The sequence below is a fragment of the Anabrus simplex genome, chromosome 1 (genome assembly GCF_040414725.1).
Source record: "Anabrus simplex isolate iqAnaSimp1 chromosome 1, ASM4041472v1, whole genome shotgun sequence".
Classification (NCBI taxonomy): Eukaryota; Metazoa; Arthropoda; class Insecta; order Orthoptera; family Tettigoniidae; genus Anabrus; species Anabrus simplex.
In genome coordinates, this window is record NC_090265.1 from 787,294,446 (window position 1) to 787,438,624 (window position 144,179).

The following is a 144,179-nucleotide window of genomic DNA, read 5'->3' on the forward strand; positions in this document are numbered from 1 at the left end:
TGGCACGGATTAAGGAGGTTCGCAAAGATCTAGAGAAGTCCAACATCCAGGAAGGTCAGATGTTAGACAGGACAACATTTCAGATCATGATTAAAAATTTGGATTTGTTCCAAGTCGAAAGAACTCCAAAGACGGAATGAATCTGGACGGATGTACAGAAGAAACAGCGTAGCGCCCGTATGAATGAGTACTGGAGGAAGAGAAAACGTCAGGCAAAGTAAAAATGAAATTGTAGAGTGATCCTAAGGTGTCAGTTCGCAAATATAGAAATGTTATTGTTTTAACGTCCTACTAACTATCTCTGATGGTTTTTGGAGACGCCGAGATGCCGAAATTTTGTCCCGCGGTAGATCGTTTGCGTGCCAGTATGCCAGTATGCTGATATACTTGAGCTTCTTCCAATACATGCGGATGGTGCGAGGATCGAAATTTCTTGAGCTGGAGTACAGCTCACTGAGCCGAATTCCGTCCACCTTTATTCTAAACTGACGAAAAACCTTAATCTTGCGTATAAATCATTATAACTGTTTTATGTGTAGATTTAAGCAATGCCTGTTACTTTGTATTACTTTAACATTGTAAATGTAAAATTGCTACGGTAACTCAGAATTTTGAAAAACGTTCAGTGCCGAAATAAAACTACTTCCTCCTCCTCTACTATTACATGTCTCCTTATTAATATCTAATTACTGTATATTAAATGTTTGTAAGATATTTTATTTATTCCTGAATTTAATCAATGCCAAGAAAATATGAAATAAGAGAAAAAATACGTGTTAAGTGTGACATTTTTCGCTATGATTTGCGGTTACCTCGTTAAGGCCTGATGTCCCTCAGCTTCCTTATTCGTCACGTCTTATTTCAGTTTTGACAGGCAGGAAATTTAGATTAGGATGTGACGTCTAAAAATATGTAGATAAATACTCTTACTTGGCTGCGGAACAACTAACGATGACCAAATTTAGGACTAAACTGCCGACTAACACAAATTATAAAAGTCTTTTCTGGGAGGTTTGACTGAAATTTCAAACGTCTACAGTTTTGAAGCTATTGTAATGAAATTCATGTCACATATATAGAGTGATGGTGGTGGTGATTACTGTTTTAAGAGGAAGTACAACCATCCTCTATGTAACACTAATCAGAGAGAAAAAATGGAAGGGATCCGACACTTCGAAAAATGAAGATATCGGCCAAAGGAAAACAAGGGTCACGCAGGGCGTGAAAATGAAAGACTCCCTAGACCTCCATACGTAATACGGTCGGGGTCGTAAAAGAACAAGAGTTGACCTAGGGAGGTCGGATAGGATAGACGAAAGTGAGGAGCGTGGCACAAGTAAAGGGAAACAATACCAGGACTGAGTTAAGAGCCCTTTGGTCGCCAAAGTACAGCCCCTGGGTCCCATTTTAGTCGCCTTTTACGATAGGCAGTGAATACCGTGGGTATTTTTCTACCGCCCCCACCCACAGTGGGATCATGTACATAGACTCGTACTAGTAAGCTGCTAACTAAATTTCTCTCACTTAGGTCATTTGGTTTTGAAATTTTCTTCCTTCTACACAATTTTCTTATGATCAACACAAAGCGCTCCTTGTGACACATTTTTGTGAGAAATTAAACCAAATTTAGTAAAAGTGTACCTTATGGATGTAAAAATAAACCTAGCTTTATATTTTGATAACTCTGTAAAGATTATTGCAGTCAATAGATTTTTTACACTCAAGATTTGAATTTTTTACTTTTCAGAGGGTATGACTCCAATTAAATGTGAAAATTGTGGCTGTTATATACACACTGTACTGGATATAAAAAATCAATAGCCAGTATTAATCCTGACATATCACACAGCTTTTAAATACATTTTGTTCAATTTATGAGGAAAATTCTGTCACGAGGAGCATTTTGCACACAGCAACAAGTACAATACGAAACAGAGAAAACAACATTTGAAAAGAGACAACCATGTCCTCACCTCAGAACTACCCTGTTGTGGCTGTTACTAGCATTATCGATGTCGGATCGCATATTAATTTATTATTTTCTGCTACAGGATGGACTGGGCTATTTTACTATGCAAAAAGGAAAAAAGTGTATTTTTCACCAAAAGCCTTGAAATATCAGTCGCACCTCCCCGTAAGAAATGAATTTTGATCACTAAAATAAATATTGTGTGGCTATTTCTAGCCGAGTGCAGCCCTTGTTAGGCAGACCCTCCGATGAGGGTGGACGACATCTGCCATGTGTAGGTAACTGCGTGTTATTGTGGTGGAGGATGGTGTTATGTGTGGTGTGTGAACTGAAGGGGTGTTGGGGACAGCACAAACACCCAGCCCCCGGGCCATTAGAATTAACCAATGAAGGTTAAAATCCCCGACCCGGCCGGGAATCGAACTCGGGACCCTCTGAATCTAAGGCCAGTACGCTGACCATTCAGCCAACGAGTCGGACATTTTGCTCACTAAGAAACGGGATTTGATCCAATCAGTGAATATATGCTGAGTTCCTTCCAAAATGGGACAAAATACTACGTCCCCATTGTGACTGTGGCATTCACATACAGGCTATCCAGGAATGCAAGACACCTGCAACCCTTGATTCGATCAGTGGACCAGAACTCCTTGTGATATGATAACGAAAGTATCTGTAGTAATTGTTATACGATATATAACTCATTCATGGGAGCTGATCGCCTGAACTCCTGCGAGTTGTAGCCTATTCACTGACGTTATTGTCTCAGAGTGGCCTTGGGCCTAGACCAATGACGAAAGGGGCCCGCACCAAACTAGGGCACGCACACTTGCGTCAACATGGGAAGGTATTGTAGAACTTTCACGGCGAGAAGTCTGGGGTTCGGGGTTGAAGTTCAAGGTAGGGCGTGGTTCGGCGGAAGTAAGACGGCAACTTGCTATCCCACTTGTTCTCTCCTCAGTTCAGCTCCTTCTAGTAAACTCGTCTGAAATAGTAGAAACAGCATATACTCTTAAAGTAAACCTGCGGAATAAAAACACTGCTGTGCCTATGAAAACTTTTCAAACTTGTTTTCTAATTCTTGTTGCTCTCAAAAGGGATATGTTATGAGGTTTTCACCTTGACGTCATACTTTGCTGAATGAAAGTACATCTGGTTTTGGCATTTACGTACATTTTCTTGTTGTTTCCGAATTTAGCCAACGCGTAAAATTTAAGGCTTCTTGTCCTTTCTTCTCCTCCCCTACCAGAGCCTCATTATTTTTTACTTCTCATCTTTCCTCTTCAGAAGTTATCCGTTTGGGTCTCCGTTTTAGTGGCTTCTCTTCAATTGATTTTACACTGTCGACTTTTCTTCTGAACTCTCTTCTATTGAGGGGTCTGGAAACAAAACTAAAAATATCCCACTAACCAAATTTTACAGGAGAGACTGATTTATTAGAATCCTGTAACTAGAGTAGATATGCATGATTATTTTAGATAATCTACATCTTCTATACTTAAACATTTTAAATTCGGCATAACCCAATATCTACGATACATTTTAAATTCGGCATAACCCAATATCTACGATACATTTTAAATTCGGCATAACCCAATATCTACGGTAAACTTCGGGCAATGACTTTTTTTAAATTGGAGATTGACAGGTTTGCAAATAACAGGTGAAGATTTCCACCTCTTCATCCAACATTCTTAGGGGACTGCCTTAATTGTAAGTGAATTAATAGAACATCATGATCGAATAAGAGTTCAGTGTTTATTAACTGTGTGTCTAATTACATACATTGAACATCTAGACCATCAAATAATCTGTTTCTACAACAAATTCCTCTCCTTCAATGACTTATTCCTTATTCTCTGACACATTTCACTAATCTGTTCCAGAATTATGTGTGAACAAGTTTCCGGCACTGTCATAAGAAACTGTCAGTTAATGCGGAAATATGTGCTTCTAATTGTATAAATGCCTGCCTTTGGCCTATATCAAAAGATAAGGTTCCTACAAGAAAACCATAATTTAATTTCATTGATTGCACATTTTTAAAACATTGACGCTATTTAAGGGGAGGTATGACTAAATTTTGTCGTATTTTGAACCAAAAAGTCGGTTTTTCGTTTTATTCATACAAAATTATTCCAATTCTTTCTCTTTCAGAAAATGTTTTTATTTTAGTTATTCCGGCATTTTCAATGCTTGTAGGAGCTATTTAATGTGAGTCTGGATCCCACAACGACACTCACACATCCTTTAATGCAGGGCCATCCAGTCATTGCGCTCCGAGAGCGCGCCCGCGCTCGGGGAGCACTGGACAGTCAAGACTAGCGCTCCTTCCCCTACCACCACTACAGTGTGGCAGAGAGGAGACCTGGGACAGACGGACAATGTTCGGACCGCGCTGACTACATACGTACGTACAGATGTGCGGTCGACGGCTTTTGTGGGTTTGTTGACATCATACTGATAGGGCTATTTTGCCATAACAAATATACCACATATACAAATCGAGAGGTACTCAGATTTTGGAATATGCAGGAAACGAAATCAAGAGTTAAGTAAAGAATAAAGTGATTTATTAAATCTGAAATTAGAACATATCTGAGAGGAAAATTCAGCAAAATTGTACAAATATGAACAGATAGTACAGACCTTGAGTGACTTTTACTCAGTCATTTTTTACGAGCTTTTAGTTTTGGAGCAAATAATCTTTTCCACATAGGGTACAATATTTCTGGGCACAGCTATTCTTAAACAATTGCGAAAGTTTCTATCGCTCATCGTTGCACGATGTTACTTTTGGTAAGCTTAAGAATAGTAAAGAAACGCTCATAAATGTACGTTGAGCCGAACATTGATAGAACTTTATATGCACGTTGCTACAAAAGGGGTTATTCTTCATGTGGAAACTAAACTCCCAATATGAAGATAAAGTTGGAATTCAAGAGGACAAATTGGGGCAAATATTCGTTTATAGGAAGGGGAGTTAGGGATTGGAATAACTTACCAAGAGAGATGTTCAATTATTTTCCAATTTCTTTGCGATCATTTAAGAAAAGACTAGGAAAACAATAGATAGGGAATCTGCCACCTGGGCGACTGCCCTAAATGCAGATCAGTAGTGATTGATTGATTGATTGATTGATTGATTGATTGATTGATTGATTGATTGATTGATTGATTGATTGATTGATTGATTGATTGATTGATTGATTGATTGATTGATTGATTGATTGATTGATTGATTGATTGATTGATTGATTGATTGATTGATTGATTGATTGATTGATTGATTGATTGATTAGAAAGCGGTCTTTAAGGCGAACATTACACTACAGTTCAGTCAACTCTTAATTGTGGAGCACTGTCTGCTCTAAGAGAAAATGCTCGAACAAATACATCTAACACCGCTTGGAGTTCTGATAATTTTGAACATCTCTTTTCTAACTCTTCTTGTAATTGGCGAATTACCTGCAAGAACTCATCAAAGTCGACACCTTCTTTCACCGTTTCAAGCTATAAAAAATGTCCTGTGTTCCTTGCACGCATCTGGTTTTCCCTCAAAATCAATTTTCTTTTGAACGCTTGAATTCTTTGCACCAAATCGCAGATATTGTGCTTTTCGCCCTGAAGCGAAGTGTTCAATGTATTCAGATGGTCAGTAATGCTACTTAAAAATGCCAAGTCTGCCACCCACTTACGATCACGCTAAAGAACTTCGGGACTCCCTTTCATGTCACAAAATGTATCTATTGCGTTCAGCAAGCAAAAAGCACGATGAAGCACCTTCGCCTTGCTCAGCCATCTTACTTCTGCATGGTACAGGATATCCGGATACTCCGCTTCGATGTCATTCAAGAACTCTTTGAATGGACGGTGCGTGAGTCCATGGGTGCGAAGAAAACTTACCATTCGCACAAATGTTCTCATTACGTCTTTGAGCTTGGCGACTTTTGCACAGATTGCCTCCTGCTGTATCAAGCAACGGATCTCCGCCATTAGGGTACTACCGCTCTAAGCCATTTTTACTTTTACATAGCTGAGGAACCCCCGAGCGTAGACCACGTAAAGCAGGAGCTCCCATTTTAATTCCATTGACTCAAAAACACCCTCCACAGCTTGGAAAATTTCGAAACCGGTAGTGGTGTATTTGAGAGCTACCTAGTCTAGGAAATATTTGGTGACCCGAAGATCGTCATCCACCCCTCGAATGAAAATAACGAGCTGAGCTGTGTCTGCATTGTTGGTCGATTCGTCGAGTGCGATGGAAAATGATACAAAATTTGTTGCCTTGTCCATTAATTGCTCTTTCATGTCAACAGGCAAATTGTCTACTCTGCGAGCCACAGTTTGAGAAGAAAGAAGAGATTTTGTCAAATTTCTCGATTAGCTCCACAGGACAAATACATGCCGCCGCGTCCATTAGGCATTCCTTGATTAAATTCCCTTCCGTGAAGGGTCCCCCAGCTTTGGAAATTGGCAGCGAACATTTATAGCTTGTTCGTAAGATGGGTCCACCAACCTCACTCTCCTCAATCTCCTATCAAAAAAAAAACAAAAAAAAACGGCAAGTCACAATTTTAGTGTTCTTCGGATAATTCAAACATTTCTTCATTCCCGTTTGTAAACAATCATTTTAACATTTAAAAAATTAATACCTATAGAATAGTGCTGCCTGATATTTTCTTTCAATTCTTTCAACTTCGATTAGCGACTGGCGTCTGTCAAATCACCATAATCATTCCTGTGGTTGGCACTGTAGTGCCGTTCCAAATTGTGTTTATTTTAAACACACTAAATCTCGGAGGCACACTAAACATTTGGCATGCCCTTTATAAGCTGTACAGAAAAATGAAATTTCCCATTCTGTTTTATGATGTTCAGTCAGGACAGCTGCGTTCGGCTCCATAGATAAATGGTTAGCGTGCTGACCTTTGGTCTCAGGGGTCCCGGGTTCGATTCCCGGCAGGGTCGGGAATTTTAACCATAATTGGTTGATTTCGCTGACAGGGGGACTGGGTGTATGTGTCGTCTTCATCATCATTTCATCCTTATCCCGACATGCAGGTCGCCTACGGGAGTCAAATCGAAAGACCTGCATCTGGCGAACCGAACTTGTCCTCGGACACTCCCAGCACTAACAGCCATACGCCATTTCATTTCATTTTTATGACAGTTGCGAAATTGATTTAGTTACACTATGTCAACAAAGCGCATCAAGCTCCTCCCACCACTACCGAAACTACTTCCCCCCAAAGCTCTCGGAGCACTGGCTTGGAGCGCGGCCAGAGCGCTAGCGCTCGGGGAGCGCTGTTTGGATGGCCCTGCTTTAATGCAATGGAAAAAGACATTGGAGAGGTCCTGTGGAAGAGATCCTTCGAGAATGGTTTCCGTTACACATCAACGTTGTTAGATGCCCATTTGAATGAGACTGAAGTGTATGGTCCAGAAGAAACGATTGAGAAACAGGAATGTACAATATTTATATGCGCCTTGGTACTGCTCTGTCCTACCCTGTAACCGAATGGAGGGCGAAGGGTGTGACTCTGGATGGGCGAAAAGAGGGAAATTGGAAAGAGAGCACTGTAACTAAATTGACCCATTATTGTAGGCATGCCATAGTCAATAATATTCCAGATGTATGGGAAATGAAGAGGGCAGTTTTTGCAACTCTTAGACACTGTATGTCAACTGACCGCAAACCTCAGCGTTTGACTTATCCTAAAGATGTCGACTCCCGGTCCTTCTACAACCGACATTAGGCAGAACGAAAACTAACTGATATCCACAGTAGAATTAGTTTTAAGCTTAGTCCTTCTGTTGTAGAGTACATAGCACCTGTGCATTTACGACAGGCCTCAGATCAGATATTGCAGCGTTGTACGGCGGGGAAGACTCAGAATGCTAATGAGTCCCTCCATAATGTAGTGTAGAGTAAATGCCCCCGGAGATATTTATTTCCAAGAGAAAACTTGAACTTGGTATCCTCAGGACTGTCTCATAATATACAACGTGGGGCATTACAAAACTCTGTAAACCCCTCACTCGATCAGAAATTCGACCATCCCTATGACCTCAGTTTCTCTATGCAAGATACAAGATGTTCGACGTATTGCTCGGGCATACAAGAGTAGACGTGATCAAGAGTAAATGACTACGAGACATGTAAACTGGCATAAAATATCTAAGGAAGAAAGCACAAGGAGATGTGAGGGGGAAACATATGGGGTAGGGCAGTTCTGAGTAGTAAATATTAACTTGCCTTTTTATCGCATGGCTAATTTTCAATAATTTTCTGTGTACAAAAAGCTCCTTGCGATGCAATTCTTATCAGATATTATTGTAACGTGGTGAGATTGTTGCAAAGGGTACAGTTATATAAATTTGTAATTGGTTTTAAACTGCTTTGATTTTTAATATGAATTTTGATAGGTAGATTCAAACGTTTAATCCTGATTATTCTTAAATATATAAAATGAGAGTTTAAACATTTCTGTAAAGAACAGCATCCATATAATACCAAAACCAATGACAGTTATTCTTTCTATACTCTTAACTATATGTGTTTTAAAAATCAGCTTGATCAAACAAAAACTTTGTCTCAAGGGACTTTTTGTATTCCACCACTGATTTAATACCAAAAGGGCAATAACTCAAAAACTAATAAAGCTAATAAATCATAAATTAGAACATTAGATGCCAGCGACAGTCTATGCAAGTGGATACAATTTGGTAATTATATGATGAAAACCGTGGAAGTTGAAAAATTCGGTCATACCTCCCTTTAAGACTTTAGGATTTTTCAATCGTGAAATCACCGGCGTTTCGTCCCAGTGTAAAAGTAGGATCATCAGTTGGAATGTTACACCGACGCTGGCGCTAATGCGCCGTTGAGACACCACTGCAAGTCTTCTATGTAGGAAATGCAGTGACGGTGTACTAGGGGAAGCATGTGCCTCCACTTGTATAAATGCCTGCCTTTGGCCTATATCAAAAACAAGGTTCCCAGAAGGAAACCATAATGTAATAATAACGTTATTTGCTTTACGTCCCACTAACTACTTTTACGGTTTTAGGAGACGCCGAGGTGCCGGAATTTCGTCCCAAAAGGAGTTCTTTTACGTGCCAGTAAGTCTACCGACACGAGGATGTTGTTTTTGAGCATCCTCATATACCACCGGACTGAGCTAGGATCGAACCTGCCGTGGTTTTCCATTCTCCTGCACTAAGGCGAATTCCGGGACAGTTCCTAGTATAGGCTACGGCCACCAACCCTCTCACTTTCTCCACGCATCTCCTTCTTTGATACAAATTTTCTGTCCTAAGAGACGGCGTCACCGTCTAGGAGGTCTGCCTCCCCCTTCAGGGGATGAATGAAAATATTTTAGTAGCAGTAGCTGTCAAATTAACATTGTCAAGATAGGGCTTTCCCACTCCCTTTAAATTTATGCTGAAAATATCTTAAAATATAATGGGGTTAAGTGTGCGATAGGGACAAGATCCCTAACTTCGCCACTTTATCAAGATACAAACAAACAAACAAACAAACAAACAAACAAACAAACAAACAAACAAACAAACAAACAAGTAAATAAATAATATTTCAGGCATAGCTAAACTATCCAGAAAAACCCAGGATGGACATGCAAAGGATAAATGAAGCTTGGCACTAAGAAGGATATACAGTATAATCATATGTGTTGTGGATTGCCATATGGTAAATAAATAAATAAAATTATTCGTTTATACAATATTTTGAATTGTGTGCAACTGTCTGATTAATTCTTTCGCATACTCAGGTTAGCAAGTCGACTCATGGCTTCTGACTAAACAGAAGAAACATGCCCTTAAATGTGCATATTTGACGTTGAAAGCTGGACTTAAATTTAGGAGAGTTGTAGCCGATTGCATAATTTCACTTGATTCCAGCCAAACGTAAGAACACGTCTCAGCAGGTTCATAACTCGACTGCAGCGATCTGGAGCAACAGCCTAGCCTCAGCCGGATTATGTAATTCGCGAGGAAGAGGCTGGATACACGTGACCAGAAAATTGATTTCATCAGGAGGCTAACAACTGCGGAACTCCCACCGCGCGATTTCCTCCAGTGCGTTCAAGATCTGGAATAATAATAATAATAATAATAATAATAATAATAATAATAATAATAATAATAATAATAATAATAATAATAAAAGAGAAGAAGAAGAAGAAGAAGGAGGAGGAGAAGAATACTGGCGTGTGGCCTCCTGAGACGCCTGGTGGAAGGCTCTCCATCTGACGTCGTATAAGCGATCTGGGCGTCAGTGAGTATGGGGCCCTACCTAAAATGATTTCTAATGCTCAAAACATCCATACTCAGAGCCATCGGAATTAAATCTCCGATCCTGCCGGCAATCGAAAGTGGGACTAATTGGACCAAAAGCCAGCATGATAATCACTTAGCCATGGAGCCGGAAATAATAATAATAATAATAATAATAATAATAATAATAATAATAATAATAATAATAATAATAATAATAATAATAATAATAATCATCATCAGAAGAAGAAGAGTTAACAGCCTCAAGTATCTCGGTCACATTGTGCAGACGGGATTCAAAGAAAGAGAAACCAACAACAGTAGGTGAGATTAGATGGCAACAGCATTTCGCAGAACACACGACCTTTACAAGAAAAAGGCAATTTCAATGCAAGCTAAACTCAGACATTACAACACGAGGATTAAACCCGAATCTCTCTATGGAAGTGAATGGCACCAAGTTACTGGAGAAGTTTGAGAAGAAGATCCTTCGAAAGATAATGGGCCCAAAGATCGTTGCTGGACAATACAGGTTACAAGGTCAAGAGGAACTATATCAGTAAACCGAACGACTGATGGAATACATCAAGAAGCGACGACTGAATTTCTATGGCCAGTACTTAGAATGAAAGACAAGTGATCGGCTAAGAATACTTTTGCCATACTCCATAGTAGACCTAATACATGCGATAAGTGGTTCAGGAAGGTCAAGAAGGTTCTGAAAAAAGTTGTACTACATTAAATCATGAAGACATTGTTAACAGAACCAAGCACCGACGCCAGATCAATAACTTCAAGTGCATTCATGAAGAAGAATATCAGAAGAGTGGGTGGACAGCAAAAAGGAGACAGGCTGCTAGAAAAAAAATGCAACGATACTGGGCTGCAAAAAAGTTTCTAAAACTGTATAACAGTTACTTGTTATGGTCTATAATGGTGGGAAACTTCCTAATAATAATAATAATAATAATAATAATAATAATAATAATAATAATAATAATAATAATAATAATAATAATAATAATAATAGCAAAGCAAAGTCACCTCCGTACAGGCCATGAAGGCCCTTGGAGGAGTGGAAGGTAAAGGCTTCCACCATTGTTAACCTCGGCACGTCATGGGGTAGAGTGGTTAGCTTTACGCCCGGCCGCCTTTGCCTCCAGGAATTAACCTGGTATCACTCAATTTTGGTGTAGGCTGAGTGAACCTCAGGGCCATATGCACCTCCGGAAGTGGAAATCTCGTTTCTTAAATTTTACGACTTCCTGACGGGGATTCGAACCCACGTCCTTCCGGGCGAACCGAGCATGCCTTTACAGCCTCGGCCAGGCAGCTTCTAATAATAATAATAAATAATAATAATAATAGGTTGTCCTGCCTCTCATGGCTGTGGCTTTCATGTCTCTATGTCTTATGCCCTTCCCCTCACCTCTACATATCCTTCCTTTCTTTTTCTAATGCTGCCTAATAGGTAGTATCTCCTCATTTTTAATATCTCCAAATCATTACAACCCGTGTTTTACCAAAAGTATACTACGGGGAATCTATAGTTAATTTTCTATATATTTACCCCTAAATATTTATTTATTTATTTGTATCTTTATTAAGTGGCGAAGTTAGGGCTCCAATTATTCATGTTACCCTCGAGAAGCATATAAATTTTCAAAAGGCATAAGGCCCATACCACTCGGCCATAGAAAGAGAAATAATGTTACATTTACGAGGTCAGAATTAAACAATGAAAAGAAGGCGGAAATACAAGCACTCCAAATTAAATTTTAGGCAGGAGACCTACAGTAAGTGGTTGAAAACCGTATGACGCAGAGGCTACCGGGTGGCTACTAACAAGAAACCAAATTTAAAGCCGAAAATCGAGTAGAAATTCATAATGATGGACACCTTAGTCACCCTACATTCATTTAGAGGAAGTTTAACTAGGGTAACCACTCGTGCTTCCTTACTTTTCAATTATTTCCCACAAGGAACTGAAAATATTGAAGTCCGAAGACTTAAAGTTATATATGTTTTAGAAATGAGTTTGGTTACATTATATCTAAGGAAAAAAGCAGGTGTCCTAGTAATTGCATGCTAAAGGGATGTTCCCTAGCTTCACACGCAGTAGTTTCTACCATACCTTGTTTATAAATATGTCATGATGCCGAAACCCCGGCTCTCATCTCCCCGAGGAGATGCCCTCTATCCTCTGTCCACAGAACAAACAATAAAGCAGCCACAAGATCAGACAGCTTATGCTCAAAATTACGTTCCTGATACAGCGGTATGGCAGAATACTCTAAATGTTTTAAATAAGCACGCTATTGAATGGGTTAAGGGATTTTAATATATAAATGTATGATAGGTGGATGAACTTTATATCACGCCTCTAGATGGGTGGGTTAACTTAATGGCAGCTCTGAAAACTTCGAAGAATTAAAATAAACAATAGAAGGTAGACAGTTCGTACAACATTCAAGAACAAACATTCTCCATGACTAGTAATGGGAGCCGAGCCCCAGATTGCGCTAAACTATAGATGTCACAGACCTCAACTCCTTAAATAGGAAAACTGCTACTGTTTCACAAAGATCCCAGTTTTTACTAAAGTTGGATGCACAGTCGGAGAAGACACAACTTTAACTTGGAGAGGCCTTGTTCGTATTATTATTATTATTATTATTATTATTATTATTATTATTATTATTATTATTATTATTATTATTATTATTAAAGGAGTTTCCCAAAACCAGATTTGGCAAATCTGTCCATCCGTTCTACTTAACCGATTTGCTTCATTTTTATTTTATTTTCTCCAGAATTTCCTGATTTTGAATCATGAGACATTGATAGGTCTTTAAGTTCAGCCAAGTTGGAGTAATCATAAAATCAAATCATTAAATGATCACAACAATAATTGCAGGGGAAGGCTTACCCTAACCCGCTCTACTTAGTGAATCGTTAAGCGACTAACACTTTAATTAATATTCTGATATATGATTTTCATAACTATACACATTGTCAGTAGGCTTTGGAACATGTAGAAAGTGGCGATGCTGTTATTTTTAGTATTTTAATTATATGGTTATAGTCCAGTATTTTTCTAATGATTTTGTTTTTGAGTGATCTGAGGAGGAGGTATGAGTGTTGTCTCCGTTTTTCTCATCTTGAATTAATGGTTTTACAACACTTTAATCAACTTGTTTTAGCTTATTTCGTGAAATGACAGCTTTTTCATACCGTACACCATTGATTTCATGGAACATCAAGCCCAGCAATGAATACATCGATGCGGAGGAGCCAACTAGCAGAGAAGTTGTGTAATCCCTTTCTTGATCTGTGGTTCGTACAGACTAGCCGATGCGCCATATTTGCGCCGAACAGCTGTGCGAATTACCTTATATTTAAAATGCAAGTATATAGGATATTTTTTCTACTCGGAGAAAACAATTATATTTCGAAATAATGACCTTTATATATTTTTTTCACAACTTAGTATGTGCAAAATTGTTTGAATTGAGAATTACACCCAGTTTTAAGTGTGATTTTGTTTGTTGCTGCTGGCTTCAGTGGTTATATTTGTTTCCGTCCCGGGTATGACCGAGTGACCACCGGTATAAGTGTCTCCTTCTTTCAAGCGTGGAGGAGATACAGGGCACTCTCTTATCTTTGGGGTGAGAAATTACCCCTAAAGGCGGATGAACGAACAAGGAATCGTCAACAGCATAGAATGCAGAAGGCAAAGGGAAACCACTTCATTAAGGATCCTCCAAATATCCCAAGGAATAGCGGCTCATGTCATGAAACCTGTACGCGTAAAATTTTCCGGATTAGCGCCGCAATCGGATATCCGGGCGGGGTGTGCTTGTACAAGTGCTCAATGTAGGAGACGCATTGCAACATCGAACGTTCGATAGAAAGCTGGAAAACCTAAAGCTGAAGATTGGAAGGATGAATGTAGATGTGTTAGGAATAGTAGAAGTGAAGTGGCCTGATAATGGAGATTTTTGGAGTGGAGATTACAGAATAATTCACACGGAAACCATTATGGACAAACCGGGAGAGGGAGGAGTTGGAGTGGTGCTGACGAAGGAAATGGGTCACCGAGTTAAAGGATACATTCAGCAGAGTGGAAGACTGATTGTAGTGAAATTAGATGCTAAACCAAGGGGCACCGTGATCATTCAAGTCTACATGCCAACCACTGCACACGAAGATGAAGAAGTGGAAAGAGTGCACGATGAGATGAGAATATGATAATCCTCGGAGACTGGAATGCTGTTATTGGAGAGGGTAAACATGGAAGGTTGTGGGCCAATTTGTGCATGACACACGGAACGATCTAGCAGACCGTTTATTGGAATTCTTCACTTACAATCAACCGGTGGTTGCAAAGACATTACAGTATTTCAACACCATGCACGAAAACCTTATACTTGGATAATGTTAGGTGGTAGGAATCGATTTCGTATCGATTGCATTTTAGTAAAGCAGCGATTTAAGACACAGCTGAAGGACTGTAGAAGCTGCCCTGGCCCAGTTGGTAGCGACCACGACATGGTTTTTAGCGAATGTCAACTATAAGTGAAGAAACTGAAAATGAAGAACAGTCAAAAATGGCATACTGAAGCTCTCAGAGATCAAAACCTTGCTATAGATTTTAAGAAGATGACAGATGAACTTCTGGCAGAAGTATCAGCAATAGACGTAGGAAGTATGGAGAATAAGTGGAATGCTTGGAAAAGAAGTGTTCTAACAACAGCATAAAATGTTGTGGGAAATTCGAAAGCCCAGAACAGGAACGCCTGGATAACTAATAAAATAATTGAGAAGACAGACACAAGAAGAAAGTTTAAGAACTATGTGACTGAAGGAGGACAACAGCAATATAGAAAACTGAGAAACGAAGTAAATCGAGAGGCGAAGGCAGCCAGAAATAATTTGCAATGCATGTAAGTAGAGGAACTAGTATAAACGTACAGGAGTTCACTTATCTTGGTAACAAAATAACAGCAGATGGAAGAAATAGAAGATAAATAGTCAGCCGCATTAACCAAGCCAAAATAGCTTTCAACAAAAACGGAAAACTCTTTACATGCTGAAACATTAGTATGAGCCTCAAGAAACATCTTGTGAAGATATATGTGTGGAGCTTACTGCTGTATGCTAGTGAAACCAGGACTCTTAGCTTGACTGATAAGAAACGTACAGTAGCCTTTGAAATATGGTGCTACAGGAAAATACTGAAAATTCCATGGGTGGACAAAATTACTAATGAAGAAACGCTGAAAGGGATTGGAGAGAAGCTATGTTTATGGAATATGCTTAATCACCGAAGAGACAATTGGATTGGACATATCTTGAGGCATGAAAGTCTTCTGCACACAATACTAGACAGCAGTGGGAAAGGAAAGAACTGTAGAGGTAGAGCACGGCTAGGATATATAAAACACATCATTCACGACAAGGGTTGTGATAATTACTTGGACTTGAAGAGACTAGCCACAGACCGGAGCTCATGGAAAGCCGCTAAAAACTAATCTTCGGATTGAACAGCACAGGAGATGATGATTTTAATCCTTAGTAAAATCATTGCATGGAGCCATGCTTGATTATTACCTGTCAAGCTAGAGAGTATACACGTCCTCTGATCATGGTAGAATACTACTCCCTGCTACATATTCTACGATTCTCTAACCTTTTCCAGCTTCCGAATATACTCAACAGATGGCAGAACGTACCTAGTAACTTATATGCTGCTAAGCGAAACGAACTCTACGTACAAACAGACCCCATCGTGACATGCGCCTTAGACATTATCTGGTAACACCTATCAAACGATAACCTAGCTACACCAGAAAGAGTGAGGGCCATGTATCTTTAATAAAGTTCCCTGCCTGGCAAAAATTAACCGCTCTTTCGAGACTAACCACTGAACTCACAACACAACCGTTCTATATAGAAGAACTGTGATTAAAAATATCACTGTCTTCTACGACACAATGCCAAGCTTTACAGCAAGAATGCGGGGAAAAACCAAATATATGGATAGATCTTTACCAAATAGACGCCATGATGACGCCAGAATGCATGAAATCTGTCTACGAACTGCAGCATGCCATAACGCGCTTCTTATTAAATGTTCATAAAACCATTGAAAAGGGCAAGCAAAACTATATGACTACGACAGGCATATCAAGACGAATTATCTAATTATTATTATTATTATTATTATTATAATTAGAATGAAACTTTTTGTAAAGCTGATCAGGAAGTCTACCGTATGTTTTCCTGGAGTCGAGGGGGAGATATAAGGGGTAAAGTAACTGGATTACGAGCCCTGGGGGAGGGCTTGGCGTTAGATAACGCTGATGGCAGTTTCCGCGTACCTTGCTGGGAGTGATGGCCAAGCCCACTAGTCCACACCCAAGCACATACGTACGTTTTGTTCAGCATAGACGTTCGTTATATAAGAGTATTGTTGAGCAATGTCCGACTTGCTGGCGGGGTACAAATCACTGTCACATGTAAACAGGTGATCTGGGGCACCCATCGGTTACATCAGCGGTACCATGTTGAAATTTTTCGTGCACTGCCGGGACAAGAATGTACGGTCATCCGAACAGCATCCAGCGATGTCCAAACAACTGCTTTCTAGTTCGGTTTAGATAGAAATAAGGCCGGTATACCTAACTACCATTTCTCGCGACTCCACTACGGCCTGATTAGGTTTTCGCGCTGTTCGTAACTATAGCGAACAGTCCAATAACAACTTAATTGAACAGCGCACTGCCTGCCAATCTTGGAAAGGTGTGGGAAACCAACTGATGAGCCCACTGGTAGACTGAGGTGAGACGCTGGTAATTTCACGATTGAAAAGGCCTAAAGATAGAGGATAATTTAATATTCTTCTCTCATTCCACACTCTTTGGGGTACGTTCAATAAATTCTTTCTATTTGCCCAGTATTTTTTCACTTTCCGATCTTCGTTTCCTCTCGTCTTCCCAGGTAATAGGTTCGGCTTTCAATGTACATTTGTTTTGGAAACTTATATTTCTGTATTTTAGTTATTACTTTAGCTGTTAGATCGAATATTGAATTTTCTGTAATTTTTAATTCTACCAGATATTTTTCAGTTTCTTTAAACCAATTTTGTTTTGTTTTGAGGTTACGGAAGAAGTTAAAGATTTGTTTGCTTAATTTATTAAAGTTCATTCTGGGAAGATGACCGTGAAGATGTATCATTCTTTTTTCGCATAGTATTTGAGAGTTTTTCAGTTTTATTGTAGAGTGTTTTAATCTTGATATACAGGGTGTTGGGTGTATACGTGCAGATATTAAGCTAGTCGGCAAAGAAAAAGACATCTCACAATATATGCTATGTACTTTTTATCTTGTCCTATTAGTTTGCCCATAACTGAGCCAAATATTTCAGGACCTAATGTGTTTTGAACGGCCATAGCAGGATATGCCGGTTACGTCATTCTGTCCACGCGTAGTGGAAGTACAGTAGCAGAGTCTAGGGCTTGTTGAACCTGTTTCTTATCGCAGGCCAACACATGTTGTTGTGCACTTCCCCTAAAGGCTTGGCAAGTAGGCGAGGATGACTCACGTGCCAAGCCACTTGCTGAACTCGAAAACCGGTCTAGGGTACTCTGTGTGAAATGTACACAGGATCCTTACAGTGACCACATACGTGCGAATAAAGTATTGTGTAGTTGTGTGTGATTTATAAGACGTCAATGGCATTACTCAGTGATTCAAGCTGACAAAATGAAAGGAAATAGTTAATAAGTAAATGAAAAATGAGCGCAACATTTCTGTGCTGTTATTGCAACAGTCTACGATGAATTTCTGACAACAGACAATGCGAGTTGTCTATGCTTATTCATAAACTTTTCAGGTCAATGAAAGGACGGTGGACACCGAAAGAAAAGGCTGTAAGTATTCAGTCATATTGTTATTAATGAGACAGATTTCAAAAACCGTAGTTGCAACCATGCGTGAACATTGCTCGAAGGAAAAATAGCTACTGTGGATTTCTTTTGCTAGATGCTTTACGTCGCACCGACACAAATAGGTCTTATGGCGACGATGGGACAGGAAAGGGCTAGGAGTGGGAAGGAAGCGGCCGTGGCCTTAATTAAGGTACAGCCCCAGCATTTGCCTGGTGTGAAAATGGGAAACCACGGAAAATCATCTTCAGGGCCGCCGACAGTGGGGTTCAAACCTGCTATCTCCCGAATACTGGATACTGGCCGCAGTTAAGCGACTGCGGCTATCGAGCTCGGTCTACTGTGGAATTGCCGCCGGGCATTTCTAATAGAAGGCTTATTCTTCTTTTTCCTAATCTGTTTACCTTCCAGGGTTGGTTTTCCCTCGGACTCAGCGAGGGATCCCACCTCTACCGCCTGAAGGGCAGTGTCCTGGAGCGTGAGACATTGGGTCGGGGGATACAACTGGGGAGAATGACCAGTACCTCGCCCAGGTGGCCTCACCTTCTATGCTGAACACAGAGGTCTTGTGTAGGCCTTTCGGGGGAATGGGGAGATTGGAAGGGATAGACAAGGAAGAGGGAAGGAAGCGGCCGTGGCCTTAAGTTAGGTACCATCCCGGCATTTGCCTGGAGAAGTGCGAAACTACGGGAAACCACTTTCAGGATGGCTGAGGTGGGAATCGAACCACCTCTACTCAGTTCACCTCCCGAGGCTTAGTGGACCCCGTTCCAGCCCTCGTACCACTTTTCAAATTTCGTGGCGGAGCTGGGGATGGAACACGGGCCTCCGGGGATTGGCAGCTAATCACACTAACCACTATACCACAGAGGTGGACAGAAGGCTAATTACTGGACAGTAAGTGCCGATAGGTAATGTAACGGACCCGTTTAATTAAAACGTCCGTAATAATAATGTTACTACTACTACTACTACTACTACTACTACTACTACTAATATCTTTACTTTCCACTAACTAATTTTCACGGTTTTCGAAGACGCTGAAGTGCCAGAATTTTGTAAAGCAGTACTTTTTTAAATGCAAGTAAATCCACAGACACGAGACTGGCGTATTTCAGCACCTTTAAATACCATCGAACTGAGCCGCCATCGAACCTGCCAAGGTGGGATCAGAAGACCAGCGCTCTATCGTCCGAGCTACGCAGACCGGCATTGCAGCTTAGAGTAAGTTGATCGTGCGGTTAGGGGCGCGCAGCTTTGAGCTTGTATTCTGGTGATAGTGGGTTCGAACTCCACTGCCGGTAGCCGGGAAGATGGTTTTCCGTAGCTTCCCATTTTCACATCAGGGAAATGCTGGAACTGTACCCTTATTAGACTTCGAACGCTTCCTTCCCACTTGTATCCCTTTTCTCTCCCATCGTCGCCGTAAGACCTATTTGTGTCGGTGCGACGTAAAACAATTTGTAAGTACATGCTTCGGCAATTTCGGAGACATGTCTGCAATTATAATATTAATTCGGACCTGTTAAAAGTTCACTATTTTCTTTAGTGTTTTCTGACAGATTACGAGCTACGAAGTTTGAGTGGGGCGATTAACGTTTATTTTCATAATAGTCAGTAATAATAGACTAACACAGTTTTTATAATAATATTGTTAGTGGCTTTTCGACGGATGCAAGCTAATCGCACGGTCAACTCGCCCAATAATAATAATAATAATAATAATAATAATAATAATAATAATAATAATAATAATAATAATAATAATAATAATAATAATAATAATAATAATAATAATAGTAAATCTTCACGTGCCAATGGAGACGCGCGGTGTCAGAATTTTGCCCACAGGTATTCTTTAAGGTGCCCGTAAATCTACCGATCAGAAGCGGTCGTATTTGAGCACCTTCAAATACCAGCGGACTGAGCCAGGATCGAGCCTGCAAAGTTCATGAAACCAGTGCTTGAACCGTCTGAGCCACTCAGCCTGGCAACGTTTGTTTTGATACGTTGAATAGGCACTGCAAAATCAGCAGTAAGCTAGAAGGTTCTCATTTACATTTAAACATGTTCTCTTCGGTTGGAAGCACGAAAGGAAGGTACGTTTAATTAATTTATGTTTATAACATGTCCCTTACTGGTATGAAGTAAAACGTTCGATGTGTTTTGACATTTCAATTCCGATACTACTCACTTTGAAATTCTATCCCATGCATTCTTTCGTTGACGTAATAAACTTTATTTACGTACACGTCAACACGGGTTGTTTCTGCGTACGGCGAGTTGGACTCCCAAAAGACCATGATATTGAAATCGCACTGTGGGAGAATATTCCACGTAAGCAGTTCGACAAAAGCATTAGACCTGTCACGTGCCGGTTGTCTGCTGTTCCTAGCGACCGGGGATGTGGCTGGACGGGTTCCCCACCCCTACATGAAACAGGTCTGTCTGACCTTGACCTGAATAACAGCTGTCAGAGATGCGAATTATCGTCCGTAGTAGTAGTATTTGAATAATGCCAGTGTATGAATACCACGAATACCATTATATGCTGCTAGTGTATCGTGTGGCAGAACAGAACACGGGTCGCCCTTCATGAATCTATCGGGAAAGGCTTCCAGCAATTTATATTTTGTTTCTTATTCCCTACGAGTTAAAACAGAGGACACTGCATTTTTAAGTCGGGAGATAGTAGGTTCGAACCCCACTGTCGGCAGCCCTGAAAATGGTTTTCCGTGGTTTCCCATTTTCACACCAGGCAAATGCTGGGGCTGTACCTTAATTAAGGCCACGGCCGCTTCCTTCCCTTTCCTAGCCCTTTCCTGTCCCATCGTCGCCATAAGACCTATCTGTGTCGGTGCGACGTAAAGCAACTAGCGTTTTTAAGGGCCGATGACATTAAGACAGCAATCATCATCATCATCATCATCGTCGTCGTCGTCGTCGTCGTCGTGGTCGTCGTCGTCACGTATAAATATTCAAAAAAATAATCGTTTTATATTCATCATTACTGAAATAGGAACTGTAAGTTAACATTTAACTTAAGAAGATTGCCTAGAGTGTTTTGTTAATTTACAAAAGAAAGTTTAACATTTCTTTTAATGCAATCTGTATGTTTTTGTTTTCTAAACTGTTGCACTGTAATGTTTAACATAGGTACATTATGTTGTTCACAGGCGTTTTCGTGTACGTTCGTAAATCCGTACTTTTCTATTCGAGATAGTCTTGTTACCGTCCACCTGGAATTACGGAGCCCGTACTGTATGTTAGTTCAGTATTTTTCTACAACAGAGTGTTACGAATGCGACTGTAGTTCCCGCGACCACGCCACTCTTATGTCTGTGTCACTAATGTGCACTTTGTTCAGCTTGACTATGTGATTCTCGTTACATTCTTCTTCCTCTTCTTCTACTGCAGCCTTATGTCTTAACAGGTATACTGTATTCTACCGACATCATCTCAACACGCAGTAGCGTAATCTGCTGCGATTTACCGAGCTCGATAGCTGCAGTCGCTTAAGTCCGGCTCCGTGGCTAAATGGTTAGCGTGCTGGCCTTTGGTCACAGGGGTACTGTGTTCGATTCCCGGGAGGGTCGGAAATTTAACCTTAATTGGTTAAATTTGCTGGCACGGGAACTGGGTGTATATGCCATCTTCATCATCATTTCATCCTCATCACGACGCGCAGGTCGCCTACGGGGGTGAAATCAAAAGACCTGCATCTGGCGAGCCGAACTTGTCCTCGGACACTCCCGGCACTAAAAGCCATACGACATTTCATTTCAGTGTGGCCAGTATCCATTATTCGGGAGATAGTGGGTTCGAACCCCACTCTCGGCAGCCCAGAAGATGGTTTTCCGTGGTTTCCCATTCTCACATCAGACAAATGCTGGTGCTGTACCTTAATTAAGGCCACGGCCGCTTCCTTCCCTGTCCTAGCCCGTTCAAGTCCCATCATCGCCATAAGGCCTATATGTGTAGGTGCGACGTATAGCCAATAGCTGCTGCGATTTGTTATTAGCACCATCATAGTAAAATGTAATATAGTTGTGGCGGAATCTTCTTAGATATGTTCAACATCTGTGGATTGTGTATAATTTGATAACTCATCTGTACTCATGAAAGCGACCGTCGGCTTGGCGTTCAGGTTAATAGCTACATGTCTCTAACGTGTAACCTTGTTCATGTTTCTTATATTTGTTGATGTGTATGTTTTATGTTTATACACAATACGAGATTACAGCTGACTCATCCCTACAAGCTTGACCTGGTTCTCGTTTTACGCATAGTAATCTGTAGGTAACTACTGCGACCGATGCTAACTCACGTGACATACATTTCATCTTGTTTCCTCTTAAACCACGAATATTTTACTATTTTCTTCCACGTATTTCAGTTTTTAATGACCTAATAATAATAATAATAATAATAATAATAACGTTAAGTGCTTTACGTCCCACTAACTACTTCTACGGTTTTCTGAGACGCTGAGGTGCCCGAATTTAGTCCCGCACGAGTTCTTTTTATGTACCAGAAAATCCGCCGACACGAGGCTGACCTACAGTATTTGAGCACCTTCAAATACCACCGGACTGGGCCAGGTTAGAACCTGTAAAGTTGGAGTCAAAAGGCCGGCACCTCAACCGTCTGAGCAACTCAGCCCGGAAGGAGGCACGAAATGTAGGTACGTTTAATTTATTTAGTTGTATAACATGTCCAATACTCCTTTGACACTAAACGTTCAATGTGTTTCGATAATTCATTTCCGATGCTACTCATTTGGGCATCCCATGACTGCTTTCGTTGGCGTAAGGACCTGCCATCTTTCTTCTACCTTTACGCAATGCACAGCGGGGTACTGTATTTCACGTCCCGGCGCGCCTATCCCAACCAATAATTATATCACACGCTCGTACAGGTCCCTCACCGATTCAGGTTTTCAGGTCATTTCCATACTCACTAGACCACGAGGCTGATGACGACACATATCCCAATCCCTTAAAGGACATAACAGCAAATGAACCAGTATTAACGCTGAGAATTCGGTACATCTCCAGGGTCCGAAACCGATGACCAGGGTTGTCTGAAGCCCATAAGACGGAAACTGAATACTGACAACTACGAACCCAGTCTGGCGAGAATGTAACGCAACAAGGCATACGCTACTGTAGTAGCCACCTTCAGCTGTTATCGTAGCTCAGTTGCTCTTAAACATAAAACCAGTTTGACAAGTATGTTACGTAAAATCTCGTGCATTGCATAGGTAGCGTAAACATAAACAGAAACCAGTTTGGCACGCATGGCGCGTGACTCGCCTGTTCGCAAAGGGAAGCTATTCATTCACAAGAACAAGGCATACTACCTATTCTAAAAACATCGTATCTCTTTGCTCTCGAAAATAACTTCCGAGAATTACTAAAAGTTTGATATATAGTGGTTCGTCACATCGTTCTCTATTGCTAGAAGAAATATCTGCAGGTATACACCTAACACCCTGTATATTATCTTATCATCCTGTCCGGCTCCATGGCTAAATGGTTAGCTTGTTGGCCTTTGGTCATAGGGCTCCCGGGTTCAATTCCCGGCAGGGTCTGGAATTTTAAACATAATTGGTTAAATAGCCTAGCACGGGGACTGTGTGTATGTGTCTTCTTCGTCATAATTTCATCTTCATCACGACGCGCAGCTTGCCTGCGGGCATGAAATAAAAAAACCTGAATCTGGCGAGCCGAAGCCCTCTGAAAAATCCCGGCACTAAAAGCCATACGCCATCTCGTTTCAATTGTTTTTGTTATCCAGAAATTTTGTTTATTTATTTCGGAAATTTTTTTGAATTTATCCCTGATACCCCCCCCCCCCCCTCCAACTGTCAAATTACACCTCTCCTGTCAGCCTCTACAGTAGCATGTCCAAGGCCATAACAAGGTGAAAGTCCACGAATGTAGCAGTATAATAGGAAATATGGAAAACGAATTCGAGGCGCCCCCCCCCCCCAATCGCCCGGTGTAGGTACAGCGTGCCAACCCCTTACTCAGAGGCCCCGGGTTCGATTGCCAACTAGGTCAGGGACTTTTATTGGACCTAAGGGCTGGTTCGAGGTCCACTCAACCAACGATTATGCATTTTCATAACCCAATACAGGAGGAATACCAACCCTGAGGAGGCCACAACCCACTCTACAGCAGTGACAATGCAGGAATCTCTAGGAGTTAAGCGGCAACTTGTGCGTCTCCGCCGTTAAGTGGCTATGCATACCTTCCAGGCCTTATAAATGTTGATACGAACCTCATAATAATAATACTTAAAGAAGTCCACAAACTTTGTGAATATTTAGTTGATTAGTAATCGCACATGAATAGAAGAAGGAGAAGAAGAAGAGGGAATGTAAGAATCATAACAGATTTGTGTTAACACAATTATTAATTAACAATAAGTACATTGGAAACCAGATAAAAGAAATAGGTTGTTTTGAATACTGGATACAAAATCTTAACGTTTTACAAGAAAACTGGGTGAAAATCTCTAACGAGTAGATTAAACATATGCTAATAATTTTGGTAACAACAACAAAAAGTTTCCAAGTGAAAATGAGAATGAAAATCAGTTTTGGCTAAAGCACCGACTAGCAAAAGTGCTTTTCTAAATGTTTGTTATGAAGGAAGTCATACTTACCAATGTCGACTTAGTTAAATGTAGCTTAAACATAACACATAAATAAACAACACTATTAAACAAGGAATTAAACTATGAATAGTGTGTATCTTTATTCCTTGTTTAATAGTGCCTTTTTAGAGGTGTGTTTTAGTGTACTATTTATATTCAATTTTTGTTTTCGTTACACTGAAAAGCTTTTAAGTTACATTTTCTGAAAGTGGAAAGGTTATATGCTGCTCACAAAGAAAAGACTGAAACACCAGGATAAACTATAAAATTACACGGTGTTCAAGTCCAATATTTACTTGACAGGTCCCCGTAAAGGGAATTCTCGAAAATATTTTAATTTTGAATTTACTAATTCAACAAATCGTGGCACCAATTTAAATTGAGAGTTCTCAAGAAAAAGACAGATAACAATAATATTTTTTTTGTTTTACGTAGCACTAACAACTCTTTTACTGTTTTCGGAGACGCTGAGGTGCCGGAATTTAGTTCCGCATGAGTTCTTTTACCTGCCAGTAAATCTGCGGACACTTGTCTGACGTATCTGAGCTCCTTCAAATACCACCGGACTGAGCCAGGAGCGAATATGCCAAGTTGGGGTCAGAAGGCCAGCGCCTCAACCGTCTGAGCCACTCACCCCGGCGAAGAAGATAGAAGTAGAAAGATGCAATTAAGTTACCTTTTCTACAACAAAAATAATCCCGATAGAAGGCACTGATAATATTTTTCTAACACTTTGTTACAGAATATGGTTGAAGGGGTGACTGTGTTTATGTTGTATTCTGCCAAAACAAATCCGTTATATTTAACTAGTTACAGCCGACGTGAGGTTAAAATACAGAGTATTTTCAGAAGACGACTCACAAAATTTCCGTAAACGGAGCAAGATAAAATCATCGTGATTAATTCCTTTCTTCTATCACATGTTGTTGGGTGAGAAATTTGGCTCCTAAGTATGAGGTGAACAACGAACATGGAGATATAATCGTTGACTGAAGCGGCTTGTAGCGAAGTGCCGAACAGTGAAGTCTAGTGACAGTTGATGGTGACAATCCTCGCGCAGATGACGTAGAACACTCCAGAAAGATCACGAAGAAAAATTAATTTAAAGTACAGTATTTAAACACAACGCAAATAGAAGTTGTGAGTATTCAACTTAAAATTAATTTGCAGATAATGTGAATTACAAAAAACTTCACGTTCTTACATATTTTAAAGTACACGCGAAAACTCGTGTACTAATTCGTTTCCAGTCCTCAGACTTCCAAATTTTCAATTCCTTATGGGAAATAATTGAAATGTAAGGAACAAAGAGTGTTTACCTTCATTTCCGGGCTTAGAAGACGAGAGACCGAGTTCATATGCTCTAATTTAATAATACAGTGGTTCTAGCTGGCGGACCATCTCAAACACGTCCTTCTTTCCCTGCATCCAGTACTGCATCGATTTAAGGAACGAGAGATTCCGCTCATTACAGCCTTCCATAAACTTCTCGTCCTCTATGTCGGCACGACTAAGGTTTGCTGTATCGCGGGTGGTTTTGAACGTCGCTAACAAACCTCCTGTAAAATGGATATGCGTAAACTCCATCGTCATGTAGAGAACATCCTTCACGTGTAGCCATCATAAACGGAGTAACGTGCTCGATCTTGAACGTCAGTGGTTCAGAGCAGGCTTCAGTCTACAAGTGGCCACAGCAGAATCGCGCTCCGACAGCTCTGCACTTCGACCGGCCAACCGAGCAGAGGAGGGCTGGCCACGGCTCTACCGTGGCTCTACACCTCTGTGGTCGGAACACGGAAAGAGGCTGGTCTTCACCGACGGCTATCCAAAAAATGGCTTTCTGTGGTTTCTCCACTCTCTTCCACTAGTATAGGCCACGCCCCTCACTTTCTCCAAACATCTCCTTCACCGTAACATATATTCTGGCCTGATAAACGGCGTTACCGTCTAAGAGGCCCGCCTCCCCCTTCAGGGGCGGAATAAAAACAAATTAATAGTAGATATTGAATGTTCGCTATTCACCGAGGTAGGATTTTGGACGTGTCCATCGTACAACAAACTGATCAGTTTCTGTGCCATGCCAGGTGCGATATCTAAATAATTACCGTACTGTCCGCATTCGTGTGGGTTGAATTGCGAGAAGGAACTCGTGCAGAAATTTGTTTTCCTCTCGAATCGAAATAAGAGCTTGTGTTCTTACAGCAACGTGTAGATGACACCACTGATCTAGTATACATAGATGATAAGCATTGGTTACCATGGTTGCAGTGGTTTCAAGGCTACCGGTATGATTTAAAAAATCTCTGAATAGACGGGGGCTTTATAGCAAAACTAGAACAGTTTTCTTCCATTTTCTCTTATACTATTGATTGATTAGTTGGTGGCTAAACGCCTGGTAATTCCAGATACATTTCCAGCTCCAAAAGATATCCATGTTAAAAAGTGCCAGATTAATGAACGTTGAAATTCCGGAATCGGTGGGGAATCAAACCTAGGACCCCACTGAACCTAAGCCCAGTACGCTGACGACTCATCCAGGGCTATTTTCTCTTCTTTGTGATTTAACGTTGCAATAACACATGGACGACATTCGGTGGCCTGGGAGGGATGTGACCCTGGCCTTATTTTGGAAACAGCATACCATGGGAAACGATCTTCACGGTTACCGACAATTGCAATTCGAACCTGTCATCTCCCGAATGCACACAATGCATTGGTTTTTCCTTACAATTCGTATTATGGCTCCATTCTCATTGTGTCCCATCTGCCACTAAGTTATCACTTTTAGCTCCTTTTTGTCAAAATTTCAGTCCTTATTGCCTCCAGACTTCAGCAAGATCATTTAGCTATAATACACAAGAGAGGTTACTGAAAGCCGTCAGAGCCATCTGTAAGATAAAAAATCCAACAACCCTGTCTCTCACTACAGTTTTGACACTATTCCATACGTCCATCTCATCCATTGTGACATATGGTCTAGAAATAACATTGGATCACCTCAAATCTGTAATCTCGAAGGAACAGAGTGTGTCAAGTCGCGATTAGTAAAATGTACGGTAAGAGTTAGAAAAATGGACCCGACAACATTAGTTGAGCTAGGGGAAGAATCGTTCTACATAGAGGACCTTAGGATTAGTGATGGGACATTCGATTCATTTTACTGAATCGATTCATTTGATTCCGTTCACGTTACTGAATCGATACAGTGATCCGATTCACGGCTCATTGGTCACCGCTCCTACTGCATCTGTGTAGTATGTGCTGGTAAGACAGCAGCAACAGCATTCAGTGCTCGCAGCTGCCATCTGGTCTTCATACTATGAACTCCTTTCTTAGAAAAAATGCTAGTTACTCTAATACATCGAAGGTTTCCGGCGACGCAGGGTGGGAAAGGTTAGGATTAGGAAGGTAGCAGCCATGGCCTGAATTAAGGTACAGTCCCAGCATTTCCTGCTGTGAAAATGGGGAAATTACGGAAAACCATCTTAACGGCTGCCGACGGTGGGATTGGAACCCACCATCCCCCGAATGCAAGCGCATAGCTACGCGATACTAAGCGCACGACAACTCGCTCAGTCATTTTTGAAAATATGTATTTTTCTATCAGCTGATGATTTTTTAAATCGTCATATTTTGTATAGGCTACCCGAGATGTACCGTAGCCCGCTGGTTTTCTGATTCAACATACCGTTATTGTGTCTGTCCACATATGATTGAAGTCTTGTGCAACGATGTGACACGTGAACTGAGAAAATACTGAGCCGTTCTTCCCAATATAAAACAGGTACTTTTGAGTGGTCATGAGCATGACTCATAGTCATAGGGCAGGCTAGAGTCGAGTTTAATTGTCAAATGTCAACTATGTTATAATACTAAGATTCATTAAACTAATAAATAGTATAACCTAATAGCCTACCTACTGACTAGCTACTTCAGAATTATGTTGTGACTACCTTTTTAACACTGAAGATAAATCCATCTATTATTTAAACCTCCCTGTAAGAACAGGACAGTGAATGCAAATTGGTATTGTTTTCAAATGTGCTGAGCTCGAGAGTCCATTATAGCATGCGATTCTTTCAGTGTAGCATGGCTCACTGTATGTCTCGCTGCAACGGAAGCTCGGCTCTCCGCGTGTCCAGTGAGCCGATAAGGAGCCGTGTGTATCATGTCTCACTGAGCCGCGCTCGTTCACGATTCTTTCGATGTACCACGATTCACTGTCTCGCTGCAGAGGAAGCTCGGCTCCCCGTCAACGTCCAGGGAGTGCGCCACTCAGCATTGTCCGCTGGGAGTAAGCTGAATCGTGTGCCGTGAACTCGCCTTTCCTGTGAATCGATTCACTCGGACACTTGAATGAATCGATACACTGCTTCGAATCATTCATTCAGTAGCCAACACTACTTAGGATGAAATTATCATTGCCAGGACCATCTATGCACTTATTAGACTGTAGGCAAGTATGGAGAAGAGAGCTAGATCAAGACTTTTATATTACTCTCGTCATGATAGATAGAACGTGGACCAGCGAGATTCAAGATGAAACGCACATAACAACGAGACTCGCCATTCATGGTTTCCACCATAAGATACAATATGTTCAACCAGCACATTCCACAGCCCGAGTGACAAATGTTATCAAATACACTAAGAATTAATGACCATTCGGGCGATCCTTTCTCCTTTGTGTTTCAATAAAGGACGTATTATTATTAACACACACATTTTAACATATTTTCAAAACATCTACTCGTGTTCCTTTGCGATTACATTAGGTCCTTATTATTTGTATTTCCGTGCCTTTGACTGCTTGGACCGTCTTCATCATGTGTCCATCGAGGACTCTATTAACGTGACCAAAGTAATACCATATGATTATAAATGGAGGATTGAACGTTTCATTAATAAAGTATGCAAATAGAAATAGTTCATTGGAAAAGGACAACTAGGCTACCTTAATAAATTCGTTACAGGCATGTCTATATTATGGTTTATTTTAATTGTCTCAGTAAATAATTAACTGCTAGTACATAGATTTATATCCCAGGGGTCAGTAAAGTTAAACAGGAGGTCCGCTATCTGCTCCAGATCTCTGATAGTGTCCCACACCCTGGGTTATTAACCTAAAATAGAGGTCAGCACACACTGGTCAGTTTCTTTGTCTGCATACTCCCACGCCTGCAAACTTCACGAGACGCACGATTTAAGAGCTGTGTTTGTTCGAGTATTTGGAATTTGTCTGTGAAGAGCATGGTAAAGTTTAATGACGAGAAAAAGGATATAGTATATTTGCGACAGCTCTGATGGTTGATACCGACGGTTACAGTGCGGTAGAAAAGTTCAAAACGGTAAGAAACGAGATTTTCCACTTGCGGAGTTGTACATCTCCCTCAGGTTCACTCATCCTGCACCAGGAATGAGTACCAGGTTAATTCCCGAGGGCAAGGGCGGTCCAGCGTAGAGCTAACCACTCTATCCCACCAAGTGCTTTCATGGCCTGTATGGTGATGACTTTTGCTTTGATTTTCTATTATTATTATTATTATTATTATTATTATTATTATTATTATTATTATTATTATTATTATTATTATTATTATTATTATACGTTCGTTACAGTCTTCTAGCGACCACGTGCCAATTTCAGTGCTTGTTGTTCCTTCTTCTTCCTGCAATACTCCTTCTTCTTCCTACTGTGACTCCATTTTCCTCTACCCGGATTGTTTTGAACATGTTTTCATTCCCTTCCTCCGACATTGCACTCCTTTCATTTTTAACACTTTCTTTCTAAAAATATTTCTCACTTTTGCTTCTTCTTCTTCTTCTTCTCCTATATTGTTTCTTTTCAAATCTTTATTGACTTCATGAATCCAGCTTGTTGTTGACGTATTATTTCAAGGATATTTGAAGATCTGTTTGATTTACCTGTTGTCATCCTTTCTGTATAAATTCCAAAAAAAATTAATTCCCCCTTCCTTATCATTTGTGTTATGATTTCTATGTTCCGATAAATTTCATCATTACTTCTTGATTTCCACGGTTCGGTAGTTCTTAGCGGACCGATTATTTTCCCTATAATTCTTCCTTACAGTACCTCTAACATATTCAGCTTGTAGTTCAGTACTAGACACATACGCATTCTGATTTGATTTTTTTAATTATTTATGCCCGGCTAAGGAGCGCGTTCGAATTTATTAACACTTTCTCCTTTTTTATTCTTCTCTTCCCAGTATCTCCCCATCCTCTCTCTGTGTTCGTGTTTATGTCGTTCAGTCTATCCTGTATTTAGCCGGGTAGGCTGCACAGAAAATTTGTGTTTGTAAATTAAAATTCTGAATTTACTGATTTCTTTTAGCCAATTATTATTATTATTATTATTATTATTATTATTATTATTATTATTATTATTATTATTATTATTATTATTATTATTATTATTATTTCTTTCGTTGGACTCTCTTTGTGGTACGTTGAATCCATCACTTCTCTCTGTGTTGTACTTTTCTTAGTATTGAGTATTTCTTCATTTATTCTGATCTTCGTATCCTCTTCCCAGATGACGATAATAATAATAATAATAATAATAATAATAATAATATCTGAGCGTGGAGTTACACCGACCTCGAGCATAACCTCAAAGACGGTGGCTGACCGGGTGAGAGATGACACGCTTCTCACAAAAATCAGCCCCCTGGACGCTACGAATCATCTGAAGTGGAGAAAACATTGCAACAAGACAGATCCCGCGTAAATGGGAAAATGCAAACAAGATGACGATAACATATAGAGCAAAGATGGGCTCAATGAGCAGCGCTCCAGCTGCTCGCACGGCTCTCAGTTACAACTAGTGAAGGTGCGCGTATCTAAACAGATTTACAATTTTAACAGTTTTATTGTGCCTAATGACTCACTCCATTCAGTGTATTAGATTCTGGTATTTTGTATACGAACGCCTTGTGCTAAATAAATTACTTCTATTCATTTCATTGGGTTATGCGTAAGAAACAAGATTAATTATTTTTACACGTGATAATTAAATACTCTTTTGACTAATATTTGTAGTCATATTTTTTATTTTCAAAATCTTCATCCACTAGGACGCTTCCTAGGACAAAGAATACACTAAAACCATTTCGTTCAAAAATAAAATAATAGAAGCACATTACTCTGTAAGTCTCAGTCTTACAAATCAAAAGAGAACTCCTGAGCATTTTCAACCCCCAGTCGATGAACTGCTTGGAACTGATGTTAAAAGTCTTCATCAGCTCTATCGTCTTCTTAGGGGAACTGTTCCACTCGCACCCCTCACTACTACGTCGTCCAGCTCATATTTATTCATATAATACAGACAGAACTGTAAGCAGGTAGATAGACTTCTTTTCTCTCTCTATTTCGTTTGGAAGCGTATTACGTAAGCATACTATACTCAGCCAGGTATACTGCTGTTGCTTTCCTTGCACGTTGACTGGGTGTATCGCCATCTATTCTTTACAGCACAAACTAGCTGCTCCTGGCTCTTCCCGCGCTCATGCCGTTAGCTAAAGGAGCGGGGCCCTATTATTGCCCACTATGATGTAGGGAATAAAAAACCAGCTTGTTAAAATTTCATCTCCAGACAAGGGACACAGTAAAACATGATGATATTATGATGTTTGTTCTTTAAAGGGGCCTAAAATGTTAGGTCATCGGTCCCTAATGCTACGAGGTGCAACGAAATGAAATGATAATTAAAACTTCAAAATGTATTCACTGGCTAGATTCTAAAACGAATCATGAACGAAAAACAGTCAGTGGATTCAATTCACAATGCCTCATATTCTGAGATGATGCTTGTTGTCCATAGGCGTCCAAAATCCAAGTCACCGGCCCCTCATAATAGTACTAATCACAGGTAAGGCAGACTCATGGTATGTCACACATAATGGCACCACTCATAGGTAACACAGACCCAGGATGTTACTCACATAAGTGTATTACTCACCAGCAAAGCACACCCATGGTGTTCTTCACTTAGTGGTATTCACGTGATGTTTCTCACGTAGTAGAACTCATCACATGCCACGTATACTCATGGTGTTGCTCACATAGTAGTACTTATCATAGGAAATATAGACCAACGGTGTATCACACATTATGGTACCACCAACAAGTAACACCGACCCATGGTGACCTCACATAATGGCACTAATCACGGGCAACGGAGACCCATCGTGGTCCATATATTGCCTCGGTGGAATGCACACGATGGTACCAATCACAGGCACCGCCCGGACTCATGGTGTTCCTGACATAATGATACTTGCAGGTAACTTCCTCACTTAGTGGTATTAATGACAGGTAATCTCTTGGTCCAATTCCATCATCCCTTTTTCACCCCTTTTAGTCGCCTCTTACAACAGACAGGAGATACCGTGGCAATACTCTTCGTCTGCGTCCCCCACAGACAGGGGGTTATAGTGGAATAAATAACTTACAGGAACGAATGTTAACCCTCCAGCAGGCGCGTTGGGGTATAAAGTACTCCACTGCTAATCTTTTTTCAACTTGGCAACACTATAGCCTTACTAAGATTGGTTGCTCGCCTGCTATTCCTCCAGTGTGACCTTAGTTGTTGAATATGATAGTTTGGTGTGTCAGTGAGTGCACAAGAACGGCTGTATTGTAGTTTCAGTTCGGAACATGTCACAGGCGGACTACAAAGTACCCCGCACGCCCGATGGAGTAAGTAATTCCACTACATTATTTACGAATATTTTCAAGCACGCCACCGTTTAAAACACTCAATTTCTTCTTCTTCTTCTCCTTCTTATTCTTCTTCTTGCGTTCGAGCATTCTAAGGACCACTCAATTCATTATTATTTCTCTAGCCACAATATAATTTTTGTTTATTTAGGACATTGGAGCCTAAGGAAATAGCCAAAGTACTTCACGAACAGCCAGAGGAAGACGACTTGGACAGTGCAGAATCAGGTGAGGAATATGAAGTGATCACGAAACTGAATCTGAGAATCTCACTTCAGAGAACGGATCTGACTCAGAAGGAAGTGAAAAATAAAGTTATGAATACTTCATTGGAAAATACAAAACCACCAGGTGGAGGAAAACTGATATTTCGAAGGTATGCAGAACTTAAACCAAAAAAGATGTCAAAGTATTTCCTGGTCCTAAACGTAATATAAGAGGAATCAATGATGAAATATCTTCCTTTCATAAAATAGTTGATGAAGATATGGTAGATGACACCGTGGCTCACACGAAGATGTACATTAGAACTTGCGCAGTGCCTGTGTATTAAAAGATGCTTGTGTAATCAGATCAAATTTCTCAAAAGTTTTCAAGCGTTCAAATAACATTTATTATTGCATTTTACTTGCTACGGTGTATAATATGCTAACATATGTAATTATTAATGATGTGGATAAATGAAATTAGATGAAAATGAGATTTTTACTATTATTATGTGTTGTTGAAGTGTGGGGTATGAAGTACACCACGCGCTAGGCCATGTAACATTTTTAGGCGCGTCTGCTGGTGGGTAAAGCTTCCTATACACTGCTATGTACGAACTAGCAGTTATTATCTGGTTGAACCTGATGGGCGGTGAAGTTGAAGACAAGTTTTTATAGACAACCGTGCAAATGAATCTGTGAAGTTTTTTCATTTCCAAATTGGGCTGAGTGTAGGCTATGAATTTAGAGGAGGCGTGAGCAGCTAATTGGAGGTGAACGTGAAGACCACGACGAACATAAATAACAAGGTCTGCGCTCCAGCTTGAGGAAGTTGTTCAGTGTAGCAGCAAGGCGTTTAGCGGCCATCACTTTAATACAGATCCTTTCACTCAAGTCGAAAAAAACAACTAATTTTCTTTGCTCATGTGATTATTACCTTAGAAATGGTCCAGTCACTGGGTTGGTAAGCTGAAGGTTCCTCTTGTTAGTGGTTTGAGAATACACGATCCTGTATTTAGTACCTCGTGATATGTGCAGATGAGTTGTCTGTACCTGTGAAAGTACCAGGTATCCACAATTAAACTGACTTTTACCAGGCGAGTTGGCTGTGCGGTTAGGAGCCCGCAGCTGTGAGCTCGCATCCGGGAGATAGTGGGATCAAACCCCCACTGTCGGCAGCCCTGAAAATGGTTTTCTGTGGTTTCCCCACTTTCACACCAGGCGAATGCTGGAGCTGTACTTAATTAAAGCCACGGCCGCTTCTTTCCCATTTCTAGGCCTTTCCTGTCCCATCGTCGCCATGAGACGCCATGTGTCGGTGCGACGTAAAGCAACTAGCAAAAGACTGACTTTTGTGGCACATTTCGTAAATGTGCTGACTTAGCAATGAGCTCGCGCTTTTTGCCACAAAAATTATTACCACGCTCTAAGCAGTGGTAGGTTCGCAGAGGAAGGCAGAAAAGATAGGACACATGATATCGGTGGTTCTGGGCTGCCTTTAGGATTTGTGGCTACAAACACTGTTCGGCATAGTCTACCAACTCAACAACATGCTGCATCCGTAACACAACATCTTGGAAAGTTGCCAGGAGGATTTCGCATAAAATCATAGCGACATGTCGTTGTATGCTAGCCTTTAGATCAGGCAGAGACCGGATATGTCTGTGATAGACACGATCTTTCAAATAAACCCACAACCAGAAGGCACATCGATTTAGGTCTGGAATATTGAATGTCACGCATCTGAAAAATACCCAAAGATGACGAGGTTGATAGTGAAGGTTTCTCGCAGCATATCTTCCCTCTAGCGAGTAAGATTTGGTGTTTCCCCATCTTGCATGAAAGAACAGTGTGGTCACAGTTGCGCTCCAGCGAAGCTGGAATCACATGTTGCAGATCCACGAGGGGTCATCTCAAAGAAGAACGGACCAAGAATTGCGGAGCTTGTAAAAACACACCATACAGTCACGTAAGCTAAATATATTGACTATTCCTGCAACAACCAAGCAAGTGACACAACGAAATTCCACTCGAAGTACATTCTGCTGTCAGAGTTGCGGAAAATTGCACGTTCAATCTGCTTGCATTGCCGTATTTTCACCTGGTGACAAGACTTGCAGTTAATAATAATTGTTGTGGAATGATTCGCAAGCTTATTGCTCAGTTAGCATATCTACAGTATTTCACATTCTTAGGATCGTTACAGCCCGTGCTGCGCAGCCAGGAACACGGTCAGTTGTGGACACCCGGTACTTCTGTTAACCTTTTCATTCCACTGCCGAGTCAGTTCCTAAATTTGTGCGTTTTCCACTGTCCCAACCACCGGTTAAGTCATATTTTAAATTTCACGCCCTTTTGGTCTTGCCTTATTCTTTGACAGCGGCCTTCAGTCGCGCAAGGTGGCTGTGTCCACTAGTGAACAAAGTTTGGCAGAAGATAATATTTCAGATGTTTTAGGTAATGATGATGAATCTGACTATTACCAGGATAGTGAACATGATATCTCAGTAAATGATTCTGTGGAAAGTGATAGTAGGAGTGATTTATTTAGAGATGGGAAGGAGGAGGCGGAAAATCTGCCTACTCACATGATGTACACCCGTGTGTGGAAATTTGTCGTACAGTCGTGAAATTACAGTCAACTCTCGGTAAACCGGGATAATGTAGGGTTAATACTTCCCCGATAATTAAAATCGTGGTAAACCAGCAAAAAGCTATTTACTGAAAGTACAGTTAAAATGATAATAAATGATATTACTGCATCGTTTTTTATTACCTTACCCAATACGTTGCAGTAAAAGTAGCACTAAGCACAATTAATAAATGGAAAAGTAAACATAACTTTTCGTTGAAACTAATAAGGCAAAGAAAAATATTCAGACTACCTAACTTTACTGTTTCTGAAAATAATCAGTCACGGTTTCCTGCTTTTGTACCGGGAAACAGGTTTTCTCTATTTTGCTTCTCAGGTTTCTCAAAATAAGTTTTTCGGTGATGAGAGCATCAACCTGGCAATATTTTCTCCACCTTTGTAATTCTGTATTGCTGAAACTCCTAGAACTCGTGCATTTTTAGTGTTTTTGATATCGCGTTTAAGCCGGAACGCGATTGATCCGATTACAGTAAATCGAGAGTTGAGTGAACAATGAAAATGTGAAGAGATAATGTTTTAATTTCCCTAGAACTTCGTAAATAGTTGTAAATACATAATAAGTTTGATTTTGAAAATATTGTCAAATAAAACTATTTCCAATCTTCATAAATTCAGTTTCATCTTTTTGAGGGTGTTCTGGCGTATCTACCTCCGCAGGCTAGATACAAGCAGCAGACATACCCACTTGCACCATCCATGCCGTGCTCGGCCGCCTAGGATTTCTTTTACCTTGTATGTGGGGTCTATCTGGAATTAGACTCATCAACTTCCAGACACCATTGTAATCATCGTAACCAGGACAGTAGCGTCATCTTCTCACAGTGTAACTAAGAGTCCAGAATTAGAATCTTTGAAATGGGAAGGTATGAGAGTGAAATCAGTCAGTGAGCAGATAGTGACAAAGGTGAAAAATATGCATGATCGAAGCGAAAGCTGTGTTAAAGTCGGAAACGAATGAAGTGGACGGTTTATAGTGGTGAAGGATGATATAATATGGAAGGTAGCACAGACCATTGGGGAGAGAAGAATGTAAGCAGTGTTGTTTGCAGATGATCTGCTAATATGACGAAACAGTGAGAGTGAAGTGCAGGAAGAGCTAAATGCATGGGAGGAACTTGTGTGATTTTATGGACTGAAGTTCTCAGACCAAAAGTACGAAGTGCTTGTAACGTCACGAAGTAAGAACCGAGCGTATAATGCAATGGCAGTACGAGGGGAGCAGTTGAAAAGAGCTGAAAGCTTTAAATACCTGGGAAGTGTAATTGAAGAAAATGTAATAAACGGGATGGAAACCAATGAAAGAGGAAGGTGTGCAAATGGATTATTTAATAATGTGTGAGGATTGATAAAGAACTGCTATGTACCACAGAGATGTAAATGAATTATCTACAATACTTATTTTGTGCTAATTTTGTCGCATGGATCAGAAACGTGGGTGATGAAGGAGAGGGATAAAAGTAGAATAAAGGCAGTAAAATTAAGTTACAAAGGTGTCGAGCAGGTTTATCAAGAATGGACAGAGTAAGAAATGAGAGAGTTCGGGAAATGGTAAATGAGGTACCCCTACAGCAAAAGATGGAAAAATCAGTGTTGCACCGGTGTGAACATGTTAAGAGAATGGGAGAAGATACCAATATGTTAAAAATGGAGTTGAAAGGAAGGAGACCTAGAGGAAGACCAAGGGACAGCTGGCTGAAACGTGTAAAGAAGAGCATCGAGGCATGAGGAGCGAAGTTGTTGACAGTGAGAGAAGAGCCAGAAAATGATGGAGAGGCTTATGTTTCAAGCAGACCCAGCCTGTGTTTGGTAACTGCTCCAGATGATGATGATGATTTCAGATAGTGTCGAAATATCCAAAATAACCTTGGATGGGACATGCTTAAGCAGGGAAGATAACTGGAAGTTAAATGGAAGACGTAAGTTTCATAAGTCCTGGTTATGAAAGGAGATACTGAAACAAATAGAAATTAATATTTGAGCTATGTTTTTAATGTGATTGAGAACAAAACTATTCAACTCCTGAAAAACAACACTTCAAAACTTTGCTATCTAAATTGCGATCTTCCCACCTCCAAAGCAGTTTCAGAGCTTGCATTAAAGCAGGGGACCGCACTCTTGTAAAGGTCCACTATTAAATTAAGATATGGCAGATGGATTCTCAATAACGTGAAGAAAATCACCTCAGTTATCAATTTACGATCAATTATTGTATAAAACTCCTTTTCCTTCGCCTCTTCTGTCATTCCGACAACTTACGTGTGAGCTTTAAAACGTCATCCTGCCATTCACCTGGTTTGTTGAGGTCAATCTAGGGTGAACGTGAGCGGGATTTGAACCCTTGTACCTTCTTCCTCGGGACATGAAATACTCAGCTTTCTCCGCCGAGTAAAGGATGTAAGCAACGAAGTTGGCCTAGAATCCATTCAAAACGCTAGAAACTGTGCATTCTTGTCAGAAAGTGAGATTAATTTGAATTCCTAGATCTAGAATTATATAACGATTAAACTGTATGTCATTCCATATGACGAGGAACGTACAACTCCTTCCTCCGCGCCTTATCCCACACTTTGGTGGGGGTCACAGGTGCGAACTGTGGTCCATATGTGGACTAGGTCCTGTTTTACAGCCGGATACCCTTTCTGACGAAAACGCTATGAGAAGGGTAGTATGCGTGTAATTATTGTGGTTGTAGTCTTGTGTCTTAAGAGTACCTGAAACATTAACTGAACCTGCAATGATTAAGAGTGTAGTTTCACAAGGCAGTATAATTGGAACTTCACTTTTTCTCATACGGGTGGTTCACGAGCCCTTCATTGTTTCGGAGATAGGCAACCCCAATACTCATATAACCGTCTTCTTCTTCTTCCTCTTAATCTTTTTACCCTCCAGGGTTGGTTTTTCCCTCGGACTCAGAGAGGGATCCGACATCTACCACCTCAAGGACAGTGTCATGGAGCTTCGGATTTTTGGGTCGAGGGATACAACTGGGGATGAGGACCAGTACCACGCCTAGGCGGCCTCACCTGCTATGCTAAACAGGCGCCTTGTGGGGGATGGGAAGATTGGAAGGGAAAAACAAGGAAGAGGGAAGGAAGGGGTCGTGGCCTTAAGTTAAGTACCATCCCGGCATTTGCCTGGAAGAGATTTGGGAAACCACGGAAAAGCACTTCGAGGATGGCTGAGGTGGGACTCGAACCCACCTCTCCTCAGTTGACCTCCTGAGGCTGAGTAGACCCCGTTCCAGCCCTCGTACCACTTTTCAAATTTCGTGGCAGAGCCGGGAATCGAACCCTGTCCTCCGGGGGTGGCAGCTAATCACACCAACCGCTACACCACAGAGAGGGAATATATATATGAGGTACAAAATAAAGTTCACTGCAGTTTCTTCTTAATCTGCTTACCCTCCAGGTTCGGTTTTTCTCTCGGATTCAGCGAGGGATCCCACCTCTACCGCGTCGAGGGCAGTGTTCTGGATTGCGTCACTTTCGTTCAGGGGACACAACTGGGAAGGAAGACCAGTACCTCGCCCAGGCGGCCTCGCCTGCTATGATAAAGAGGGGCCTTTTGGGGGAAGGGAAGATTGGAAGGGAGAGACAAGGAAGAGGGAAGGAAGCGGCTGTGGCCTTAAGTTAGGTACCGTGCAGGCATTTGCCTGCAGGAGAAGTGGGAAGCGACTTCGAGGATTGCTGAGGTGGAAATGGAACCCACCTCTACTTAGATGACCTCACGAGGCTGAGCGGACCCCGTTCCAGCCCTCGTACCATTTTTTAAATTTCATGGCAGAACCTAAATTGAACTCGGGCCTTCCGGAGTGGCAGCTAATTACACACAGGCGGGTGATATTTTGTCAATGGGCATCACGTAGGGTGACCAATAATACAGTCCTTTTGTCAATAGCCCTGTTTTCAGACAAATCGCGATTTCAGAACAATGGCGTCGTGAATCTGCACATTATGCACTATTTGAGCGCGGAGAATCCCCATTGGGTAAGTCAGAGTGCATTTCAAGGCCAGTGGGGAGTAAATGTTTGGTGTGGGATCTTGGGTGACTATCTCATCGACCGTATTTCATCGACGGACATTTAACGGGAGTACACTGCATTCATTTTCTTCTAAATGAACTCCCGCAGTTGCTGGAGATCGTGCCACTGGGCGAGCGATTACAAATGTGGTTTCAAGAGGACGGGGCTCCACCTGACGGATCACTAGTCATCCGGAACCATCTTTATGTTTAATATCCAAATAAATGGATATGGAGGGGTGGACCCGTTCACTGGCCCGCCAGATCACCCGATCTAACGCCACTTGACTTTTTCCTGTGGGCTCGTTTAAAGCAGGTAGTGTATGCACAGGAGCCTGAAGATCCTGGTCGCCCTCGGCAACTGATCACCGAAGCATGCCAAGCTGTTACACCTGACATGTTACAACGTGAAGAAAATGTCTTTGAAAGGTCGTGCTGAAATGTGCATTAACCGAGGTGGTCAACATTTCGGACCCTTGTTACTCTGAATATGCAGGGTACCCTACTGCCTATCTACAGACCATCATGTCGTAGTCCAACCTGGCTACGTAACATCGGATAAAAACCGGTCTTTTTCAGGACCAAATAAAAATTCACTCTTTGCAACAAGATGACATGTGGCCAATTTACAGTCACTGTAAACGCCGTTAATCGAAAAAATAGGTGCACCAACGTGTGAAACGAACGCACTAGAACACAGTTTGGCTGATACAACAGCAGTGATGCGTGATTTACCCACCTTAGCTACCGCGAGCCATAGTGCGTAGCTAGCACGTTCTAGTCCTTATAGACACTTCCTGTCCAAACGTAAGATAGTGTTATTCGCAGCTGTGATCGTTTTACACATTAATTATAATTTAAGTAATAGAAATAACACTGCCGCTAATGATTTCTACCATATTCGCGAGCATTGTCTAAACTGTATACTTGTACTAAGGCCATAAATGAGCAGGTACGAATGTTTCTCGGATGACTGTGATATACGCGTTAGTTGGGTTACCTGCCTCTAAAGAAAATAAGGTGCTGGTGAACCACCCGATATATATCAATGAGGTGAGAGAAGAACTTCATTCGGAGATAAGGGTTTTTGCTGATGATAATATACTGTGTAGAGTAAAAATAAGCTACAGGATTTTGAGTGACTGCAAAAATACCTTGTTAAAGTTGTGCGACAGACGGTAGACAATGGTATGATGAAAAGTTTGGTTGTTTCTTTCTTTCTTTCATAATCTGCTTACCCTCCAGGGTTGGTTTTTCCCTCGGACTCAGCGAGGGATCCCACCTCTACTGCCTCAAGGGCAGTGTTCTGGAGCGTGAGACATGGGGTCGAGGGTAACGACTTTGGAGGATGACCAGTACCTCACCTAGGCGGCCTCATCTGCTATGGTGAACAGCCGCCTTGGTGGGGGATGGGAAGGCCGTGTTCGAAATTGGACCCATAACCCTGTGAACCGAACGTCTGAAGGCTGATCAGTCATCCAAGTAGTAGGACGAAGGCTGGACGTCTAATGGGATATGTATTGGGATAGAACTGACACTGGGGCCTTAATTAGAATACAGCCCGAGTATTCTCCTAGGTTGGAAAAGAGAAACCAACATTAGAACTACTAGTGCTGGGACTCGAATCAATCACCTCATGAATGTAAGCATACCGCTAAGTCGGGCGAACTGCGTAGTCAACTCGCACTCGTGAATATCAATAACAGTAGGTGTATTAAATACTAGACGAGACTGATTACACCGGTCATAACGAAAACAAAAGTTTTCTCTTCCGTTTACAACAATAGTCAGTTCCATATAATTGCTGGTCAATGAACACGAATATAAATGGTTTTAAGATATTTATATGTGTGTAGGACCTCCTGTGGGTGGGGGCGGTAGAATAACACCCACGGTATCCCCTGCCTGTCGTAAGATGCGAAATAAAGGGGCCCCAGGGCTCTAAAAATTGGAGCGTGGATTGGCGACCACGGGGCCCTTAGCTGAGTCCTGGCATTGCTTCCACTTACTTGTGCCAGGCTCCTCACTTTCATCTGTCCTATCCGACCTTCCTTGACCAACTCTTGTTCTTTTCCAACCCCGACGCTATTAGGTTTCCGAGGGCTAGGGAGTCTTTCATTTTCACACCCTTCATGGACCTTGTCTTTTTTGGCAGATACCTTCATTTTTTGAGGTGTCGGGTCCCTTCATTTTTTTTCTCCTCAGGGCTAACCACCTTGAGTAGACAAACCGTCACCCGCTAGGGTGGCCTTATCTACATACTCGTTGGACTCAACATGAAAGGAAACATTAATACAAAGAATACCTCAGGTGGTAACAAATCCACCCCACTTGTGATGGGGCAAGCAGGTCATCGGATTCCGGGGAGCCTGTACCTTCATGTACTCCACCATGCAAACAACAGCGGAAAAGAAAGATAAATATCACCTACTTTGCTACAGTGAACATCAACTCGTTTCTAAACAGTGGTAAACATAAACAGACTCTAGACGTGCTGAACAAATATAACATCAAGATTGCAGCACTACAAGAAATACGATTCACGGACGAAGATACATTTGAATCCCAAGGATACAGAATATACAAGGGGAAACCAGTCATCAGGGTGATGAAGACAGTCCCACATCATGGCACTGGCTTTGCTGTTCATCATAGCATGATTGATCACATAATAGGGTTCACTTCACCTAATGATAGGACCTCCTCAATATCTTTAAGGTTCCGCAATAGGGCATATACCATAATGAACTTCCATGCACCCACAAACGACACAAATAGAAATGACCTGGAAGCAGTTGAACAATACTGGATCATTCTAGAAGAAGTCCTGTACAAGATCTCACAGCATCATACCACCATACTGATTGGTGATTTCAATGCACAGGTAGGGAAGGAAAAAAAAATTTCGCAGGATAGTGGGCCTGTGCCCAGCCCATAAGAGGACAAATAAGAACGGAGAACGTATTATAGACCTTTGTGACAAATATGGTCTTGTCCTAAAATCAACTGCCTTCAAACACCTGCCTAGGAAGGCGAAGGTATGGGAGAGCCCAAATCCACTACTAGGTGAATTCCAGATAGAACATGTGGCCATGGACAAAAAGCATCGCAATGACGTTCAGAATGTCAAGGTGCTAAGGGGTGCTTAGACCTGGGCCATTACCTATCTCTGGTAAAAATCCACCCTACAACCACTGAGGAGGCCACCGAATGTCGGCATAAAGGCTAAAATACCGAAGTTCGACATCCTCCGACTGAGTGATGAAGACTGTGATTTCAAAGTCACTCTGAATGGAAACACACAGAAGCAAGGGTGGCAATACCTACAAAAAGCTCTACTGGACGCTGCTCAGAAGACCATGCCTGCCTCATTCAACAAAGGAAAATATCAATGGTGGACCACTACATGTGACCATGCTATAGAAGATAAACGCAGAGCCTGGGTCACGTGGAACCAATGCAAAAATGAGGCTAACTACCAGGCCTTCCTTACTCAAAGGAAAATAACTGCCAGTATAGTACGACAGACTAAGAGGAACCATAACAAGGCTCCAATACAACAGGCGGATATTTAATCTTTCCAGCATATTCGTTAATTGCTTCAATTCGCCAGTTTTTAGAAGTGTATTGATGTTGATAGTGCAAAGAAAATGCTCGTGTTTGGGATGAAGAGTTTTGGGAAGCTCCGATGTATTTCCACATGATATTCTTGATCCCCCAGAATCCGATGGCCGAGAAAACCTAGTGCAATCGCTATGGGCTGGTGTAGTTACTATAACAGCTGACATTTCCTGGACTTCTTGTTCTTCTTATCTTCCCGGAACTTCCTTATCCTTTCACTATGGGCGTGTCTTCTCTCTAGTGTCCAAACATATTTTAGTTTCAAGTTCCTAGCTGTTGGGTTCTTGGATGTGAATTGATTTTCTGTCTGAATGCAGTCCGTGTAGTTGCCAGTGGGTCAATGTTAATTTTTGCAAGGCCGGTTTCAGTGTTTACCAACCAGCGTAATTTGGATTGTTGGGTTCCGTTAATGAAGAAAATGTTCTCTTATTACTATTTATATTTTTATTTAATCAGCTTACGGTCCAGAGTTGGTTTTTGCCTCGGACTTAGCAAGGGATCCCACATCTACCATCTCAATTGCAGTGTCCTTGAGCGTGAGACATTTGTTCGGGGATACATCTGGTGAGGACAACCAGTACCTCACTCAGACGACCCACCTATTATGCTGAACAGGGACCTTGTTGGGGATGGCAAGGTAGGAAGGCATAGGCAATGAAGAGGGAAGGATGCCGCCTTGGCTTTAAGTTAGGTACCGTCTCACCATTTACCTTGTGAAGAAGAGGGGAAACCACGGAAAACTATTTCGAGGATGGATGAGATGAGAATCGGACCCTCTCTACTCAGCTGACCTCCCGATGCTGAGCGTACCCGGTTCGAGTCTTTGTACCACTTTTCAAATTACGTGGCAAAGTTGGAAATCGAACCCGCGCCTCCAACGCTGGCAGCTAATCCCACTAACCGCTACACCACAGATGCGGGTAAGAAATAAATTATTTACCAAAATTAGAATATTTCGCTCCATCATAAAATCAATTCCTATTTTTCAGGAGAATCCGAACTAACTAAACTTTTCAAACATATATTTGCTTATTTCCCATCAAAGTAAATAGAAATTGACTGCTTATAATTCCGAAAGATTTTGAGTGTTGGCCAGTGTTATCTGCAGAAGCTCAAGAACGTGAAAAACGAACAGGGCGAACAAGGAGCCTACCATAGTGTATAGTGAGATGATTTACGAAGCGAAAGACATCGTCTTGTGTAAACAAGTAAGTGAGACTCCTCCGTCAACTGCCGCCATCTCTGAGGTCATCAGGACAAGAAGATTTAACATGGCACCAACAGGATAGAGATTTGCTCGCGGTCGATGGCAGAAAATGAACAAGTAGAAGACAGGAGTTGTATCGCAGTTAACATCAGTGAAGCTAAGAGACGACAATATTCTCCCTGAGGGAACATCTCACATTATTATCATCAGTGCTTATGAAATGTCATTCCACACTGTTTTACGCCATCTATCTGCAAACAGTAAAAAGAGGGGAATTTTGTGAGTTTGTTCCTGCTGAATGTGGAGGATTTTTTCGTAAAACTACTAAACCGATTTTAGTAATTCTTTAACCATTATAAAACTCGTTCCATCAAGGAGAGTATGAATGGCCTATCTCCGTAATGTTAAATTTGTAAATTTCATGACCCGTTTTCTCAAGAAGTAGTTCATGCAGCTTTTGAAGGTTATTTATACGTGCCTCATGTACGTACTCCTCTAGCAGTGGCGTATACTTAGGGCTACCAAGGCTACCGGTGAAGCTCAACATTCGAATGATAATGATGAAAGTCTAAAGCACATTATAATTTGAAAATCCGACAAATTGTTCCATTTACAAAATTTGAAAGCAACGAGAAAAAAGTCACACGTATTTCTGAGAGCTAAGCATCGGCGATCGATCTTGCAGCCCAGGCGCTGCGTCCCTCTATCCTCGACCTACCTCGCGTGGCTTACTGCTGAATCATGGGTCGGAAACCACCACTGGTCTCTCCAGGAAGCTAATAAACCAGTGAACGATGCGTACGACTGCTGGTAATGCTGTAAAATTCAACATTTTAATTTAATAATAATAATAATAACGGGGCTTGCATCTGCATAGGCATGGTGGTGACCTAATGAGGATGAAATGAATGCCGAAGATGTCATAAAAACCCAGTCCCCAAGCCAGCGGAATTACGAGTACGAGGGATTTGATTCTGAGAATTGAACCGGGTCCATCGGACCAAAGGCAAGCATTCTATACATTTAGCCACAAAACCGGACTTTAATTTGCTAAACCTTAGGCTACCGTCTCCACTGATCAGGTGTTGAGTACTGACAGTAGCAGACGCCAGGGCAGTAGCTTGTGGAGCAGCCTGACAAAGAGCAGGCTTCTCCGTTGGCTATTGGCTGCAGCTCAAAACGCTGAAGGTTTGACGATCACTAAACCAACCATCGAAAAGGAGTAACCTATGTCTAGTGGTAGCCCACGTCTTGTTCCCACCATACTCCCCTGTTTTATAGTTTGATTGCAGTGTACTACATATTCTGTGAGTTATGGTAGATATTTTCCTATTGCTTTTTACTACAATTTTTTCATACATTATTGTGCATGTTTCTGCAAATATACAAGCTATCTCTACCATTATAGAGGCATGGTATTGTATTGTAAGGGTATTATATATTAACTGTAAAAACATCAAGAGTCTATCTTCTATTGTTCCTTAAAAACGGGTTATTTGCCTGGAAATATAGGTTTTTCAGAAATTGCAATTAAAAAGTAATTTAAATTAAAACGCGCTTTTTAAATAGAAACAACGGATAAACGCGCGAGCACGATATTCCTCATAATCTTCTACATTGTCCGAGTGCATCTTCTCTTCCCCCTCAAGGGGTTTTGGCAGCAAAAAGAGCAAAAAGAGAGAAAAGTTATCCATAAAGTGGCGAGAAAGGAACATAAGTACAAATTGTACATGTGTATTTATATCATTTTTATGCTGTTGGGCTATTGTACTGTTGATCTTGTGTGCGTTAATTGTTATATTTGATCTTGACAAGAGCAAAATGAGGGTTCAAGAAAGTTAAAACAAAGGAGGTCGGTACTACAGAACTTATCCTGGTGTATCAGAGGTTGCGAGTGAGGTTAGGAATGAAAGTTCACCCGGTACTTTAGCTCCACACACAGAATATCGCATGCACAACTTAGACAAGAATTACAACTATCATTCCAGTCCAGCCAACTTATGCAGCAAGGTTTCCACTAGAATTTAAATCAAACCGCAGCCTTCTAGACCTTATGGTTCTTTAGATATTGATTTTTAACTGACCGATGGGTTATGAAATCCTAAAAATTACCTACGTAACTAATTAAATTAAATATACTTCCAGTTAACCAAATTTAATAAATCATACGCCGAATTAGTCAGCAAAATCTAAGCCAATATTTTTGCATAAAAAATATACTTTTAACAAAGTGGCCATTTATACATCCCTTAAATATTAATGCATTCAAGTTAAACACTCGTCGTTAATTTCAGATGCAATTAACTCAGACCGAAACAAAAATCGTCTCTTAATTTCACAATTCCCACAGCATTTACGTTTTGCCATGACCAGGAAGAGTACCGATTACACGAAAAGAAATATCATCTGGAAGTAAATAGTTTTCAAGACATATATGAAGATCAGAAAGTATGTTACTGAGCCATTAAGTAACAGTGTTCTTTAGGACCATAGGTATGTTTTTGCTAGTGGCTTTACGTCGCACCGACACGGATAGGTCTTATGGCTACGATGGGATAGGAAAGGCCTAGGAGTTGGAAGGAAGTGGCTGTAGCCTTAATTAAGGTACAGCTCCAGCATTTGCCTGGTGTTTAAATGGAAAACAACGGTAAACCGTCTTTAGGGCTGTCGACAGTGGGATTCGAACCCATTATATCCCGGGTGCAAGCTCACAACCACGCGCCCCTCACCGCACGGCCAACTCGCCCGGTGCAAGTTTTGTTAAGAAGGAAGCCATATTTTCCATTGTTAACTTAGTTAATGTAACTCTAAAGCTTTTCAGTCTGTTGAAAACATGTTGAAAACACTAATTATCACACAAATAACTCTATAACATACCTGTAAAACATTATTTAATTAATTAATTAATTAATTAATTAATTAATTTATTTATTTATTTATTTATTTATTTATTGTTCAACTGGCATTTTTGCCCACTTACAGGACATTTCCATTTCGTATTTCTAATGTTATAAATAATATACTATAAAATTAACATATGAAAACTAATACTATACTTATCGGTTATGGACAGTGGTAAGTGTATGTTTCAACTTAATATTTTAATTTCTCCTAAAATACACATTTTTAATCTAAATTAAAGATCACGAGGAGTTTCTTCTTAAGGTCAGTCAGAAGGGAACTCACAGAGATAAGACGTAAATTAAACAGAGTACGATAATTGTGTACCATGAATAGTTCTAGTCATTAGATTAATTTAGATTTAAAATGTGTATTTTAGGAGAGATAACAGTGCATTTCCTTGTTACTGTGAACACTACCGATACAAAATTACCGTTGTTTTCAGATTCTGAACAATGTACAGACAAAACTATTATTTTACTAGAATGATGTAGCCTACACGATTCTAACCTGCATAGCGACCCCAGAAATCTTTGGAATCGATATAAATATCGGCCATTTTTTATTATTTTTTCATGTCACTCCCTTCAGAGATAATCGGCATGCATTTGTGATGGACAATTTGGAGATGGCCTTTGTTGTTCACTGCAATTCTGAGTCTACTTCAAGCAACTAATATTCCAGCGTGTGATTGGCGAGTACGAACTGGTACAATTTTTTCAAAGATGATAGGCTTTTCGATATAGTTAAACAAAACATTACCGTTATTGTAAATACTGCAATATCTAGTCAGGCACAAAAAATAATATACCGTTCTGTACTTTTCCATATATAGACATCCATTTGCCTTATATGCATTATATCTGATATATCTAATGCTACTAACAATCCACATATTCTACTTTTCTTCTACTGCTTCTTCTTCTACCGCTTTGTCTTAGGGGGTGCTAGAGGAGTCTTGCCCACAGTATTTCTTGTTTTTCAGATAGTAAGTAATTTGTGTGCCATGATTTGGTTAAACGTGCTCCGAGCGTCGTAGAGGTGTGTTGGAACCTACATACACAAATCCATTTCATATAGATTGTTAGTGTCCGACTCCTTGGCTGAATGGTCAGCGGTGAGCCCTTCGATTCAGAGGATCCCGGGTTCGATTCGCGGTCAAGTAGGGGATTTTAATCGGGTGTGATTAATTCTTCTGGCTCGGTGAATGGGTGTTTGTGTTTGTCGCAACATTCTCCTCCTCATATTCAGACAACGCACTACACTATCAACCACCACGGTAACACGCAATAGTGATTAAATCCCTCCATATAGAGTTGGAGTCAGGAAGGGCACCCGGCCGTAAAACAGGTCCAAATTCACATATGTGTGACATAGTTCTCACCCGCGATCCCACAAGCTGTTGGAAGAGGGGTAGAAGAAGAAGATACATAGTAGTAGTAGTAGTAGTAGTAGTAGTAGATATATCAGAACAGGAAGGTCTGAAGGAAGCAGAGCGGAACGCGGCATGCCAAGGTGTGGCTAAGTGAACAGATGAAAGTATTGACTAGTGCAGGGCGACTTACGAAATGCTCACGTATTGTATTACGCGTATTGAACCCTAGAAGGCTTGGTCCACGCTAACGATGTGATATATATCCTACGTACTTACGTAACTCTGTGATACGGCACACCTTCTAGAGACAGTGACAGAGGTCAGGTAATGCATGCATCACGAGGTACGTGGGAACACAAGTGTTACACCGCTTCCGAACCAGCGGTGAGCTATGGACCACGTTCCTTCCCTGAGATATAAGGTTTGTTATGACTTCGGTGGGCATATTTTGTTTATTCAGTGAACGCAGCCGTGTTGACAGGATGCCCGGGCTCCGGGGAAACGAAGGGCGCCTAAATGCCGGTACATTCCCCCGCCATCACTTTATTTAGACCAAAACTGGAAACTTATAGGTTATTTTGTAACCTAGATTTAGCTGATTATTAGCCCCAGGGGGCCAAAAATTGGTGTAATAATGGTGTAAAATTTGTGAAAAGAATTATAGCTTCGAACGTGGTGTATTTGTGGTGCTCATTTGGTGCAAAAGCGACAATTGATGCACCGACTTAATACCAACGAAAAATTTACCAAAACTGCACCGTAATAACATATTACTTTCACATTAATTTACACCATCAAAGATGATGCAAGAAAAGTTAAATTTAGCACCATAGTTACACCAAAGGTGAAGTACATTAATCGGACAATTTCCGTACAAAGTTCACGTCCAAAAATACAACAAAGTTTTTCTTTTAACCTTCTTTATTTTGAACAGCACTGTTGAATCAAATTTGCTTGAAATATTCACCAATCTTACACCAAGCATTTGGGTCCATTTGTGGAATCACCATGGTGCCATTTCAGTGCAAAATTTGTGCAGTTTTCTTTGTATTTAACGCCCAGAATAGTGTTACAAAATTTGTGCAATATTGCTGTAAAGTTGTATATTTTGGTGTAACCTTCAAAGAGAGGAATGCGGTGTATTTATGGGTGTATTTATGGAGTAGGCTTTCACCCTTTTCACTGTTTTTAAACAGCAAAAGTTTGTATTATTATTGTCTATTAAATGTATTTAAACTTTAGTTTTTATTTTTTATTTTTTTTGGTGCCCGGGCCACTTACCACTTCTGCTCCCCTCCCCCCACTTTTGTCGCTGCCCCACAGTGCACGTCTGACCTATTTTCACCTCAGGCTTCTCATGGAGCGCCTGGTGTACTCCAACTCTTTTTCAGAGGGGAATACATTTCTGGGTGTCATCATTTGTGTTTGTTATCCACTTCTTAGAAACTTTTTCTCCTCCTCGGTGAACTTCTTTAGAAAATATAAAAAGATACGCCTACCTAATCGCTCAGAGTTCATTTATTTATTTGCTTTTAGAGTTAAATATTAAATAATGCATTCGTTTCTTTTAATTCTGTAAAAACGTGACAGAGCTGCAATTCTAATTGGAATGGCTGATGAAATTTGGAGGAGGTGGTGACTATGATGTTCCAACGGGAAATAAAAATAGGAAAGAAAGTTATCTGATAACTAAACAGAAATGAAAATGGAAGAAAATGAAGGTATCGGTAAAAATGGGAAGAGATTAGGCCTCGAGAAATTAATACCGTAGCGGTCAGGAGAGAACAGTAACTGACAAAGGAAGGTCAGAAAGTGAAGATGAAATGAGGAGATTGATTCTAGCAAGTGTAAGCATTGCCAGGCTCAGCTAGGAGAACCAATCCATCAATCCACACTCATATATTCTACGGCCCCCGCCCTCCCGAGTCTTATTTACATCGAAGGAGCGAACCATGGGCTATGAGTACCCAGGCCACATGGCATTTTTCTTTACGTGCTCGCCAATGGTTTCGACTTAAACAACCGTTATAGCTGGGAGCCATCTGAAAATTTGTGTTTCGGAAGTGTAACCCTAGCAATCGTGCAGGCAGTGATATAAGGTACGGATTGATGGCCAAATACTGTTACCTAGCAATCGTGCAGGCTGTGATGTAAGGTACGGATTGATGGCCAAACACTGTTACCTAGCAACTGTGCAGGCTGTGATGGAAGGTACGGATTGATGGGCAGACAATGTTACCTAGTAACCGTGCAGGCTGTGATGTAAGGTATAAATGGATGGCCAGACAATGTTACCTAGCAGCGGTGCAGGCTGTGATGTAAGGTATGGATGGATGGCAGACAATGTTACATACTGTAGTAACCGTGCAGGCTGTGATGTAAGGTATGAATGGCTGGCCAGAGAATGTTACGTAGAACCTTCATGCCATGTGTTCACCTGAAATTAGCTGCTTCGGGGTTATCTCCAATGCTGCAACTTTATTTCGAAAAACAAATTTGTCTTGAATGTTTGCTGGTTTCATACCATCTCGCGTAGATCATTCGGCATCTGTCAGCTGCAGAGTTAGTATTTCCATTTCTTCTGAAGAATGATAATTGTGTGAGCTAATCGCGTTGGGTTCATCCTCTTCATATTTACGTAAACGGCCAACCTCCTATTTTTCCGTTGTGAAGGTGACCTTCACGATCCCCGCATACAATTCGACTTTTATCTCACGTCGAAGAAACGTACTTCTGTCATTTTGATGGGTCCTGAGATCATCACGACGAAATTTCTTTCCTTTTTCAAATTCTAGCAGTCTCTCCGCGGATTATTATTATTATTATTATTATTATTATTATTATTATTATTATTATTATTATTATTATTATTATTATTATTATTATTATTATTATTATTATTATTATATCTTCGAGAAGCAGTATTTTTCCAAAATACAACTTGTTTAAAGTGTTGGTATGTTTAAAAAGTACTTGGTTGGGGTACTGTTGTATTCATTCCGTTCGGAACCTCTGGTGCATTTCGTCATCAACCATCGAGGACCGCTGGGATAGAAAGCGCGTAAAGTGTAGCGGATTGTGCGTTACGAAATGTGTTGTTTCTCTGTTGAATTCTCTTAATAAAGTAGCTCAAGTCATGGTTGTAACTTACAAGAATTGGCTAATTGGCTTCACCTCGCAATATCTCGTTACACAATCCACATGTCCGTGTGATGACTAAACTGTTCCCTCCTACTAGTTCAGTGGGAACATTCCTACTGCCCGCGACGTCATTTTCAGTAGGAAATTCTTTATGTATGGTATTGATGTATCTCTTTTGGAATCACTCCATAGACTAGTTTGATGCAGCCCTCCGTGCGACCTATCCTGGGCTAATTTTTTTATTTCTACGTGACTGCTACGTCCGCGATCTACTCTAATATTTTTCTAATATTCATACCTTTCTCTACACTTACCGGTTTTACCGCCTATACTTCCCTCAAGAACCAACTGAAAATGTCCTGGGTGTTTTAAGATGAATCCTATCATTCCCTCTCTTATTCTGGTCAAACTTCGTCAAATTATTCTACTCTCATCATTTCGAATTCAATATCTCTTCATTCATGATTCGATCTACCCGTGTACCTTCAACATTATTCTATTACACCACATTTGAAGAGCTTCTATTCTTTTCCTTTCTGAGCTACTTATCGTTCACGTTTAACTTCTATACAGTGCCATGCTCCAGAAGAAAGTCTTCAAAAACATATTTATAATTCCTATATCAATGTTCGATGTGAGAAAATTTCTTTTCTTAAGAAATCTCTTCCTGATATTCCTCTACTTCCTTTAATTTCGCACTAACACATCAAATGTTTTCGGTGACGGAAGGATGGAAAGAAAAGGCTGAAATTGGGAAGATAGCGTCCAGAAGTTAACCTCGGTATAAGACAAATATTAAGCGTGAATAATTTATCACCTTAATCCAGAAATTCACACATTAAGATTTTTAATGGGATGGGTACGTGTGTATGGCGCGACAGTTCTCTCATATGTCCAGATCTTAGTTCGAAGCTAAGTTTGCCTCCAGATTTAACCTACTGCGTTACCGCACTTAGTTTTACATAAATGTGTACTATTGCTGGGGTTCATATGAACGTTTGAATCACAAAATGTATGAGGCGATGTTACCTAGCAACCGTGCAGGCTGTGATGTGAAAATGGTGGCTGGCCATGACTGAGAGACATTTAGAAGGCTCTTCCGTAAAAGTCCTCATCTAATTATACTGTAAAGAAATGATTATTTCATTCGTGGTAGTTTCGTAGACCATGAGTCAGCCCCCATCCCCCTCGTTTCGATACAATGCAAGTAAATTAATCTTTAGGAATTTCAGCTACATGTATTGAAGGAAATGATCATTTCACTTTTTGAAAGGAAAATTTGACTCCATTCTCTTTCCTAATAGAAAACTTGAAAATCTTGTTTTCTTGGGAGACCTAATGCACTTTCCCACCGTTACTGTAACAAACGTGCCTAAGAAATATTTGCAATTATACACGTTTTTACGTGTGGACGAAAATCTCGACCAAACGAAACCAATCTTGTATCTACTAATGAGAAAAAGAAATCCTAGAAGTACATCAGCTAAATCTCCCCCACCTCTAAGCCTTAGCAAAACAGAGACAAACCCTGGATGTTTTATATACACAATGGATGAAAACCCACCCTTTCATAGATACGTTATTACAAAACGAATCATGCGTTTAATGGCGCAGTCAGCGATATAACTATTTTAAAAGGAAATACGTTATTCGTATTTATACCTTATTTAACGTTATTTGTATTTATTCTTGTTCGTTTGGTACCGGCCATCTAGGGATCACGTTAAACTGTTATGTTATATCTTTCTTCCTCCACCATTCTTTCAACCTTTCACTTGTTAGTCCTTTCCTCTCCTCATTCCAGATGTTGTTTCTATCCGTAGACTCTAGGAAACCCTTCGGCATTTTGATTTGTTGCCTGTATCTTAGCCTATTGTGTAGTCTGTCTCTCGAATGTTGGCTTCTTTCATATTTTTACGTATCTCTAGTATGCAGGTGCATTTTATCTCTGGATTTTTGTTAATGTGGCTAGCCTATTGTTATTCATTCACACTAAGTCTCCTTTTATTATTCCTATTGTTTCTGCTAATCTCTCAGTCTTTATACATAGTTCTTCATTACTTCTCTTAATGTATACGCAGCAGGATAATTGTAACTTTTTGTAAGAAGTATAACCTTATTACAATAAGCCGCCTATTTGTAATAACAAATGTGGATTACTCAATTAGACTGGGTATTTTTCGCCTTTTTATAATAGGCCTGACGCATTGCAGCCTATTTGTAAAACGCATTCACACGTAAATGGCAATGCAAAGAGGCCTAGCCCCTTTTCAATTTCTTTGAAAGCCGAGTTATGATTAAATTCTGACGAAGTACTATTTCACATTTTAATTTTGTGAATACCCTTTACGGATTCTGTAAAACAAAAATGTAAAATATTGGGAAAGAGTTAAGAATATTAAAGTAAAACCGACAAAATGATTAACAAATGACTGGTTTCTATTGAGACGAATCCAGAATAAAACTTATGTTATAAATTAAAGGTCACTTCAACCACTAACCAATCATCACATACCTTACATGCCTAGGTTACATTTTGAAACACATTCTACAGTTATGAAAAAGAAGATAAATACAACAAAATCCGAATTAAAAATATTATTTAGACATAATGTTTTTAAGTGGAAATTTATCGTAATAATACTAGTGAATTCTGAAATGATTTTCTGAAAGACTACTTATTAATAATAACGCTATTTGCTTTACGTCCAACCAACTAATTTTACGGTATTTGGAACGTTGAGGTGCCGGAATTTAGTCTAACAGTATTTCTTTTCCGTGTCAGTAAATCTGCTTGCCCACCCAATGGTGACTGCTTTGATGTTGCCTCTCCTAAAGATATAGTGCGTCCAGTATGGTACCTGAGTTCAGTGCAGCCGAATACTGTATTTCGTGGAACCAGTTTTAATAATTCCCGAAGTGGTAACTGTTCGATACGCTCCATCGCTAAAATCTACGACCTTTTCTACAATATTCTTGTGAAGCACCACGTGCGGACAAGAAGTGAAATAACATTTTACAGTTTAGCTGGGCGTATCAGGATAATTATAAAACTGCTGGAGATCGAGTTCACCTGTTTGCCCGTTCTATAATCAGGTCGCAGCATCAGAATTATTATAAGAAGACCAAGAATTTGCAGTCTAATTGACTAATCGACATTTCTGCAAAAGGGCGGCTGATTGTAAAAAAAAAAAAAAAAAAGCTAAAGTTAGAATTATCCTGCGACATATACATCATCTTTCCTACGCTCACCTAAGCTTTTTATTAACACTTTAGTTTCTGATATCTTCAAGTTCATGTTTCCTATTCATTGTCAAGCATTCTTCTGCGTGAGGCACTCTGATTTGTCTACCGTGGTGTAGTATTTGATTTTTGCAATGATGGATAGACATATCTTGTTGTAAACGTCTCTAGTCAGATGGCATGTCAGTTCCACTTTTTTGTTCTCATTTTGTTTGCTTCTTTGTCCAGTTCTTTTCCAGGTATGATATCTCCTCCACATGCTTAAATTTATCCACTCTTCTAAATTTTCCACAATGTGTGTTGATATGGATACATGCGCTTTTGCAGTTTGTTATGAATTTCCGCTTTTCACAGCTTTCTTTTCTTTTCTTTTTTTGCTATTTGCTTTAAGTCGCACCGACACAGATAGGTTTTATAACGACGACGGGATAGGAAAGGCCTAGGAAGTGGAAAGAAGCGGCCGTGGTCTTAATTAAGGTACAGCCCCGGGATTTGCCTGGTGTAAAAATGGGAAACCACGGAAAACCATTTTCAGGGCTGCCGACAGCGGGGCTCGAACCCACTATCTCCCGATTACTGGATACTGGCCGCACTTAAGCGACTGCAGCTATCGATCTCGGTTCAGCTTTCTTTATTTGTATTTCATTACATATTTTAAATTTTTTTTCAAATTTTTGTGGAAGACTGCTTGCGTACTCTACTGAAAGCTTCAGACGTTCCAGAGTTTGAAAAGCACTGCTCTATAAAATGGTGGAAGCAGCATCAATTCCACTCGGTGGTTCTCGATATTAGCCCACATAACCACGGACATACACGCAGAGCTTTTATTCCTAGAAATAAAGCTGGCGGTACTCACAATGAATCTCACACTTTGTTCATAGATGTACCACCTTCTTCTCTTCCAAAGGTATTGATTTTACTACTGGCCCACTCTGAAGAAATGTTCACTTCCATCTGTTTTCCTGGTCTTAAACACTTGAAATCTTGGCATACCGGCATAAAGACAGTCGTTTCTCTAGAACAAATCATGTTTTTGAGTTGATGTCCAACAATCGTGTCCGTCATGGTCATAATCGTTTCCCCTCTGAACTTCAATAAATCTATCGGTACTTGAGAGATGTTTTCTTCATATTAATTTGATTTACTGTTTGCGGTTCAGGAGATACTTCAAAAGAATCGTCATGCTTTCTGTTATTGTACACCGGTGCAAAATAATTCGTTATTTTATTCACTTCATTTCTCAAACGTGTGAACCAGATGCACAACTTGCTCCTACTAAATAACCACATTTTGTTGTATTCCAGTAGGCAAAAGTTTGGAAAAATAAGAAAGAACAAGACAAAGATTATCTCTTCCTGTTTTCTTAATTCCTAGCTGACGACATGAAAAGGTTCATAGGACAAAGCATGATAAGTTTAGAACTGCGGTTGACAGAAACTTCAATCATGCGCTGGTACACATTATAACTATAAAAACGTAACAAAAGTGGACAAACTAACTTCATTTTACGTCATATGCCAACACTTCATAGGAAATGTGATGTGAGTTTTGGATTCACCACCTGTCGATGTCAGTATGCGGAGGATGGCGATCTCAACCACATTTTGTTTTAGTATGATGTTTCTCGAAGCCGCGTTCTATCTGAACTCTGTCATTTACAAGTGTTGTGTTGTTCCCGACAGCGCTGCTTTGCTGTTGCAAAGAGAAAACAATTCAGTTTTCAATGCTGTGATGGACTTTTTGAGAACCGCTGATATAAAAATTTAACTTTGTACTAAACGCGTTGTTGCCAGTGCTACGTTTGTTCTCCCCTCTCCTCCCGGAAAAGAGATTGAGTGTGGTTTTATGTACTTGACGACCGTGGACGATTTGGTTTTTATTTCTTATAAGTCCTTTACGCTGAAAATTCATATTTTTGTACGTGTGCTGAGATTGTTCATTGTATATGGAGGATGACCAAATTATGTTACAACAAAGGTCAATTAAATAATTGTATGAAAAAGGAAATGTGATAGGAAAATTCCGAACAATTCCAATTAATTGTTTTCTTTGGAGAAAAATCTGTCGGTAGTACGTATCGTTGCGTACCGCCACAAGAACAAAACACTGCACACACCTACGGAGGTGTACACAGAGTACTGAGGGCAGGAAAGGAACTGATGAACAATCCTTGACGATTACAATCCATGGCCACACTGTTAGGTAACACGGCTGAGTGGCCGGGTTGTTACATATTACCGTATGTGACGAGCCCACTCACTCTTAATGCTGCTGCCGGAAATGCTCCACGTCCTACTTATTCAAGCTCTTGATGAATGGTCCAATTAATGAGCCAGGTGTTTCATCCACATACTTATTCTCAGAAAATTAAAAAGAAATTTAGGGTATGGAACTTGTCTTCTCGGAGGAATACTTGTGCAACGTCCTCGGCTAAGAGATTCTTTGTGGAAATACAATGGTTGAATAAGCAGGAAATTTCAAATTTAACATAGCTGTTGCAATATGCAAGAGAGACCAACGACATTTTGCACACAATAGATTACGCAGTAAAAGCGATACATTTTGATAGTTTTCTTGAAGCTGCAATACACCAGCCAATTTTCACTCTTTTTATTTGCGTATCACATTACCTAGGTGGTTTTTTAAAGCCGGAGTGATATCATCGAGAAATCTCTTATACATCGTTTATAATATCACGGCGTTCATTACGTGAAAGTTCTTCTTTACATCTTATGTAAATGCATTTTAACAGATTTTGACATAAATATAAGTTTGTTCGCAGAACGAATCTGTAATAGTTCGATTTATCGTCCATATGCGCATGCGCGGTTGGCAAGTAGTTTGAAACGTGACGAACTAATTTCTACTACGAACAGCAGTACTTGGAGACGTCAACTGTTTTGAACTAACGGGTTGTGTGCTCTGTCAACTTCATAAATTAATTACGATCCTTTCGTAACTTCAAGTTTAGTAATATAACAACGTGAATGACTAAATAGTATGAATTGAAAGTCTGAAATATATATATATATATATATATACAAGTACACATAAATATAGAAGTTGGGTTATAATTATATTTGGTAAATATTTATTTTCTAGTTGCTTCAGCAACTAATTACGGCCGTGAAGTAATTCTCAAGTCAGTTATCAAACGAACATAGATGGCACTGGGTATGCGCGCGCATATTCTGTCTCGCTGACTGAAAGAGTTGTCGTCCAGGATCAAAAATTGTTCCAGCGGTTTGTTGATGCTAGTGGCTTGACGTCACACCGACACAGACAGGTCTCATGGCGACGATGGCTTAGGTAAGGCCGAGGAGTCGGAAGGATCCGGCCGTGGTCTATAATTAAGGTACAGCCCCAGCATTTGCCTAGTGTGAAAATTGGAAACCACGGAAAACTATCTTCAGGGCTGCCGACAGTGGGATTCGAACACACTATCTCCCGGATGCAAGCACACAGCCGCGCTCTCCTAACCGCACGGATGGTTTCGAGCAGTTTGAAAACCTTATACCGAGCTCGATAGCTGCAGTCGCTTAAGTGCGGCCAGTATCCAGTATTCGGGAGATAGTAGGTTCGAACCCCACTATCGGCAGCCCTGAAAATGGTTTCCCGTGGTTTCCCATTTTCACACCAGGCAAATGCTGGGGCTGTACCTTAATTAAGGCCACGGCCGCTTCCTTCCCACTCCTAGCCCTTCCTTGTCCCATCGTCGCCATAAGTCCTCTCTGTGTCGGTGCGACGTAAAGCAAGTAGCAGAAAACCTTATACGAACAAGACATTAGTAATCAGCAACTCTGATGATCTATACTACGAACGCGAATTTGAATGTTGATAGTTGGCAACAGTTTCTGACTGCATTACGAACAAAGCTTATTTCTTTGAGCTGGGCTTCATCCGAAAATTCGTGTAACGAAATAGTGTCGTCTAACAAAAGGTGCGAGGCGATGTTACATAGCAACAGTACCTTGAGAGCTGCACAGGCCATGGATATGTATGTCATGACCATCCATCAATACTTCACATCACAGCCTGCACGGTTGCTAGGCAACATCGCGTCACACACTTCATTGAAAGACATACTTATGATAATTTGATTTTCCCATTGAGAAATTTAATGATATTTTTAAATTGTTACTCAGTTTTTGCAGTAAAATTACTACGCCAGTTATCAACATAATAGACAAATCAAGAAAGCTTCCAATAAATTTCACATTACCAAATGCAGATAGATGGCGCTCAACTTCATTAAAAGCTTGTGAATACTTCGGAAAATATGAACCTATGTTTTGAAGACTGCGGAACTTAGAAAAGAAGAGAGGAGAAGAGGACAAGCAAGAGAAGTGCAGAAGATTATGAAGAGGACGATCAACAACAGATGTGTAAAGGATCATGAAGGAGACAATCAACAAGAGAAGTGCAGACGTTCGTGAACAAGAGAATAAACAAGAGAAGTACAGAGGATCTTGGGAAAGAGCATCAACAAGAGAAGTGCAGAGGATCGTGAAGGAGAGGACCAATAACAGAAGTGCAGAGGAACGTTAAGAAGAAGAAAAACAAGAAAGAGTATCAAAAGGAGAATCGCAGAGGATCGTGAAGAAGAAAATCAACAACAGAAGTGCCGATGATCGTGAAAACGAGTATCAACAGGAGAAATGCAGAGGATCGCGAAGGAGGGGATCGACAAGAGAAGAGTAGAGGATCGTGAAGGAGAGGATCAACAAGAGAAAAGTAGAGGATCGTAAAGAAGAGGATCGACAAGAGAAGTGCAGAGGATCGTGAAGGAGATGATCAGCAAGAGAAGTGTAGAGGATCGTGAAGGAGAGGAACAAAAACAGAAGTATAGAGGATCGTGAAGGAGAGGATCAACAAGAGAAATGTAGAGGATAGTGAACGAGAGGATCAACAACTGAAGCGCAGAAGATCGTGAAGGAGAGGATCAGTAATAGAAGTGTAGAGGATCGTGAAGGAGAGGAACAAAAACAGAAGTGTAGAGGATCGTGGAAGAGAGGATCAACAAGAGAAGTGTAGAGGATCGTGAACGAGAGGAGCCACAAAAGAAGAGTAGAGGATCGTAAAGAAGAGGATCAACAAGAGAAGTGTAGATTATCGTGAAGGAGAGCATCAACAATAGAAGTGTAGACGATCGTGAAGGAGAGGATCAGCAAAAGAAGAGGATCGTAAAGAAGAGGATCAACAAGAGAAGTGCAGAGGATCAGCAAGAGAAGTGTAGAGGATCGTGAAGGAGAGGAACAAAAACAGAAGTATAGAGGATCGTGAAGGAGAGGATCAACAAGAGAAGTGTAGAGGATCGTGAACGAGAGGATCCACAACAGAAGTGCAGAGGATCGTGAAGGAGAGGATCAACAAGAGAAGTGCAGAAGATAGTGAAGATCGTCTGTCAGGTTTTTATGAATAGGCAATTATTTCATTTATTTATTTATTTAGCGAATCGCTTTCAGTGCCGAGAGTGTCCGCGGACATCTTCGGCTTCCCTGCTGCAGGTATTTTTATTGACTCCCAAAGGCTAACTGCGCGTCTGGGTGTAATAATGAGGTAGGAGGAGAGTGAAACCTGGTGTCGGCACATACTCTACTCCTATAGAATTCCACCAAAGCGTCTGCTCAATGCTTAATACCTTCATTCGACGGACTATTCCCCATCCACTGCATCACATGCTCTAACTTCATATGAACACTGCGCTCGAGTTTGGAATTGAATTGGCCGGACTCAGGCTCACACGGTAGAGGCGCTGGCCTTCTGACTCCAACTTGGCAGGTTCGAACCTGGCTCAGTCCGGTGGTATCTGAAGGTGTTAAAATACGTCAGCCTCGTGTCGGTAGATTTACTGGCACGTAAAAGAACTCCTCCGGGACTAAATTCCGGTAACTCGGCGTCTCCGAAAACCGTAAAAAGTAATTAGAGCGATGTAAAACAAAAACATAGAAATTGTATACCGCCACCTCTCCTACCCTCCTGCCCGCACTTTGATGGTGATCTTTGTCCGCCTACATGTCTCCAACCGGTTAACTACTTTGTCAGACCAAATATAGGCCTACTTTACTCCTTAGGTCGGAGTTTAGAAAATAACATTTGATTGAATGGGAAGCTTTCTCTTGCAAGACTTCGAATTTCAAAGTAATTAACTCAAAATGAAAGCAAAAAGCAGTCATCTCCGTGCAGGCTACGAAGGCCTTTGGAAGGGTGGAATGGAAAGGTTTCCACTATCCGTAACCTCGGTACGTTATGGGGTAGAGTGGTTAGCTCCACGCCCGGCTGCCCTTGCCCTCAGAAATTAACCAGGAACTCATTTTCGGTGTAGGCTGATTGAACCTCAAGGCCATATGCACCACCCGAAGTGGAAATCTCGTTTCTAAAATTTTACGACTTACTGACGGGGATTCGAACCCATGTCCTTCCGGGCGAACCAAGCACGTTTTTACCGCCTCGGACAGGCTGCCCCTAGTTAAGCCATTAAACATTTTATTTTCGGAAAGAAAAGTTGCGGATACTTTTTCGAGTTATATAGGCCTGCTGGCAATTTAGAATAGTTTCAATGCCTTTTGAACGGGGTCACAAAAGCAGTCAGGAAGTTTGCGCTTACAATAAACATTGCTAATACTGTATTTCTACGTGGAACATATCGCTGGCTGAGAACTACCATGACGTAACTCAAAAATTGCTGATATTGAGGTAAGTCGATAAAAATCCCCACAGCATCCTCTTCTCCATGATGCATAAGCCGCGGAAATTTCACGTGGCCTTGAGCAACTCTGGAGCGCTCAACGTCAGTAGTGCAGCACAGAAATGTTCTCAAAGAAAATCAGTTCAATATTTGCTGTACAAAGTTCTTATATTATCACAAATGGTTGTTACTTACAAGTTACTACGACTGGAGGGAATAGGATTGGACGTAAGGGTTACACGTTGGGTAAAAACATTTCTAAATTCAAGGGTTCAGAAAGTCAAAGTAGGAATTAACGTATCGCAGGAAGATAAAGTTTGGAAGGGAATTGCACAGGGTAGTATAATCGGTCCGTTACTTTTCTTAATATACGTAAATGATTTAGGGAACAATATAACATCAAAAATAAGATTGTATGCAGGTGACATAACTGTTTATAGGGAAATAAATACCATTGAGGATTGTTCAGAATTACAAAGGGACCTTGAGAGTATCCAACAATAGGTTGAAGAGAATAACATGAAGGTTAATGTAGGCAAATCAACTGTTACAACATTTACAAACAGGAGTTTTAAAACTGAATTTGAATATACTTTGGATGGGGTAGTTATCCCAAAAGATGGCAAGTGCAAATACTTAGGTGTGAGATTTGAAAGTAATTTGCACTGGAAGGGTCATGTGGATGACATTGTTGAGAAAGCATACAGATCGTTACATGTCACAATGAGGCTACATAAAGGATGCAACAAAGAATTAAAAGAGAAAAGTTACTTAAATATGGTTCGTCCATTATTGAAATATGCAAACAGTATTTGGGATCCTCACCAAGAATACCTAATAAAAGAAATAGATAGTGTGCAGAGGAAAGCAGTAAGATTTGTAACAGGGGATTTCCGGAGAAAGAGTAGTGTATCAGAAATGTTAAAGGAACTAGGGTGGGAAACTTTAAGTAAGAGAAGGGAGAAAACTAGACTTATAGGATTATATAGAGCCTATACAGGAGAAGAAGCATGGGGAGATATCCGTGAGAGGCTTCAGTTGGAAAATAATTATATCGGCAGGACTGACCACAAATATAAAATTAGAAGGAATTTTAGCCGAAGCGATTGGGGTAAATTTTCATTCATTGGGAAGGGTGTGAAGGAGTGGAACAGTTTACCAGGGGTAGTGTTTGATCCTTTTCCTAAATCTGTACAGATATTCAAAAAGAGAATAAACAGCAACAGAGAAAATAAATGAAATGTTAGAGGGCATTTGACCAGTGCAGGTTAATGTAAATAAAAAATGTGTGTGAATAAATTAATTCCATCCACTGGTCTAAGGAGTTTGGACAGCCAAAGTAGGGGACTGCCTGTAGGGGTGAAGTACAGTGGGGACTTCGAGGGCCCTGGGATCGCTACGGTAGCTGTGAAGGCCCTTCAGGAACTCTGAAAAGTGGTGGTAAAAGGGGCTCTGGTTAAGGCGCTGCAGGTCGTTATGCTACTTAGGTTCCAGAATGGGTAAAGAAAAGAAAAAGTAAATAAATGCAATGTAAATTTTAATCTTATACCAGTTGTACAGTATCATTTGAAGTAATTCCACATACTGTATATCAGTTGAATATATTTGTAAGTAGTACAGGAGATATTATAAGTAGAATTTTGTAAACAATGTAAATTTATGAAGGATGAGCTGTGTGTTTAGTAGAAAAAATGTTAGCGTAAATTATATAATATTGTATTATAGGAAAATTTTATTCTCTTGTTAATTTAATATTTAGTGCTTGACAATAATGTATTTTAGTGTACCATTTGCCACCGAGGTAGACACCTCATTTGCAAATAAAGAGATATTGATTTTGATTTTTGATGAACGAAGGCCTAAGTTGTAATGTGATAGTTCAGTGTACTGGTAAGAGCACCAGTGTGGATTTGAATGAATGTGCCAGTTGTATTTGAGTTATAAGTAGAATAAAGTGTTGAATATTGCACTATATGGAACGAATAGACATGTGGTAATTATATGCGGATTATATAATTAAGAGGGCACCATGAAGTGTAGATCAATGGGCTAGAATGCGAGTGAGAGTCTTCACTTGGGTCTGTTTACCAGTTGTCAGATGGCGAAATTTATGCCTGCAAAACATGGCCGCTCAGTTTATACAAAAGCGAGACGTGTTAAAAGAAAAAAGGTAGGTCGTTCTGACGTCACGACAGGGAAATCTGCGTTTGTGGAACAAATAGGGTTTCTGTCAAGGGAAGAAAAGAGCGTTGACCTATTTGTACTGCTGTTTGGAAGATAAATTTATACACGACTGCATGTGTCATTTCAAGGTGTACGTAACTATTCATAATATGTCTGCCCCGTGTAAATAATGTTTTTTTTATCATAGTACAGTATAAGTTGTGTTGTCGCAGGAGTCGGTATAGTCTCGAGTTCGATTCCCAGACGGCAGATTGTTTATTGCATGTTTAGTTTTAGAACCTATATTAATCACGGGTCCTGTGGCATAGATTCGTTTTAGGAATATGTTATGTTGTTTGTAGATATGGTTTGGCTATGCGCAAACTTACAGTTTGATTTATTTCCTTTTGGAGGGATCCATGATGCTGGCTGTTGCAGTATCGATGGGATACGATGCTAGGAATCTCCTACAACATGCCGCGAACTCCAGGCGAAATGCCTCTTTACTTCACAAATCATTATATGACAACATTTTCAATTTTGTAAATTTCACATATAAAATTTGTTTTATATGCGATTTTCAACTATTATTGTAATAAAATGGCAGTATTTATGCGAGCTTGCAGCTTATCGATAATTTCTTATTTGGCTTGAGTTAGCTATATTCCTAGCGTATATATAGCGTATATACCTCTTCATTTCTTCGTTACGCTGACCCATATTCAACCACCTTTCCCTTTTGACGACTGTGTTACGCCGAGCTGAAGAAGAGGATATCAACGGAGATATAAGCTATGTGCCAAAGAGCACTTACCACTTGGTGAGTGTATTGTCCACTAATGAACTTGGTCGGATCTTAGCATTTGCTTGACAGCGAACATGGGCATTATAGTGCCGAGCTGAAGAAGAACTAGTGACGTTTACTCTACAAATAACCAACGAACTGTGTGAGATCTGAAGTGTGTGATTCCTCTCAACATCTACCAAAAAAGGAATAAATGCTGATGCGGTTATCGAGGAGAAGGCGGAGATATGCATGTATTTAACGTTTTGATGTATCGGTAGTTTGTAATTGTTAACAATTAAAAAAATAGTGGATTGTATATAAATATACCTACTCTTGGTAGTCAATGCCGGCCCCACGATGTGAAGGGTAGGATGCTTGCCTCTTACCCAGAGGCCCCGGGTTCAATTCCAAGCCAGGTCCAGGTCAGGGAGTTTTACCTGGATCTGATGGTTGGTTAGAGGTCAACTCAGCCTCCGCGATTACAATTGAGGAGCTGTCTGACGGTGAGATGACGGCCCCGGTCGAGAAAGCGAAGAATTACGGTCGAGAGATCCGTGGTGCTGACCACACGACACCTCGTAATCTGCAGGCCTTCGGAATTGTCAGTGGACGCTTCGGGCCTGTTGCGCCATGCGGGTTGGTTGTCATCTGGGAGTCAATAAAATACAGTATAGAATAGGACGACTGCTGCGAGAAGAAGAAATCCCAAGGCACGTGAAAGGATCGTACGATATGTGCTGATAGAAAAGACAATCATGATGTTGCATGATTAATTCAGTGCCTGAGAAAGGCAAGCTCACCAACAGCGAAGAAATAAACCTCAAGATAAAATCATCACGCCAGCGCAACCAAGCATGATGTAGCAACGACAAAATAAATAATATTATATAACTCATCCCCATTGCCCCTCAAAATTCCTCAAAAAATAATTTCCCCCCTAAAATACCCACTGATTCTTATATCTCCCCAAATATCACTCCGAGACGATTAAATCCCCCCAAATTTCCGGGTAAAACCTCTAAGTTAGCAACACTGGCACACAAGCCGATTTAACTCTCTGGATTTAGAAATACTTCTGTATTTTTTTTTTTTTTTTTTTTGCTATGGGCTTTACGTCGACTTCTGTACTGAGACAACTATGGGGAAGAGGGGAAGAATAAAATTATAGTCTCTGCATTCTTGTACTCGGTAGCCTATCACAAAATCAAAAGCATTACTCTGAGTTCTTTGAAGCTGGACACAGTCAAAATGAAGGTGACTCCTGCCATTCCCTTATAGAAAGAAATATTAAAAAAGCCTTGAAATCTGTATCCTTCTAAGTACCAGTCCGCTATTCGGCTATAATCAGTAGTGCAAAGAAAATTGGAAGTGCATTTAGAGTAAACGAAATAGCTCACACGGATTTTGTTGATATCAAGAAAGTAACCAGAGACCATCTGGACCGCTACTTCTACAAAGACTCTTACACTGAAGAAGAACTGAAGTCGATAATAATCCACCGAAAGGAAAGATGCAAATCATATTGAAAGTTATGGATTAATCCCAGTTAATCTGGGACCTTTGCCAATTCCGAAGAAGACGTCTGACGACTTACAGAGCCTCATTAGCACCAGATCCATACCGTCACTCCATGCTTCCTTTTATTTGCAAGCTTAGAAACGCGAGTAGGATACAAAAATCTATTTCATCAAGGTGGACTGATAGGCAGCAGGGCCTATTCGCATTATAATGATAAATTTTAAATTCGTATGGTTTGATGCGACTCCCAGAAGTTTATTCGTTTCCTGTATGATTCATTGCTTTCTGATTTTATGCAATAAGCAATCTAATGTTTAATGAATAATTTTATATTTTTCTGCTTTAACAAATATCTGTTTATGTTTCTCATTCACTGGTTGTATAATCCTGACAATATTAGTGGTTCTTTTGGGGAGTAAACAAACATTTCTGTAAGAAAAAAACATTCATTACGTCTTTTTTGCATCCTAATTTTCTTGGAATATCATATCAACTAATTCACTAGTGACGTAAGTCAGAAAGAATCCACAGTTCTAGCCCTTCAGACAAGCAACTCAATGCTGAAAATATCCTAGGGATATGAGCTACGAATTTTAGGTAAAAATAATAAAATTCCTAAAAATTACAATCCATTTCTTAATCATCGTTATCCGGTCAGTTTGATTAATAGTTTGATTTTTCTACCACTGAGAACGCTAATGTGAGTCAATGCATAGTTTCACTTAAGCCCTTATAACTAAATTCGGCATGGACATTTTTCTAAAATCAAAAAAGCCTGAGGTTATTGAACCAAGGAGCATATTACACAAAGAATTATGTAAATAAGTTGATAGGATTCAAATATCAGGAAATGAGTAAAGAAACAAGCGATTTTAGGCTTTTTTCCTGGAACTGCATTGAGGCCGGAAGTGGTTTTCGAAATTAGCTTCTTATTTTTATTTATTTAATTAATTAATTAATTTATTTATTTATTTATATATCCAAGACTCACAATTTTAAAGTTTCCGGGCCCTTTAGCCCTTCACTTTTCGGCAAAATTTAGGAAATGGCTTAATTTTGCGTTTTTCGTAGTATGGGAACCCCTACTTTTTCTGATAAGAAATGTTTTCAACATTAAAATCCAAAAATATTCATTAAAATGCAAAAAATTCTTTCATATTGGAAAAACATTTGAACGGTGAAGGCGAAATGAAAGATTGCTATTTGCTTTACGTCGCACCGACACAGATATGTCTTATGGCGACGATGGGATAGGAAAGGCTTAGGAATGGGAAGGAAGCGGCCGTAGCCTTAATTAAGGTACAGCCCCAGCATTTGCCTGGTGTGAAAATGGGGAAACCACGGAAAACCATCTTCAGGGCTGCCGACAGTGGGACTCGAACCCACTATCTCCCGATTACTGGATACTGGCCGCACTTAAGCGACTGCAGCTATCGAGCTCGGTAAATGAAAGTCTGAAGTTACGTCAAAACTTCGAAGGCAATTTTGTCAAAATTGATAATTTTGAGTTACATCACTATTGTTCTCGGCTAACGATATTTGCAGTGTCATTGAAGTAATGAGGTGAGCCGCTGGCGGGTTTCGCTGATAGCAATGCAATACGATACGCCGCCTGAGGGTCTGTTCCGTTACCTAACCTTCAAAATATTAGCAAACTGTCTCGGTGAAATGTCCGAACAGGTGTGCAGTAACAGTAATCATTAACAATCTTAGAAATCAGGGTTATCAGCGACTGCTGATACAAATGGCGTGACGACAGAACTGTTTTCTGGCGTGCTACCTCCTTATTAATTGAGATAGCTCCAGTGAAAGAGCTCACGGCTGTGATGTGATGAACTTGACAGAATGTCTACCACAGGGCACATCATTTGCTTGTAATTACGAAAGAAATCATAGCAATTTGCTGCCCGGCCTGCGGGGATATTAATTTGTTGCTATTCGCACCCGCTTACTTCATTATCATGTCTCACATAATAGTATGTTAATGAGCGAGAAGGACTTTTTTAACATCGCAATGGTACAGACAAGTCCAATGGCGACAGTAGGATAGAACAGGCTAGAGCTCGACCTGGTGTGATAATGGAAAACTACGGAAAAACATATTCAGGGATCTGACGACATTGCAAGCCGACAGCTACACGCCTCGAAGGGTGATGAATTCATGGAGCTGTTAAATGTGGTTGCTCGAACTATCAAGAACCATCACGCAGTGGTGTAACTCGTATTTTACCTCGGGGTCATTGATAATAGAGTCATCAAATAGTACATCAATGGGTAGCCCTGGGGAAAAGTACTTGTTTGCATTTCCTGAAAAGACGACCTACAGGAGCACTTGAAGGAATGCCTACCAGTGTTTAATTTTAAGAACATCGTTGTGATAAGTATGATGTCTTTGGAAGTACTGGGCAGGTAATATAGTACGTCATCCAGAACTGGTGAAGCTACTTGTTGTTCTGTAGTACAACCGAAAACGATATATTCACCATCATTTACTTTTTCGCGTTCCTGCCGCTGTTCGACGCATATCAATTACTAGAATGTAACGACTGTGATTTTGTTTCAAAGAAGTGAATTACAAGTAAGAATTACTTTGAGTATATTCGTTAAAAGAAATTACATTTCTTTGAAAGGATGTCCGCGTAATTCGGACCGATAATATTTGTGGAATTTGCAAGTTTTGGTCACTCCTGTCTGAGGCAAGGTCAGCAAGACAACCGAGGGTGGCTTTCTTCCTCGAAGTTGTTTTGCTTACGGGCTTAAGATGAAAGGGGAATAGGAAAACTATAATAATACATTCGTTGTAAGCTTATACGGTGATAAATAAGTGTACTGAGAGGTAGTTATTTCAGGCAAGAGGGAGTTTATCTTTTACAAGTGCTGATGAAATACCTAACATAAATTCATAAATTTTACTTCCTCTACATATTGTGTAGTTTTTGATTCAATCTTTGCAGAGGGTGTAATTTGGACCGTTGAAACAGTTGTAATAATTATGTTTCTTCGTAATGTTACTGGAGATTCTAAAATAACTTGTTTTATAATTTGAATCCGGCCCTGCTGTGTAGGATTAGCGAGCCCGCCTCTTACCCAGAGTCCTCAGGTTTGATTCTCGGCCAGGTTATGGAATTTTACCTGGATATGAGGGCTGGTTCGAGGTCCAGTCCGGAGCTATCTGACGGTGAATTGGCGGCCCCAGTCTAGAAAGCCAAGAATAACGGCCGAGAGGATTCGTCGTAGTGACCACATGCCACCTCATTATCTGCAGGCCTTCAGGCTGAGCAGCGGTCGAGGAACTGTTCACTGCAGATGCAAGAAAAATATCAAAAACAGTTTGCATTGGATATGATAAGTGTGATGATGAAGATTGGATTCAGTGTACTGTAATAGTTGCAAACAGTAGGCTCATAAAAACTGCACCAAAATTCGGGATGAATTGTCCTACATGCCAAAAGTGACGAGTACAATTCATAGCGTCGTATTTTATTTCTTAGTTTTCATAATAAATACATTGAATAACTTGTAAGTTACCTATCAGTCCAAATTACACACTGCCGGTCCATATTACACGATAACACATCCTAAAGGTAATATTATTATTTATTTTCATAAAATCATTTGGTATATCGCATAAAATTTCAGAAATTTTCATTACGGTCAATGGAGTTATGGACGTTTAAAGTTAAGTGGTCAAAATTACACGGACTTCCCCTACTGAGTAAATTTCCTAATCTGAAGACCAGCCACGGAGCAGGACAACTGTAAGTTTATGTACAGAAACTCACAGGATAAATGCAGAAGATTGAGATCAAGCCTTACTCTGAGCGACAGTGAGGGTAATCCGATAGCACAGCTGAGTTTCAGTCACCCCAGCCGTGTGCACCCATCCTGACGAGGAGGCTCGAGTTACTGCTTCACTCACGTCAACCACCAACACTTCCTTACTCCAAGTTCCAGTCGGACTTGCTTCACAGTAACAATAACGTAGCTCATAGTTCGTTTTTTAACGAGCCTTCCTGTTCATCAACACGTGATTTAGTACCAGATTACTTTAAACACGAGATCAAATAAAGTAATACACCACACCAGTCACTACCAAACTGTGATCCGTTGACCGCTGGAGGGCCGCGACGTTAATCCGAGGGGTTCGCAATAATAATGTAAGTTGTAAGTACTTAAAGAGCGAAATGTAATTGCACACATATAATTAATAGATAATTATACTAAATTTAAGGAGTATATATTCACTGTTATATAAGTTACGTACAGTATGTGTAACTCTTAACTTGGCCGATAAGTAGTACAAGTCAGCAGCGGTAAAAGGAAGAAATGTTATAAGGCAGTGTAAGGGATGTAATTGGGACACTTAAAATTATTAGCATCCACACTCAGACCTTCTTTTCCGCCTCTAGTTGAGAAAATCTCGTGGATCAGGAAGTATTTCCTTGACACTGAACATGAACTGCCCTCCCTTGAGGAAGATCAGCTAGCCGAGGTATCCTGGCAGAGAGAAAGTAAAAATAAATTGAAGTATGATATGGGTGAAGATTCAGATGGGTGACATGTTTATCTCCAGGACGGTCCATGACTTCATACAACTCCACCTCTCTGATCGAATTTTAGGTCCATGACATCCCCTATCCCCTACGATTTCTAGAAAGGAAATACTGCGTTTAATGCCTTTCATGACAACATACCTGTGTGAGTGTACCTTTTCTGCTCTCACACAAATGAAATCTAAGCACAGAAACAGAGCTAAATGTAGAGACTGATCTTCGGTTCGAGTGACTACGCTTGTAAACGCTTGGTCTTTGGAAAATAGCACAATCCGTCCCATTGATCCAACAACCGCAACAAGTGATTTTTCTCAAGTTGGTTTTCAGATCCAGACTGTCGTAATTAATAGCCAAGTGTCACATAGTTTTATGTGAAGTAGCTGTATGTAACTTAAACTTGCAAATGAAGTAAATATTAATCCTAAATTATACGTATAAAATCAAACATGGTTTTTTGTTTACTGAAAGCAGTATTGTGTTCTATGGCTAAGGGGTGCTTGGACAGGCATGCGATATATTCAAAGGTCCACAGAGACAAAAGTTTCAGGAAACCATGATTTACACAACACAGACTTGTTACAAATAAATAGGACAAACTTACAGGAGTTTTCATCACTAACTGACAAAAAACTTCCATGAACGACCTATGCTAATCAAAGGGCTTATTTTCAAAGTGACGAAATTCCACTTTCCTCGGATTTCAAGCTGAACGTGGGAATGTATTCCCACAATAGTTCTTAATCATCTGGAAACATATTTATTTCCAAAGTGGAATATATCTTGGTTATATAAAAGTTAAGTTGTATTTATTTCCAAACTGCCGCAATTCCACACGGCCAATAGCCCGGTGCGCGCATATCACATGACCGCTTACAGATTGTGGCGGGACTCTGCTCTTTCGCTCGTGGTTTCGTAATTTCCATGCGGTTTTCTGTAATAGTGGCGAATAGTGGAAATTGCGACGTTTGATGAAGAAATTGAGAGGGAGGCAAATCATTACATGGGGAAAAGGAAACGAATACCATCAGAATGGCAGAAAAATTAGGAGAAAATTGAAGGCCTTATTTCCAAAGTGACGCATTATATTTGAACGTTTTAGCACCTGCAATGTAACCTAGCGTGGTTCGGTCCGCATAATTTGCATTGCCATCCCTCGTGCGAGCCCGCTCCTAATTTTCATAGTATTCTTTGCACGAGGATTGTAGCCACCATGGCAAGCACATTCAGTTTATAGCTGCATAGAAAAAATGAAGTCTCTCCTGTTATTAGGAATCCATTTATTAAAAAATAGCGTTTCCTGAAAAATGTCGTTTCTTGGGGATTCGTCACTTTCGAAATAAGTCCTTCAATTACCGGTTTTCCTAAGAGATGGCGCCAGCGAACAGTATGCAGCGTATGAATTTGACACATACCTACCAACACACAGAAGTGCCGGGTGACTTGGCCGTGCGGTTAGGGGCGCGCGGCTGTGAGTTTGCATCCGGGAGATAGTGGGTTCTAATGCCACTGTCGGCGGCCTTGAATATGGTTTTCCATGGTTTACCATTTATCACCAGGCAAATACTGGGGCTGTACCTTAATTAAGGCCACGGCCGCTTCCTTCTCACTCCTAGGCCTTTCCTATCCCATCGCCGCCATAAGACCTATCTGTGTCGATGCGACGGAAATCCACTAGCAAAGAAAGAAAAGAAAAACACACACACAAGTTGAGTCCGCCAAACACTAGCGTCTGAGTTGTTTTATTCATTGAACATGTCAACGTTTGTGCCTAAAAAAAGAACATTTGCGGCCCTCATTGCTTTTCTTATTTAATCAAAACAAAAAGGTTGTGGTTTAAGTCATCGTTTGCTGGTAGAAACATATGATGAACACGCTCCATCGATCAGAATATGTGAGACATGGTTTCGTCAATTTGAACTTGGTGATTTCAACGTGAAAGACAGTGCGTGCTCGGGTAGACCAAAAAATGCGAATATGAGGAATTGCAGGCGTTACTGGATGATGCAGAACGCTATGGCCAACAAATGATTAATTTAAAACATGCATTGATCGAAAAACGACCGGAAAGGGCCAGAAGATATGGTGAACTGATTTTGTTACACGACAATTCTCCGTCTCATACACCAAAACCAGTGAAAGACACCTTGAAATAGCTTGGATGGGACATCCTTCCACTCCCGCCGTACAGCCCGGACTTGGCGCCATCTGACTATCACCTCTTCGCATCGGTGGGGCAAGCGCTCGCAGAGTAGCACTTCAAGAATTTCGAGGAAGTTTGAAAATGGCTCGACGAATGGTTTGCCGCAAAGGGGAAGCAGTTTTTCTGGCATGGTATTCATAACTTACCTGAAAGGTGGGCGAAGTGTGTAGAAGCCGATGGTCAATATCTTGAATAAACAAAAAATGAAGTTCCCTTGCGAATGACGTGTTTTTTACCATAAAATCACCTAAAACTTATTCATACACCTGGTATAATATATTTACAGACTCTTGGATGTAACCATGATGATTATGTGCCTGATGATACTACTACTGTCCGCCAGCGGTTATGTAAGAAGCCACCAAGAAGGATCAGAAGATGCCATGTATATTAAATCGTTCGGAGAGTTTATATTCGCAATACAATTTGAAATCGCAAAATTTAGTGATTAAGGTAGACAAAAATGGACGGAAATATGAACAATTGTGTGGACGAAATATGGAAGAAGACAAAGAAACGCTATGGGTGACTGTCGTAAGTGTATGAAATAGAAAGTGCGCCAATACTCCGTAGACGGAATGTCTGGGTATCAGGAAACATCATTATATTGAATGTAGAGCTATCGCAATGGTATATTTCCATAGAGGAAGGTTTAAACAACCAAACAAGCGGCAAGTTGCCTTGATGACGTTATCACACAGAACAAGAAGACTGGTAGTTTTCTTTGCTTCAGAGCAAGTATGTAAGTCGTAGTATCCTTGAAAGAGGATGGGGTAGTATCGTTGGCAATGTGTGGTTTTGCAGCTAATAGTCCAATGAGCAAAATTGGTTCAGCATCATGAAGATACTGAAAATTTCAGAGGATTAAAATTAGAACAGGGATTTTCGGTGACTTGGCAGCAAGGAACACCGGAAACGTTCATTCATGTCTTGAAGGCAAGGCCTTGTCACTGCAACCACATTAGTCTCTCCTGTGCTGTGTCAGCATAATTCTTGAAAGTCAGTATGTCCATCACGGAATACATATATTGTTTCGTTCGTCTTCCTCTTCTCTTTTTCATCATAACTTTTCCTTCCAACATGGTCCAGAGGAATTTATTACGACGCAGTGTGTGACCAAGGAATTTCGTTTCACTCTTTTCTATTCATCTGCTTCGTAATCCGAGAATGGTGGCGCTGAGTCACCATGAACGAACACCACACATTACTGCTTTTAATTCCAGTAACTGCACTTCCCTCTCCTAATACCTTCCTGGTGCCCACTTCTCTAGACAACCGGGCCACCATATCTCAGTTCGCACCCATTCCTTGTGCACTGTTGACATGTCCGCGTCACAGTGACCCATTGCCACTAATTTCGTTTGCAGCTTGTATCCCGCTGTCATACTTCCAATATTTTAGTACATTTGTATTTGATCAACATTATATCCTTACTTAAGGTGCAATCCTCATGTAGTGTTTTCTTTGTGATGACAAAAATGGGAACAGGCGTATGGTTCGCAGGAAGTTCCTGGAGTTATTAGGAAGAGATGTGAGTCTTGTCCCAGCAACAAGGACACCAAGATTTTTCATTCCTGTCCATTTTGTAATAGGTTTGTTTATGGAAATCGCTGGAAGCTGGTATGTAATGACTGCGTGTGATGCAGACAAATAGACGCTCTGTTGTCTCAATAAGTCAACACTGTAAACTCATGTTTATAACAATATCCCTGAATATCAAATTTTGTTTTTGGTATTTTTGTGAGCTAGTTCTAATATATGTAATTTTCTAATACATTTCCTCCTGATGTAACAATGTTATTGTATATTGGTTAATAAACACATTTCATTTTGATTTGAGAACGTCTGTAAATGTATGTCAATGCGTATGATTTGATATAAACACCCACATTAAGAACACTGGGTCATGGTAATACAGTGTCACCGTGTTCGTATGCAGTAAACGCGTCACTAGGACCGGCTTAAAGAACCTTTCGTTTGAATTTTCCTCTGCCAAGCCTATTTTCAGCATCCTCCTCCATATCCACATTTCAGTTTCTTGCCGGCGTTTTATATCCTTGTATCTAAGACCCTTGTTTGCAGTCATAGCACAACAAAATAATTCTCCACACAAACATTTTGACAAATTCGTTCCTGATTTTGATGTTTATGTTTCTACTTGTCAGAAGCTGTTTCTTATTACTGAAGGCTTTTCTACACATGTATGTATGTTCAGTCCGTCAGCGATGCCACTGGTTGGATCCTCAACAGCTCTGCCATCAGCTGTCATAGATGGCCTAGGCATCCCTGAAGAGGCGTACTAGGGAAATGAGGAGAGAGGTAGTTTCCCGTATCTTTCCTCACCGAGCCAGAAGTCTGCCAAGCCCACTGAAATGCATACACTAACCAACCCTATGAGCAATATTTTCACACCATTCATAGCAGGGACTGGCTGCATAAGGAATGGCATTACTAGCATCGCTCATACCTCAGTCACTTTCATGTTGTCAAAGCCAATTGCTCTAGCCTATACCAGAGGACATAGTGCACTGTAAACACTAGATCCTGCCAGCAAAGGTGGGTCTACACATGTACTACAATTAAATATCAGGTTTTACAAGTGTCTTTACGTCGTACCGACGCAGATAGGACTCATGGCGACGATGGGATACATAAGATCTGGAAGTGGGTGGGAAGAGGCCGTGGCCTTAATTGAAGGGCTTATTTCCAAAGTGACGCAACTCCACGTTTTTCGGATTTCAAGCTGACGTGGGAATGTATTCCCACAATAGTTCTTTATCATGTGGAAACACATTTATTTCCAAAGTTGGATAAAATGACATTTGAAAGTTGTATTTTTTTTCCAAAGTGACGCAACTCCCCGCTGTTTTTATTTCCAAAAGTGCCGCAGCTGCACACGACCAATAGCCCGGCGCGCGCATATCATGTGGCCGCTTACCGACTGTGGCGGGACTCTGCTCTTTCACTCGTGGTTTCGTAATTTCTATGCGGTTTTCTGTAATAGTGGCGAATAGTGCAAATCGCGACGGTTCATGAAGAAATTGAGCGGCAGGCAAATCATTACGTGTGGAAAAGGAAACGAATACCGGAAGAATGGCAGAAAAATAAGAACAAATTGAAGGCATTATTTCCAAAGTGACGCATTATAGGCTATTTGAAAGTTTTAGCACCTACAATGTAAGCTAGCGTGGTTCGGTCCGCATAATTTGCATTTCCATCCCCCGTTAGACACCCTCTCCGAATTTTGATGGTATTCTTTGCACGAGGATTGTGGCCACCACGGCAAGCACATTTAGTTTACAGTGATGTAGCTGCACAGAAAAAATGAAGTCTCTCGTGTTATTAAAAATTGCATTTCCTGAAAAATGTCGTTTCTTGGAGATTTGTCACTTTGGAAATAATCCCTTAAATTTAGGCACATCCTCAGCATTTCCCTGGTGTGAAAACTATTTTCAAGGCTGCCGACGGTGCGTTTCGAACCCACAGCTCACAGCTCCGCGCCCCTAACCACACGGACGACTCGCTTTGGGTTTGAATAGAAGTATGGTGTGATTATACAGAAGAAAATCACTCAGTATTTGACTACACCCTAAAAAATTAACAGACACTAGTGAGACTGCTAGACCGATGGCGTGGCGGGCGAGTGAATCGTACCTCATTGTCCATTTCCTTGCCAAAAAGTGCTCCTGATGCCCTTCATCACAGAACATGATACACGCTGCTGCGCGTCTCTCCAGTATTCGTTGCCCTGCACGAACCGGTAACTCGCGACGAATGGGATTTTGTGCGTATATAATATAATTAAAGAAATTGAAAGGAATAATTAGCTGATAAGGCAACAGGGCTTGTTTTAAAATAATATCTGTAATTCCTACTTTCAGGCGGGTTTAATGGAATAAAAATGTAATGTTTTATCCACGAAATGGGGGAGAAACGTCACCCGTCCCCCTCTACCGCCGCCACTGCTTTCTTCTTCTTTTTTTCTCCTCCTCCTTCTGTACCATATCCTCATTGGATGTCGCCTGTCGTCTTGTTCTCACCATCTCGGAAAATACTGGGGTCACTGAGCCCATGCCATTCCGGCAGATTCCGTAGCCGAGATATTCTCCTTCTTTCCCTACTTCTCCTTACTTCAATTTTACCTTGTAAGGTAAGCTGAAGGAGTCTGCATTTATTATTTCGAATGATATGGCCAAAGTACTCGAGTTTTATTTTTGATGTTGTGCATGATCTCTGGTTTTATGTTCACGCGTAGAAGTACTTCAATGTCTACCCATGATATTCTGAGTAGACGTTGTTAGCACCACATCTCGAAAGGTCGACGTTTTTTGGTGGTGTTCTCTTTTAGGGTCCAAGTCTCGGCACTATAAAGTAAGACAGAAAATACACAACGTCGAAGTAAACAGAGACGGAGATTGTTCTTAAAGTCCCTGTAACAGAGAAGTTTGCTCATTCTCTTGAATGCAGTCCTTCCCTGTTCAATCCAGGATCTAATTTCAACAGCATTGCTCGAGCTGTGATCAAGTACGCTGCCGAGATACAAGCATTGACTTGCTCTAGTGATGTGCCAGCTACTGTCAAGTTAACAGGTTGAATTACATGTTTGCTTATAACCATTACTTTGGTCTTTATCATGTTTAAAACGCAGACCTGCTGCAGCACTGTGTTCGACCACACAGTTTAGTAATGTTTGCAGATCTTCAGCACTTGTTGCACGCAGATCAGTATCAACTGTATATCGCAGATTATTTATTGTGATTTAATGTTTATTGATATCTCTTGATCAACTGTATATCGCAGATTATTTATTGTGATTTAATGTTTATTGATATCTCTTGATTTGGTTTCTTGACGACTAATATTTTTTTCGAGAATGTATCGAACTAAAAAAGGGAATCCAAGAAACCCAAAATTACATCCACATATTGAGTACGTCTAGAGACGCACGCGTTATGGAAACCGGTCAAGTGAGGCCGCAGGACATCCGGAGAGCCAATATCAAAAGAACCGTTTAACATACTATTGATGTCGTTTTGACAAATACATAACCTCATTCATTCCTTTCACGTAACTCAGAAGCCGACATTTCCACACTTAAGACCTGCGACATGACATCGCCGCATGTCTCACTCTCAACTCTCACAATCTCTTCACTTCAGTTTCATGTCACGCAATTAAACAATCAACATACAGAATTTTTGTTTAAAGAGTTGAAAGCTTGTAAACTAGGAATACATAGGAAGTCGCTAGTCTGGAACAGGACCTACAGTAGAATTGGGACTCCCTTGATTTCTGGTAACGGAACTCTGAGAAAGGAAGTCACGACCGTCCGTCCTCATCTGTGAATGTACTCACCGCTCAACAACCGGCAATATCTCACAAGAACACGACGAAAGCCTCGTGGGTTTCAGCCATCTGCCACAGTGTGCGTCCCGGACTGCAACAGGTTGAGGCACCATTCTCCTTATTCTACAGCTACCGAGCTCTATAGTTGCAGTCGCTTCAGTGCGACCGGTATCCAGTATTCGGGATATAATGGGTTCGAACCCCACTGTCGGCAGCTCTAAAGATCGTTTTCTATGGTTTCCCATTTTCACACCAGACAAATGATGGGCCTGTACCTATATTAAGGCCATGGCCGCTTCCTTCCCACTCCTAGCCTTCATCATCATCGAAAACGTACTGCGCCGAGTGGCGAGCTGTCTGTTAGCTCGACGGCCAATGGAGTGACTTTCTCCAGGGTCGTATCACAAAACCTGCTTTGGGTTTCTTTCCTTCCTTCCCCCATCTGTTGACTGGATCCTTTCAATTATTCCGGTGTCGTATAATGTAGTTTAACACGGGGTTTACCCTTTAATTCTTGCATTCATTCCTCAGTCGCCTTGTCAGATCGTATGCCCTGCTGCGCGTCTCATGAATTTGTTATCAGCAGCGGTGATAATTTGTTCGTCTCTTTTCCTTCCATTCCTTGCTTCCCTTCCACACGAGGGGAGCAGCGTAGCTTAACGTAGCTTAGCTTGGTTTGGTTTTTCTCGTAGCATAGCAAATCATAGCTTGGCATTGCTTAACATAGCGTAGCTTAACGTAATTTAGCTCATATTTTTATTCGTGACATAGCACAACATAGCCTGGCATTGCTTAGCATAGCATAGCTTAACGTAGATTAGCTTAGCTTTTTCTTCGTAGCACAGCAAAACATAGCTTGGCCTTGCTTACCGTAGCGTAGCTTAACATATCCTAGCTTAGCTTTTTATTCGTGAAATAGCACAACATAGCTTGGCATTGCTTACCATAGCGTAGCTTAACGTAGTTTAGCACTGCTTATTTTTCGTGACATAGCACAACATAGCCTGGCATTGCTTAGCATAGATTAGCTCAAAGTAGCTTAGCTTATCATTCGTGACAGCACAACATAGCTTGGCATTGTTTAGCAAAGCGTAGCTTAACGTAGCTTAGCTTGGTTTGGTCTTTCTCGTAGCATAGCAAATCATAGCTTGGCATTGCTTGCCATAGCATAGCTTAACGTAGTTTAGCTCATATTGTTATTCGTGACATAGCACAACATAGCTTGGCATTGCTTAGCATAGCGTAGCTCAACGTAGATTAGCTTAGCTTTTTCTTCGTAGCACAGCAAAACATAGCTTGGCATTGCTTACCGTAGCGTAGCTTAACATATCCTAGCTTAGCTTTTTATTCGTGAAATAGCACAACATAGCTTGGCATTGCTTACCATAGCGTAGCTTAACGTAGTTTAGCACTGCTTATTTTTTGTGACATAGCACAACATAGCCTGGCATTGCTTAGCATAGATTAGCTCAAAGTAGCTTAGCTTATCATTCGTGACAGCACAACATAGCTTGGCATTGTTTAGCAAAGCGTAGCTTAACGTAGCTTAGCTTGGTTTGGTCTTTCTCGTAGCATAGCAAGTCATAGCTTGGCATTGCTTGCCATAGCATAGCTTAACATAGTTTAGCTCATATTGTTATTCGTGACATAGCACAGCATAGCTTGGCATTGCTTAGCATAGCGTAGCTCAACGTAGCTTAGCTTAGCTTTTATTCGTGATATAGCACAACATAGTTTCGCATTGCTTAGCATAGCATAGCTTAGCATAGCTTACCCTAGTTTACCTTAGTTATTTATTCGTGACATAGCACAACATAGCTTGACATTGATTAGCATAGCGTAGATTAACGTAGCATAGCTTAGCTTTTTATTCGTGATAGCACAACATAGTTTCGCATCGCGTAATATATCATAGCTCAACGTAGCTTAGCCTAGGATTTTATTCGTGACATAGCACAATATAGCTTCGCATTCCTTAGCATAGAGTAGCTCAACGTAGCTTACCTTAGCTTTTCATTCGTGGCATTGCACAACATAGCTTGACATTGATTAGCATAGCGTATCTTAACGTAGTTTAGCTCATATTTTTATTCGTGACATAGCACAACATAGCTTCACATTGCTTAACATAACGTAGCTCAACGAAACTTATCTTAGCTTTTTATTCGTTTTTTTGCAATTTGCTTTACGCCGCACCGACACAGATAAGTATTATAGCGACGATGGGACAGGAAAGGGCTAGGAATGGGATGGAAGAGGCCGTGGCCTTAATTAAGGTACCCCAGCATTTGCCTGGTGCAAAAATGGTAAACCACGGAAAACCATCTTCAGGGCTGCTGACAGTGGGGTTCGAACTCAGTATCTCCCGAATACTGGATACTGGCCGCACTTAAGCGACTGCAGCTATCGAGCTCAGTATTTTTATTCGTAAAAAGCACATTATAGTTTGGCATTGCTTAGCATAGCGTAGCTCAACGTAGCTTAGCTTAGCTTTTTATTCGTGACATAGCACAATATAGCTTGGCATTGCTTAGCATAGAGTAGCTCAACGTAGCTTACCTAACCTTTTTATTCGTGACATAGCACAACATAGTTTGGCGTTGCTTAACATAGCGTAGCTCAACGTAGTTTAGCTCAGCTCTTTATTCGTGACATAGCACAACATAGTTTGGCATTGCTTACCATAGCGTAGCTTAACGTAGTTTAGCTTAACTTTTTATTCGTGACATAGCACAACATAGTTTGGCATTGCTTACCATAGCGTAGCTTAACGTAGTTTAGCTCAACTTTTTATTCGTGACATAGCACAATAAAGCTTGGCATTGCTTACCATAGCGTAGCTTAACGCAGATTCGCTTGCCTTTTTATTCGTGACATAGTACAACTTATCTTGGCATTGCTTAGGATAGCCTGGCTTAACGTAGTTTAGCATAGCTTTTATTCGTGACATCGCACAACATAGCTTGACATTTCTTAGTATAGCGTAGCGTAACGTAGGTTAGCTTAGCTTTTTGTGTGTGGCGGCCTTACAAGACTAATCAAAAGGAAAGAATGAAAGGGATTCGATACATCGAATATTGAAGGCATCGGCCAAACAAAAACAAGGGCCACGAATGGAGTGAAAATGAAAAACTCGCTAGGATTCACAACCTAATACCGTCGGAGTCGAAAAAGAACAAGAGTTGACCAAGGGAGGTCGGATAAGGTAGATGAAAGTGAGAAGCCTGGCACAAGTGAGTCGAAGGAACGCCCGGACTCAGCTAAGGACCCTGTGGTCGTCAACCCTCACTCCCGACTTAAGATAGCCTGGGGCCCCTTTTAGTCAATCTTACGACCGGCGTCCCACATCTACCGCCTCAAGGGCAGTGTCCTGGAGCTTCAGACTCTGGGTCGGGGATACAACTGGGGAGGATGACCAGTAACTCGCCCAGGCGGCCTCACCTGCTATGCTGAACAGGGGCCTTCGGAGGGATGGGAAGATTGGAAGGGATAGACAAGGAAGAGGGAAGGAAGCGGCCGTGGCCTTAAGTTAGGTACCATCCCGGCATTTTCCTGGAGGAGAAGTGGGAAACCACGGAAAACCACTTCCAGGATGGCTGAGGTGGGAATCGAACCCACCTATACTCAGTTGACCTCCCGAGGCTGAGTGGACTCCGTTCCAGCCCTCGTACCACTTTTCAAATTTCGTGGCAGAGCCTGGAATCGAACCCGGGCCTCCGGGGGTGGCAGCTAATCACACTAACCACTACACCATAGAGGCGGGCCGTATTTTCTTATATTGAATTATAACCAGTGGCGACTCCTGACTTGTGGTGTAGGTGATGTAACCGAAAAAATTACAAACATCAACGCAAGAAGACCGTCAATCCAATTTTTCATGAGAAAACAACAAACAAGGTCAACAGAAGAGTTTATTTATGATCTCACATCCACTAATCCAATGGTTTTTCATAAACATTTCTTTTGAAACCACAAACACAGGACTTAAGTTGTGTAGTTACATTCAGAGTTCGACGCGGTTGTTCTTCATTTATAATTCTGGTTTTCTCCGCAAAATAAATTGTATTAAATGGTTCTCTTAATAATCGTTCGATTACACAATGGTTAGAAATCAATTCAATTCGATTCGGATATTTGTTTTTCCTTAAAAATACATGGGATGTAACTCATTCATCGCATGCATCGTAAATGCGCCACTGAGCTTACACTTAAGAAAATGGAAATTGCAACACAATGAAGGCATTGGTCTTTTGTGTTGATTTTCAAGATATGGAACGATGCCATGTAGATATGTAAATGATCAACGTTTCAGACCCATTGGATTGTTGCTACAGGTTTCCCCACGTGATTGGTCGCGGAGGAATCAACTCCAATATACGGACTCTGGTGTAGCGTAGTTGACTTGCAGTCTGTGCAGTGAAGTGTTCCCCGTCAAACATGCCTCGACGACAGAGAAGAGCACGCTATCAACAACTGTCGCCGTTTGAGAGGGCTCGAATATTTGGGCTGTGTGTGGCTGGATTATCGCTGAGGACTGTCGCTGCACGTGTTGGCCGACAGGCATCTACGGTACAACGTGTATGGCAGCAGTGGTCAAATGAAGGTACCCACACTCGTAGACCTGGCACAGGCCCAGCGCGACAGACAACTGTGAGAGAGGATCGCCGCATCATTCGGATGGCCCGGATGGAACCCCATGCAACAGCAGCGCAAATTCGAGCAGCTGTGGCACCCCACGTTACACAAAAAACAGTTGGTAATCGCCTGCGTGCAGCTGGCTTACAAGCCTGTGTCCCTGCAGAAGGTGTTCCATTGACCCCACAACAGCGACGTGTACGGCTGGCCTAGTGTCGAGAAAGATCGACGTGGGTCGACGAATGGCATAGGGTCGTCTTTAGTGATGAATCGCGCTTCTGTCTTGCCCGCAGTGATCGCCGGAATCGTGTTCGCCGGCGTACCGGTGAGAGGGGCCGCCCAGATCTTATTGTCGAGAGGCACACAAGGCCAACATCAAGCAAGCATTATGGTCTGGGGAGCTATTGGCTTTAATGTGAAATCACAATTAGTGCTTGTTGAGGGCACTGTGACTGCTCGACAGTACGTTTATAGGGTACTCAATCCCGTGGTTGTCCCTATGATGGCGAACATTGCTAATGGGATGTTTCAGCAGGACAATGCCCGGGTTCACACTGCACGCATCTCTAGAGAAGCTCTCCACTACATCACAACCTTAGAATGGCCCGCCAGATAACCGGACCTCAGTCCTATTGAGCATGTGTGGGACATGATGGGTCGACAACTGGCCATCCGTCCTCAGCCACCCACAACTCTGGAACAACTGACCCGTGCAGTGCAGCAAGCATGGGCCACAATTCCTCAGGAAGCGATCCAGGGCTTATTGAATCCATGCCTCGACGAATTCATCAATGTATTGCAGCTCGTGGTGGGCACATCCTGTATTGATTGTTGTCCAAACTTGCGGGCAGAGGGACCTGAAAGTGTAATAATCGAATCACAACCAAACATTCGTCCTGCATGTTCAATTGCAGCAATATAGTACCACTCCTTCTGGGTGTTGCAATTTCCATTTTCTTCAGTGTACTATATCTACCGTACATATTGTATGCCTGAGGAAATAAATAAATATATAAATAACAGAACCATACATACAGTACGTACAAATCCAAAAATCACAGATTCTGAGACACCTAGAAATAATGGACTCAAACTGACTATCAAACAAAATCCACACATTCCTGAAAAACAAGACTATTAAACTGAACTCATATAAACAAACCGAAAAATATTTTCAGGAATTAGGATAACCAAATGTATAGGCTCGAGAAGCAATCACAAAATTCAAACACTAGGTTTGAGGAAGAAGGCAGGCCAGACGATATGACACCACCGGGGTCTTGGGTCACGAAATTCGTGAAATAAAATATGTCACGTATTGTTACCTTGAAACGGTGTAGGCTGTGATATAAGGTATTGATTGATGGCCATGACTGAGAGACATAGTATCAAGCCGTGTGTGGCTAGGTTCAGTGGGCTCTGGGCTTACTTAAACTCTCTCACCGTTTAGCATACATCAAGCTCATGAGCTTGTTTGAAGTTTCTCGAGTAGAACCTAGGCAGGTGGTGGTGATGATTATTGTTTTAAGAGGAAGTACAACTAGGCAACCATCCTCTACATAACATTAATCAGAGAAAAAGAATGGAAGAGATCCGACACTTCGAAAAGTGAGGGTATCGATCAAAGGAAGACAAGAGCCACGAAGGACGTGAAAATGGAAGATTCCTTAGGCTTCGAGTGCTCTAATACCGTCGGGGTCGGAAGAGAACATGAGTTGACCAAGGGAGGTCGGATAGGAAAGATGAAACTGAGGTGCCTGGCACAGGTAAGTGGAAGCAAACCCAGGACTCAACTCAGGGTCCCGTGGTCGCCGGTTAATGCTCCCGAGTTGAGAGCCCCTGCGGACCATTCTAGTCACCTCTTTGGACGGGCAGGGGATACCATGAGTATTACTCTACCCACAGGGGGAGCTTGTTTGAACTTCCTCGGGTAGACCGTAGGCAGGCAATCACTTTGCGACCAATTCCAGGATCAATGCATGCCACTGCTGCATAAATTCACATAATGAGAAGTTGATATCGGTGGACCATTACCATCATAGTATATGTACACTTTCCTTTCCTTTCAAAAATTTCGTGAGAGTAACAGAGCATTGTTTACTCTCACTGTTGCTCTTCAAGATAATGGAACTCACGTGCTGATGAGGTGAAGAGCTTCTTTTAATAAGAATATGACTAGACAGCACTCAACTTTCTCCTCAAGATGTTCAAATTCCCTCCGCATCTCACATCATTTGACAGGTCTTAGTGAAAGCGTTCACAATACATGGGCTCTCTGCCATCATTCTCGGCATTTTAGAGCAGAGCCATCTGAGTGATAGATCTGTGATGATTGATTGATCCTCCACAATCACAACTTGGGTGACTTGATGCCTCACTCCATTTAAGTAAGTCAGCGTAGATCGAACTGGCAATGCTCAAATTCGTAGGTCGAAGTCATACTGACAGAGGGAGATGTGCAGCTCGATGCCGAGGCTAACCGCATAACAGTGCAGGCTTAAACGTACATGCTGTTAATCGATAAGAGTGTAGGTTTAATCTCACGCTTACCAGGTGTTAACCTAACCGGCTGTCCTTCCCTACACCCTGGCTAAAAGTGCAGGGTTAACCTTCCGCTGACCAGGTGTTAACCTTACCACTTGCCCTTCTCTAAACGCTGATGAAAAGTGCAGGCATAACCTTACGCTGACCAGGCGTTAACCTAACCGGTTGCCCTTCCCTCCACCCTGGCTAAAAGTGCAGGCTTAACCTTACGTTGACCAGGGTTAGCCTAAAAGGCTGCCCTTCCCTAAACTAGCTTAGCGGCTACACGTTGTACTAATAGGACTGGGGAGATGTTGTAAGTTTTAATACATATGCTTCATTCATAGGGTAGAAACGTTGGAAGCACCCTCAGGGGGCTTGGAGTTGAACTTGGAATATTGAACAAGATAGCAGCTACACGTTGAACTAATAGGATTAGGGTGAAGGTATATGACTTAATACCTATGCTTTATTGATAGGAGTGTAACATTGGAAGGCAATCTCAGTGACTTGAATCTAAACTTGGAACAAGATGGTGGATACACACATTGTGTTAATGAGACTAGGGAGCTGATGTAAGGATTAATACATATGCTTTACAGAGATGTAACGTTGAGAAGCACCTTTGGGGCTCAAAGCTGAGCGACTGCAGATTGATTCCTCCTCCTCCTCCTGTTTGCAAGCTTAACTTGCACGGATTTAACGCCAGACTTAACCTTAAAAAGGTGTTACAGACTCAGATTTGAGATTCGATCCCATGCTTAACCTAACTAGACAAGACGAGATATGGTCCAGTGGCTTTGATGCTGAGCTTAGTGAGAGCTGAACTTGGAACAAGGTGGCGGCTACTCACTGTACTGATACGAGTATGGAGATGGCGTATGGCTTTGTGCCCGTTGCATTTTCGGATGTGTTCCAAAATGGCGCCTAGGAAAGGTATAGACCACTCAGACCCAAGAGAGTATACAAGAAAGTCTTGACATCTGAATACAATAGGAGGCCATGATTAACTTGGAACGACTACTTTTCAAAGGCGGTGCAGAACAGAGCAATGTCAGGGGAACTGTTTCTAAAAACAAGTAAAATAAGAGAGGTTATTGAAAAACTTACTTGAAAAACTGAACTCGAGAAGTGAGGAAGCAAACTGCTGTTGCTGCGTAGAAGAAAGGAATTAGAACATATTACGGCGGAAGATTCGAAGAATAAATATTATAAATTAAGAGAAGACGGCAAAATACCTGCAGAAACACTGTGAAAGAATATAAATACAGCGGGATATACGAGAATTTATTTAAATACGTATACTGATAGACCCGAGACGCAAGATCAGCGATACTTCGAAAATCGTTAATTGGAAGTCGTAAGAAAAGAAAAGGATAGGAGAGAATTACTCCATCAGAAGAAGAGTCAAGAAAGAAATAGTATTTTCAGAAAACAAATCATTTAAAATTGAAGATTATTATAAAACGAGACGGAAGATCTTACGCAAATTTAAAGAATTGGTTAACTAGAACACAAGAGAAGACCAATAGAATATTTTAAAAAAAGGAAATATTACTCTAAGGAAAACTTAAAAATGAACATTTACTTGTCGACATTATTTTATTATATTGGCAGTTACGGTATTCCGAGAAGAAGATGACTTGCTAAAGCATCCAGATGGACCAACCTGGAGGGAGATATCATCCGACTAGCTGAACCTACCTAGGATGAGATGAGGAATCCAACCGAACCTCGAACCATGGCCAATGAACCACCGATGTGACGAGCAGAAGGAGAGCAACTGACAGCTGATATGATGAAAGACGAGCTAAGTTTTTGCCATAAGTATTATAATTCTTAATTTAGCTAGGCATATGCATCAGAATAGAGTATTCTAAGTGTGAAATATTTAAGAGTGCAAGTGAAACAGTTAAGTGAAGTGCGATATATTTAATCTGATAATACTATATTAGTATATAATTAGTTTGATATCTCGTGGAGTATGGCTCTGCATGAAATAAGTGAATTTCCAAGGTAATTGAGAATACGAGTAGGAAGAAAAGCTATCTGACAGCCGAATGCAAAGCTTATCGTTTGGTAAATAATATATATGGATCTCGCGAAACCATTCGGTCAACGATTACATCACAGGTGGATCGCATGTGAGGAAATTAAAGATTTAATCGAGTTATTCCTTGTAAAGTAATGTTGTTAAATGCACGAATGCAATATTTGAAGATTAAGTATCGTAATATTGGAAGAGAATTGATCTATTTAAAGGAGTATTTACGTGAGGAAGAATGATACGTCTTAGCAATTGCATATGTTATGAAAGAGGTTATGAATGATGAGAAATGGTATTGAGAAAGGTGAAATGGAAATAATTGAAGGTTTAATAACGAGGAAAGAAGATATATGAATTAATTTGTGTATGATAATATGGGTTGCGGTGATTATGAGACGTATATATGGATGGTAGATGCTAAATATGAATATATTGGATCAGTTAGACGATTGAAGCACAAGGAAAGACATACACTGTGGGAGTGACATAAAATAAGGTATGAATGGTGAATATTTACGTATAGTTGAGATTAGAGAGTTGGTATAACATTAAGTACAGCTGTTAATATTAAAATATAGGTATCGTATGACGTATTCTCGTAACATATGTGAAGCGAAAGGTGTCATAAGCCAATATATGTTCAAGTATACTAGAAGCGACGCATATAAATAGTATCGAGATATCATAACGTGAATACATATTGAATTACTTGCACATATAATATATTAAAGATAAGCTTAACGAATGGATGCATATTGAGCCGTATAGCAGTAAACTAAGAATTATTTAGATAGAATAGTGAGTTAGATTATTTTTTATTTGAGTGTTCATTTATAATTCATGTAATAATTTTAGATGAGAAGATAGTAAATTAGGAGCCGCTATTTAAGAGGCAATAGGGATGGAAACCTTAGCACGTCAGTCATCATGATACATTTCTTTGCCAAAGAAATACTGCATTAACGAATTCAGATCGCAATGTTTTAGTTTTTATAAATTGTAAGGAGGAATTCTATTTTAACTACGATGTGATTATGGTACAGTAATAGATGTGAATGATTGATTTAATTTTTTAATATGATGATAAATGATGAAAACTGGAGTTCATTTCAGGAATAGTGAATTCATTTTATTACCTTATTTTGTTAGAAAGCCAGCGCTGACTTAAATGTTGAATTTTACGAATTATTATTGAATTTAATCAATGATTGTGGAATTTTATAGTAACACGAGTTCTCAATTCTTGAATTTTTCCTTAGTTTTATAAATATGTTTTCTCATTATTTTTCTTACAAAGTGAGTGATAATTTATAGCAGTTGTGAGTAGACTGACTTAGTTTTTAAGGCGTTTATCTTGCAATTTGCGTTAGAATTAAGCGGTAAATGATGAATTTATATATGAATGCGATAGGATGGAGACGTTCATCGGTGATAATCGCGTGCGCTCCCTACCTTTTTCTCTGAATTCACGTAAAGCCTAACCAAGAAGAAAAATTCGATATTTTTCTTAACTGAAGAAATACCCTGAGATTACATCTGACTGTCGGAATATTATGACTGTGTCGTACCTGGACGCGGGAAGGGCTCAGCTTAATACATGTGCTTTATTCATATGGGCCATGACGTTGGAAGCTGACCTTGGAACAATATGGCGGCTACAACTGGGACTAGGGAGATGGTGTAAGGCTTAATCATTCATAGGGACTATATCATTGAAAGGCGACCTTAGGTCTTGGAGTTGAGCAGCCGCATAAAGGACAAAAGGGCAAAAGATCTAAATGGCTAAATGACAAAACCGCGAAATAACAAAATGGCAAAAGGACTAAAGGGCAAAAGGGCTGAAGGGAATTGGCTATGGTCTGGGGTTCAGAGCTGTACTTGGAAGGGATAAAGGACAAAAGGGTTAAAGGGAAAAAGGGTAAAAGTGCAAAAGAGCAAAAGGTCAAAAGGTAATGAGCTATGGTCTAGGGCTTGGAGCTGAGCTGGAAGGGCTAAAGGCCAATAGGGCTAAAGGGCTAAAGGGAAAAACAGCAAAAGGGCTAAAGAGCTTAAGAGATAAAAGGCAAAAGGGCAAACGTGTTAAAGGGCTAAAGGGAAAAAAGCCTAAATGCAAAATGGCTAACGGGCAAAAGGGCTAAAAGGCTAAAGGGCAGAAGGGCACGAAAAGCAAAAGGGGTAAGAGAAAAGGGCAAGAGGGCCGAAAGGCAAGAGGGCTAAAGGTCACAAGGGCTAAAGGGCACTCTAGAAATTTATAGTAGCTTACAATATTGTTTCCATCACTGTCATCATTAAAACGTTGGTGTCGGAACCTAAAACAGTCCGCGTTACGCTGTAGCGTTGTTGAGATGGAATAATTCAGTTTTGGAGAATAATGTTTGAGGGCTCTGTTCACGCAGAAGTACGTGGGTTCTAGTACTTGTCAGGAAGTCTCATAGTGAAATTTTCTATAGGCTTTGAATCAAAAATATGATGGGACGGAATTCGTGCTTTTAAGGTGGAACTTTCATTGTTCGAAAAACAATTCCAGAAAGAACATTTTATAATTTCTGTCTTTAAAACCATGTGACTCGTTCGACTGCTTCAGTGACATCACCGTGAAGGCCTTTCGAAATATCGAAGAAATATCGGTGGAATTCAATATTTTATGATGCCATTCTCTGTAAATTTCGAACATATTTCAGTCACATTTCTAACAGAGCTGATAAGGCTTCAATGTAGAAAAATGCTGAAAAATAATATTACAATATTCGAGGCGACCTTTTGTAAGAATTCGGAACAAAAATAAGGAATACTGCGTATCCACACACTGGAATGAAAATGAGTTATAATGTTTAGCTGTATATAATATTGTGAATTGATATTCTCAGTTACGAACCTGAATAAGAGGTCATATTTTTCTGATATTGCGTTAAAATAAGGGTTACCCATTCATAGGTGTTCAAAAAATTGTGTCCTAGAGTGCGGGAGGGATGGTGATGGTGATGATTATTGTTTTAAGAATAAATACAACTAGGCAACGGGAGCTAACCCACACTGACATGAAACCGAGATGTTTTGAGTTGAACGCTTGTGTATATTGCATGAAATTGAGCACATTAACAGACACATTTGTTGTTCACTTGCAATTATTTATAATCCAAAACATGTAGGAAAATTTAAATAGTTTCCTTATACAGGGTGTTAGGTGTATACGTGCAGATATTTCTTGTAGCAATAGAGAACGATGTGACGAACCACTGTATATCAAACTTTTAGTAATCCGCGGAAGTTATTTTCGAGAGCAAAGGGATACGATGTTTTTAGAATAGGTAGTATGCCTTTTTCTGTGAATGAATAGCTTTCCGTTGATAACAGGCAAGTCACGCGCCATCCGTGCCAAACCGGTTTCTGTTTATGTTTCAGAGCAAATATATACTACTGTAACAGCTGAACGCTAATGCAATGCCACGAGATGTTACGTAATATACTTGCCAAACTGGTTTTATGTTTACGAGCAACTGAACTACGATAACAGCTGAAGGCTGCTACCGGTGTACGTACCTACATTTCGTGCTTCCTGTCGGGCTGTATGGCTCAGACGGTTGAGGTGCTGGCCTTTTGACTCGAACCTCGCAGGTTCGAACCTGGCCCAGTCCGGTGGTATTTAAATGTGCTCAAATACGTCACACTCATGCCGGTAGATTTAGTGACACGTAAATAGAACCCCTGCGGGGCTAAATTCCGGCACCTCATCGTCTCCGAAAACCGTAAACGTAACGCAAATACCATTATTATTATTATTATTATTATTATTATTATTATTATTATTATTATTATTATTATTATTATTATTGACTACTCGCCAATAATGTCTGCCCAGAAAATACTTCTCATCGTTTATAACTATGGATCTCGTCAGTTGTATAATGTCCTAAATATGATGATTTTCAAAATTGGCTTTACGTCGCACCGTCACAGATAGGTCTTATGGTGACGATGGGACAGAAAAGGTGTAGACGTGAGAAGGAAGCGTTCGTGGCCTTAATAAGGGTTCAGCTCCAGCATTTTCCTGATGTGAAAATGGGAAACCACGGAGAACCATCTTCAGGGCTCTCGACAGTGGAGTTCGAACCCAGTATCTCCCCAATGATAGTTCACAATTTCGCGCCCCTAAACGCACGACCAACGTATTCCAAGCTCTAATGCCGGGCTGAGTACCTCGGACGATAGGGCGCTGGTATTCTGATCCCATCTTGGCAGGTTCGATGGAGGCTCAATTCGGGGGTATTTGAAGGTGCTGAAATACGCCAGTTTCGTGTCTGTAGATTTACTTGCATTAAAAAAAGTCCTGCGGTACAACATTCCGGCGCCTCGGCGTCTCCAAAACCCGTCAAAGTAGTTACTAGGACGTAAAAAATTACATTATTATTTCGTGCTTACAAACGAAAAGCATATGTGTAATGGTAAAATAAAGCATAACTTACTGCTTCCTTTGCAGTGCTTAATAAATTTATCAAAATAAAAGTGGCCAGTCTGAGTTGCTCAGACGGTTAGAGCACTGGTTTCTTGGTTCCAACTTAGCAGGCTCGATCTTGGGTCAATCCGGTGGTATTCGAAGGTGCTCAAATACGTCAGCCTCGTGTTGGTAGATTTACAGGCACGTAAAAAGAACTCGTGCGGGACTAAATTACAGCGCCTCCAGAAACAGTACGAGTAGTTAGTGGGACGTAAAGCAAATAACATTACCGGTATTATTATTAATTTTCAGTCTTATTTTTATTGCTATTACTCATATTGAACTTCTTCTTATTACTCTCTTTCCTCGTCTGATTATTATTATTATTATTATTATTATTATTATTATTATTATTATTATTATTATTATTATTATTATTCACCTGTTCATATTTTCGTCTTATTCCTCTTTTTACTCTCCTTTTAAGTCGTATACGTGTTATTCATATTTGATATTTTGTTATTAATATTATTGTTATTTTTATATTATTATTGTTATTTTTACTATTTAGATTTAGTTTATTTCGTTCATTTATAACTTCTCTTTAGCTTCAAGTGACACAATACTTTTTCCGTCTTTAATTCACCTGTTGTGTCGTGTGCAGGTGTACATCTACGTTTCTGTTCTGTGCTTCAAGACAGTGCTGCACGGTCTGTGTTTGTTTCCCCAGCCCGGGTTGCGTTTCGTTTCTCATCTGTCACAGTTACATCTTACGTTCTGTTACATGTTTAAGTTTGACCTTGTGATACATCGCCTTTAATCTGCTCTGTAGCCTTTTAGCATGGTCAATGACCTCAGTGCTTATTTTGTTCACATATCTGGACTAAGAACTCGTCTCACTTGGCCCAGCAAGTTCAAGGCCAACTACTTCTCTCTGTTTGTTTGTTTATTTACCCATGTATGTATGTCAACATTGTACTATGTCAACATCGTACCATGAACATTTACTGAATAAACGGAGTGTTTTGGGGGATCTCTGTCCTGGGTGGGGTGCTCTGCGGGCCTCCTCTGGGGTCCGTGTTGTTGCTGCGGTTATCTCTCTGCGCGGTCAGGTATTTACTAACAGGGCCGATGACCTCGATGTTAGGCCCCTTTAAACAACAAGCATATTTACTAACATATTCAACTCAATTTATTGTATGTACAAGACATACGTCCAACTTGAATTATTTCATCCCCACAACTCTACTTCCTTACTACATGGCCCAAGAGCTACACGTATAGCTGATGGCCCACCCACTCCTCCACGAGGTGTGGGAATGAAATAACTAATTTGATTGAATTTTTTCCTATTTCAGTAATGATGAATATAACACAAGCATTTTATTGAATTTTTATACGTGTTAATGATGATGATGATGGTGATGATGATGATTGCTGTTTTAAGGTCATCGGCCCTTAAAAGCGCGTGTCTTTTGTTTTAACTCGTAGTGAATAAGAAACAAAATATAAATTGCTCGAACACACGTAAAAAACCAAAACCACATGCAGGGTAGAATTGAGGAACTGCCAAAATGCGTTCAAGGTCAATGTCTAGCGTTTTAACAAGCACGTCTTCCCTGTGTTGTGTTCAGCTTTCGGCACGTACAAGTCACTCGCGCACTGAAACTCTCGATTTATAATTTTTGTTACCGGTACTTCAATTTCCCTGCTCGGATTTATGAGAATATCGAACTATCGAGACTCAAAATACTATATCGATACTGTACTGTACTCCCAAGCCATTACGGTGCAGAAATGGCGTAACATCTGACATACCAAAGCGAAACTCGTAGCAATTGTTCACAGTGACCACCCTGGGCTTCTCTGCAGGCTTCACTTCTCCGAATCCAGTTGCGACACATTCGAGACAAGGAACCTGTGTTGTTCAGAATATCCTCTGGTGCCTAAAAAATACGTTTACGGAGGTCATCCGAAGTGGTTACTTCAGTTCAGTATACTTTGTGTTTCATGTCCCGCCAGACATAACAATCCACTGGAATAAGGGCTGGCCAATTGATAGTTTCACATCGTCCTGTCTACCGTTGAGGAAATGTCTGCACCATCGTGTAAAATCCACGTGGTTCGGCGTAGTCGAAGCGACACATCCTCTGAAAGCTCCAGTAACGTACTGTATCTACAGGAGCAAGATAACATTAATAAAAAGATGTAACCGACCTCCAACTACACCCATCCAGATGTTAATTAGAACCGGTGCTGGAAATCGCCCTGTCCTATTGAATGGGGATGTTCCACAGCTCATGAGTGGGGTATAGTGGGTTCGAACCCCTCTGTTGGCAGCCCTAAAGATGGTTTTCCGTGGTTTGCCATATTCACAACAGGCAAATGCTGGGGCTGTAACGTCAAGAAGGCCAAAGTCGCTTCCTTTCCGACACTAGCCCTTTCCCATCCCATCGTCACCATAAGGAAAGCTACAACGATCAAATTTATGCAAGCAAGGTGATTGGTACCGGTCTGAGTGTCTGAGACGGTTGAAGTCCTGACCTTCCGACCTCCAACTTGGCAGGTTCAATCTTGGCTCAGTCTGATGGTATTTGATGGGGCACACATACATCAGCCTCGTGTCGTAGAAATACTGGCACGTAAATGAACTCCTGCGATATTCAATTTCGGCACCTCAGCGTCTCAGAAAACGGTAAAAATAGTCATTGGGACGTAAAGCAAAATAACTCAAATAAAAATACGATTGGTTAAAGAAACAGACCTCCCACTGCATCCATCTACATATTCATTGAGAGCCGGTGCTAGAAGTTGCCTTGGTATACTGAGAGGGGATGTTCCACAGCCCATGAGTGAGTTATGTAAATATTAAAAACTCCTTGTGTAACAATTGACTCATGTGTCACTAATACACCTGACAGAAATTCTGGATTGCGTGCTTGATCAATTAACCAGCGGCAGAAATCCACTCTTAAATCATCACCGAGCTTGATAGTAGCAGTCGCTAAAGTTCGACCAGTATCCAGTATTCGGGATATAGTGGCTTCGAACCCCTTTGTCGGCAGCCTTAAAGATGGTCTTCCGTGGTTTTTCATGTTCACACCACTCAAATGCTGGGGCTGTACCTTAATTAAGACTACGGTTGCTTCCTTTCCCGATCCTAGCCCTTAGGTATATCTGTCGCCGTAAGACCTATCTATGTCGTGGCGATGTACATCAACTTGTAACAAAAAATTGGTAATCAGCTGGTGAAAGACACTGCACTCGTTGAATGTGGTCAGGGTGCATTCGCTCTTCATGCAGTGTCCTACGTATGGTCCAAATTGGTATACCAACGGCACGTGTTATACTACGCGTACTGCGCCCGGGATCATCGTTTACCATTGTGAGGATGTCTCCTTCCGCGTCGAATAAATTAATGTTATTTGCTTTATGTCCCACTAACTACCTTTACGGTTTCCGGAGACGCAGAGGTGCCTTAATTTAGTCCCATAGGAGTTCTTTTACGTGCCAGTAAATCTACCGACACGAGGCTGACGTTTTTGAGCACCTTCAAATACCACCGGACTGAGCCAGGATAGAACCTGCCAAGTTGCGGTCAGAAGGCCAGCGCCTCAACCGTCTGAGTCACTCAGCCCGGCCTTTCCGCGTCTAGGATTACACGTGGCCGTGCAGACCTTGGCTTTTCATAGCATGATATAACCCAGCCTATACCGCACACATGTTGCACTACAGCAAGTATCGTTGCTGGATTAGGCACCCGTATGTTGGAAAACCTTTCCCAATAGGTTCGTTGCGCGCGTATTCGTGATTTTCATACACTGGCATTATTCAAATACTACTACTACTACGACTATTACCACTACTACTACTACTACTACGTAACTCGTGAACGACTAGTACGGACAATAATTCGCCGCTCTGACAGCTGTTATTCATGTGAAAGTCAGGCAGGCTGCTCATATGTCTAGTCCGGTGTCACGTAGGGGGCGGGGACCCGTCTAACCACATCCCTCTCGCTAGGAACAGGACAACCGGACCAGCACGTGACACGTATAGTGCTTTCTTCGAACTGCTTACGTTGGATGTTCTCCCACAATGTGATTTCATTATTATGGATTCTTGGGAGAACTATTAGCAGTATGCAGAAACACCCCGGACTTCATTTCTTATTTTATTATAATGCACAACAAAGCGCAAACACAAAGTCTATAGGACGTCCGATTAGTCTGGTAGACATCTCTAAATACCATAAGGTAAACATTTTTATCGCTAAACCACACACATTTTACTATACGATTTGCGTGTGTTTTAAGTCTCTATTCTAGCTCAGTCCGGTGGTATTTAAAGCTCCTAAAATACGCCCCGCTTCTGGTCCGTAGATTTACAGGCACGTTAAAGAATACCCGCGGGCAAAATTCGAACACATCGCATCTATAATAATGTTATATGCTTTACGTACCACTAACTACTTTTCCGCTTTTCGGAGTCGCCGAGGTGCCGGAATTTAGTCCCTTATGAGTTCTTTTACGTGCCAGTCAATCTAACGACAAGAGGCCGACGTATTTGACCACCTTCAAATACCATCGGACTGACCAAGATCGAACGTCCCAAACTGGGGTCAGAAGGTGAGTGCCACCTCGAGTCTCCAATGGGACGTAAACAACATTATTATTATTATTATTATTATTATTATTATTATTATTATTATTATTATTATTATTGCATTAGTCTATTACTACTATTATTATTCAAATAACAATTCAAACTTCGTAGCTCTTCATCTGTCGGAAAACACTAAGGAAAGTAGTGAACTGACAACAAGTCCGAATTATTAATCTTGAAATTCCGGACATGTCTCCGAGATTAGTGGAACATGTACTTACAAACTGTTTTTCGTCGCACCGACACAGACAGGTTTTATGGCGTCGATGGGAGAGGAAAGGGCAGGAGTGGGAAGGAAGCGGCCGAGGCCTTAAGTTAGGTACCATCCCGGCATTTGCCTGAAGGAGAAGTGGGAAACCACGGAAAACCACTTCCAGGATGGCTGAGGTGGGAATTGAACCCCCTCTACTCAGTTGACCTCCCAAGGCTGAGTGGACCCCGTTTCATCCCTCGTACCACTTTTCAAATTTTGTGGTTGAGCGGGAATCGAACCCGAGCTTCCGTGGGTGGCAGCTAATCGCACGAACCACTACACCACAGAGGCTGGCGAACATGTACTTGAACGTCCAAAGTTACAGTTCTATTCTTTTATAAGAAATGCTCGAAATGCCTTCCGTTAGCTCGACGACAAGCTTCCATGCGGTGACACCACGAAGCTCTCACCCGCCTCCACACATCCACGTCAGCTCTCACAGTTGCGACGGCATCCCAGATTCGTTGTCGTAGAGTTGCTTCATCGGCGATTTCCACTTGGTACACCAAGTCTTTGAGGTGCCCCCAGAAATAAAAGTCCAGTGGATTTAAATCGGGGGACCGCGATGGCCAGCTGATGGGACCATACCGACCAACCCACCGATTCGGGAAACAGCGATCTAGAAATCGACGAACGTCCATACTGACATGAGGAGGTGCCCCGTCGTGCATGAACCACATCCGCTGACGTATCTGTAGTGGAACGTCGTCCAGAAGCTCTGGCAGAGAAGACTGCAGAAAATGGAGGTAACTAGAGCCAGTTAGTCGTGCAGGCAGTTCCAATGGTCCAAGAAGCTGATCTCCCAATATCCCGGCCCAAAGATTTATAGAAAACCTGTGCTGGAAATGACCTTGGTGAATGGCACGAGGGTTTTCCTCTGCCCATGTATGGGCGTTGTGAAAATTAATGATACCCTCACGAGTAAAAGATGCCTCATCTGTAACCAACACATCGTGCGGAAAGTCTGCATTACCTTCACATTGTTGCAAGAACCAGGTACAGAATTCAACTCTTGGTAGGTGATCCGCTTCTTGGAGATGCTGAACCCTCTGGTAGTGGTACGGGTACAATAGCTGTTCACGCAATGTACGGTGAACAGTCCAGTTAGATGTACCTACTTGCCTTGCCAAGCTCCTTGTGCTTATTGATGGTGTCTCTTCGACAAGTCGTAAAATTTCTTCTTCCCGCCGAAGCTCCGCAGGATCACGATGCGGTCCACGACCCTCGAACCGAGGAAGAAGCGAGCCTGTGTCCCGGAGCCTTTGATGCACAGCGACGAACGTTCGGCTGTTGGGAATACGGCGGTTTGGAAATCGTTGTCTGTACAGCTCCCTCGCTGCATGTGCCGATTCTCCTGCTGCACCGTAAACGAGGTGAATATCAGCTAATTCTGAAAACGTAAATGTTTCCATTATCTGATCAATTGGATACAGTGATGTTAGGTCTACAACTGTTCCACGCCTCGGGGACAGCAAGCGACAATGTGCCCGCAATGAAGATGGGGCAGTGGGTGGAGCCTACGTCCAGTGCCACATTCTCTTGTTCACGCGCCACCGCTGAATGTGCAACAGCTGCGTCAAACCGTTTCCTCATGTGATTAGTTTACGTAGAGTTAACATGATTAGTTTACGTAGAGTTAACAGTGTGTTGAGGCTAAAAGGGTACATTTAAAGTAAAAAATAAGAATACATTTTGGAATAAATCAGTGGAGCGAAGGCATATGTAATAATAATAATAATAATAATAATAATAATAATAATAATAATAATAATAATAATAATAATAATAATAATAATAATAATAATAATAATTTGCTACTTGTTTTACGTCGCACCGACACAGATAGGTCTTATGGCGACGATGGGATAGGAAAGGCCTCGGAGTTGGAAGGAAGCGGCCGTGGCCTTAATTAAGGTACAGCCCCAGCATTTACCTGGTGGGAAAATGGGAATCCACGGAAAACCATCATCTGGGCTGCCGACAGTGGGATTTGAACCCACTATCTCCCGGATGCAAGCTCACAGCCGCGAGCCTCTAACCGCACGGCCAACTCGCCCGGTAATAATAATAATAATAATAATAATAATAATAATAATAATAATAATAATAATAATAATAATAATAATAATAATGATAATAATAATAATTTCCTAGTTGTTTTACGTCGCACCGACACAGATACGTCTTATGGCGACGATGGGATAGGAAAGGCCTCGGAGTTGGAAGGAAGCGGCCGTGGCCTTAATTAAGGTACAGCCCGAGCATTTGCCTGGTGTGAAAATAGGAAGCCACGGAAAACCACCTTCTGGGCTGCCGACAGTGGAATTCGAATCCACTATCTCCCGGATGCAAGCTTTCAGCCGCGCGCCTCTAACCGCACGGCCAACTCGCCCGGTAGTAATAATAATAATAATAACAATTTTTTGCTAGTTGTTTTACGTCGTACCGACACAGATAGGTCTTATGGCGACGATGGGATAGGAAAGGCCTAGGAGTTGGAAGGAAGCGGCCGTGGCCTTAATTAAGGTACAGCTCCAGCATTTGCCTGCTGTGAAAATGGGAAACCACGGAAAACCATCTTCAGGGCTACCGACAGTGGAGTTCGAACCCACTATCTCCCGAATCCAAGTTCACAATTGTGCGCCCATAACCGCACGACCAACTTACTGCAAGCTCTAACGCCGGGCTGAGTAGCTCGGACGATAGAGCGCTGGTCTTCTGATCCCAACTTGGCAGGTTGGATGGAGGCTCAGTTCGGTGGTATTTGAAGGTGCTAAAAAACGCCTGTCTCGTGTCTGTAGGTTTATTTCCATTAAAAAGTACCGCGGTAAAAAAATCTGGTATTTCAGCGTCTCCGAAAACCGTGAAAATTAGTTAGTACAACGTAAAAACATTATTGTTATGATGATGTTGATGATTATTATTATTATTAGTAGTAGTAGTAGTAGTACCGGGCGAGTTGGCCGTGCGCGTAGAGGCGCGCGGCTGTGAGCTTGCATCCGGGAGATAGTAGGTTCGAATCCCACTATCGGCAGCCCTGAAGATGGTTTTCCGTGGTTTCCCATTTTCACACCAGGCAAATGCTGGGGCTGTACCTTAATTAAGGCCACGGCCGCTTCCTTCCAACTCCTAGGCCTTTCCTATCCCATCGTCGCCATAAGACCTATCTGTGTCGGTGCGACGGAAAGCCCCTAGCAAAAAAAAAAGTACTAGTAGTAATATTATTATTACGGAAGGTCTAATTAAACGGGTCCATTACAGTCATCATTTTACCTGTCGGCACTTACTGTCCAGTACTAAGCCTTCTGTCCGCCTCTGTGGTGTAGTGGTTAGTGTGATTAGCTGCCACCCCCGAAGGCTCGGGTTCGATTTCCAGCTCTGACACGAAATTTGAAAAGTGGTACGAGGGCTGGAAGAGGGTCCACTAAACCTCGGGAGCTCAAATGAGTAGAGGTGGTTCGATTCCCACCTCAGCCATCATCGTAAAAGTGGTGTCCCGTAGTTTCCCACTTCTCCAGGCAAATGCCGGGATGGTACCTAACTTAAGGCCACTTCCGCTTCCTTCCCTCTTCCTTGTCTATCCCTTCCAATCTTCCCATCCCCCGCAAGGCCCCTGTTCAGCATAGCAGATGAGGCCGTCTGTGTGAGGTACTGGTCATTCTCTCCAGTTGTATCCCCGACCCAATCTCTCACGCTCCAGGACACTGCCCTTGAGGCGGTAGAGGTGGAGTCCCTTGCTAAGTCCCATGAAAAACCAACCCTGGAGGGCAAACAGATTAGGAAAAAGAAGAATAAGACTTCTATTACAAATGCCCGGCGGCAATTCCACAGTAGGTCTTTTTCCTTCGAGTAATGTTCACGCATGGATGCAACTACGGTTTATGAAATGTGTCTCTTTAATAATAATTTCACTGAATATGTATAGCCTTTTCTTTCAGTGTCCATCGTCCTTTCATTGACATAAAATATTTATGAATAAGCATAGACAACCCGCATGGTCTATCGTCAGAAATTCATCGCAGACTGTCGCAATAACAGCACAGAAATGTTGCGCCCATTTTTCATTTACTTATTAACTATTTCCTTTCATTTTGTCAGCTTGGGTCACTGATTAATGCCACTGACGTCTTATAAATCGCACACAACTACACAACACTTGATTTGCATGCATGTGCTGGTACGGATCTTCGACGTCAACGTAAGGATTCTGTGTACTTTTCACACAGGCTACCCTAGACCGGTTTTCGAGTACAGCAAGTGGCCTGGCAGGTGAGTCAACCTCTCCTACTTGCCAAGCCTTTAGGGGAAGTGCACAACATGTGTTGGCCTGCGATAAGAAACAGGTTCAACAAACTCTATACTCTGCTACTGTACTTGGACTACGCGTGGACAGAATGACATCACCGGCGTATCCAGCTACGGCCGTTCAAAACACATTGGGTCCTGAAATATTTGGTTCAGTTATGGGCAAACTAATAGGACAAGGTAAAAAAAACATAGCATATATTGTGAGATGTCTTTTTCTTTGTCGACTAGCTTAATATCTGCACGTATACCCCTAACATCCTGTATATATATTATTTACATGAAAAATGTAAGCTTGAAATCGCCAAGGCTGAAAAATAAAATTCAAAAACTGGGTTCCTTTTACAACAGTCCAATTTTTATCACTTACTTTTTTAAAATGCAATTAGGTTCAGACTTTACTTCAAGATGAACTTCTTGTTACATTTTAGGTTTATAAATAGTGCCTGGTGTTCAAGTCACACTGACTAAATAGCCGTCTCTATCGAAACTCATACTTACTCTCAGCCGTCTGGATCCTTCTTCTCATCCTCCTCGCTCTTTACACCTTGAATGTCTGGTTGAAGTATAAGAAATAAATTGACAGGGGGTCCACCTTTTCAATACAATATATCAAGTAAAGAATATTATATTAGACTTGAGACTAGTTTCAGCCACTTAGTGGCCATCTTCAGCCAAAACAAGAAATTAAGCAGATCTTGTGATAACCAGAACATATGTGTATAAGATAAAGGCAATGTAGCAGGAATAATTATAACATGAAAATACATATAACAACAAAACCTGTTGTCTTTAAGTAACTCAACTGTTTAGTGTGCCTGCCATTACAGTAGGAACTTCCGAACTCGACCGTGAATGGCAGTGGTAAAGGGACCCTGCCATTGTCACCACATGTCCACAACTCGCACCTGACATGGGAAAGAACGTATGGGGACCTCCACGTGGCATTTCTCGGATAACGCTAAGAGACATGCAATTTATTAAAATCTCGCTCACCACGTGTACAGCAGTTTACGTAGAAATTCGTATACAATGTAGAATTCTGTAGCGAACCACGGGTAAATTTCCTAGTATCAAATAAATCCAAGTCAAATAATCCCAGGCCTTCACTCGCCAGAAATATCAAGACTCGCGTCATCGAGCCATACACCTTGAATTTTATGATTCTCGTCCTTAACGTTCTCAAAACTACAAATTCTTCTTTCAAGAATATGAATACTCCACCTGCTATGGAATCTATCCGGTCTGCACAATAAACACACCAGTCTGGAGAAAATGTCTGCATCCGTAAACTTCTATTACAATATATTCTGGTAAATAGATATATATAATTAAATGTCAAGTCAGACTCTGTGATGTAGTGATTAGTGTGATTAGCTGCCAATCCCGGAGGTCCGGGTTCGATTCCCGGCTCTGCCGTGAAATTTTTAAAGTGGTACGAGGACTGGAACGGGGTCCACTCTGCCTGAGGGGGGTCAAATGTGTATACGTGGGTTCGATTCCCACCTCAGTCATCCTAGAAGTGGTTTTTCGTGGTTTCCCACTTCTCATCCAGGCAAATGCCGGGATGGTACCTAACTTAAGGCCACGGCTGCTTTCTTCCTTCTTCCTTGTCTGTCCCTTCCAACATTCCCATCCCCATTCAAGTACCCTGTTCAGCATAGCAGGTGAGGCCGCCTGGGCAAGGTACTGGTCATCCTCCCCAGGTTTATACCCGACCCAATGTCACACGCTCCAGGACACTGCCCTTAAGGCGGTAGAGGTGGGATCCCTCGCTGAGTCCGAGGGAAAACCAACCCTGGACAGTAACCATGTTAATAAGGAAAGAAAGAAAGAAATTAAATATCAAATCGTCGACGAAGGAAACGTAGCCGAACATAACACAATCAACTCAAGTGTTCAACAAGTTTACGTTCTCCCTCATGTGGGGTCGAGTTATGAGGAAACAAGTGGAGGAGAAAAATAGAGGCATAGAGTGGGAGGAAGACAGTTTCCTGGAAGAACTGATGACATGTACTTACCATCCATGAACTCTGAAGCTACAAAGGGCAAGCAATTATACTTCAAACAAGAATCAGTAATTGTTCTTAAAATCAATTATGCAAAGACAAAGGAGATGGGAATCTACGGTTTTTTTATTTTTACTTTCAATTTGCTTTACTTCGCACAGACACAGGTAGGTCTTTTGGCGACGATTGGTTAGGAGTGGGAAAGAATCGTATGTGGTCTTAATTAAGGTACATCCCCAGCATTTGCCTGGTGTAAAAATGGGAAAATAAGAAAAACACCTCCAGGGCTGCCAATGTTGGGGTTCGAATTCACCATATCCCGAATGCAAGTTGATAGCTACGTGACTCAAAACTGGACGCTAGAGTTTGTGGAGCTTACCATGAATAATGTAAAATCAAAGACGAGTGTGAACAGTAGTGATTCCTACCACCAAATATCTACCCGTTAAGGGGTATTTACGTTTGATAATTTTTTACACGATAAGCTATAAATTCCTCAATAGAAAGTTCAGTGCCTAGATAATCGTGAATCACAGGTTGAAAAACGTATTTTTTAACTTAAAAATGCAGGATTTTGAGTTAAGAGTTTAATAATCACTATTCTTTACTTCTTTCTTTCTTTCTTTCTTTCTTTCTTCCTTCCTTTCTTTCTTTCTTTCTTTGCTTCTCCTTCTTAATCTGTTAACCCTCCAGGGTCGGCTTTTTCATCGGACTCAGCGAGGGATCCCACCTCTGCCGCCTCGAGGGCACTGTCCTGGAGCGCGAGACATTGGGTGACGAGTTACAACTGGGAAGGAGGACAAGTACCTCACCCAGGCGGCCTTAGCTGCTATTCTGAACGGAAGCCATATTGAGGGATGGGAATATTGCAAGGAATAGACAAGGAAGAAGGAAGGGGGCAGCTGTGGCCTCAAGTATGGTACTATCCCGCCATTTGCCTGGAGGAGAAGTGGGAAACTACGGAAAACTACTTCGAGGATGGCTTAGGTGGGAATCGAACTCCGTCTACTCAGTTGACCTCCAGAGGCTGAGTGGACCCCAGTCCAGCCCTTGTGCCACTTTTGAAATTTTTTGGCAGAGCCGGGAATCGAACCCGGGCCTAATCACGCTAAGCACTACACCACAGAGGGGGATTACTATATTTTCTTCTCCTGTAAATTTCGCTTTTTATGACTTACTATCTTTCTCGTGTCAATGTCTCAATTATTCCTCTTCCTTGCTTGTCCACCCTTTGTCCCGTTTCTCGACGAGGTCGGGTATGAGGTGAGATGAATCAGTCGTGGCGGGTTTTTATGACCAGATGTATTTCCTGACGTCACCCTCATCAGAGGAGTTAATGAATGACGTGATATATGATAGTTGGAAGGGATAGGGTGAAACCCGGTGCCGGCACATAGCCTACTCCTGGAGAACAGCACCAAGGGGTCTGCTCAAGGATTAACGTCCCCATCCGACGAACGAATCACCATCAAGAGCTCCATATGCCCTCACCCCATATGAGCACTGCGGGGAGCTTTGGAATTTAATCCAGGCTTTTGGCACGCAAGCTGGTGATTAGAAATTGTATACCACCACCTCCCCTATCTTGCCAGCCAACATTCTGATGGTGACAATTTTCCGGTGAATGGGGACTTAAACCGGCTAACCACGTTTTCAACGCTTTCCGATCATGGTCACCAGGTGGACTCACTCCTCCTCCTATACACAAATATTTGCGCCAATTTGTACTCTTGAATTCCATCTTTATATCCTTAGCTGACTTCTTCGCAGATTCAATTTTCTAATAAGTTCCTTCTCTTTCTCCTTACTTCCACAAGAATTTCTTACTCTATTAGTTTCCATCCTGCACCTCCTTCTTGCGATATTTCTGATAGGTTCAATCAACAAATGCGACAATGTTAATCTATTTTGCCTGCTTTCAATTACTGTATGCATAAGATAACAGGGGGACCCTCTCCTGACATCCTGCCTGTGAAAGTTGTATTTTCGAAATTACTCCGGAGGTGGCAGCTAATCACACTAACAACTACTCCACAGAGGCGGACATCCCAATACATACCCCCTTCAATCTCAACAGTCTGACAGAAAATTGCGAAACAGCATTTCAAGGGCTTGCATGTCGAGCGAGGTACAATTCGGTAATTTATTTATTTATTTATTTATTTATTTATTTATTTATTTATTTATTTATTTTTATTTATTTATTTATTTATTTATTTATTTATTTATTTATTTATTTATTTATTTATTTATTTATTTAACAATACGAAGGTAAACATTTTTTGCGCAAGAGTGGTGGAATTCTAGTAATCGTCACATTATTTTCCACTCTGTGAGATAAAAAATTGCCTGTGCATCCATCCATACCTTACATCACAACCTGTACAGCTGCTAGGTAACATTGTCTAGACAGTCATCCATCCCTTACATCACAACATGCACAGCTTCTAGGTAACATTGCCTGGTCATCCAACCATCCCTTACATCACAACATGCACAGCTGCTAGGTAACATTGTCTGGACATTCATCCATCCATCCATCCATCCATCCATCCATCCATCCATCCATCCATCCATCCATCCATCCATCCATCCATCCATCCATCCATCCATCCAGCCCTACATCACAACCTGCACAGCTTCTAGGTAACATTGCCTGGTCGTCCAACCATCCCTTACATCACAACATGCACAGCTGCTAGGTAACATTGGCTGGACATTCATCCATACCGTAATCACAGACTGCACGGTTGGTAGGTAACACTGTCTGGCCATCCATCCACACTTTATATCACAGCCTGCACAGTTGCTAGGTAACACCGTCTGGCCAACCATCCATCCCTTACATCACAACCTGCACGGTTGGTAGGTAACATTGCCTGGCCATCCATCCACACTTTACATCACAGCCTGCACGGTTGGTAGGTAACATTGTCTGGCCATCCGCCCATACTTTACATCACAACCTGCACGCTTAATATGTAGCACTGTCTGTCCATCCATCAACACTTTACATTACAGCCTGCACAGATTCTAGGTAACATTGTCTGGACATTCATCAATGCCGTACGTCATAGACTGCACGGTTGGTAGGTAACATTGCCTGGCCATCCACCTATACTTTACATCATAGCCTGCATGGTAGCTAGGTAACACTGTCTGGCCATCCGTCCACACTTTACATCACAGCCTGCACAGTTGCTAGGCAACACTTCCGTTACTCATTTTGTGGCGGCAATTTTTCAGATGACGCCTAGTCATTAAGACATATTTGCGTCAATAAATGGTGCAATTCGTAACGTATAAGAAATGCAATAATATTCATGAATTATGGACTGCTTATACAATATTATGACTTACAGAGTTGAAGGAACCTTGAAAAATCTGTGCTATTCCTACAAGTAACTACGACAAGTAATATATTTTAAATAATTCATTGCGCAAGCTTGAACACGTCCTGGCAACAATATAAAGAACAAATCATCACAGCCAACCTAATCATTTTTTCCAAATGTATGTACAAAAGAGTTCCCGAATGGGGATCATAGCAGTAAATAGGTTTTAAATAGGCTGCCTAACATGTTAGAAATGCAGCTAATGCCCCCAGGCCACGGCAATTGTGGAGCACGCATGTCAAGTTCACGACCCGACACTCAATCTGTGCGGCTCCGGTTTGCAACGGAGGAAAAAATCATTGGTACGTGACTCGCGTGTTCGTGTACGAAGGCGTTTAAGGGGAATTTCTGGCGTATAATGGAATATACAAAACTTAATAGTAATAACTGATTCCTGCCATAATTGACCGATTTACTTACACGCACAATATCTCACCAAGCTTTTGTTGAATTGAACAGGTAGGACGATGGGAATTGTGCGCATTGGTTCTGTAATATGGAGAGGGGAGGGGTGATGCTTCTTCATCTTATGATGTATTTTTGTGAGTTAGAGCAATTTAAGTTAATAATTTTTATAAAATAAAGGTAAGGAATCGAATGGGTATTTTGTGAAACTACTTTTACTGATGTGCCGGCCCCGTGGTGTAGGGGTAGCATGCCTGCCTGTTACCTGGAGACCCCGTGTTCAATTCCCGGTCAGGTCAGGGATTTTACATGGAACTGAGGGCTGGTTCAAGGTCCACTCAGCCTACGTGATTACAATTGAGGAGCTATTTGACGGTGAGATGCCGACCCCGATCTAGAGAGCCAAGAATAACGGTCGAGAGGATTCGTCGTGCTGACCACACGACACCTCGTAATATGCAGGCCTTCGGGATGACCATCTGTCACTTGTTAGGCCAAGGCCCTTCAGGACTATAGTGCCATGGGGTTAGGTTATTTTTACTGATGCGTAATAACCTATTCAAACGTATCCACTGGCAAAGAAGCTGCATAAATTCAGAGAATTTACGGTCGATAAGAATATCGTAAACCGCATTCCATACATTTAAGTCAGAGTAGCCTCTTGTAAGATTCATTAGGTTCTAATACAAATGTGTAAAATAATATTGCTCCATGCACTGGTGAGTGGAAGTGGGAATGTTGCTTCTGCATCTTTTCGTTATGTGTTGGCGGGATAAATAAAAGAGCACAGCTATCTGGCAGCGTTACATTTCTAAGATTTATTAACTAAATACTTAATATACATATTAACACTCACAGTCAAGCCAGAATCACTACTTACACGTCACAGTACAGATCACACAGGTACAGAGATCGCGCTCTCTCTCGATTCACACTCGGTCTTCGTTCAGTAGCACTTACAGTCTCACTGAGTCACACAGTTACTTTCGTTGCACTGTAACTGTCTTCAGTTCACAGCCCCATGCCGATATCCAGTGTTCTTTCCCTCGCTGCAACAGAGACACACCGCTCATTCACAGCAACTGCCTCAAGAGACAAAAATCACGGCGACAGACATAAGGAACGAGTCCTTATTTCTACAGACGGACACTCCAACAGACTGCCTCACTCAACTCAGACTGTAACTCGCACTTAACCGCTGACGGACTGAGCTCACCGTGACCCTGACTAGAACCACATCGGCAAGTCACTCATACCTTATACATCTTGGCCCACCTCATCATAATGTTTCGAGAAGCGACACACCTCCAGAGTCTTCACGAAAGCGAATACTCTCGGCGCGCCGCACCGTCCAGATTCTTCCATAAATGCCTGACGCCTTCAATGAGGGAACAAAGCAATGGAAACAGAAAAGGAGGAAACGCTAACCAACCTCTACCAGGTCTCCTCTGCCTGGTGTTGGTAGTAGGGAGGCGATGGGTCTTTCTTGGTGATGGGCATGTGATTGAAGCTGGCTAACTTGCTCCCCTTCCCGTAGATGTACATTAGCATGACGGACGCAGCGGCTTTCAACGCCACAATATTTTTGTGCATTAGCCAGTAAATGTATGTTATTTTTATACATAATTTCTTAAAAGTTGATTTACGTCACACCGACACCGTCTTATGGCGATAATGGGATCGGTCGCGATTAGTTAGTGTTTCGTCCGTTGCTGTCTCCATTGCCCTGCTCGCTCGTTCGAGGCGTCAGGCGTTATGGAATAATCTGGACGGCGCGCCGAGAGTATTCGCGAAGGAAGCGACCGAGGCCTTAATTAAGTTACAGCCCCAGCATTTGCCTAGTGTAAAAATGGGAAACCACGAAAAACCATCTTCAGTGGGGTACGAACCAACTATATCCCGCATGCAAGCTGGCAGGTAATTGACTCAAGCCGCTCATTCACTTGTTCGTTAAATGCAGGTTAATGATTTTCATGGAATAAAGTATGAATCTGAATTAAATGTATGTTATTAAACATTATAACTCCGCCACTAGGAACGACTCGGATTGTCTAGTGCCGGTCCCAAGCCCAGTAAAGGAGGAGGGTCAGTGGCTGGTTGTTGAGCCTTGGAGGTTACACTGATGTCAAGTAAGTGCTGCCATTAAAACACAAGAAATGCTTTAGTTGACAGTCCATCTGTTAATGTAACCAGCAAATCCTACCTCGCATGGGGATGGGTGAGGGCGAGTACCTGGCGCCTTAAGACTTGGTCGTACGGCTAAGGTATGGTAAGCCCGACAGAAGAGTCACTGGTCCTCCAAGTTGGGGGTTGTGCGAAGGGCTGGTAAATCTTTCACTTCAAACCGCACTCATAAATCTCAGATCAATAACCGGACGGATTCTACGATGACGACAAAGGCAAGATCATAGGACAAAGATTTGAACTTAGAAATACATTAAATTTGGGAATTTGGAACGTGAGAGGTATACAAGGCAAATAAGAAGAACTGGATAGAGAGCTGGCTAGGAAGGAAATCAATGTTTCTGTAATTACTAAGACAAAAAAGAAATTACAAGGTAGAAAAGAAATTGTTAAATACACTATGATATACAGCGGAGTTACACAGGATAAAAGAGCTGCAGCAGGATTCTCAATATTAATAGACATGAAGTGGAAAAACAAAGCAGAAAGCTACACCATTGTAAATAAAAGGATTTTAGTGCTGAGGTTGAAGGTATAGAGAGGGAAATTAACCTTGGTAGCCGTGCATGCTCCTGAAGAAAACAAACAGGAAGAATATGAACTGTTCTATGAAGTTCTTCAATCAGTGTTAGATAACATATGTAAAAGTGACTTTGTTGTTCTGGCTGGTGATCTCAATGCTGGAGTAGGGAACAAACCAATTGCAGAAGTAGTGGGAAGTAGAGGCGAACCAACTTTAAATGAAAATGGTAAATTATTGATAGAATTTTAATCCTATAATCAATTAAAATTAATAACACCTTCTTTGAGAAGAAAGACATAAATCGCCATGGACTGCAAGAGGACAGCAATAAATTATTGACTATGTAATGGTCAATAAAAAGTTAGGTCCAGATGTAACACATGCCAGAGTACGTAGAGGCAGCGATTTATACACAGATCATTATCCGGTCATTGCAAAAATCAGAATTCTTGCTAAATGGAGGGAAGACTGAATACAAATATACCGAGAAACCAAGAAATCTATAAGGAAACATTAACTACAGGATGATGGAATGAAATACTTATATCAAAATCGGCTGCAACAGTATTTAGTGCAGTTTCCGACAAGCACTAATATGGAAATTCATAACTTCAGCAATTCATAGAGTAGCAAATGAAGCCATTGGAATGAAGAAGAAATTTAAAAGAAAAACTGGACTTAAAATATGGAATAAAGAAATTTCAGAAGCTTCCAAGCAAAAATAAATATTATACTTGAAAAATATATAGCATTGCACCCCACAAAATGAGAAAGAATATAAAAACAGCAGGAACAAGGACAAGTCACTAACGAGAAAACTCAAGCAAGAATCATGGGATAGGTTAATAAACAGAATAGAAGATGATATCCATAGTAGGCAAGAGATGGCGTATAAGTTAATGAAGTGATGAAAGAGAAACTGCTAATATAAATACAATCGAAGAATCATGGATACAACACTACAAAGAATTGTGGCATAACGGAGAGTATGGAGAAAGTCAGGAACATCAAGATATAGATAACGAAGTTGAAGAAACTGACCTAATAGATATATAAGAACATAATACTGATCTGAAATAATTCAAAAACAGAAAAGCACCAGGGTAAGACAGTATAAATAAGGAGCTGTTCAAATTTGGTGAGATCATTGTTAAATTTAGATTGTTACATTTAATTAATATTTGTTGGAAAAGATGAAATATACCCCAAGAATGGAGGAAAGTTAAAATAATATCACTTTTCTTGAAAGGAAATCAAAGTTTTTGCAGTAACTATCAAGGAATAAGTTTATTAAATGTTGGCTACAAAATATATGCTAAAATAACAAACGATAGACTTAAAATGATTGCACACAGTCTGTTATTGGAAGAACAATGTGGATTTTGAAAAGGCAGATCCTGTACACACAATATACACTGACTGACAGAGCAAGTGCAGCACCAAGAAGGAGTGGTTCGAAAGGGATGAAAGTTGGGGAAAAAACAGAGACGGCACGGACGAATAATTGATGTTTATTTCAAACCGATATGCAGGTTACACAATGAGCACGGCATCGACTCAGTAGGATGTAGGACCACCGCGAGCGGCGATGCACGCAGAAACACGTCGAGGTACAGAGTCAATAAGAGTGCGGATGGTGTCCTGAGGGATGGTTCTCCATTCTCTGTCAACCATTTGCCACAGTTGGTCGTCCGTACGAGGCTGGGGCAGAGTTTGCAAACGGCGTCCAATGAGATCCCACACGTGTTCGATTGGTGAGAGATCCGGAGAGTACGCTGGCCACGGAAGCATCTGTACACCTCGTAGAGCCTGTTGGGAGATGCGAGCAGTGTGTGGGCGGGCATTAGCCTGCTGAAACAGAGCATTGGGCAGCCCCTGGAGGTACGGGAGTGCCACCGGCCGCAGCACATGCTGCACGTAGCGGTGGGCATTTAACGTGCCTTGAATACGCACTAGAGGTGACGTGGAATCATACGAAATAGCGCCCCAAACCATGATGCCGCGTTGTCTAGCGGTAGGGCGCTCCACAGTTACTGCCGGATTTGACCTTTCTCCACGCCGACGCCACACTCGTCTGCGGTGACTATCACTGACAGAACAGAAGCGTGACTCATCGGAGAACACGACGTTCCGCCATTCCCTCATCCAAGTCGCTCTAGCCCGGCACCATGCCAGGCGTGGACGTCTATGCTGTGGAGTCAATGGTAGTCTTCTGAGCGGACGCCGGGAGTGCAGGCCTCTTTCAACCAATCGACGGGAAATTGTTCTGGTCGATATTGGAACAGCCAGGGTGTCTTGCACATGCTGAAGAATGGCGGTTGACGTGGCGTGCGGGGCTGCCACCGCTTGGCGGCGGATGCGCCGATCCTCGCGTGCTGACGTCACTCGGGCTGCGCCTGGACCCCTCGCACGTGCCACATGTCCCTGCGCCAACCATCTTCGCCACAGGCGCTGCACCGTGGACACATCCCTATGGGTATCGGCTGCGATTTGACGAAGCGACTAACCTGCCCTTCTCAGCCCGATCACCATACCCCTCGTAAAGTCGTCTGTCTGCTGGAAATGCCTCCGTTGACGGCGGCCTGGCATTCTTAGCTATACACGTGTCCTGTGGCACACGACAACACGTTTTACAATGACTGTCGGCTGAGAAATCACGGTACGAAGTGGGCCATTCGCCAACGCCGTGTCCCATTTATCGTTCGCTACGTGCGTAGCACAGCGGCGCATTTCACATCATGAGCATACCTCAGTGACGTCAGTCTACCCTGCAATTGGCATAAAGTTCTGACCACTCCTTCTTGGTGTTTAACCTAATAAAACGTACCGATTGACGAGGACACTGCCTCAATTCAAAGCATTTACTACGCTTGAAAAGTAACCCACATTCTAGATATTTAAGTCAGAGTACCCTCCTATTCTTTGTTTGATATTGTGTATATTTGTGCTGGTAAGTTATACTGTTACATATTATATCTTGCACTAATGTGTTCGACACACAGACTGAAAATCTTTTGTTATATTGTTATGAGGGTATCTAGGTGTTGTAGTAGGTACCATAAAAGATAGGACGTATAATTCGCTTTTAAGACCATAATTAGAGTATATTTTCTGTGTATTTGTCCCTCGCCAGGAGTACTTGACTTGAAACATGCAACAGAGCCAGAGGAAAGCAGCGAGACTTGTGCTTGGTGATTTCCGACAAAAGAGAAGTGTTAAAAAAATAATTGTAAACTTTAGGCTACGAAATTTGCGAGCAAGGAGACGAGCTGCTCGACTAACACTATGTTCCGACCTGTCAGTGGAGAGATATTATGATATGACATCCGTAGACGAATAAGCTTGAATGGAGTTTTTAATAAAAGGAAAAGTTACGATAGCATGAAAGAGCTGAAATTGGAAATTGGAGAGAACAGACTGGGGAAAATATTGGTTTAAAGGAGGGATTGAAATAAGTTACCAAGGTGGGTGTTCGATAAATTTCCAACTTCTTTGGAATTATTTACGAAAGGATTAGGTAAACAACCAGTAAGTAATCTACCACCTGGAAAACAGTACTACACTACTCGTGGTGTGGACTGTGTTAAGAATTTTTATGATGTTTAATGTTTGGTTGTCCGTGGTCTCTCATTTTCACACCAGGCTGTATATTAGTTAAGGCCACAGTCATTACTTTCGCAATCCTATCCCTTTACCATCGCCAAAAACCTTCAATGTGTTTTTGCGTCGTCAAACAATTACAAAGAGAAAATGGTATGAGTTCTTGTAAGCTGTATTTTTTGTAGGTTTTTGTTGAATAAAGACTCATACGAAGTCAAGTATCTGCCATGTTTCTTGGATTTGTTTTGCGGAGGGGGTAAGACTCTCCGTACTGGATTGCCTTCAGAGTTTCTTATAAGATAAGCAAACCAGAGTGATCCACATACACTTTAAAACACCCCGGAATTTACTCTTTGGCTGAATAGTCAACGGAATGTCTTTCGGTTCAGAGGAACACGAGTTTGATTCCACTGCGGGTGAGGGATTTTGACCACACTGTGTTAATTCCTCTGGCCCGGGGACACGTGTTTGTATAGTCTCAACGCACATCTCCATTTGTGCTCAGCTCATCAAACTACAGAATCACAGAAGTACGCAATGATGAAGGACTGTCTTGAGAAGCAACATTCCAACCAAGTACAGTAAATTACTGAGGCCAGGGAGAAGAATATTATTATGAAACAATTCAACTTCATTTAACAACTGAAGGTATTTCTAGACGTTTGAATGTTACACATTCGTCCCGAAATTGATTCTTAAACGTAGTACTAATCAATCAATCACCACAAATCTGCATTTAGAGCAGTCGCCCTGGTGATAGACTCCCTATCTGCTCTTTAAACTTTCTTAAATAATTACAAAGAATTTGGAAATTTATTGAATATGTCCCTCGGTAAATTAATCCAATCCCTAAATCCCGATCCTATAATCGAATAGTTGTCCCAATTTTTACTCTTGATTTCAAACTTTATCTTCATATTATAATCATTCTTACTTTCATCGCTCAGACTTTTAATAAAGTCATTACACGCAATTTCTCCACTGACAGCTAGGAACATACCACTTAGTCGAGCAGTTCATCTCCTTTCCCCCAAGTCTTCCCAGGCCAAACTTTATAAAATTTTCGTAACGCTGCTCTTTAATCAGAAATCACCCCGAACAAATCGTGCTGCTTTCTTTGGACTTTTTTCCAGTTCTCGAATCAAGTTTACTTTGGTGAGGGTCCCATGCACTGGAACCATACTCTAGTGTGGGTATCACCAGGGACTTATATGCCCTCTCCTTTGCATCCTTACTACAACCCCTAAATACCCTCATAACCACGTGCAGAGGTTTATTTACAATCCCATTTATGTGATTACCAAAATGAAGATCATTTCTTATATTAAGACGTAGGTACTTACAGTGTTCCCCATAACGAACTTTCACCCAGAAATACAGTAATTTATACTGAGACTACTTTTTGTATTAGTAAAACTCACAACCTGACTTTCAACCACGTTTTCATCAAACCGTTACCTACTGTCCATCTCACAATATTGTCCAGGAAATTTTGAAGTTTCTCACAACGTTGTAACCTATTTATTACTCTATACAGTACAAGAAGAAGTCTTAACTCTGGTTCCAGTTCTTTACTCGTATCGTTTGCATATATGAACGTGAAGGTCCAATAGTACTGCCTTGAGGAATTCCCTCTTATTGAATACAAGAACAGATAATGTTTCACCTACTGCAATTCTCTATTTCCTAGTCCGATTGCACTAACTTTTACCAGTAGTCTCCCGTGATGTAGCCTGTCAAATATATTAGATAGGTCAAGCACTATACATTCCATTTTACCCGAAACACGAAGCTTCCGTATGTAACTAGAGACTCATTCCTACGACTATGAAAAGAGGGCGTGAGGTGTGCCATGGGTAATATTACTGAGTGACGACGTTCACTTCACACATGAGGTAAGAGAGAGGATGAGCCCATCCTAGCTGCGCCCTTCTTTTGGTGGCAGTTCACCTGGCCTACTCCCTTATTTCCAGTGATAAATGACTTTCATCCGTGGGACCCAAGTTCAGTACTCTCAGGCCTTGTGAAAGTCAGCTCTTATCTACAAGTGGAGTGGTACAAGTTCCTTTCAAACTTGACAGAGGAGGAGACTGGTTAAGGAGTTTCTAGTAACAGTGTCGTGGCGCCTTGGAAAGTTTATTGAACACCTTTCTCCATTTCAAATACACTACTTATTAGTTATTTGTTTATAGTTAACCTTGGTCCTGACAATGGCCTTGATGCTAATATTTCCAACGTGAAAGATTTAGCTGGCATTTCCATTACCTACGAAATCATTATCAAGTCGCAACCTCCTGGAAGAAATCTTTCGTGATTACTGAAATTTTATCCCGGTGTTGAATCAAACTCCTGTCTCCTGCTCATCTAATGTGCGGGAATATTGACCACCGTGCGACGAAGGAGCGATACCTGAAGGTAGACAATAGACTATTTCAAATCAACCCCGGTTCTCAAGCTTTATCAGAGACTGCTTTACTCTATACTGGAAAAGAAATGGCTGCAGGACAAGATCTGAACGAGAAAGTGCTCATCCACTACTTGGTCAGAGACTTAATACCAGGAAAGTTTCTTGCCAAGAAGGCAAGATAACTGCAGTAGCTAAACACTTCCCAACTTACCACACAGGGAATTAGACAATATAGAAATCCTTGAATAGTTTGAGATCAGGTGTGAAAAAGTCCAAAGTGCCTTTAGTGAATGAGGTCACGTCGATGCTAACAAACCCAATTGCGAATCTGGGAAAGACTATGCTCAGAATTGCATGCCTCAATATCTGTCGTCTCATCTTCGTCTAAAGAAGATGAACTCTGTGAAGGCACACAGAATCCCGTTGATGTGGCAAAGTTTTGGCCAAGTCTTTGCAAAGTTTAGTCAGTGAAATTTTAATTGGATATACTAGACGTTTCTGACACAAGAAATCATTTATTTATTTATTTATTTATTTATTTATTTATTTATTTATTTATTTATTTATTTATTTATTTAATAGTTCATGGTGTGAATTTCTGCAGCCATGTCCTACTTCATGAACCACGGGCAACGGCTGAGAATCTGGATACCAGTCACTATGTAATACCGGTGGACTCCTCGGACATATTCTTGGCCATGGCCCTTACTGTTCTAGGATGGCTAGGCCTATATAATCCACCGGTGGTCCCTAATCCGTTAGCGGGGAGATCCTCACTTGGACTATGTACAAGTAAGGGAAGCATCCTGCTTTACAGAATTTTCACCGAGCACGCTCAGGACCTGTAGGAGTAACGGAGTCCCACTTCCACTTGAGAGGCGAGGGAGTCCTTGGAAAAAACTTGGCCAAAGAAATGGAATTCTATGGGGAGCTATCAGTATTAATGGGGCTTATGGATGAAAGAAAATAGAGCTCACTTAGTCATCAAAGAGGATGGGCCTAGATGTGTTAAGAGGTAATAATATTCAAGTAAAGGGAGGAAAAGATAAAAAGATAGGAGATTATAAAGTATACTTGACAGGTGTAAAAAAGGTAAGGGCAGAGTGGAGTAGGACTGTTCGTCAGGAATATTATTTTACGTAACAAAGTTTCAGATAGGTACGTATATTACCGGATGATGATGGAGGAATCAGGACGAGATATGCAAGTTAATAGCAATTAGAAGCGTTTAGTGGACTTCTGTGCTCGTATGAGATTAAAAGTTACGAAAGCGTAAGGCATAAGTGAACATCTTAATGGAATGAAGGCGTACAGAAACGGCTTCAACAAGGATTGATGTAGACAGGGAACTGTACGCATATGAAAGAGACGGAGTGAACGAAAAATTGTTGGATCCCAGAAAGTCATGGGAATATTTCGGTAATATCCTGGAGAGGCCTGGTCAAACGGCTGAGAAAATGTTTTGGACAAACTTGGAATGGAAAGGAAAGGAAATGAAATGAGTACTGTTTTGAGTAAATTAGGTGAACTCATAGCAGATCCCCGGAAATCAATGGACAGGTGGAAGAAATACTTGAAAATCTTCTGACGCTAAAAGGAAATCTTTCTTTAATGTCAAAAAACGAGATCATGGTGAGGAGGACAGTGATTTTACTGAATTTATGATTGGCATAAATCAGCAGGAATTGGAAAAAATTGACCTAGAATGGTTATGTGTACTTTGAAGGCAAGTAAGTGTTAAATTGATCCACAGAGTAATAATATTAGTATGGAATTGTAGTAAAGTACGTTTTGATTGGACGAAGGTAGTAATTAAACGGTCGTCCTTTCAGAAATTTATAAAACTTTTGAGAAGTCGTAACCTTTCCATTACGCTACGGACAAGGGTATTACGGTGCTAACTTTTCAGCATCCTACCATAGGACGTTGAGGTATGGACACTAACTGAGACCATATGCAAGAGATTTAAAGCTCTTGGAATGTGTACGGAATTGTTTTACTCGAATTATAACAGGTTTTCCAGAATATATTATCATAATAATGAAAACTGGAAATAAAATATGACAAAATTTAACAATATATTTCTAAATGTTACGGTATATACGTAGATAAGGATTAGATTCTTCTTAAGTTTACAATTCCTGACCGTTAATTCTGTAGAAGACATTTATGTGCAGGCACAGGGATATACTGAACCAACTCCTTTTTCAACAAAGACGTATAACAGGAAGGATTTTGCACACAATAACTTTAATGTCGTTCCCGACCGCTGCCTGCCATGGAACGTGAGCACATCTGATTGGACTGAGAGAAAATGGAGCAAGTATTTTCTACATTTCCATTTACCCAAATTCTTCTCTTTCTTTCTTTCTTTCTTTCTTTCTTTCTTTCTTTCTTTCTTTCTTTCTTTCTTTCTTTCTTTCTTTCTTCTTTTCCTGTTAGTGCTCTGAAAGAGACTTAAATAAGACTCGGTATGTGGACGTATAAAATCAAGCTATTTACTAGTACCGTACTTGCCTTACCTGTCAGCAAAATATAAAATACCTGTCTATCGGTTGATTGTCAGAGGCCTGCGAAACAGAAAAAAATAGTAATACAGATACTGAGGGACTCTCTGCAAATCATTCATTTTCATCTATACCTGATAACATAATTAACATTCCTCCCCCACTAACCCTGGAAGAAAGAACATAATGACAGAATTAATTATTAAATTTGCACTCTTTGATGTTTTTAAAGTCCATTGAAATTGTAAGCTGACTGTAATCCGGATCTGAATGGTCAACCTCACTGGAGGATGCACGATTTATTTCTTTAATAAATCTCTCTCTCTCTTTCGCTATTTTATTCTCTCGAGACTTCTCCATTCAAGACAGAATAAACACGCCAACGTTCCTACATTGGCGTTCGTTGACCAGAAGCTGTCTATATATTTACAAGGTCCATTTTAAGGAATATGAGAAGTTTTCCCAAAGAAAACACGTTAATATTTTTAAATCAACAAGAACAGTTTCAACAATGTTGTGAATTTTAACAAAGCCAGAAACAAGAAGTTTTTATGACAGAGAGTTTACTGCCCGAGTGCACCGAACTCTGTAAAGAATACGGTGGTAAACTTCATAATTTACCAGCGTAAAGACGTAATTCCTTTGCACCAACGTCGGTTTCAAGTTTACTGATGTTTTACCACGGTATAATGTTTGCCGCCCTTGAAGGAGCGGTTATCAAAGAAAACTGAGGTAAAGTTTTATTTATTTGTGTTCTGTGATAAAGATTCCAAAATGGAGCTTAGCAACTACAGGTTATATCTCCAGTATCTTATTCAATTTGAAAAAAAAGAAGGGAGAGTTACATAAGAGGCGGGACTTATGTGAAAAATTAAGCGTTCTTTCGTTCCAGAGAGGAAACAGTGAGATAAAATTTAGATATAATTGGAATTCCCAACTGGGAGGAACTATCCCGTATCGCCTCTTGATAGTACTGCGGTTCATTGCAACTGGAGTGATCGGTGACGTCTATGATGGTCATAAAACAACAGCATGTCGCAAAACAAATAAGGCTTCTGATGTAGTTGCCTCCTTATCGCCACAGTTCATTAGACTCCCAACGGGAAGAAAGAGATGTTATGGGAGGCTTTCACAGAATAGCGTGGTTCCCTGATGTATTGGGTTGGCTTGACTGCACTCCTGTGAGAATACAGTCTCTAGGAACTGAAAACGGCGAGGTAATTAAAAACAAGAAAGTTCATTTCTCTCTAGACGTGCAAAACTGTGAGCGATTCGAATCTCATGATAACAGATATAGTAGCAAGATGCGAAGGTTCGACTTTGGGTGGTGGAGGTTATCCTTGTAAATACTTCCTCCTTACACCTATTCAAAATCCCATCTTCCAGCAGAACAATGTTATAACAGAGCCTTGCCAAACGAAATGTAAACGAGAGATAAGTGACTGTCGAAATTATCACTACCTTCTGGATAAACTACAGATAAGTGACTATCGAAATTATCAAAGCCTACTGAATATTATTTAGAACTAGCAAATGTACCCGTGCTTCGCCATGGTATTCTACATTGTATAAGGAAATCGAAGTAAATACTGTGCGTGCAGTAAATGAGATTGTTTTAAAATTGCATGTCTCTTAGCCTTATCCGAGAAATAGCATGGGGAAGTCCCCATACGTTGTTTCCAATGTAAAGTGTGGGTTGCGGAGTTGTGATGATAACGGCAGGCTCACTTGCCTACTGCCATTCACAATCGAGCTGGAAAGTTTGCATTATAATTGCAAGCTCCATTGCCTACTGCGGAGTCGCAATCGATTTGGAAAGTTTTCGCTTCAGTCGCAGGCCCCCTTTCACACTTCCAGACAGATTACAGTTGAGGAGTTTTTATTATAATAGCAGGAAACTTCCCTACTACCAGTCTAAATTGAGTTGTGCAGTTGTCATTATAATGACAGGCCCTTTTTCCTGCTGGCAGCCAGCTTACTGCCAGTCACACAGAATTAGTGAGTTTCCATGAAAATAGCAGGCCACTATGCCTACTGCTAGTCACATTTTAGATTGGAACATTTGTTTATAATGGCGGGCACCCTGGCCTAGAGCCAAACACAATAGGGTAGGGGACATTTGAAAAAACTGCATGCTCCCTTGGCTTCTGCAAGCCAAATCGAGAAGTGAATTATTCATTAAAATGGTAGGCTCTCCTTACTAATGCCAGTTACACAGGAGTTGGAGAAGGACCCCATTCCTACTGCCAGTCAAAGTCGGTGTAGGGAGTACTGATTACAATAGAAGACATACCCTTTCTCGATCGCTACAAATCAACATCAATGAATATATATAGATGGACATACGAAAGTATATTCATGTTAACAATCTTGCAGACATTCATTTACAGATTAACTGCTGCTAAACGGTACGTCATCTCGACAAAGGATTGTACCGTAAGGAGTAGTATTTAGCTATCTAAATGGCTGGTCCTATGATATTTACTCGCATCTCATCTATTCATGGGTCAGATTGAATCAGAAAGGTTGAATAGGTTGAATTTGTGTAAGATTATCTTACATTGCATTACTTTACGGATAATTATGTGACATAGAATTTGGTTCACATATGATTACTAGGTGGGCCAATGTTCGTGTAGAGTTTGATGATACTATCTTTCCTGTAAGTGATTAAAAGTATGAATTATGCAAGTAAAAAGTCCAAATTTACTTAAAATCGAGAAATAGAGACGAATCTAACGTATAAGCGATACCAAATAGCTTAACATGGTAATAGTGGAAACTCCTGCGAGAAACTGGCGACACCGCTTCTGCGTGCCATTTAGCGGTTTGAGAGGCTAACTACTCTTGCTAATGCTGTCAGCTGTGTATGCCAGAAGTGTCTATTTGTACTTCAGATAGTTTTGTGCTTGTTATATATCACGATTTTGGAAATGGCAGGAAGAGGATTTATTTGTGCTATGTATGAGTGTTTTAATTACAGAAGACAATGTGATCGCAAGTCATTTTACAGATTTCCTAACAACGAAGTCCTGTGAGTATAGGTATACCTGTGCTTGTATTTTTTCTATTTATGAGAACATACTTTCTTTAAAATATTGTTATGATTAAACCTATGCATTTAATCTATTTTTAGGTGTACTCAGTGGGTTGTGAAGAGCAGAAGGGCAGATTTAGATGAAATTCTGAGGACCAAAGGACAAGAACATTTAAATAAAAGCTATGTAGTGTGCTCGGACCACTTCTCAGAAAAGGATTTCAGAAACAGAAATCTCTTAAGCCAAGGGTAGGTATATAATATTATATTTTCTTCTGGCTTTGCTTATGAACTTTCTTGAAGTACAAACATTGCATTTTTCCATCATTATAACTTTTATCACTAGTGAATGCCTGATTATTAAATCTTTATGTTTGTTACAGAATTTGGCCAGGTGCAGTTCCATCACTGTTATGCCACAATATCAAACAGACAAACTTGAGGAGTAGCCCGAAGAAAGGAAAACGAGAGCATGAATCTACCCCAGAAATTTCAGATGAGTTACCGGTACCAACAGAAAGTGCAGTCCAACCAAACCAAACCCCATGGCACTACAGCCCTTGAAAGGCCTTGGCCTACAAAGCGACCGCTGCTCAGCTCGAAGGCCTGCAGATTACGAGGTATCGTGTGGTCAGCATGACGAATCCTCTCGGGCGTTATTCTTGGCTTTCTAGACCGGGGCCGCTATTTCACCGTCAGATAGCTCCTCAATTCTAATGACGTAGGCTGAGGGAACCCGAACCAGCCCTCAGGTGCAGGTAAAAATCTCTGACCTGACCGGGAATCGAACCCGGGCTCTCCGCTACCCCTACACCACGGGGCCGGCTGAAAGAGCAGTCCAGGAAGATGATAAAGTGCCCGCAGAAGAGAGACTGAGTAAATGCTGTTCAAACTTAATGCTGAAATATAGGAATTCTCAGAAGTTGCTAACCAAGTACAGATCAGTGAATAAAAGTTTGAGAAGAAAATTGTGTGTGCTGCAGAAAAATCAGTCAAAGTGTAACGGTGAGAAAAGTGTTGTGGATCACAGTGTTACTCACAACTTTATACATTTTCAACTAAACCAAGGGAACCGTAAAGCTCAGGGTCGAAGATATTCGAGTACTGACAAAAGTTTTGACTTAGCTTTGCATTATTGTTCACCAAAGTCATAAAAGTTCATGCAAAACCATTTTTCTTTGCCAAGTACCAGGTCATAAGGAAGCTGGTTACAAAATGCTCAAGTGGAACCTGGAGTAAATAAAATGGTTCTAAGCTTGCTGGAAATAAAAACTAAGAAAATGATAATGGAGGAGAAGGTTATTTCACTGGTATTTGATGAAATTTCCATCAAGTCATCACTGTCATATGATCCTCAGAAGGATCAGCTGGAGGGCTGAATGAATGTAGTGTACGTATATGTAACAGCTATGCAAAATTACTGACTAACAAGAATTTCAAAGTCCTTATAAAGGCATATGTGAATAGAACCAATGACTCAACATTGAAAAATATTGCCTGTAAAAATACCAAGTTTAAAAAGATATTGCATGTGTGATTTGCTCTTGAAGACTGTAGGCCCTAATCATAACATGACGATCTAATGTTTTAATTTGGTAATACATTTGTTTTATTCTTATTACTGGTTCACTCAGATCAACATCAACCTTTTTTTTTTCTTCCCTATATTATGTTACAAGAACGACGCAAACGTCTTAAAGTCTGTATTTCGTTGGGTTGGAAGTCGAAATGTGTAGTGTTTGAATAGCGCGTTATGTTAGTGTTCCCTGCGAGCCGCTAGATGGCAGCACTACGAGCTGTCGCCGCTGCTCTGCGTGCTAAGTGAAGAGAGTTTCCACTATTATCATATTAAGCTATTTGGCGATACACATACGACAAAAAGTCATAAGACCAAGGTTGAAGATCATCCTAATTCAACGAAGAATGCGCCATCCATTATGTGATAGGACTTCCCGTTTATCCCACGAAATACCTCGAAACGAAGGTCCGCACCATCATTAAAATTGCCTCCATATTTCGATATTCTTCTGGGATAAAAAATGAAACCTTTAAAGATCTGGGAAGTTTTTCGTCCGTTACCGGTTGAAACGTATAATTTTTCTAAATTTCAATTTCCTTGCACGTCTGGCAGATTATGCTGCAATCTGGATTTTGGGTGAGGGGGTAAAAATTAGGACTTTCAGGAAATTAAACCAAAACATATGCAGATGATCATTATTACCCCTCAAACGGGTAGATGTACGAAAATTTCACCAAAATAGTCAATGTACAGGCATACACAGTCCTAACGATTTTATTTATATAGATAGATAAGGAATTAGCTCCACGTACAACACCTTATGGATACGTCCGTTGGACTTAAGCTGCAAAACAAACCGTTCATGATATCTGACTTATTAATCCTCCTGTCGAAAACTTCACATGAGAAAAAAGCTTTAGAAATGGATTTCCATTAAGGATTGTAGATTTCGATTAATTTCTGATGTGCATATTTTGAGGAAGTGCAAACTCATGGTTCCGGTTTCGGATAAACCCCAGGTAAATCTAGGTATTCAGAAATAATATAATAACTCATGGTTCCGGTATCGGATAAACCCCAGGTAAATTTAGGTATTCAGAAATAACATTGGCCCTAAAACCTACACAAGGACAGGTGAATTCTAAATATCAAGTTTAGTAGAAATATATTCAGTAGTTTTCAAGTTATAAAAACTCATACAATCAAACCGACAAACAGACACCAAAGCTAAGAGATTACAACTGAAACGGATAACTGTACGGAAATTCCGCCAAAATAGTAAATGTACAGACGGCCGTTATGATTATATTTATATAGATAACAGATAAGCATGGGTACGTTTGTAAGTGCAAACTTTCATTTCGAGATTTACTGCTCCTAAACGGTACATCATACCAACAAACGGCGTGCACCCTCAGAGGTCCCTTTTATCGCTCTAAATGTCTGATGTTAAAACATTTTCTCGCATCTCACATGTTTATGGGTTCGACTGAGTTACGATATTTGAATGGGGTGAAATTTGGGTACATTTTTATCATATTACATTATTTTTCACATACTTATGTGGAAGCTAGAATCATAAAATTAGGTTCACATATAGCCATTGATCGTGTCAATGTGCGTGCCAAATTCGATGACTCTATCTTTGTTATATGTGTGTCAATCTAACAAGCGTGTAAAAAGCACGAATGTACGAACCATCGAAATATACATCCAAATCTACCCTATAAGGGAAAGAGAGAGAGAGAAAGAGGCGAAACAATATCACAGGACCAAAGTTGTAGATCACTCGAAATTGAACGGAGATTGTGCCGTCGGTTTTGTGATAGGACTTACCGTTTGGCCACGAAATACCTCGAAACGAAGAACTGCGTCGTCATTAAAATGCCTATATTTCGATATTCTTCGGCATAAAAAGTGAAATATTTAAAGATCTTGGAAGTTTTCCGTAGTTTACCGGCTAAAACGTATAATTTTTCTTAATTTCAATTTTTCAGCTGGTGTGGCAGATTATGAGGCAATCTTGATTTTGTGCGAGGGGGGTAAAATTTAGAACTTCCAGGAAACAACAGCTAAAAGATATGCAGATGGTCATTATTACCCCTTAAACGGAAAGCTGTACAAAAATTTCGCCAAAATAGTCAATGCACAGACATATGATCGTTACGATATGATTTATGTAGATAGATAAGGAATCTGCTCCACGCATAACACCTTTTGGGCTATGTCCGCTAGACTTAGCCTGAGAAACCGACCTTTCATACTTTCTCCCTTATTAATCATCCTGTTGAAAAATGTACGTGAGAAAAAGAAATTAGAATTGGATTTCCAAAAAATTTGATCGATTTCTAGTCGGGTTGGTCTTGTACTTTATATATTGTGGGAGAGTAAAAACACCATTTTGGTCCCCTATAAAACCCCAGTCTATTCCGGGAATTTGGAATGTTATTGACCTTAAAAACTACCCTTGGACAGGTGGATGCAAATATAAAGTTTGGTTCAAATATCTTCAGTAGTTTTCAAGTTGTAAGAAAGACGCTTTACGCGCACCCACTCTTGCGTTAAGTCCGGTGAGACTTGTACCGAAAAAGGGTCCGTTAGTCATATCTCCGTTATTAATCCTGGTATCGAAATGATGCACATGAAAAAAAAAGGTTTAGAAATTAATTTCCATTAAGGCAGGTAGATTTCCATTAAGTTTGGTTGTGTATATTTTGAGGGAGTGCAAAATCACGGTTTCGGTTTCGTATAAACCCCCAAGAAGTTCAGGGATTTAGAAACAATAGTTGCCCTGAAACCTACCCAAGGACAGGTGGATTCCAAATATGAAGTTTGGTGGAAATATATCCAGTAGTTTTCAAGTTATAGAAAGACAGACAAACATACAAACAAACAAACTAACTAACTAACTAACTAACTAACTAACTAACTAACTAACTAACTAACTAACTAACTAACTAACTAACAGACACCAGAGAAACCTACCCTTGGATAGGTGGATGCTATATAAAAGTTTGGTTCCAATATCTTTACCGGGCGAGTTGGCCGTGCGCTTAGAGGCGCGCGGCTGTGAGCTTGCATCCGGGAGATAGTAGGTTCGAATCCCACTATCGGCAGCCCTGAAAATGGTTTTCCGTGGTTTCCCATTTTCACACCAGGCAAATGCTGGGGCTGTACCTCAATTAAGGCCACGGCCGCTTGCTTCTAACTCCTAGGCCTTTCCTATCCCATCGTCGCCGTAAGACCTATCTGTGTCGGTGCGACGTAAAGCCCCTAGCAAATATCTATAGTAGTTTTCAAGTTGTAAGAAATTCGCTTTACACGCACCCGCTCTTGCGTTAAGTCCGCTGGGACTTGTTCCGAAAAACGGTCCGTTAATGATATCTCCCTTATTAATCCTGTTATCGAAATGATGCTCATGAGAAAAAAAGGTTTAGAAATTAATTTACATTAAGGCAGGTCGATTTCCAGTTTGGTTGTGTATACTTTGAGGGAGTGCAAAATCACGGTTTCAGTTTCGCAAAAATCCCCACATATTTCGGGGATTTAGAAACAATATTTGCGCTAAAACCTACCCAAGGACAGGTGGATTCTAAATATGAAGTTTGATGGAAATATATCTAGTGGTTTTCAAGTTATAGAAGGACAGACAAACAGACAAACAGACAAACCGACAAACAGACAAACCGACAAACAGACACCAAAGCTAAAAATTATACAGATGGTCATTATTACACCTGAAACGGATAACTGTACGGAAATTTCACCAAAACAGTCAATGTATAGACACACGGTCGTAACGATTTTATTTATATAGATATCTTCCGAGAGGAATAGTAGTGATAAGAAACGAAACCGAGCGATAGTAAAGATGCACTGCTTTCATGACAAAACTACGGTAAATGTTTTACCACGGTTTCCTGAAGGCTAATAATAATTACCGAGCTTGGTGCACTCGGCCATTAGTATCGTTCAACAATGTTTTCAGTTACTGGTTATACTCGTCATTTAATTTAATCATCCATAGACTTTAAAATGTTATTCCAAAGTTCTTGTTAATTGTATTTGACTGATGATTACCACGACAGGTGGAAACATATGTCAAATAAAATATCTCAAACTGTCAGTGTTAGTCTATCAAGTACTGAATGGTGGACATTAAAATTAAAATTCTTAAGAATTGAAATCAAGAAAAGAAAGTTATCTGTTCTCCTCTCTTCAGTACATTATACTCGTGCCTATCCCAAAAATATACTTTTGGAGAAAATATCAGGAAAAGTATTTCAGGCGGGTAAAGTTTACAGGAAATGTAAGATGAGAATAGGTGTTGTTCATCTTATATAAATAGCATAGAAAAGCATTCAGTGCATTAGATTTTCCGAAGATCTTGTAATAATGGCAGACTTGGAGAAGGAGCTAAATAAAATGCTTAGGGTCTTAAACCAAGGGATAACGAAGTTCAAGGTACAAAAAACCAAGAAAGCAAGAATGGAGGTGAAGGAAGGACTGACACAAGACTAGCCAGAGAGTTACTTTAGGAAGAAGCCGGGTTGATAGCAATGTTGAGGAAAACGATGGATGTCATAACGAAATCAAGAAAAGAATAGCATTGTCCAGGAACGCTTTCCATAATAAAAGGAACCTTCTGCTGAACAAGTTCATCAACGTCCACACTGAGAAAAGATGTCTAAAAAGCTTCGTACGAAGTTTCTTGACTAAACACCGCATTTTACACAGTAGAAGCCGGGCTGAGTGGCTCAGACGGTTGAGACGCTAGCCTTTTGACCCGAATTTCGCAGGTCCAATCTTGGCTCAGTCCGGTGGGACTTGAACGTGCTCAAATACATCAGCCTCAAGTCAGTAGATTTACTGGCAGGCAAAAGAATTCCTGCGGAAAAAATTCCGGAACCTCGGCGTCACCGAAAACTGTCAAAGAGTAGTCAGTGTAACGTAAAAAAATATTAATATTTAGACAGTAATATGTTAGATACAAATGCATTTGCTTATTAGGAAGTGTAGCCTAGCCCGTTCTTCCATTATGTAGCGAAAGTAGCATACATTCTAGGGGTCCTGAAGGGCCGTACCCCTAATGTTTATGCAAATCTCATAGCAGAACCGTCGTTCAGGATAGACCCGCTTCAGGAGGTAAGAATTCTAACCTACAATGCCTACAATTCCGGACCGCAGTCTTGATGTGTACCCTGGACAATAGCAAAATAGGTAAGTTCGTCTCGGAAGTGTGGTGTTGGAGAGTTGCCGGAACTAGCTGGATTGACAGGAAGATCAATGAGCTGGCTCTGCAAGAAACACGAGAGTAAAGACAGCTCATTGGACACGTACTTAGCAACGATACTCGTACAAGTGGGTGGATGGATGGATGGATGGATGGATGGATGGATGGATGGATGGATGGATGGATGGATGGATGGATGGATGGATGGATGGATGGAAACACAATTATATTATTATTATTATTATTATTATTATTATTATTATTATTATTATTATTATTATTATTATTGATACCATCGACAGTGCCCAGCATTTTTAATGGTCCACTCCCTTAGAAGTTCCATTGTAATTTTGAAATATCCCGAACGTGTTACGCTCCGTTTGAAGTGTAATATCGAGGAACGCCTCCTCGTTGCACTAAACCAATAAAGTACGGTACCCTATAATGATTAATTAATTGGATTACTAAACTCTGAATAATGCGGCTTAACATCCGACGAAATGTTTTACTGTAAATAATGAAGTCACTGAGTGTAGATGCGCGAGGCACACTTCTTCGTCATGCCTAATTCCTATGTTCTGCAGTATATTATGATGTTCGAATCTCACTATCAGCAGCCCAGAAAATGCTGGGGCTGTACCTCAATTGAGGCCACGGTGGCTTCCTTCCCAATCTTAGGGCTTTCCTATTCCATCGTTGCCATTAAAAACGACTGTGTAGGTGCTACGTAAAGCAAATTGTAAACTTAAAGAATGTATTCTCACTCGTAGATTCATTGTAAACAACAACCAATAGTTTTATAATACCCTAGAAATGTATTGTTAACTGGCAGAAATTCAGAGATACTTAGCATCTACACGGCCCGATCCGACCACTGTGTGTCGGCCGTGAGTGCGGTGTTCGTTATAGGCAATCCTTCTTGCACGACTGTACTGCGGTACAGCCCGTTTCGGATTCAAGATTAGTACAGTTCTTAGCTAATTAGCGTCTTGTGTTCTGATCAAAAGTAATTTAAAAGTTTAATGCAATACTAGTAATAGATTAAAATTACAAATCAGATTTCTAACAGAACCCCACTTTTGACAACACGGAACTGTATCATTACGACAGACAGGGGATACCTTGGGTGTTATATTACAGCCCCCACACCAAGGGGATCAGCGCTGATAAGATACGTAATTGTGAATAGTGGTTGTGTACCATACGCTATCATTTCGAACTACACTCTATGGACGGGTTGTTGATGAATCCCCTGTGGTTGGGGGCGGTTGCCTGTCTTAAGAGGCGACTGAAAGGAGCCCCAGGTCCTCTTAACTTTGGATCTTGGTTTGCTGACGACAGCCCCCTAAGTTGAGTCTAGCATCGCCTACACTAGCTTGTGTCAGGCTCCACAACTTCAACTTCCCTATTCTACCTCCCTTTGTCAAGCCTTGTTCTTTGGCAAGTCGTAGGGAGTCTTTATTTGTCACGCCTTTCCTGGCCTTTGTCGTTCTTTGTCCTTTACCTTCAATCGTCCAAGTATCGGATATCTCTGATTAGTGTTAATCCCAAGTTTTACTTCCTCTTAGAACACGAATCAACACCACCGCTGTTGATGAGTGTGCCTCATATAACAACACCACAAATTTATGAATGTGTAAGTGGACGAGACCTGGAGACACTGAAAGGTATCAAATAGACTTCATTACGATCAGGCAACGATTCAGAAACCAGGTGTTGGATTGTAAGTCCTTCCCAGAAGAAGATGTGGACTCTGATCACAGCCCGATGGTCATGTGAAGATGTAGAAATTGTTGAATAAGGGAAGTAGTGCAAGAAGATGAGATCTAGATAAGTTTAAAGAAAGCTGTGTGAGGGGTTTGACCAGGAACATGCCTCAAAAACTATGTGAGGAGGCTAGAGTAAACACAGTACAAGAAAAGTGGACAGTGGCAAAGAATGATATCAGTAGCCCTGCTGAAGAAAGGTAAGGTCAAGTAAGAATAGTAGGGAGATACTCGATCTGAGTGACGAACGGAAAAAATACAATAATGAACAAAATTAGGAGGGTAGAAAAAATACACGGGAATAAATAATGTAGAAGACTGAAAGTGCAGGACCACTAAAGAAGAATGGTTGAAGGAGAAGTGCAAGTGTTTTGAAGTTTGGTTGGTTGTAGGAAAGGTGGATGCTGCATACAGGAAATAAAGGAAAATTTTGGAGTAAGTAAAACTAGGTGCATGAATATTATGAAATAAGATGGGAAAACCACTCCTATGGAAAGAAGACAAGGCAGAAATGTGGCAGGATCATATACAACAATTTTATCAAAGGAAAGAAGTACATGACACGGTTCTGGAACAAGAAGAAGCTGTTGATGCTAATGAAATTGAGGTCAGAATTCAACAGAGTTTTGAGAGATCTGAAGAGGAACAAGTCACCTAGAATTGATGACCATACCCCTAGAATTAAGGACTGCCGTAAGAGAAACCGGCATGGCGAGGTATGATACAGGAGAAGTGCCAATCGATTTTAGACAGAATATTTTTAAAACTATTACCAAGAAAGCAGTGCTCGCAAGTATGAAAACTATCACACCATTAGTTCAGTATCTCACATCTTCAATATTTTAACAAGTATTATGTATGCTGTATAGAAAGTCAAATTGAAGGTCAGTTGGGAGAAGAACAGCTTGGCGTCAGAAGAAATGTAGGAACACGTAAAGCAATCCTGACTTTACATCTGATCTTAGAGATTTGAATTAATAACGGCAAGCTCACATACAGTACATCGTATCTGCAGATCTAGAAAAGGCATTCGATAATATTGATTGGATCAAGCGATTTGAGTTTATGAAGGTGATCGGTGTCAGATATCGAGAGGCAAGAAATATCTCCAATATGTTCTAAAATCAGCCTGCAAAGATAATAATCGAGGGCTTCCGAAAAGAATCAGCAATCTATAAACGAGCGAGGCAAGTCTGAGGTTTGTGCCCTTTTATTTACCATGTTTATATAGTACAAGCGATAAAGAAAATCAAAGACGAATTTTGAAAGGGAATCACAATCCATGGAGAGGCAATCAAAACTCTGAGGTTTGTGATGATATTGATATTTTATCACAGTCTTCATAAGATCTGGAGAAACTGATTAAGGACTTGGAGAAGGAGTAAAAGATAAAAATCAGTAAATCTTAAATAAAAAGTATTGGGGTGCAGTCGAACGTAGTCAAGTGATACAGGAAATATTATGTTAGGAAATTAAGTCTTAAAGGAAAAAGATGAATGTTTTCATTCAGTAATAAAATAACTAATTATCGCAGAAGTAAGGAGGACATAATATGCAGACTAGCACAAGCAAGAAATACCTTTCTTAGGAAAAGAAAAATTGCATACTTCGAACAATGATATAGGGATTAGAAATGTGTTTTGAAGACTTTCTTCTGAAGCCCGGTGTTGTATGGAAGTGAGGCATGGACGATAACACTGCTCACAAAGAAAGAGAACAGAAGCTTTTGTAATGTGGTGTCACAGACGAATGCTTAAGGTGAGGTAGATCGAATCACGAATGAAGAGATACTGAATTGAATTGGTGAGAAAATAACGATTTGGCGAAATTTTACCAGAAGAAGTGAGGACACATTCTATTACTCCCAGGATTTGTTCAGTTGGTTTTTGAGGCAAGTGTAGGCGGTAAGAACGGTAGGGGCAGACCAATGTATAAATGTGAGAAACAGATTAGAATAGAAGGAAGATGTAGTAGTTACGCAGAAATGAAAACATTAGCACAGGAAAGGGTGGCATGGAGCGGTGCATCATGATGAAGATTTCAATGACGTCTGTTTATCTGCAAGGAAATAGTTCTGTAGTTGTATATATGTTTTACTTGAGGTCAGGAAGTGATCAGTAGACCACAAGTGTGAAGGAGCGGTGTCCTCGGAATATTCCACACACAACCTGCTCTGGAATGCTGTCACACACAGATTAATCCATATTTAGAAACGGTCGCGTGTTCAAGAAAAGCTCAGTCATTTCCTTAAAAGAAAGAACTTTGCCATTATTTTTTATTACTATTATTATTATATTGACTCAATGTCATATGTATTAAGACATGGGTGGAGCCTTTCATTTCCATGATTACATCTCGTTGAGAGTGAAGTACAGTGTGAGAGAAAAGTTTAAGATCACCCCTTCAAACTGGTTTATTTGCTGTCGGACTTAAACTTATTTCTGCTTCTTTTTTTCTGTTAATTAGGCAATAATCTAGTTTACAATACAATTATTTGGTACAAGGAGAAATACTCTACCTGAAGAAGCTCAAAAGTATTACATTTTTAAAATTTAAGAAATGACATAAAATTCCACATTTTTAGTTGAAACAGAGTTAAAATTTCAACAATGAAGCTAAAATTGTTGTTTTTTAAGAGATATTACAAAGGGTATTTCAATGCAAGTACGGTATATTACAAATCATCTTTTTTCTTGGATTTAGTGTGTTTGAAATTGTTACTATGAAGTGTCAATGTTTGAATTTCCCTTTTAGGTTCCTTCCACACGATCCATTTGCTTGCCACGCCACGCCACGTCACTCCACTCTACTTCTCAGACACTCTGTTTATCCTTGCTGTGCACTTCCGGCAACTTTCCGGTAACTTCTAGTCCCCACCACATATTTTGCGTCTCAGTTTGAATCTGGACCATGGACGGGAATGTTATCCTTGCGATTTATATTCTTAGGAAAAGATGATTAAGTTGAAAGAACAGTACTAAGGTTCGTTGGGTCCATCCAATGAATTCATATCACCTAGAACGAGGAGCTATCAGCAGACTTGAATCTACAGTGTAACATTTCCTAATGTATAGGCATATGGTAAATGTGTACTAGAAGAATTTCACGAAACGACAATCGGAACCCGAAAGAGTAGCTAATGGCGACTGCAGAAAGGAGATACAGTATTCACCATTATTATTATTATTATTATTATTATTATTATTATTATTATTATTATTATTATTATTATCCATACGTTCTGCCCAACTAAGGAGCGCGTTTGAACTTACTAGCACTTATTTGTCATTCTTCTTCTCTTCCCAGTATCTCTTCATCCTCTCGCTGTGTTCCTTTATCCGTTGTTCAGTCCATCCTCTATTTAGTCCGGTGGGCTTCACAGAAAATTTGTGTTTGTGAATTAAGGTTCAGAATTTTATTCTATCTTGAACGTTTCCTTTGTTAATGCCAATTTCATTTAGATCTTCACTGCTTTCTATTAGCCAATTATTGTCATTTTCCATTGATAAGGTTATGTATAAAATTTTTCTTTGTGAGTCTGTTATTATCCATTCTGTATAAGTGACCATAAGGTATAAAGTGGCAGGGGGGGATTCAGTTAGGTGGAAATGTAATAAGCACTCAGGCCTATGCTGACGAGTTGGTTTTAATGGCAGATTGTGCCAAAAGCGTGCAGTCTAATATCTTGAAACTTGAAATTAGGTGCAATGAGTATGGTATGAAAATTACCCATTTGGAAGACTAAATTGACGTCAGGAGGTAGGAAGTCCAGGAGAAATGAATGTCAGATTGGGAATACAAAGCTGGAACAGGTAGATAATTTCAAGTATACAGGATGTGTGTTCTCCCGGGATGGTAATATAGTAAGTCAGATTGAATCAAGCTGCAGTAAAGCTAATGCAGTGAGCACGCAGTTGCAAACAACATGTTCTGTAAGAAGAAAGTCAGCTCCAGGACAAAATTATCGTTTCATTTTTTACAATTTATTTTACGTTGCAACGATACATACAGGTCGTACGGCGACGATGGGACATGAAAGGCCTAGGAGTGGGAAGTAAGCGGCCAATTCCTTAATTAAGGTACAGCCCCAGCATTTGCCTGGTGTGAAAATGGGAAACCATCTTCATGGCTATCGACAGTGGGATTCGAACCCACTATCCTCCAGATGCAAGCTCACAGCTGCGTGGCCCTAACCACACGCCCAACTCGCCCGGTGAAACTATCCTTACATCGGTCTGACTTCAGACCAACTTTGCTTTACGGTAACGAAAGCTGGGTGAACTCAGGATATCTTATTCATACGTTAGATATAACAGACATGAAAGTAGCGACAATGATTGCTGGTAAATACAGGTGGTAACAATGGCAGGAGGGTACTCGGAATGAGGATATAAAGGCTAAGTTAGGCGTGAACGCAAAGGATGAAGCTGTACGGATAATCCGGCTTCGATGGTGGGGTCATATGAGGTGAATGGACGAGGATAGGTTACCTAGGAGAATAATGGACTCTATTGTGGAGGGTAAGAAAAGTAGAGGTAGACCAAGACGACAATGGTTAGATTCTGTTTCTACCGATTTGAATATAAGAGGTATAGAACTAAATGGGGCCACAGCACTAGTTGCACATTGAGCATTGTAGAGACATTTAGTAAATTCACAGAGGCTTTAAGACTGAACGCTGAAAGGCATAACGGTCTATAATGGTGATGTATGTTCGTCGAAATGTCGTAATTTTGCCTTTTTGATACAATTCCTCATTTGTATCTCTTCGACGTTATTTTGCATGATCTTTGACGAATTGCAGTTCTTTCTTTGTTAGCTTGCTTACTCAGCGCTGGTGGTTCAATAATTTCATCTACATACTTAAATTTGTCCCATTGAGCGATATTTCCATTTTTGGTGATTAGTGGTTGGCTGTTCAAACCTGATCTAGTCACCTCCGTATATTATTATTATTATTATTATTATTATTATTATTATTATTATTATTTCACGATCCCCGTATTGTAATGTTTTTCGCCCGCAATCATAACACGAAAGCTGAAACTTTCATCAGTGTGAGAAATGTCTGAATTGGACATTAAGTTGTAAATAATAGCAGTTTTACCAGTATTATTATTATTAATTGTATATTAATTTTTTCGTAGGTATTATATTATTGTAGTTAGGAAGCAAAATATTCAGTTATATTGTGTATTGTAATAGATATATTATGTACAGCAAGACAGCATAGCAGGACAGTAATTTATTTCAGTCACTTTTTCTTATTTAATACTTTTACAATTTCATTTTATGTCATTTATGTATTAACTTGTTAAGAGTAAGACGTGGACACGTGTGCCTAACCTTGCCAGTTAAAATAAACCATATACATATATAAAACGAGGAAGAAACGTGAGTGACAGCACGCCTCGGAGCCTCGTACCAAAGCAGGCAATACTCACAGTGACACTCGAAACACACTGCTTAAATCTGGTGAAAAAATTAAGATATTTAGAGTTTTTTTTAATATATCCCTACATCCTGCTTTGTCATATACGTATTGGTGTAATTAGGTAACTCTCATTTTCACACAAGATTTTGGTCACAGTTCAAAAACTGTTGAAATATTTCCATCAATATCTCCTTGGAAAAGTATGTGATTTATACGAACAACCCTCTTCTTCCATAAACTATTTTAGATACATCGAAGAGAGCAATTGGGGTAGAATATAGATATAAAAAGAAATATGAACAGTTTAGTTCTTAGAAACTGGTGAATTACGTAAAACAGTTCAACGAATATATCGTCGGTCTCCAAGCAAAACACATTAAGTAATTTTCAGAAGCCTTTCTTTTTGACATAAACATGTCTTACGGCTGGGGATCACCAGAAAATTTGCGTTATGGAAATTATATGACGGAAGTGTAACCCTAGCAACCGTGCAGGCTGTGATGTACAGTATGGATGAATGGTCAGACAATGTTACCTAGCAACCGTGCAGGGTGTGATGTAAGGTATGGGTGGATGGCCAGACAATGTTACCTACCAACCGTGCAAAGCTGTGATGTACAGTATGGATAAATGGTCAGACAATGTTACCTACCAACCGTGCACGGTGTCATGAAAAGTATGGACGGATGGTCAGACAATGTTACCTAGTAACCCTACAGGTTTGTGATGTAAAGTATAGATAGATGGCCAGACAATGTTAGTAGGTAGAAGAGGAGAGAGCTGGCACAGGAGCTAGAGTGCAAGATGGCGGCTATAGACGGGCTCTTATAGGACTAACCTTGGGGAGCTGGCACAGGATCAAGTGGGCAAGATGGCGGCTATACACGGGCTCTTATGGGACTGACCCTAGGGAGGTGGCACAGGAGCAAGTGGGCAAGATGGCCGCCACGCGCAATTCACCTCTACCCACACTCTGTGACCTCTGATACCATGAGAAAATAGGATGTCGTCATCTTATGGAATACTGTCGAAAGAGGCTACTAAAAGGGACACCTGACTTGAGAGCGCATGGGTTAGCGAACTCGGGGTCTTTAGCTGAGTCCAGACATTATGTGTTCTAAGCTGTTGTCTATCTAACCTCCCTTGGCCAACTCTTGTAGGACGCTTCATTTCGAGGTGGTCGGGTCGAGCAGAGTAAAGCTCCTCCAGGGGCACCCTTGTCTTAGGTAGGAGCCGAGCAACCTGTGCTGTTGTTGTGTCTACATCGGCGAACTCGGGTTCCATAGCTGAGTCAAGGCATGTTGTGTACTAAGCTGTCGTCTATCTAACCTCCTTGTGGGAAAGGGGCACCTTTCTTATGGGGAAATCTGACCCGGGGTAGGATGGGCGGTATACATGGGACTTACGTAGATGGCCTAGGGACTAATGCGCAAGACGGCGGCTATGTGCAACTTCCTAGTGCTAGGGTCCCGAGGCAAGATGGCCGCTGCAGGGCCTCTTGCGTATACATAGGCTCTTATGGCTCAAACCCGACTTGGGCTGTGCTAGGACTTTTCGGGTATTGACCTAATTCGAGGTTCTATCTTCCTAACCGGATGCCCTTCCTAACTTAATTCACGGCACAGGGGCTCTTGCGTATACATGGACTATTATGGCTCAAACTCGACGTGGGCTGTGCTAGGGCTTTTCACGTATTACCCTAATTCGAGGTTTTATTCTCTTAACCGGGTGCCTTTCTAACATTCAACTCTCGGTGGAATGACGTAACATAGGTCGGAGGGTGATGGAATACTGCTGTAAGAAACGACTAACTGATGTACCAGGGGCTCTTAACATCCGAGCGTGGTTTAGCGGCTAGAGGACCTCGAGCTGAGTCTGGCATTAATTATAGTTCACTGAATAGGGAATCAAGGGTTTAGCCAGGTAGTAGATTTTAACTCTTGTGACTGGAGAACAATCTTCTACTCATAGCCACGAGGCTTCAGGGACCTGGTGATGATGTACCTGGTTACGCTATGTGAGCAACATCCTCGAACACAGCTGCCGCAGAGAGTGTATGCCGTTACAATTGACATGAATGAAATATCTGACACGAGCAGGTTTCGACTCTTCGACTTTGAACACAACTCTGCTTTTGTAATACTACAGCATCTGTTGGCACGAAGTTGGTGTGTAGCTGAGTCTGGAATAAGCCTAACTCTACAGAGCTGCCTCAGGAGCTTACAATTTGTAACATAATGACCTATTAGTTTTATCAGCCTAACTTGTGGGGCAAGATGGCTGTTATACTCTATTCGTTTAGACTTAACTAGAGAGCTCCTTCAGGGGGGCTCACAGCTTGTAACTTATGACCTAATAGTTTTATCAGCCTGACATTCGATATCTGAGGCAAGGATTGCCATGCCAGATGACTGCTATACTCTATTCGTATGGACTTAACTAGAAGGCTCCTTCAGGGGCTCACATTTTTCTAGTACTCAGGCTGCCTATCACTATTATCAACAGCATCCCTCATCATCACCTTCATCATCTTGCTTCTCCTTATCTCGAAATATGTGCTTAGTAACAGAACTTGTAGCAGGTCTAGACAACAAGGGGGAATTAAAAATGTCTCGCAGAGGTGTGCTTTTTAAATTAGTATTTGCTTGAAAGGTCAAGCATTTATATTTAGTTTTTTATCGATGAATCTGCATGACACGTGGCTTCGTGACGTTGAGCGATCGTGGTATTGTATGGAGGTGAAGCATGGACAATAACTAGCTCAGAAAGAAGTAGAATGAAAGCTTCTGAAATACCGTGTTACAGAAGAATGCTGAAGGTAAGATGGGCAAATCGAATCACGAATGTAAGGATATCGAATCCAGTTCATGAGGAGAGAACAATTTGGGTAAATTTGACGATAAGTAGTGAGAGAATGATAGGGCATATCTTAAGACATCCAGGAATTCTTCAGTGGATTTTTGAGGGAAGTGTAAGTTTTCATGAACGTCTTTCTAATTCTTATATCTACATTCCAAGTGAGAAAATGTATTCTCTTAAAAAATCCCTCAAGATTTCATTTCCTAATCTAATATTTCCAGCAGCTCCTGACTTCGTTCAACTGCACCCCATTACTTTGTTTTGACATTTTTCATGTTGTGCTCCTACTCTACTCTTAAATTTCTCCAGACCTTCTTCAAAATCCAATAAAATAACAATTTCATCGGCAATCTCATGGCTTTGACTTCTCTTTCTTGGATTGCGATTCCCGTTCCAAACTTCTCTTTGATTTCATTTACCGCCCGTTTTCTTATAAACAATGAATATGAGATGTTATGGAAAAACATGTATCAAAAGTTTATTGGCCCGCCTCTGTAGTGTAGTAAATTAAAAAATGAAATGGCGTATGGCTTTTAGTGTCCGGGGACAAGTTCGGCTTACCAGATGCAGGTCTTTTGATTTGACACTCGTAGGTGACCTGCGCGTCGTGGTGAGGATGGAATGATGATGAAGACGACACATACACCCAGCCCCCGTGCCAGCGAAATTAACCAATGATGGTTGAAAATCCCGACCCTGCTGGGAATCGAACCCGGGGCCCCTGTTGCCAAAGGCCAGCACGCTAACCATTTAGCCATGGAGCCGGACTTTGTGGTGTAGTGGTTAGTGTGATTAGCTGCCACCCCCGGAGGCCCAGGTTCGATTCACGGCTCTGCCACGAAATTTGAAAAAAGGTACGAGGGCTGGAACGGGGTCCATTCAGCCTCGCGTGATCAACTGAGTAGAGGTGGGTTCGATTCCCACCTCAGCCATCCTGGAAGTGGTTTTCTGTGGTTTTCCACTTCTCCTCCAGGTAAATTCCGGGATGGTAGCTAACTTAAGTCTACGGCCGCTTCCTTCCCTCTTCCTTGTCTATCCCTTCCAATCTTCCCATCCCCCCGCTAGGCCCCTGTTCAGCATAACAGGTGAGGCCGCCTGGGCGAGGCACTGATCATACTTCCCAGTTGTATCCCCCGACCCAGAGTCTGAAGCTCCAGGACACTGCCCTTGAGGCGGTAGAGGTGGGATCCCTCGCTGAGTCCGAGGGAAAAACCAACCCTAGAGGGTAAGCAGATAAAGAAAGAAAGAAAGAAAGAAAAAAAGAAAGAAAGAAAGAACAAATTTATTGAAACTCTGAAATCTAAGTAAAAATACGTTTTTGCTTCTCTTGTAGAATTAACTAAATTAGACTTACGGGGTTTTTCATTCTTAGGTGTCGATATACAACTTGGTATAGCCTGAAATTTTAAAAAATGTGCACGTTTATTTTGGAAATTTAGAGAGTAAGGCATGAAGCAAATATTCAATATTTACCACAAAATGATAGAGTTGGACGGAAAATGAGGGATCGTGTTTATAGCTGGCAAGCACATTATCATGAGCTGGAAGCAGCAGTAAGCTACAATATGACTTATGTAACACGTTATACAGTCGAGTCGTGACCGAACTTTCATTCATTTAACACGACATTCTATTAACCTTGACGAGGAGTTTAGACCACATAGCAGACTTTCTAAGAGGTGGGCGAAGGCTCGCTGCGCTCTGCGCACGTTGCTAGGCTGCCGTATCTTCAGCTCTCAATAATTGTTTCCAAGAAAGAGCATTCTCTGTTACGTACAGCCATCTGAGTAACATCGCTTCCGCTACAACTGGTCTTATTACCTACATGTGCAACAAGGTTTTAAGATTTGTTTGCCTCTGGAGCGAATTTCTAATGCATGATTCCCGTGTGCTCAGTGATGTAGGATATGTTTGACGTTGGACGCACACTGGTTGGCTGCCCTGAGGATTCACAATGGAGAATATTGATGAGTACGAAGAGGTTTCATCATTCTGCAGCTTGTAAGTCGTTTCGCCTCATTAAGTACCTTCTTTTTAAGTGACCCAAGTGGAATACCAAAACAAACCGTTACATGGTTCAGTGGATTTCTTGCAAAAAATGTAAAGTGTTTCTTTGTTTAAACAACTTGCTCAAAACAGAAGAAGTTCCTCCAGCAACCTTAATTATTCGCTCAGGTATCTTTGACCGTGATGATACAGTGATCTTGATGCTTGCTTGAAGCTGATGATTATGCTTGTTGTTTAATGAGGACATCGGCCTACAGTGATCTTATAATACTAAGAAAAGTGAAACTAAGCGAGTTCATTTACGGAGTTATCAATGAATGAACACGCGCTTTGTAGTAAACGAATGAAAATAATATTATTGGAACCTTAAGTTTTCTTGTATGGATATATATAAGGACTGCTTGGCCGAGACGGTAAAGGAGTGCTCGTTCATTTCGAAGGATGTGGGTTCGAGTCCCCGTCAGGAAATCTAAAAATTAAAACAAAGAGATTTCTACTTCTGGAGGTGCACATGGCCCTGATGTTCAATCAGCCTACATAAATAATGAGTACCACGTTAATTCCTAGAGGCAAAGGAGGCTGAGCGTAGATCTAACCACTGTACCCCTCAAGGATCCTCGTGGCCAGTACGGAGGTGACTTTGCATTTTGCTTACTTTCAGGTGAAGAAACGCGGACTTTTGGGATCCTTGTCACGAAATTGCTTTGCTCACGATGATGATGCTGTTTGTTGTTTAAAGGGATCTAACAACTAGGTCATCGGCCCATGATGATACGAGGTGCAAGAAAATGAAACGACAATTAAAACTTCAAAATGTATCCACTGACCAGAATCTAAAACAAATAATGATGATAAATGACCATGAATCCAAAACAATCATTCATAAGGGTACTCTCACAAGCAACGTAGACCCATGGTGTTCCTTACATAGGCAATGCAGACCCACATTATGGCACCACCTACAGGTAACACAGACACATGGTGTTCTTCATATAATGATACTACTCGCACAGAAACCCTCCCCTGATGATACTAATCACAGGCCCAGCTGGAGGCAGTAGCGGTACGAGTTCCTCAGGTAGTAGTGATTAGTGCTCTAAGAGGGAGCACAACCAGGCACATGTGTAGTAGTACTAATCGCAAGTAAGTTAGTGCCTCATGGTTCCAAATGTATCATCCCTTGGTCGCCCCTTTTATTCGCCTTTTACAACAGACAGGGAATATCGTGGGTGTATTCTTCATATGCATCCACCATCCACAGGGGGCAAACAAGGATCATTCACTTCGAAAAATGAAGTACCGAACAAAGAGAGGCAAGAGCCACGAAGGGCGTGAAAATGAAAGACTCCCTAGGCCTCGAATGCTCTAATACCACTGGAGTCGGAAAAGATCAAGGATTGACCCAGTGAGGTCGGACAGGATACATGAAAGTGAGGAGCCTGACACAAGTAAGTGAAAGCTAAGATCTTCGTAGTCGCCAACCCACGCTCCCAAGTTGAGAGTCCCTGGGGCCCTTTTTAGTCGCCTCTTACGACAGACAGGTGATGCTGTTAGAGTATTCTTCCTCTGCGTCCCATATCCACAAGCGTTTGTTTTTCTTCTGACACCCATATTATTTTGCAAAGAAGAAAGCTATACCTTCCAGTTTCAACTTAGTTACTGTAACTTAAAAAGTTCAGCCTGCCAAACAAACTAGTGGTATAACTTACCTGTAAACAAACATACACTATTATACAAAGAATGTCATGTTTCGTTTTACAGTACATGAACATCCTCAGATTCTATGAAATAATTTTAAATCATGGGAATATGTGTACAACATCGTTCTGTGTTGCGTAAACAAGTCAAGTGGTGGAGATATTTTCTCTGAACTGAGGATCCAGTATGAATCCTACCAATCTGATATCTATAAATAAATAATCGAGTTGCGCTACTTACATTTGACCTCGATATATAGTGTTAGAAGTTGTGATGAATTGAGTCAAAAATTAGTCTGGTTTGATTAATCATCACACTCTAATTTCTCACTGTGTTTCATGTTCGAGGGCTTTTACAATATTAAACACCCACAAAAACACACAATTTATGATTTACAGGTCAAAGCCCTGCATTTATTAAAACTTGAATAATAACAAAGGACACGCTTACAACAACTAGAATGTAAACACAGTAGCACAGATTCATTGCACGTGAGTATGAAGCAATTCGTTCTCAATTTTTCCATCACCGGGCGAGTTGGCTGTGCGGTTAGGGGCGCGCAGCTGTGGGCTTGCACTCGGGAGGTGGTGGCTTCAAACTACACAGTCGGCATCTCTGGAGATGGTTTTCCGTAGTTTCCCATTTTCACATCAGGCATATGCTGGGGCTGTACCTTAATGTAGGCCACGGCCGCTTCCATCCCACTCGTAGCCCTTTCCTTTCCCAGACCTACCTGTGTCGGTGTGACAAACCAACTTATAAAATAAATAAGAATGTTCGACGTAATGTCAATTGTCCTCAGAATGGAGTAAGCGTACGTGTCCTTTGTTTAAAAAAACGTATGTTGTAAATAAGAGTGTAGGTATTTAAAATTATAACGAATCTTCTTCAACTTCTTTTTCTACCGTTTTTCCCACACCTGTAGTGTCGCGGCTGAGAACTGTGTCACACGTGTGGATTTGGCCCATGTTTTACGGCCGGATGTTCCTCCTGACGCCAAACCTACATGGAGGGATGCAGTCAGTAATCACTATTGCGTATTTTTGTGGTGGTTGGTAGTGTAGTGTGTTGTTTGAATATGAAGAGGAAAGTGTTGGGACAAACACAAACACCCAGTCCCAGGGACAGAAGAATTAATCAAAGGCTATCAAATTCCCCGATCAGGCCGGAAATCGAACCCTGGACTCCCTGAATCGAAGGTCTCAACGCTGACCATTCAGCCAATGAGTCGGACTATGACGAATTTTATAGTTGAGAAGTAATTTTAAGATTAAATTAATACGTAAATTATTCGTAAAACCGACAAACTTCTTGAAAAGTGCAAACAGTTGTTCTGAAAAGAAGCTAATTATGGGACTAGGTCTTAATTACTTTAAAAGTCGAGTATGGTTACCCGTGAGGTTTCATGACATCCTTGGGTCTTCCGACACCTTGCCCTTAACTACATGTGCTGAGCTGAAATAAGCGAGGTGCCCTAAAAACAAAAC